The following is a 102751-nucleotide window of genomic DNA, read 5'->3' on the forward strand; positions in this document are numbered from 1 at the left end:
CATTGATAAGACTAAAAAAAAATTGTTTCACTTTCAAAATTTTACCGCCCTAAAAAATTTTCCGCCCAGGGCACTTGCCCCAACTGCCCCTAGTGTAAATCCACGCTGCACCTATTCGCATTTGCATCACTAGCAAAGTTACTAGACCGTTGCTTAACCGAATATGAGTGAGGTTCGTATTCTACTTTCACATCTTGTTGTGTAATTTAGAACACTCTACATATTCCGAAAGGGTTGTAGTAGTTAGGTGCAAGCGATACACATTTGTAGAGCAAAGTAGCCGCCCATTTATTTTATTTGTAGAAGAAAAGCTGTAAATAGCGAAATTGGAGACTGGTTTCCAAAAAAAAACTTTTTGTAATCAAATTATTAAGACTTTCGTGAGACATTATGACTTTATTTGTTAGCACGGCTTTACTCACGTGTCACTATGACTTGTTATTGAGAACCCACTCCACACACCCTGATGAAGGATCTCCGAATTGTCCTTTTTGTAATCGTGGAAAATAATTTTTTTCACAATTCTGCGTAGAAACCAAGCAAGCACTTAATGACATTGGCGAGTTATATGATGCCGGTACAACCTCGCAGATATTTCCCTAACACAAGGGGAATTAAAGCTTTGGAGGAGATCTTTAAGGAAATGTAAGTTGATTTGAATGTACAAAAATACGCTTCGACAATATTTTCAATTTCCTTTATCTTGACTAGACTAGCAACGGTGGGCCTAATCTATTCCTACTATTTCATCCTGATTTTTATCTGGTATATTCCGGTTGTAAAGAATATTTCATTTATAAATTCTAATGGGACGACAAAGCAAAGAACCAAATGTCCCACAAAGCTGTTCAAAGCATTATTATAACTCAATAGTACAGAACCTGTACAATGACAATAATACTGACACGACAGAATGGGCATAAAATAAGATACAAAATGCAGTTTCTGTTGTGAGATCAAGAAGCGTTGGTAATAGTGAATCATTTGGTCTGATCTTTGGGACCACTCTTGCGCAAATAAAGCATCTTAGGGTGGCACACCAAATCAAAGGCAAATAAACTTTATTCAATTAAACTAAGCGCTTTTGAATTGTCAGTATAGTAGTAGTAGTAATAAAAGTAGAGCACGTAAGAAAAACATACAAGAAACTCAATTTTTTAATTTATAATTAACGCCACTCTTTTCAATCAATAGAGTATCGTACAATGGCTGTAATATACAAAACAAATTAGTTTGTAAGATGCTGCATTCTATATATGAATCGTATTCAAAGTTTAAACCGTCTTAAATATCAAACATTTCATAAACAGTCTTGTCTTATTTTAAACTCTGAAGTTATTTACTGATTGGTGGTGCGTCTTGCTGTCAATGGCGATACAATACGTCTCCACCACATTTCGCTTTAAAAACCATCAATTCGCTGTTTCTCTCTACTTTTGGTGTTGGTCCATGTTTTTTTTTATAGGAAAACATTACGAAAACGCGGGCTCGTAGAAGTCTTCTTTTAGGTTCCAGGTGGTTCCAGGGTATTGTCATGTTATTCTACTAAGTCTTTCTATAGCATCTTTAGCTCCTAACGACAAATGAGCCCCATCCTAACTTGATGACTGGCATAAAAATGAAATAGGCAAATAATATTCCAATGGTAGGTAGATTTTGAATTTATTAGTAAGAAAAATGTTGTTTTAATTCTAGAGATCCACCGTTTGCACTTTGGACAATAGAGCGGCCCATGACAAGTTTACCAAAAATATACGTCAACAATAGTATCGTAATAGTCGGAGCCAGTCGCACTGGACTGGCCTTCCTGGAATCTCTTTTCATGGGGTAAGTTTACAAAACTAAATATCAAGCAAAAGCTTATGAAGAAGTTTTTAAAGTACTTAATTAATTTATTATGCTTGTCTTAGCCAAATCCAATCACCGATATCATGTGTTCCCGTCGCACGTTTCCTTATTCTCACTATAATGTCATTGTTTGTGGCGGCGTCGTGGGACGGGTCGTTCCTTTCCCTAAGTTGCGTGGGGGGCTTGAAGGCCAAGCGTCGTGCTTGTAAATTGTTGCTGCTTGGAGAATTTGTCAATCTTGTGAAACCTTTTTAATATTAATTTTAATGTTTTAAATATTTCAATTGTATTACACTTGCGTATTGTTTATATTTATTTATACAACCACTACACCTACCTACCAGGTTTCTACTGTTTTTTTTATGCGTCACATAGCATTGATTATCTTAATATTTTGTCAACCACAGCAGCTTTACATGTATTGCGAATTAAACCAAATAAAAATATGCTCCTTGCCACATCTTATGTAAATTAGTCTTCAAAATTTTTGTGACGTGAAATACATAACATTAACAAGTGTAATTTTACATGATGAAATTTGACAGGAAAGATATTTATGAAAGGTCATTGCTGTAATATAACGATATAAAATAGGCTTTGTTGGCAGGCCCACGTCCTATTACCTCACATTTACAAATGTCACCTTGGTATCCGACCATGGACTCCCCACAGTGCCAGATGGTCTCCGTGCGGCACAAACTTGCGTCCCCAAAGATGGACGCTTCACCGACCGATACCTGAAGAGTGTGCCCTTCTATTTCTACGTCGACGTGATCACTGCGATTCTGGTCAAAATTGATAGGTACTTGTATATTGATCACAGTTACTTTAGTAAGTATTGTTTAGTTCATAACGCATTTAAATAACAAAACTGTCAGCCATAAAACAGCTAGTGAGAACTTAAAACCTTCTTAGCTTTACCAACGTTTCGTATCTTATTCAAACTGGTGCCAGAAACTTAAGCATTTCTTAACAAAGTTCTCTAAAACATGACGCCATAACTTCGCCGGATAAATATGTACATATTATATGAGTGGTTTTATCATTTTCCTTAAATTCAATATTTTAATTCAAACCAAATATTGTAACGTTTGTCATAACAATCGAAGAGGCGTATAGTTTTTTAAATGAGGCAAGGAGACTAGAACAACAAACCTATTCGAATCGAATATTGAGAAAATTCAGGAGTACCTATCTATATGTACGTGTCAATCATTACATAGTCAGTATCTCTACTACGTGAATATCGCGCGTGATTTAACGAAGGTGTAACAAATCACTATGGGGGGCGACTTTTTTAACTTATTATTTGACTTCTGTAATAGGTCAATAGTTAAGTATGCATTATAATAATATATTGAGAAATATTTTTATAATTTTTTCCCAGATATTTGCTCATTCAGTTCAGTACTTACTTAGTAGGTATAATTTAGGCCAATCGAAGGTATTATACTTATTGGAAGTAATAACAATGTTATATTATATATTCTGTGAAAAAATTTTTTATTATTAATCAGCTACAATCAGCTTATATTTTTCAATTTTGTCAAAAATACATGAACACATAACCTAAATTCGTGAAATTTTTGAAACTGTTTCTCGCAAATACGGCGATATACAGATATAATTATTTTGATTTTCATGAAGGCACATCATTTGATTGATTAAATTAAACTAACCTGATTTGATTTAGAATTTAGATGATTGATTTCCTTACAGTTTGAATGGACTGTATACTAGAACAAATAGTCGAAGTCTTAAAGTAGCTTTTCGCTAGAATTTGTTTTAAATCCTTAAAAGTAGAAAAATACTTTAAATAATCTTTAGTGGATTCATATTCAAATATTTTTATTCAAAACTAGCTGACGTGACAGACGTTGTTCTGTATATAATAAATAACATAATGTTTTTATATGAATTTGTCAATAATATATCATAACATCAAAAATTACTTCGTAAAATATGCACCCTGCTGTCGTAATGAAATTGTTTCACAGCAGAACTGTCAAACCGTGCGTCAATAAATTCTCTCATAGAAATTATGTATGGACACATCAAAAGAAAAACAAATTTGATGTTTTTATTTAATTTAGCAGCATTTTCCTATTTATTCACCTTTTAAACCCTCTCTGGACTTCCACAAATAATTCAAGACCATATATATATATATATATAGGATTTAATATCACTAACTGAACGTTAATAACTACTACATTCGAAATAGAATGCCTCAGACCTGAGAAGAACGAGCGCATGAAACTCAGCGGGCTGTTTTTTCTCTTAATTTTGTTACAGTATATGTAGTATCGTACATAAAAATTTATTATTAAATAGCTTGAGGGCGTTCGTCCATTCCCAGTCTGTGGTTTCATAAAAAAATCATTTATGTTATAGAAACCTTTACCACACAAACGTTTTTTATGTATAGGTATTATAATTACATATTATGGTAAAAAATACGAGTATGATACAATTATACCTACTTAAGCGTTGGGTTACAAGAATATCATGTAATTATTAAGTATGAAACATGTTTATTCTTCTGGCTTCTTTTTGATTTGCAGAAAAAAGAAATGCATATATTTTGACAATGGTGGTATTAAGTTTTATGATGAGCTAGTGTTGACTTGCGGACATCAGTTCCAGCACCCAGACTATTTGAAGGAATCGTTGGAGTTGGTTAAAGAAGTTGAGTGAGTAGAATTGCAATTATTATTGTATATAACTCTTAAAACTATATTTTTTTTCAAAGGTCTTTCAAAATATATCTATTTATGCAATATAAACCTTATCAGCCTTCACATAAAGTTCAAATGATAAAGCTCTCTTGTAAAGCAACAAGCAAAGTGTTTATTTACTCAATGAGACCTCGTATATTATGTAATACGTCCCATTAAATTCGTTCTCTTTGCTGCAAATTATAAAAAAATGGATTCTTGTTGTGAGAAAAATGACGAGATGAAAAAGACCTTCATCTGATTGTACGAGATACGCCCTGCCCATTAGAATGCTTTTCACATGCAATCGCGTCCGTTATTGAGTCTCAAGATTCAAATCTTCAGCGCATTTCAAACCGAATTATAATGTTTACGTCATTCACGGCAGAATAGGGCGCCGCTTTGATTTCCTAGGCAGCATTTTTCAACTTTTACAAAATTTTATAAGTTTTTCTTGAATGTTGATCCGGCGAGCCAACATTTCCTGAAGATGCCTCGTGTTGAGGCAAAACACGTGTCTTATTGGCGACAGACAAAACTTAACGGAAATTACTCTCAAGAAAAACTCATAACATTTGGATAGTTATGGATTTCTGCAAAATGATGCCTACTTCAATATATTTTCCTCTACTGGTAAGCCATAATACATTTTGTTGCAGAAAAGGAAAACCCTGCGAACGAATACTTATGGATGATCCTAAATACCAGCCAGACAGGGTTCCACCTCCCCCTGAGCTACCAGCTAATGTCATGTTAATAAATTCACTGTTCCAAGCAAATACATGCTTGCAGAATCTATTGAGTATGATAAAGGAAGCAAGTTAGTTGTTATTCTTTCTATTACTGCTATCGCCGGATAATGAAGCAAAGTCTGATCCATACAAATTATTCCTTAGCAACCACAACAACAGACTCTCTTAATATATCGTTGGAAAGGTCTTGATGTGAAAAGCTTAAAATCTAGTTTGGGCTTATTAGGTGGTCGTGATCAAAAGCTATTCTGGTTCAAACATTTTCCATAGAGTGACATTGAAAATGAGGTTTGTTCACCAGGCATGCATACACGGGCAGGAGACTCGCGAGGGGCGAGCGGGTTGCCACTAGTATATTATATTTTTGTGCGTTGTAATTTATTTAAATATATATAAAGTTATATTATCATCATCATATCAGTCGGAAGATGAAAACTATTGGACACCCCCAAAGATCTGCACGACAAGCTTAGTTACTCCTAACTCTTCTTCTTTCTATCATTGCAGAAGACTCAAGCCGTTGTTTAAGTGAAGAAAATAAAGTTGTTGTGTACGGTGATTGTATTGAGGCCTATAGTTGTATACAGGCATTGTTGGAACTAGGAATATCACCCAAGATGATCGCGTTTATAGAACCTTTTCCACCGGAAGATGAGAAACAAATCAGGATTAATTGTTTCAATAATGAAACGGTTAGTTTTTATAAAGAATATTTGGATGTAGTTCCTGAAAAACGTTCCAAGCCACTAATATTTTATGGAATTCGTGTTTAAAGTTTAATAAATATTAGTGTATTCCATACATGTGGGTTGGCCTACGTCATGATGTCATTTAAAGAGTGACAGAGGGCTGCCATTTTTTGTCAGTCCGTTAATATGAATCACGTGATTGTGTTCTTAACTCAATTTCGACATGATTGTGGTTTGGAACGTTTATCTGGGATTTCGTCCATTTAACAGTGTTATATAGACAGATATGGAGTAATAGAAGTTGTCGGTAAGTTTTTAAAACGGAATACTGGGTTGGGTTGTTCATTTGTTTTTTGAGGAGGAGGACAGACGAACATTCGGGTCACCTTATGGTATGTGATCACCGGAGTCTATACTCTCTAACATCACAGGAGCGATGGCGACCGTATAAAGCGGAGGATTGATGAAAGTAGATTGACTGCACAAAGTTAAAACAACGTTAAGTTACTCAATCACTTTTGGTACCCTAACCCAAGGGTTGAACAATCGTACGAAGACTTATGAATCTTGCGTCACTCCGGTTGGCTTAATTTGTAGAGCGCTAGGGTATCCCGAGAGATTTTTCAAATTTAAGACGTGTGTTACACGACAACGTCTGTTGGGTCCACTAGTATTATATATTTCTTTATTATTTTATAGTAGTCTCAATGAAAAATACCGATGAGTTCAGAATTCTTTTGGTTATTTCAAAATAAAGGTTGAACACTCTTAAAACAAAGGCCAGTAAAATTTCAACCAATGTTTAATGGAATCTTTGAATAACTTTAGTCTATTCCTTTTATATGGCTAAATTTTAGGTTTATTTTAAGCTATAATGTAATCAATTACAATAATCAATGTATGTAATAGGTTGATCAAAGGGTACAGTTAAACTTGGAACGACTAGGTGTACAAGTGTACAGAAAGTCCTACTTATATGGATGGTGGCAGAAATTAGACATAGTGGAGAATCTACGATTAATGTCGTCAGAGAGAGCGTTGCATATGCCGTGTTTTGCATTATTTTATTATGGATTGAAGGCTATTGATATCTATGCATTTAAAGGTAATTTATCACTGTATTATTTTATATTTTCTTTTCCATTTCTCCTCTTTATTTTCCTCCCAAAAAAAGAGAATTTAAAAAGGCATAAAAGGCATTTATTTTCTCAAAATTTATTCCATTACAATTCTTTTTGATGAATAAAAATATACAATATTGTACAGTCATTTCTATCGCTTAGAAATAATTACAATCTATTCCCAGGCTGTCCGATCATTTAGATATTCAGCAGTGGAGTAATAGGATTTACGATAGAGCCATTTTTTTTTATAAAACATTTAAATTTATTTATAGATAATGCCTGAACAGTGGCCGGGACTTTATTATAGAAGTGTATACATTTACCCTTAAAGCTATTATGTATCTTATGAAGCCTTCTAGAATAAGTTACAAGCAATCCCAAATAATGAAAATAACTATTAAGAGCAAAAAGGTGACGATTTTTGTGAACGTATATTAAATTTTCATAAATGTACTGACAATGAACAGTCATAATATTTATTTCTTTAAATTTTTCTTTGAGAGACTGTCTATAACCAAGCTGATATATAGCACGAACAGCTCTCTTTTGCAGAGCAAACACTATATCAATGTCAGCAGCATGACCCCATAGTAAAATACCATACGTCATCGTAGATCTTTTCAACTCTTTAAAGTCGTGAGCGGAATTTGATATTTTTTGTAACCTAGACTGCTCAATTCTATAGTTCAACTTAAGAAACAGTAGATGGCGGGTGAATTCTAGGATTGTTTTTATCATTTTTGGTATAAATATAGACAATAAAACGGATATAACCTGTTAAAACCAGTAAAACGCTTATGAAAGCTGAACTTATTGCAGCAATAATAGAAAGTGGTCTGGTATACGACGGCGGGGTGGTGGTGGGACCAGCGTTCGACACCAACGACCCCCACGTGTTCGCTGCGGGGCCGTGTGTTCGATTCTCGAGGAAGTTGTACGCTCCGGATAGACAACATAAGTATTATTGTTCGGAGGAGGTCGGTGAAGCGGTAAGATCAACCTTTATTGTGATAAAGTTGCATGTAATTGGAAAATCCTAAGGGTTCCGTACATATAAAATAAAGTGTGTGTGTTCTTATGTATGCCCGCAAGAAGTTTTACTTCTTTGGTGTAACAAAGCAAAAATCCTTAAAATTATTTATTCCTCGTGCTATTCTACGTTTATAGAATGAGCAATATTGTAAAGATCTTGCAAAGATGGCTTTGACAATTAATTATTAAATAACGAATACGGCTGTATGAGCTTGAAGCCTTTGCCTATCCTAATAATGGACGAAGAAACCAAAAATAAAAAAACAAATGTCGCAAACGTGAGAAAATTTTAGGAACCAACTTCACCCTGTTACTTTTGTGTTACAATGATGCGCGCGCATCTTAAAATTTCACTATCATCATTTTTTCATAACGTGCCTAAAGGAGTATAACTTCAAAAATAAGCGATTAAATGTGAGTTGACGACGAAAGCAAGGGTCTCGTACTGTCGTCCAAGATATTATAACACTATGTAGTTCTTAAATATTCTGTAACATAAACAAAAGGTGTTATAACAATATTTAAAAAAAAAATTAATTTACTTTCTTGGGTTTAATAGGTATTGGTAGTTACTCAAATAAAACCGAAAACAACATTTTATGAACGATGCGAGACTCGAACCCGAAACCTCTCGCGTTCCGTGCGAAGCAACAACCTGAGAGTTGAACAAAGCATACAAGATTTGATAAACAATACATCACTCGATAATAATTATAATAATAATGATAATTTATTAATATTGTTATAACGCCTTTTGTTTACCAGTGGGAGGCTCCTTTGCACAGGAAGCCAGCTAGATTATGGATAACACAACGGCGCCTATTTCTGCCGTGAGTAATGTGTAAACATTACTGTGTTTCGGTCTGAAGGGCGCCGTGGCTAGTGAAATTACTGGGCAAATGAGAGTTAAAATCTTATGTCTCAAGGTGACGAGCGCAATTGTAGTGCCGCTCACAATTTTTGGGTTTTTCAAGAATCCTGAGCGACACTGCATTGTAATGGGTAGGGCGTATCAATTACCATCAGCTGAACATCCTGCTCGTCTCGTCCCTTATTTTCATATAGTAAAATAAATAAATAACTGTTTTCAGTTTTATTTATGTAATTAATCCCAGAAGTGAGGGTTATCACTTTAAAAACATAACAAGTTATTTGTAGTTTTTTTATGATAAAGAGGCAAGCAGGCAAGTACTTTACCTGATGAAATATATAAAAAACTAGACATCAGCAATAATAGCCCATAGGTCAAAAGAGAAAGGCTGTGCGAGGCATAAAGTAAGTTAGGTGAGTTAAAATATAAATAATAATAATTGTATCACAGTTATTCAAACTTTATTTTAAAGTATGTAAGTATTGATGATATGAAGATGAAAGATTGAAGATTAAGATGCGATCACTGCGTAGTATGTGTGGGGTAAGACTGACTGATAGAATTCCGAATGCGATAATACGAGAGCGCTGTGGTTTGAAAGAGGATGTTGTGACAAGGACTGAAAAAGGAATGCTGAAATGGTTTTGACACGTGGAGCGAATGAGTGAAGAAAGAATGACGCATTAAATATATAAGGCAAGTGTGTGTGGGCTTGTCGGTCGCGGGAGACCTCGTGGAACATTCGTCGACCAAATTGGGGACGTTTTGTGAAAAGGAGAGGTCCGAAGCACCCGCAACCGGCGAGCATGTATGAAAAGAGTTATGAATGTAGAGGAAGCGCGTGAGGTTTGTAAGGATAGAAGCAAAAGGATAGATAGCGGTTCCTGTCATAACTCAGTTTTATCAGGAAATCGTGAAGATATCAAATTGATTTATTTGGAGCAGTAAATCAATCTTCATAATCAAACCAATCAAATGTGATGGCTATTTATGCCATATGTCTTAAAACTCGTGGAAATCAATTTACACGTTCCCACAGACCTGAAATCTTGAAATTTGACGAGAAACAAAGTGTTACACTAGCTTCGAGTTGAGAAAAATATTGACTTCAGTCCATCGGATTTTTTTTACCGATTAGTTGTTAACTTTTTCTTAGCCGTATACTTTCATTACATTTGTTATTTCCGGGGCGGTGAATATGTTTATAAGAATTCTGTAACACTAATTGTCGCGTACCGCTACCCTCCTAGTACCTACCTCGGCCGCTATACGGCGCTGCTTTCATAAAAGGCACAAGAGGCATTTATTTTCTCGAAATTGATTCCTTTAGAATTCTTTTTGATGTCATTTCTAATAACTACTAGATACTACTACCGCTTCGGAAACAAATGGCACTCTGAGAGAGAAGAAGCGGCGCAAGAAACTCTCCCATCCCTCTCGCATTCTTTTTTTGCGCTCCAATCAATAAAAATCTACAATATTGTATAGTCATTTCTATCGCTATAAAATTATCACAATCTAGTCCCAGGCTGTCCGATCATTTAGATATTCAGCAGTGGAGTAATAGCTATTTTTTTATAAAACATTTAAATTTATTTATAGATAATGCCTGAACATTGGCTGAAACTTTATTATAGAAGTGTATACATTTACCCTTAAAGCTATTATGTATCTTATGAACTGTTGTATTTCTGTACAGCCCAGGCATTATGAAAGCCTACTAGAATTAGTTACAAGCAATCCCTTATTTCTAGTGTTATAATAATGAAAATCACTATTAAGAGCAAAAAGGTGACGATTTTTGTGAACGTATATTAAATTTTCATAAATGTACTGACAATGAACAGTCATAATATTTCTTTCTTTAATTTTTCTTTGAGAATTTCTAAGCGGATTTTCCGGCCACGCAACTTTCTTCACTTTAATCTCTTTTATAACGACTATCTTGTGAAAGTAGCCCAGGCATTTTGGATATGGAGATAGTTAGGCTCTCCCCTTACTCCCCTAATACCAACAACAATATACATATGTTATATCTTTTTTTTTGTATGACAATCGAAAAACGAGCAGGACGTTCAGTTGATGGTAATTGATACGTCCTGCTCATTACAATACATTACAATCATGAAAATATTGTATACGAAAATTGCCGTATTTAGTTGAAGAATCATGTTAATGTGATTTTAGCTAACTGAAATATTTATCCGTCAAATGGATCCATTAACGGTGGCCGTACGAGACCTGGATGCAAAACCCTCCGATATTGTTGTGTCGGGACATAACATCTTTGGGTTAGCATATTTTATTATATTATTATATATTTAATACAAATTGTATACAAACTCTTTAACAGAATCTACGGCTGAATTAGCAGCAGCTTTCGACGTTAGCGTCAAAAAATATTGGTCCATTTGCATGAAATTGGAAAGGTAAAAAAGCTTGACAAATGGGTTCCCAATGAACTCAATGATCTCCAGCGCTAAGTACGCGTCGAGACGTGACTTGCACTGCTCAACAAACAAACAAATGAAGGAATTTTGAACCGCATTGTTACCTACGATAAAAAATGGATTTTGGATCATCGCTCATGAAGATGGTTGGATCCTGATTCAGCACCTAAACAATGCCCTAAACAAAAACTTACTCCTAGAAAAGTGATGGTCACTATTCGGTGGTCTAGCGCCGGTGTGATTGATCACAACTTCTTACCAAACAGGGTGAGCATTTCTGCAGATGTGTACTGTGAAGAACTGAACACAATGATGGAGAAGCTGGTACATCTCGAACCAGCATTGGTCAATCGCTCGTCTCCGCTGCCCCTGCAAGACAACGCGCGACCTCATACTGCTGCACACCAGACGGTCTCCAAGTTGCAAGAACTGAGGTTGGAAGCTCTCCCTCATCCGCCTACTCACCAGACCTTGCGCCTACAGATTACTACTTTTTCCAAAATTTGGATAACTTCTTGACGAGAAAAAAATTTAATACCCGAGAGGCAGTACAAAATGCCTTTGAAGAATTTGCTGCCTCCCTCCCGTCCAGCTGATTTCTTTAACAAGGGCACCAATAAACTGCCACTGCGTTGGCAAAGATGCATTGATTGCATGGGTGATTACTTCGATTAATACAAATAAAAATACATAAAAAAAATTCGTTTAAATTTTTTCATACAAAACGGATATTTCATAGGTAAAGACCTCATAGAATATAGTAAGAACATTAGAGAATTATTGAATAACAATTTATGGATAACAAACCACAAAATTAAATAACAAAATGAGCCTTAAACACAATAAAACTAATAAAAAAAAACGGTACTCGGCGGTAACTAAATAAATTAAAAAAAAAATTAAATAAATAAATAAAATAAATAATGATCATCTCGAAATGGAGCTTACGCAGTAATAAGATTTTGTTAATATTTTTTCAATATGACCTAAACTAAAGTGGTTTTAAGGATAGATTTCCTCTTTTACAAAGGTACTCTCTACTTTTACGTTGCACACTAAATATTATTAAGGTACAAATTAAAAGAAATATGATATATGGTCTATAACCTACTCGTTATGAAATAATATTGAGGATTTTCTTTTACAGGCAGAAACATTTTCAAGCAAGTGACGATAGCTCTATTCATATCTCGCCTAGCATCATACGAGCGTAAGTAATTCTCGATGGGTACTTATAGGTAAATACTCGTAGTATAATATGTGAACACATAATTAAAAAGTATAGAAGGTGGACTTAGTAATAGCCGCTACCAGTGGGAGGCTCCTTGGCACAGGATGCCGGCTAGATTATGGGTACCACAACGGCGCCTATTTCTACCACTACCGTGTAAGCATTACTGTGTTTTGGTCTGAAAGACGCCGTAGCTAGTGAAATTACTGGGCAAATGAGACTTAACATCTTATGTCTCAAGGTGACGGGCGTAGTTGTAGTGCCGCTCAGAATTTTTGGGGTTTTTCAAGAATCCTGAGCGGCACGGCATTGTAATGGGCAGGGCGTATCAATTACCATCAGCTGGACGTCCTGCTCGTCTCGTCCCTTATTTAAAAAAAAATAGCCGCGCCAAACGGCTACGTCACAATACAGAAATATAACAGTAGCGTTCCTCAGCGGTCTTCTCGAAATTTATACCTACGTCGGGACGGAGCGTTAGGGTTGGTACATATAAAAAGTAAAATTAGGGATATTATGCGAGCGGCGCAGCACATCTATATTAACTCGGAGAGCGACTAGTCTCGACGGCGCGGCGCACTGCGTGGCACCTCGTTAGAGTAATAGGGTTCTGTGTATGGCACTCAATAATTTTGTCTTCCCAAGATTGCTTAGCGCCCGTGTAATGCGTGTGTATGTGTGCGTGCATCGATTTGGGCTGTTATTGTATTGTGCTGACGTGGTCGTTGACGTAAAGTGATCTACCGTGCACTCCGGCTGAGGGTAAGAATAAAGAATTTAGTACATACACCAGCTGACCTTTTGTGTCTTATTATTGTGTGGCATATGCTTATAAAAATATGAGAATTTAAATGCCACTTTATTACAACCAGTTTGAATTGTTTTAAAATTTTATGTTGTGTGATTTTTGTTGAATCGTTGTTATTCATTTAATTTTATACAATTCCAGCCGCTGGCAACCAGTTCAGACATACCATTTGCCGATAAGCCAGTCGGCAACTTTGCCAGGTCCTGTCTATTATATGAAGTTGAGAAAACCAGGTCCCGAATTGCCGATGGCTGTACAGCTGTGTCTACCTAACCAGGTTATTATTATAACTGTATTTACAAGCATTTATTATCCAAGTTTAGCAGGTTAATAATGTTGTAAGTTACTCCATACATACGGATGAAAATCTTAAAATGAACAAAAGGGCAAGTTTTATTATTGAAACTTTTGTAAGACATTATATACTTGTTTTGTCTAAAACGGCCTTACTGCTTACGGTTTGTCAGAGTTGGCACCGACTAGTTTCGGATCATTCGGGGGTCCTTCAACAGGATGAGTGTTGTGAGTTCGCGGTGATGTCCCGTCGCAAACTGAGGATATGCGCTCGCAATGCGCGGCTTGACAGGGCGGGGGGGGGGGCGCGAAGTAATAGTAGAAGCACGGAAGCAATGAAACTATTGTGTCACTCAGCTTCAGTCAAATTGAGTTTTTGCACATAGATCGAGTGTGAGCATATCAATAATCAGAATAAAATATTTTGAAACGACTAATTGCAAATATTAACCACAATGTTAGTTGAATTTATACAATATTTATTTGGTAAAAATAAACATTATTTATTGATCCCGAAATTTCATTATCTTATTAGTCCAACTTGTTCACGGGTGGCTCCATAAGTTTAATAATATTTCCAGAGGAATGCCTTACGGCATACTACGCCCTGACCATGTTTTGACCCTCATTCCGCGGCACTAGGGCACTTGCCGATTTCGGGATGTTAATAGTGTCCTGCCGCCGAATTCCACCTTCGCACGACACGCCACAAATTAGGATATCATCCCCACCATCTGGATGTGTGGCAGTCCTCCACAGTGCGGTTTTCAGGGAGCTTTCTTCCTCGTACTACTAAGTTGTGGAATGAGCTTGACATGGGTACCTTCAAAAAAAGTGCGTACACCTTCCTTAATGGCCGGCAACGCTCTTGTGATTCCTCTGGTGTTGCAAGAGAATGTGTGCGGCGGTGATCACTTAACACCAGGTGACCCGTACGCTCGTTTGTCCTACTATTCCATAAAAAAAGTATCTCTCTGTTACAGGGTCACATATTAGTAACAGATAAGAACGAAAACTATTTTCGACTACATATTAACTGGCTGCATTGTATTGAGTCAATCACTTGCTTGTCGAAGAAGAAATTCACAACGGATACTCTGATACAAGTGTACGGGAAGCACGAGTCCTTCTATAATAATTTACTCTCAAGATATCAGGTTAGATGAAGAGAATCGTTAAACTGCGTTTATTTTTATAAAATTTAATTTAGGGATATATTTGTCTTTTAAATATCGTTGAAAAAATATGAGAATTGGTAACGCATTATTTATGGGGCGGACTAATAGGATAATGTATATTATATTTTTTTTATGAAAATAAGGGACGAGACGAGCGTGACGTTTAGCTGATGGTAATTGTTACGCCCTGCCCATAACAATGCAGTACCGCTCAGGCTTCTAGAAAAACCCCAAAAATTCTGAGCGGCACTACAACTGCGTTCGTCACCTTGAGACATAAGATGTTAAGTCTCATTTGCCCATTAATTTGACTATTTACTACGGTGCCCTTCAGACCGAAACACAATAATGCTGACACATTAGTGCTTCACAGCATAAAAAGGTGCCGTTGTGGAGTTGTATTATTAAAATCCTTACTTATAAAATCATTGAATTGTAGTATTAGTAGTATTGAATTGTAGTATTGAATTGTAGTAGTTGTAGTTTTGTTGTTGAAAGTCTCATTTGCCCAGTAATTTCACTAGCTACGGCGCCCTTCAGACGGAAACACAGTAATGTTTACCTTTACACATTACTGCTTCACGGCAGAAATAGGCGCCGTTGTGGTACCCATAATCTAGCCGGCATCCTGTGCAAAGGAACCTCCCACTGGTAGTTATTAAAATTATGTTTGAACTACATTTTATAAAGAATCGAACCTCCAAACTAAATTTCAAAACAATGTATAATAAAAATTATAAATTAATATTTACTGAAATAGTTTGATGTTAAACATTAAAATTACGACATCCGATACTCTTTAAGGTCTGACGTACATTCACCATTTTGTTAGCTCTCTTACAGCGAAAAGTGCTCTTGTTTACGAAGTGGATGTTATGTCCTTTTTGGAAGAAATAAATGGCTTTTATGATTTTGACAATAGTTGTAGATTTGCATTCAATCATTCAATTTTACATGGAGGTTTGAAAGCAATAAAAACCACTGAGTACTTTGTACCATTGCTAAATTAGTCTACACCAACAGAGTTAAATTAACAAAGAATTTATTAAATTAAAATAGTTAGCTACACAGATTACTTATACCTAATTTTACAAATAAAAGTAAAAAGTAATTGTTACAAATAATTATTAAGCATGATAAGTTGATCAGCGGTCAGTCAAATCTAAAAAGTATTTTTTTTTAAATTCTGTTTTAAATTTGTCTCAGTCAACGAGTCGGTCAAGTCACGTGGCAGTTTATTAATCAGTGTAGGCCCTAAGTATGCTGTTGTTCTTTCACCGAACACATTTGATGCCCGAGGCATGTGCAACCAATGTGTCCTATGCATAGGAGCCTCCAACTGGAAAAGTAATAAACGTAATTACCAGGCTTGGTGAATAACTGCTGTATATCATTGATTCATCTATAAATCTCCACGTTGCAGATGGGATTGATTGATGACTTCTTCAAATACTTCTCACAGTCGTGGATGTTGGCGCTCTCGCAAGAACCATTCGAAAACGTATTGGAAGAACTGTATCAGCACGAAGTTTCAGATGTACGTGCACGTTATTCATCATCATCATCATCAGCCGGAAGACGTCCACTGCTGGACAAAAGCCTCCCCAACGATCTCCACGGCGATCGGTCCTGTGCTGCCCTCATCCAACGTATTCCGGCGATCTTGACCAGATCGCCGGTCCATCTTGTGGGGGGCCTACCAACATGCGTCTTCCGGTACGTGGTCGCCATTCGAGGACTTTGCCCTGACTGCCCCACAGGCGATCTGTCCATCGAACTATGTGCCCTGCCCACTGCCTCTTCAGTTTCGCAATCATTTGGGCTATGTCGGTGACTGATTCTCCTACGGATCTCCTCATTAATATCATAATCAAGACGTGCAAGTTATTACAATTATACCGATGTTATGTTCCGATGTGATAATAATCAACAGAACATTCAATTTTAATTTTTAGATTTTAAAAACGTTAATTAATTTATAAATTTACTAAAATCGATAAATTGTGGTAAGGATTGTGATCTCTGATACTATTTATAAATCTGAATTTACTCTAACTACATTGAAGATTTGAATTGTCCCAAGAAATAAATTGTTACCTAGTTTTTTCTAAATATCACATATATTAAATACTTACTAAATCTTTTTATCTAAGCGTGTGTTTATTTCTAGTATAAATTTATTATTATAATTTTAGTTTTACAACGTTGTCAAAACCATGTACAATAAGTATTATGAAGATGCTACTACTAGTGAGAGGCAGTGCTGTGATTCTTCTTGTTGCAAGGTCAACCTCAAGGTAAACTTTACTTACATGTAAGAATATATTTATGTATGGAATAAGAAAACGCTAAGAAATATTTGTTGATGCTAACATTCAGCGAATACCTAAATAAACATGCACACATTTAGGTGATAAATTAACGTAGGGTTAAGCTATTTCGCTCTCAAAAAGGGCATCTGGATATTTTTTCATGAAATAGGCTAGGCAATTCTACGGATGACATGAACTTATCTTATCACCACTGTTCATAATCCCTTGCAAAACCAGTGGAATCAGCGGGCGGAACGAGTATGCTACTAAAAAGACCATTCCGATGTTCAGTAGCATGGGGAGATGTTTTTGCGAAAGCGAGCACAATTATTTACCTTGAATATTTCCCGATGGTAAGATTTAAAAAGAGCTGATGGTTTTTGGGAAAGTTCTACACGTTTTTGGACCTTTTTGGCGCCTTTTAGTCGAAGTATTCTCGCCATAATTTTTATCGGTGTTGCGAACAATGCTGCGCTGCTACGATAAATTTAATTTTCATTCTCAATTGGTGCTGCCTATAAATATTATATTTTTTTTTAAATATTAGATTTCTATGTATTTTACGATCTCCATTGTTTTCGAATTTTTCATTTTGGAGCCACTTGCTACCTGCCACCTAGGGCGACCCTCGCTGCCTGAAAACACTGCAAAAGAAACATTGTTCCTATGTTTAGTTTAACCTGCGATAATTTCTGGATAACGCCACACATTCTGATGATGAGGATAGTGGTGGAATCACACCAGATAGCTCTGCGGAATACTCACAATGATAAATGCTATAGAACACGTATAATGTACGATACATACACACCCTACGCCATAGAAGTTTCTAGACTAGTAAGGCTGATTTTGTTTTGTTCAGGAGTGCGGACAGAATCAGATGCTACGCGAAGATGCTGCAGTGTATTGGAATATGAGAAACGGCGAACATATTATCACTTCGTACATCGCGCATTATCTCAAACATAATGCTGTCACCAATCCGAACTATGCTCATACCGACCCCCATTTGATTTGAATGCGATACTTGGACCTGTGTTCTAATAGATTTTGTTTCAAATAAAGATGTTTTGTTGCTATTATTGATTTTATTGAATTTCTCTAATGGCCATTCCCAATATTTAGTCTATCTCCGGTTGTATCTACTACTATCTACTTGAGATAAAAAAAAATTAACTATCGTTATCGTTTTTCTGTCCCAATAAACTTATCGAGGGTAACTCATCCGTACAGCCTGTCTGTCAGCTTCAGATTATTGACAGCTAATTACTGACAGTAGTAGTAGTAATTTATCTCTATCTGCAGATAGTATATTGGGAACGGCCGTAACTGAATTTGTAACAAGTTAAACAAGGAATTAGCTCAATTTTATGAATAGAATTATCATAAATGATAACGTTCATCACAATACTCGAATTAAAACATCATAAAGACGACCTTGATAAACACAATACAGGGACAATAAAACGCTTACTAATTATTTTCATTATTTATTTAATTACATCGGTTATCGATATGTTTCTCTTACACCAATATTTACATTAAATGCACAGAGCAGCCAAAGGTAAAACATAGATATATGAAATATAAATAATAAAACTATATAATATAATAAACACAATAAGACTAGTTTCTTGAGATCAAGTTATTTATAAATGTTAGTCTTGCAAACAATCGAACCAGTACTTCCTTCAATTAAAGTAAGAATAAAGTTAAACAGTATTGTAATATAATTTTGGTGAGTTTTAATATTTATTATCTGTGATGTTTGATACATACTACAGAATATCGTTGAGGAATTGAGCTGTGAGTATTCAATGAATACGTAGTTCTATTTATTTACATATTACAAACTATTACAAATACACAATATACACATTAGGCGGTGGTAGATATATGTTACGACTTCTAATTTGATAGAATTATATCTTATATACAGGAGTTGAAAAGAGAAAAAACGTAAACACGGTCTTAGAAAGGCATACATGGTGCCAGCTTAAGGTCATTACGCCTTTCTGGTGGATAAAGGGTAAAAACATTTTTTTTAATGAAAATAAGGGACGAGAAAGCAGCACGTTCAGCTAATGATAATTAGTATCCTCTGCCCATTACAATGCAGTGCTGCTCAGGATTCTTGAAAAACCCAAAAATTCTGAGCAGCACTACAACTATGCTCGTCACACTGAGACACAAGATGTTAAGTCATTTGCCCAGTAATTTCACTAGCTACGACGCCCTTCAGACCGAAACACAGTAATGTTAGACATTACTGCTTCACGGCAGAAATAGGCGCCGTTGTGGTACCCATAATCTAGCCGGCATCCTGTGCAAAGGAGCCTCTAAATGAGTAAGAGATGGAGATATTTTAAAATTTTAATTATTTATGTTTAGATAATACAAACATACATATATATAGTTTGTATACATCACCGAATGAATACTACAGAGGAATCTTTCATTGAACAAACATAAAAATATCGCTATGGCATTAAGTTTTCTTTCAAATGTTGCTACATCAGATTTGGCCCGCCCAATGTGTGTCTTACATAACACAACAATCAATACGTGAACTGTACAATAATTTATGTAAGTATACTATTAAGATTATGGAAAACGACTAAATTATATCCTTAACCTAAATAACTTATCAATTAAGTTTGTATCGTCTGTACATTCTCCTAGTTAATCAAAGTACAGCATTAAATATTATGTAATTACAAAAAGTTTCTGTAATATTTTTCACCGGAATATCTATGTCAATATATTGTTACAAATATTAATTTATTGATTCGTCATAAATATATAAAACTGCTAAAATGCTTCCAACTTTTATTTTTGATGTAGAATTTCCATTTCATCAATTTCAATTCAAATGAATATTGTTATCAAGTCTTCAAACAAAATTTGGTAATAATTTAAATATAATTTTGTTTAATGCTAGTAATGTATTGTTATAATCACCTTTCGTAGTATTTTTGCATTTTGAATTAATTTCGTTCGTTTTCCGTTTTATTTATGCTTCAAGAATCAACGTAATAATGTACACATTTTTTTTGTATACAGTTTCCCACCATCTATCAATTTTTGCTGAGGTTGTCATCACTAGTTTTAGAACCGCAGACTCTCGCTACATGGCCAACAGCGCCACAATGGCGAATATCAAACAGGCACAAAAGCACTTTGACAGCCGCCAGTGCAGTGTAGTAGAGGTCAGTGATTATCAACGATACTTGTATATAAGGCTCATGAACATTGACAATCAGCTAAGTAATACCCGTACAAAGTTATCGACTTCCTAGCAAAGATGTTTAACGTGCTTAAATCAAATAAAAATTTACTTACTATATACACTCATTTAATCTACTTTGGTACGCGTTATAAAACTGTTTTTTATTCATTACTTAAAAAGTATAAATGTGTCTAACTAATCAAGCTTATTATAGTTAGACTCATTGTTAAGGAGGCTACACACTTCGATATTAAAAAATAATATTTAGTCTTGGTTTAAAGAACTGCTAATAATTAAAGAGCTCTGTGACGCGGAGTAATTACATAAAAAATTCTGTTAAACCGAGTAAATGGTAGTATTGCATACCACTTTGTAATGAATAACCCCAGAAAAGAAATAACAAAAATATGTATAAAAATCTGTATTTAAAAAAAAGATTGCCCAGTATATGAGTTGGTTCCAAGCTGACTTTGAAAGGTTTTCTTTTTAGAAATTTAATTCTTCATAGTTTTACACTTTGTTAGTTCATACATATATGTAACATGTACATATATGAAACATAGGAGTGTAATTTGAAACTTAAATATGTTATTGGTTTTGAATTTAGCTTCTGTTTTACTCGTGAAACAAATTTATTTTATCTACAACCATGCTTTAAGTCCTCTATTAAAGATTCTAAAACAGTTAGCTTATTGCCAACATGAAAAAACACCCAATGTCCTAATAACCATTACATCATCCAAACGAGTGTTGTAATGAAATTTAGTACAACATTATATCATCCGTTTTCATAATAACACTCCTTTGGATGATATTATGGTTACTAGGACTGGCTTTTTTAATTTTAGCAGTAAGCTGACTGTTGCAGAATCTTTTATACAGGATTCATATTATGGGTTGCATAAAGGCTTGTATGCAAGTGTTGATAAATAGGTAGTAAACACTCATGTGATACTAATATCACACTCGGTGTGATAAACCCACATTCGTGTTTTAATATCTTGTGTTCTGGACAAATAACAGAGTACTAAACGGTGGTCTCGGAGCAGACAGGAGGTTAATACCCCTTATTACACAACAGTTGTATAAATAACTATTACCAAACTCCGTACTTTGTTACTGTATAAATTTTTTCATCTAGTAAAGGTTACAAATAGCCGTTTATTGTATCATAAAAACGAACCACGTACATTTTGTACTTGGAATCGCATTCACGCGTACGCATCACTTAAAATCCAGCGAACAAATACATTCACATCGTCGCGTCCGTAGCAAGATCTTGGCGGATATTTTTTTCACGCCCGCGGACATAAGCCTCGTCTGAGCAAGCCCTAAGTCTAAGGCGCAAAGTCATGCGCCGGCGCCGGCGAGTATTCGGCGCCGTGAAGCAGCGATTAGGTCTGGTACTGCAGCATCGGCGCAGCGGCCAGATTCGCGTGGTGGCCGGTGTTCATCCGCAGCGCCGACAGAGACTTGTTGTACCACTCGTCTTCGGCGCTCATACCTGTCCAAAAATATCTATATTAGTCATCATATACTTAGTTTGGCCAAAAATACTGTTACAATGGAAAATAAACAAAACGTTACAGTTGAATTTGGATTCTGTCATTTTTATATTATTGTTCATTGAGTTTTCTCATTTTGGCGCGAATACATTTTACAATATTTTGGGATATTAAAATGAAGTGGGTTGTTTTTAAAACTCTCCATACGATTGGTATTACAATAATGTGTACTGGGCTATTAATATGTTCAATCCTCTGTTTGTGACAGAAAATGATCTGGCAGTCCACGTACCTAGTGTTCGTACGAAAAAGGTAACGATACCATTCTTGAGACTTTAGTGAAGCGCATTAACAACACCATGTTCAATAACGAAGAATGACTCGGCTCTTCCAGCAAGACTCGGCGCCGGGTCATAAAGCTCGGTCTACGCAGTCTTGGTTGGAAACGAACTTAACGACTTCATCAGAGCTGAAGACTGGCCGTCGTATAGTCCCGAACTTAATCCACTGGATTATGATTTATGGTCAGTTTTAGAGAGTACGGCTTGCTCTAAACGCCATGATAATTTGGAGTGCCTAAAACAATTCGTATGATTGGCAGTGAAGGATTTTGCCAAGGAAAGAGTGCGTGTTTCTATTGATAACTGGCCTCAACGCTTAAAGGACTGTATTGAAGCCAATGGAGACCATTAGAAATAAGCTTTTTATATTTTAAATTGTCGTATATTTATGTATTAAACACATTAACACACTGTAAAAGTAATAAATGTTATTTGCAATAATTTCAGTATTTATTGCAAGACTAGGTATGTAACAGTTTACGTTTATAATAAATTTGTTAAATTAATGTGTTATGTTCTTCGTTTGGTCACGAGTGAAACAACTAATCTTTACTGTTTAGCACTACACCCGGACACGTCCGGAGGCAACCAATAGCCGATTAGAACTGGCCTTCCACTGTACTGTGCATTCCTTATATAGCACTCAACGTCACATGGTTACCGTCACTGTCGATGTCGTGACAGTGGCAATGATAGTTAACACATACTCTGTTAAGACTAGATGTCAGTACACTACATAATGTATTAAGGCGAGGTTTTCCCAACACTTTAGGTAAAAATTGCGCGAACGTTAGATTCGATAGGTACGCATGGACACGGGCGTCGGGCATGGCTGAGAACGAACCGAGCGATGTGGGTCAACGACCACCGACCCAGAAGGACCGCGTAATATTTTTTAAAACTTACAGTTGTGCTAGAGTACGGAATTACTGTGATAATATTTTTTATGCATTTTTGAAGTAAATCTTTTTTATCGACGTATGAGAGAAATGTTAACGCGCAAAATTATGATTTCAACATTATGGATATCGTATCCGAGATTCTCGAAGGTGCAGAGAACTAATTTGGGATCATTTTTGAAATCCAAGATGACCGCCGCGCAAAATTATGATTTCAACAATATGGGTATCGTATCCGAGGTTCTCGAGGGTGCAGAGAACGAATTTGGGATCATTTTTGAAATCCAAGATGGCCGCCGCGCAAAATTATGATTTCAACAATATGGGTATCGTATCCAAGGTTCTCGAGGGTGCAGAGAACGAATTTGGAATCATTTTTGAAATCCAAGATGGCCGCCGCACAAAATTATGATTTCAGCAATATGGATATCGTGTCCGAGGTTCTCGAGGGTGCAGACACCCTGCCGGCCATCTTTGATTTCAAAAATGTTCACAGAATGTTCTCTATATCCATATTGATGAAATCATAATTTTGTGCGGCGGCCATCTTGGATTTATCTAACTTCCCTAAAGTACATATATACAAAAATCCCGCGTGGCATAATATTCAAAATAATATTACGTAAATTTTATTTTAGTACTTTCCGACTTACATTTACCTATATATTTCAACAAATACGCTGTCGCATCATCATTATTTTCCTTCATTACCTTCCTTGACAGTGGTCACGGGCGTACTGCTGGCTTGAGCGAGCATGCAACCAAGGCGTCGCGTATGGTTTATTACGAAAAAAATTGATATAAAATAATTCACAAAGCGTATTGATAAATCCCACAATGAAAACTTATAAATACTAATAAACTATCGAATAAAATAAGTTTTGTGTTTATAGCTATCATAGTTTTATGATAATATAAACAATTCAAATAAAAAAGACTATTTTTCTAAAAATAAATCTATCGAGATTTTTTTTCGTAATCGTGTTTTCGAAACAGCGATAATTTATAAAGAAATGAAGATAAACATGTTAAAAAATTGGAACCGTAGTATTTGTAGATGTATTTTAAGTAGATTTTTAAAAATGTTTTTTTTTAGGACTAGGATAGCGCCTTAAAGAAAACATTATGTATGCGACATCAAATAAAAATAGTTCTCAGAATTTTTATATGTGTGATTATGCACACTAATCTCTAAAACGGCAATTCTGATTTGAATAAGATCAAAGTACAGTGGAAAGCTCCCCGGAACATTCAATGTTTCATTCTAATCGGATTCACATACAAAAAAGATGCATTGATAAAAATAATATGCTGAATCTACACAGGCAGAATCGTACGGGCCGACTACCCCTTAGAAATTGTAAAAGACCATTTGCTTGAGAGAATAAAAATCTTTATATTTGTAGTACTTCAATCATTACAATAATTATTTTATTAATCCTTATTCTGACAAAGTGACATTTCGCGAGCATAAGACGTAGCTATCATTCACACTAAAGTAATAAACCTGGCCTTTTGTCATGCATTGGCTAATATCAACAGGCTCTATCTAGACGTATAAATTATCCAAGCTAAAGACATTGCGGTGTTGATATGATGAGCTTAAGTCTCCTGCTATACATAGCGAACTATAACAAGTATATAATCCGAGATGGCGACGAGCAAGACGACCCCGCGTTTTCTCAAGATGCAATCTCGCCGCAGGAAATAAGATATTTGCGAAGACGCCGCGAGGACTCCGTCAAAGTAAATGTACTGGAAATTTTCTTATTAGAATATCTACGGTACGATGCCTTGCTTCCAACCCCCGAGTTTTTATACGAGGGAATCTGACTTACATTACACGCCGTGGTGCCTCAAATTACTAGTAAAAATTTTATAGTGGTGTACAGGAAATAGCAGGGACGCGAGTGATTTGTCTTCCTGTTTCTGTAAGTAAGTAAATCTCTGGTGAGTTTTAAGTAAGAATAAACGAATAATCGGCTCTTTAGTGAAATTTCAAAGTGAATTCTGAAATAATGTTAATAATATTATTTACAAATAAAAGTAAATTGACAAATAAATTTTATTTTTAATTAAAATGGAGATTAAACAGAGGATAATAAACTTTTGCAACAGATATAAATCTATTTTAGATATTATAATTATTAAGAAGTTTAAATTATATCTGTTTTTGTGTTTTCAAAATAACACATTCCACTCAATGCACGACTGACTTTCTAGATAATAAATTTCACATTATTATTAATTACATTTAAGCAAGAATTAAGTATTTCGAATCAAAAACTATAGTTAAGTAATTAAAACTAATACCACACTATCTATAATTCTCTAATTATTTAAGACTAGCCGTTCCCACCCGCTTCGCTGGGCGAATTTTAGAAGGAAATAAATTAAATTTTATTCGTCGTATTACAAATACAATAAAAAAATTAGAAGCCATAAACCATCTAGGATAAATTTCGCATCGAATGGTGGTAGTTTCATGTCGATACGATCAGTGGTTTAGGCATGATTGAGCCTCAAACAAAGACCATTTTCATTATATAGTAGCTGATCCGGTAAACGTTGTTTTGCCATATACTTAAATGATTTTTAGAGTTAGATCGTTTCTTGGACTTTGCAACATTACTTTATTTTTCTAAGATAAAAGATTTTTTCTAAAATAAACGTAGCCTAAGTTACTCCTTAATATATCAGCTACCTGCCAATAAAAGTCCCGTCAAAATCGGACCAGCCATTTCAGAGATTAGCCGGAACAAACAGACAGACAGACAGACAAAAATTGTACATAATGTTATTTTGGCGTATATATTTATTCATATACATGTAGTAAGAAACGGTTATTTCAATATTACAAACAGACACTCCAATTTCATTTATATGTATAGAAGATATGTAAATAATATGTACTTTCAAATAGTTATCTCATTTAAAGTTTAAAGTAGGTAAACGTTCAAAGGTAACTTATAATAGCAGGATCCTTTTATATCTAAAAAACAAACTTCTTAAAAGAAGAGCTCTCTCTGAGTATAATTTATTTGCAGATATCCGCTTAAGTGCGGCCAGCGGAGAGCTAAGTTTTCTCATTATTATAAGGGATATTTGTTTAAAAACGAGGCCTCATCACGAAGCGCACCGCAACTTTATAATTGCTTTGACGACGCTAATATAAAGTTGATGAAAGCTGCCGACTACAGCTTCTTGTATTTCAAACTTGTACTTTAGTTTCAAATGCACTAACTTTGTGTAATTCTACTTGTGTAGTGGGTGGCGTTAATTTTGTTACATTTGAACAAAGGGTTTCTTTTCCTAACATTTTGCCGGTTTCGCTTTTGTGCTTGTTTTCGGACGGTACTTAGACAATTTATGCGTCTAGATAGTCTCTTGCTGTTAGACAACCGAGAATCCTGATTCTCGAAAAACCTAAAAATTCTGAGCGGCACTACAATTGCGCTAGCCATCTTGAGACATAAGATGTTAAGTCTCATTTTCCTAGTAATTTCTCTAGCTACGGTGCCCTTCAGACCGATGCACAGTAATTTTTACACATTACTGCTTCACGGCAGAAATAGGCGCCGTTGTGGTACCCATAATCTAGCCGGCATCCTGTGTAAAGGAACCTCCCACTGGTAATGTACGACCCTTTGTGTCAGTGTGCGTGAATTGCTCAAAATAGAGGTAAGTATTTTTTTTTGAAGTTTTCACAGCTTTTATAGTCTATCTAGACATGTATATAACATGTATCTAAGAGAAGGTATTTTTTATTTTATTTTTTATAGATGACCTTACAGCACTTATTACCAAATTGACAAAGAAAGACGTATATCTAGGCCAAATACAAGTTCATATTCATGTTCAAATAATATAAAATAATTTAATAACAAATGAGAAAAATGTGTATTTATGATAATCTTCTCATATATAAATATATAAAAAGGTTAACACCTACACTGATCTTTTAAAATTTTATAAAGCGTCAACACTGTCTGATCGCAGGTACTTAATTGATCTCTCTTTCCAAAAAAATATTATAGATGGAGGGGTTGATTGCCCAAATCTGTTGAGTCGGGTTCAATTGGCGGTACCAAAGCGTAATGCTAAGTCACATGTTATCAAAAAACTAACGTTCAGGCCTAGATTAACTAGATCGAACCTATGCAGGTCTGCCCCTTTGTGTAGAATAGTTGTCACCTACAACAACTTGGTAAAAAGAGCTGGTATAGATATTTTTCAGCACTCTGCCCCATGTTTTAAAAAAGAAGTCAAAAAAATTATGAAAGTACTGCAAGAAGGTTAGTCATTGTTCGTAGTTATTGTTTTATTCTTTAGTTTTTCTTGGTTATTAAGTAAGAACATAGTTAATTTTTTTTATCATCCTTTTGCTTGTGGCTTTAATTTGTTAAATTCTTTCAAAAATTGTTTTCAAAAGTTTTAGTTTAACAAAGGATGCATATAATACTATTAAGCATGTCGAGTTCGCCTGTAAGTGGAATATACAACATTATAAAAGAATTTTTAAATGTATCTATAGATTAAGATAGTTGTAAGCACTTTGACTTCCTAATATATAAATAAATAAATAATATATTCATTTTACATACTTATACATAAAATATTTTTTTAAGCAACTAATACAGGCACGGTGTACTCTTAAATAAAAAAAATCTGTAGTCGTGTGTTATTCATATTTATTTATTTTTTCTTTATTACTCTAAACACTGCTGTTCTGTCTATTAGGTAAACCGTGGTAATTCCGGCCGTTCCCAATATTCAGTCTATCTCTTACTTGAGATAAAAATCGTAACTATTCTTGACTTTTCTGTCCCAATAAACATATCGACGGTAACTCACCTTGCACGCTGTCTGTCAATGGGACGACGTATAGCTTACCAGCGATAGATGTTTGTATGGACATTCACGCGTCCCAATAAAAGGCGATTAGAATGACTTATCGGGTATATTGGGACAGCTTCAGATTATTGACAGCTAATTACTGACAGTAGAAGGTAGTAATTTGTATCTATTTGTAGATAGTGTATTGGGAACGGCCGGATGATTGGCTATCTTTTTGTATTTAATAATAAGTGAATATTTTGTATTAAGCTGTTGTCTAAGAAAAATAAAACGAAGTCTAGGTTGCACAAAAGAATTTGCAACATGTAATCTTGCTGGGTTGTTATAATGTTAATTAAACGTTTTAAATTAAAATAAATAATTTTATTATTTGTAATCTATATATTTGCGTGAATAAATAAAATAGTGAGGACTAATGAACATTTTTTTCGTATAACAGACAAATTAAAAATTATTAATTGATATAGATACTTCGTATCTCTTAATATTTAAATAATTATATAAGTATGGTACACATATTAAATGTGAAAACAAAATTTATGAACGATGCGGCACTCTTCTAAATCTTGTATATCCTGTTCAACTTTCAGGTTGTGGCTTCATCAAGTATCTTACACCATGAAGCAACTCATTCTTGTAGATAGTTATATTTTATGTATCTAGCAATGGACTCTATTGATTTTGATGGACAAGGCGACGACATACCATCGAATATGATCCGGTTCTGGAACATGTTCGATGGTTCGGCCGTAGCAAATCCGACCATGTATTATAAGCTTTACGCTCGAGAATAATACATACATTAGATGTATATTCAATTCAAATTCAAATTCAAATTCAAATTCAAATTCAAATTCAAATTCAAATTCAAATTCAAATTCAAATTCAAATTCAAATTCAAATTCAAATTCAAATTCAAATTCAAATTCAAATTCAAATTCAAATTCAAATTCAAATATTTTTATTCAAAATAGGATTTAAAATCACTTATTGAACGTCAAAAACTACCACCCATTCAAAAGAGACTGCCTCAGACCTGAAAAGAATGGGCGCAAGAAACTCAGCAGGCTTTTTTTTTAATATAAAATATGGATTACAATGTGATATCGTACAATAAACATTTATAATTAAAGAGCCTGAGGGTGTTCGCTTTATTCCTAGTCCGTGGTGTCATTAAAAAAATCGTTTATGCTATAATAACCTTTCCCACACAAACGTTTTTTAACAATTCTTTTAAATTTCGTAACACATTTGTTTTGTACATTTTCTGGGATCATATTGTAGAAGCATATTCATCGCCCATCTGACCCAACTCGACCCAACCGAGTAGTAGGCATAACAAGTTTATGTTTGTTCCTCGTGTTAACATTACGAATATAAAATGTTTAGTTACCCATAGTATCCTGTCGCATCCCAACAGCACTCATATTGGCGCTATGTCCCATGGAGAATCCTTGCGGCATGGGATACGAGCCGCCACCCATCTGGGACAGTGAGAAGATGTCCTTCTGCAACTCCTCGTAGCTGCCGTGGTGCTGTGATATTCGATGTCAAGTTAAATCATTTAAAAGTTAAATTAAAGAAAAAAATTTCATTATGCCCACATCTGTTTCTAAATTAATATAATATGCAATACAAAATCTTACAATATAATAGGGTATAGACAAACAGAGCATGCGAGAGAGAAGAATATCTCTAACCGAGATGCAACAAGATGGAAAGGGTTATCGAATCTTTCGTTACTGTAACCGATTTTGAATGACAAGCCCCAAACAGTTAGCCACGCTTACCATTAGCTTCCTAGTATTGTTTTATACACAAAGGCAAATGGGCAAGAGGCACACGTCATGGTTATCACTCCGGTGAGGCACCCATGGACATCCGGAAAACCAGGAGTTAGAGATGCGTTGCCCGCCTTTAATCTTTAAGTATGCTCTTTTCTTGGAGGTCCCTAAGTCGAATCAGTTCGGGACAACAGCAGCCGGTAACAGATCCCAAAAAGTGGCAAGGCAAGAAAATTCTTGGAAACGCGCGGTTATGGAATTCCAGATGCAACGTGATGAGGGTGGTATTTTGCATTTTGACGTAATGTCCGGTGGTCGAATTCGGCCGCTGGAATCAACCGGAACAGCTCTTCTGAGCACTGCCAGTTATAAATGCGGTAGAAGATACAATTTATTTTGAATATTTGACCACTATCTAACGCACACATTGGCACGTAAAACAAATATTGGGCTGTATATTCTAACGGCCCTTCCCAACATTGAGTCTATCTCTTACTTGAGATAAAAATCGTAACTATAGTTGACATTTCTGTTCCAATAAACTTATCGACGGTAACTCAAGGTGAGTTACCGTCGATAATCCGTACACGCTGTCTATCAATGGGACGACGTATAGCTTACCAGCGATATAAAGTTTGTATGGAAATTGCAATTCACGCGTCCCAATATAAGGGGATAAGAATGAATTATCGGGTATATTGGGACAGTTTCAGATTATTGACAGCTAATTACTGACAGTAGAAGGTAGTAATTTATGTCAATCTGTAGATAGTATATTGGGAACGGCCGTAAGTCTCCGGAAAAATAAATGTATATGTCACATTCGTACAACAAGTTACAAGCTAAAATTACCAATACGTTCTCCGTAGAGGGTTGAAAGAAGATATCACCAAAATGTTCCATAGATCGGTAATTAAAATGACAAACAGAAAGTGACTTCATATTTGAATCTCAGATAACTCATGTAGGATTGTTATTATATGACTCGATTGTAGTCGGGCAGATAAAACCACGATTCAATAGCTTCTTTTAATATACAAAATACACATTTTAAGAACTACAAATAGTATTGCCACTGCAAATAAATAACTTTCAAATTCTCTATGTAATAATCTATCTATATATTATATAATATCTATATCGGTAATTTTCCTCGGTACTGTAGTGGTAAGTATCCTGACACGAGACCAGGGTTCGATTCCCAGACGTGGAGCCACAATTTATGTCTCGTCGTGAACATAATGAGATCAATTAATTAATTAAAACAACTAATTAAAATTAATTAATTAAAATTTACCTGGATAGTTTAATCTCGACAGTAGGTATATATGACAGAGAGTAACAACATTTTACACTACAATAATTATGATTACCACAGAGTATCTAAGTTAGTATAAGTGACTTTGACAGGCGTTAACACACAGAATCGTTAGTATCACAATAAATTAATAACGGCACCGAACCGACATTATTGTTATTTACCTCAGTGAATGATTCTTCGCGCGTTTACCCAACAATTAATATTAATCCAGTAATTACCGGTTAGTGACCGAATGAACCACATGCGGTTGTAGTCAATATGAGCGTGTGCTGAACAGAATACTATTTTATGGACATAATATACATAATTCATATTTTATACAAAGCATAGTTAGTGTCATAATCAATGACGTTCTATACACATTTATGGATATATCATTCGCAGTCTGATAGCGAAACGGAAAAATTGTCGTTGAAGACAATGCTAGCACACTTTTCTCCTTAGTCGTGTATCAACGGTCACTGTCTGAATTTGGTTCTAAATACAACTTAAGTTACCTGTACTGAATAAATGTTATACATTGCTGCTTATTGAACAATAGTATTTTAAACAACTGGAGTAAATGCGGCAATGTATATGTATGATGATGTAACTTCTAGCATGTTCCATGTTTCGGATTTGATTTTATACCACGGGATTTGTCTATATTTATAGAACATCATTGGTCATATTACATTAATAACGGCACCGAACCGCCATTATATTATTGTTGTTTACCCCAGTGAATGATTCTTCGAACGTTCAAACTAACCTAACCCAACTATTAGTATATATCCAGCATATATTCCAGTAATTATCGGTTAGTGGACGAATGAATCACACCCGGTTGTAGCCAATAGCCAACGTGTGCTGGATAAAATCCCACTTTTTGGACATTATATACATAATTCATTGTTTAAATTTTTACTGAGGCAGTCCAGCCTCTTTTTACGTAGTATTTACATCTTCTTTGTAGGACCTGTTGACAGCGGCCATAGACAACACGGTTCCTTCTGACAAGCTAGCTCTTAAAAATGATCGTAAATCAAAGTATGACGTCTTCTATATTAGTACATATTATACTTAATATTAAATGCAGGCCGTAAAGCATCATATTCAACTCATTTTCTCAACCGCGATTGATAGGATGTTGTTCTGGAAACTGATTACGATGCATCGCTAATCACTCGGCCTGATTACAGTTTAATGAGATTGCTCGACCGTGTGTGACCGCCGAAAATAATGCAAACGCGAGCCGACACCGAGAATATGAAGTAAAGGAAACAATGGTATTCATTACGCGACGAGATTGCTGTTCGATACAAAATGATTACAGATGCGATGCTGTTTTAATTTCACTGTTGATTTTGCATATCTGGCTCTTTTGACAAAGGCAGGTTTGCCGTTTTATTTTCAAAAGGTTTAATGAGCCTACTAATATAAAAAACTAGCTGCTACCCGTGACGTCATTCGCGTGGACAGTGGACTACTAGGTATGTCTACATCTAGGCTAAATCTAGCCTATATGGTGTCTCGATCTCTTGTTAATATTCATTTTTAATTAAATCTATTGTGTAGTTTTTGAATTAACGACCATACATACAGATAAAAATTCTATTAAATATTTTTATAGATTCGATATTGTTTTGTAGAACACTGGACAAGATTTTTTCTTTTTATGAAAATATAAAATATTTTTCATAACAAAAATCAAACTGGACATAGGAATCTCATTAATGCTGCATTACTCTTAGTCAATGAACATATTTCGTATCATTTACCTGTGGATACCGGTTTATGGTATTTGGATGGGGATAGGGCTGATAGCCTCTGTAGCCCTGGATGTTCCTCATCATTCCATTGCAGCCTGGAAGAACTGCTGGTGCCAGAGCCTTCTGAAGCTGCTTCTCTTGTTTACGATACTTTGCTCGACGATTTTGAAACCACACCTGTTTATCAAATATAAGTATTAATTTTTTATTTTGGTTTGCAACCAATGAGGTGTTGTTAATTGCAGGCAATCTTTTTAAATTCAAGAGATTATAACAAGGCTTGATCCATGCGAAAACCTTCTCATTTTTTCATGGTAATTGATTAGTTAGTCGAAGTGATAATCATAAAGTATAGATTTAAGATGTTTCAGAAGATTCCAAGGGTTGGACTTAGTATCCCGTAGCATGATTTAAAATAAATATTGTAGTTAATAGAGCTTTAGTCCACGATTATAATGATACCACTCTTATTACAAGGTAATGCACCGATTTCAAGAAAATAACAAAAACAAAAAAAAAAAAATCTAGCCTAAAACGGGTTAATGTTGATAAAAATGTTAAAGTACCGGTTAAGCAAAAAAATTGTTGCACCATATTTTTACAATTCTTAGATGACGTCATAGTTTTAACTGTTAACTGTTAGTGCGGTAATAGCAACCTGTTAAGTTGCAATTAAATATTCAATATTGACTTGATAGCCCACTGCTCGATTCTGTGGGAGGCTCCTTTGCACAGGATGCCGGCTAGATTATGGGTACCGCAACGGTGCCTATTTCTGCCTTGAAGCAGTGTTATGTTAATGTGTAAGCATTACTGTTTCGGTCTGAAAGGCGCCGTAGCTAGTGAAATTACTGGGCAAATGAGATTAAACATCTTATATCTCAAGGTAACGAGTGCAATTGTAGTGCCGCTCAGAATTTTTGGGTCTTTCAAAAATTCTGAGCGGCACTGGATTGTAACAATAATAATATTGAAATTCTTTTACACAAATTATCTTGCCCCAAATAAGGCATAGCCTGTGTTATGGGGTGCAAGACAACGGTATATTTAAGGCGCGGTCACACGCACCTTAAATATACGCGTTTGAAATCCTAGTCAGTCGCCTTAATACAATATACTTACTTAAACATACATAAATACATATCCACTCGGAAGCAAACATCCATATTCATCATATAAATGCTTGCACCTTGCTTGTAATGGGCACAGCGTACCAATTACCAAGAGCTCTGAACGCAATGAACGTGCAGCTCGTCTCGTCCCTTATTTTCATAAAAAAATGTATTTTTTAATAAAACTAATGATATGTTACTTTTTAACATTCACTATACCAAGGAATACAATGGTGCAACACATTCCGCAGTGAATGTTGAAGTCGGCATTACTGTTAACGTTAAATTTGACTAAACCCTTAATTATAACAGATAATATGATGCAACTCAGCCTTAGATCATTACAAATATTTACATCGCCTGTTTTACAGTTGATAAACAATGCATTATTTAACTCTGCGAATATAAAATATGCAAGACTATAAGCTGCGTGTCACGGGGAATGAGGCGTGCGTCGTTTGATATGGTGATTATTGCTGATTAGAGGAAAAGGGGCTAGGGAGACGCCCTCTCTACTCCCACATAAACAAACATATGACATAACAATACAAAATATACCCTATTACTACATGTATTAGGTTGAAAGTCGTTGACGAGTTGAGGTATATAGTAAATAGGGTAAAGAAATATAAATGGGATATTAGTTTTGCGCAAAGCAATTCGACATCCGTCCCTCGCCGCGCGCGTTGTGATGAAAAACGAAGCAATTTCCCTTCGAATTTTCAACTATTTACTTTTTTCTGGGCAACAAATCTAATGACGTAATGTTAAAATTTTGTTTCTATCAGTTTTATATTAAAAGTAAAAGTTTATTTTGATACACAATACAATTATGCTGTTATAAGTTTTAGTAATTAATACGCTTATTAAAAAGTGTTTTTTTTTTATTATTTAAACACCCGCTTGTTTTCTATTAGAGTCTCCGACTTTTTCGAAACAGCATAATAGTTTATTAATATTTTTTATTTTAACATTTTTTATATCAGGCGAGCTTAACCACAATTGATGATAGAGTTCACAAACTGCGGGGAAAAGGGGTAGTTCATTTCTCCAAAGCAGTATTTTTTTTATGACAGTAAGGGACGAGAGGAGGAGAACGTTCAGCTGATGGATATCGATACGACCTGCCCCTTACAATGCAGTGCCGCTCTGGGTTCTTGAAAAACGCAAAAATTGTGAGCGGCACTACAATTGCGCTCGTCACTTTGAGACGTAAGTCTCATTTGCCCAGACTAGCTACGGCGCCCTTCAAACCGAAACACAGTTATGTTTACACATTACTGTTTCATGGCAGAAATAGACCCATAATCTAGCCGGCATTCTGTGCAAAGGAGCCTCTCTCTGGTTATTAATATAAAGATAAATTATCATAATTTAATTCCAGTGACGGAGCCTCCATTGCACAATGCCGCCTAGGTGGGTAAAGCAGTGGTTTTTCTGCTGTAAAGTGGTAATGTGCAAGCGTCACTGTATTTTGTTTTGAAAAGCGCTGTGCTATTGAAATTACTGGGCAAATGAGGCTTAAAATATTATGTCGCAAAGTGACGAGCCCAATTGCAATACTGCTCACAATTTAAGGTTAAATCAGAGTCCTGAGTGACACTCCAAAGGCGTGGCGTAACACTTTGTCATAATTAAATTTGCTATAATACTTTAGTTATGTCACCAAAATGTAACAATATATCATAAGTAATAATTCTAGTAGTCAGTTTTGTAAATGTTTTTAATTTTTTTTTATGAAATTAAGGGACGAGACGAGCAGGACGTTAAATTGATGGTATATGATACGCCCTGCCTATTACAATGCAGTGACGCTCAGCATTCTTGAAAAACACAAAAATTCTGAGCGGCAATACAATTGCGCTCGTCACCTCGAGACATAAGATGTTAAATCTTATTTGCCCAGTAATTTCACTAGCTACGGCACCCTTGTGGTACTCATAATCTAGCCGGCATCCAGTGCAAAGGATGCTCCCACGTTACGATACGTTCGTATTAATATTATATGAAATACAAGTATGCTCACGGAGCGAGCGTCAATAGCCGAGAGTAGATTTGATAACCACAAAATTAATTGTTAAGCACCTATATCATCGCGCCTAAAAGTTTACAATTCAGTTTTTTTAATACATCACAAGAAGCAAAGGAGAATAAAGAAAAACTATATAAAACGTGATTTTTATTTTAAGCAAAATCTATGTATCCTGTGTATTATATAGTGTATAAATACCAACAAGAATATAATAAAACAATCTGATATAGATTAAAAGTATTAAACTAAGGACAAAGTAAGTCAGTCTCACTTAACTTACAGTTAAAACGTCGATGTAATCTAATTTGGAAAGACCTTGGCAGCTCTGTTTGAATACAAAAAACGGATAGTCTTTACGGAGAGCGCACTGTTATCAATGGAACTGGAAAACGGTCGCCTTTAAAATGAGAAAGCATTAAGATCCAACAAAACATTTTCTTATTTCCAATTGTAGAATTCATTTGAGGGCAGAGACAATGTCGACGGGCGCGGGGGGAGGATGAGCGGCTAACTTCGTTACGTATCCATTTGATGGGATTGCAATGCCTCAGGGGCCACCCCCGTCTCCCCCCGCCTCGAGCTCCTATCTCGCCCTGTGGCGTAGTATTTTTATATCGAAATTTCCTCTACAAGGAGGGTAGGACGTCTTTAACGTTTACATTCTTATGTAGCGTGGAGCGAACGTTAATAGCTTTTCGCGTAGCGCTACGATACTGCTACGTACACGCTCTTTCAGTCCATGTGTGCGTGTCTTCACAAGCTTTCAGCGAGATACATAATTTGTAAAATCATTCTTAGCAACAGTATTTTGTTGATGCTTTCATTTTCTTATGTTTAATGATATTGAATAAATAATATCAAAAGCTAAATGTAGAAGTTGGAAAAATCTCTAATGTAGTTTCTTTTCAAGGCAAATCAGGTTACAAGACTAAATTCTTACAAAACGCGGAAAGTAAAGTGTCTAAAAGAGTAAGCTAATAATAGTAAAAAGTATATTTTAAACAATCAAATTAATTACTGTATGATTCTTCTGTATGTCATTGTAAATCTATTAAAAAGCGTTTAAAAGAAGTAATTAATCAATTCACTAAAATATCCGCACAGAAGCGTGGAGGTAGGTGTGTTTTGTATTCTACAAATGTGAGCGGAGTGGAATTAAGGGCCGTCGTTACTTCAAGAGAATGTTAAAAGTCGTGTTCTGAATAAAATATATAAAGAGACGAATTAGGTTCTCTTGGGACAAATCAATACGAAATGTCCCCGAGGATTAGCAATTTTAAAACAGAGATAAAGATCGCTTGCTTGTGACTGCGAGCATTTCGTATTCATACAAGCTCGAATGACAGATGGCGTTTTAATCCAATCTGCCTCAGGGCTTCGGTTTAAATTGTATTATGAGTGTATTCGCGCACCATTGATATACCGACTGTTCTACGAAAGAACAAGTGACTGAAGGCGACTTTACGTTACCCTTCATTGAAAATTATTAGATTTTCCATTGATTAAGTAACTCAACTCTTATATTCTTTGTTGTTACATAATAATAATAATATAATATTGACCAACTTTTTACACAAATTATCTTGCCCCAAGTTAAGCATATATAGCTTGTGTTATGGGTTACAAGACAATGATATATGTAATACAATATACTTAGTTAAACATACATAAATTCTTATAAACATATATATAAACATACATAAATACATTAAAACATCCATGACTCGGAAACAAACATCCATATTCATCATATAAATGCTTGCACCTACCGGGATTCGAACCCGGGACCTCTAGCTTACATGACATCTTCTGATTCTTCTATTATAACATAATATCCGGACGACCGAGTCTTGCTCGGATTTTTAAAAATGTACAAAACTTGAACAAACAAAAAATTAATAGGACATCTGGATTCGAACTTGAGAAATGGTCTTCTGCTTTCCGGATCACCCAATGTCCCATCTGAGCTATTATAGTCTTGTATATAGTGGCGAAATTTAACTTTGTATTCTAATGTTTTTGTAGCTGTTTCTTATTAAAACACGTATAAAACTTAATTTTTCAAAATTGAAACCTAGCTAGATCGATTTCTCGCCCCCGAAACTACCTGTATACCAAATTAAATTAAAATCATTTGAACATTTCCGAGATTCAGAATATATATATACAAGAATTGGTGGTTTAAAGATATAAGATATGACTTTCTTAATGATACCACAGATTGAGAATGGAGCGAAGCTATTTAAATAATAGAAAAGCGATAGTTTTTGACGTTTAATAAGTGTTTAAAATCTTATTCAAATAAAAATATTTGAATTTGAATCTGAATCTTCTTTTTTGTGTTCTATCTCTTCATGCTTTAAATAAAACTGGCTTTTTGGATATGTTATGAAGTAAATCATATTTATAACAACCAAAAAAACTTAAGATCCCTTTCTAAGAATAATATCGAGAATGAACTAGTGTTAGCTTTGTCATTCTGCAAGCTTGCAACGGGAAGAGGAGCAGAAAGCTAAAATATATATTTTTTCACGTTTATTTGATGCTTCATAAGGTTGGCAACGTATATGTCACGAGGGGCTGCTGAAAATCAGTGGTGTGTTGGTGTCTCCAGCACTCAACACAACTTAGTACTGAGTCAGCTCCTGTTAGCAATGAATCACACCCCTCACAGATTTTTTACTTGTTTCATATTATTCTTATTTTAAACATTATACTGTTGTTTTTTTTTCTCTTTAACTCCGTACATACAATCTTTTTTCTTCTCTAATGTGATTGAGTATTGTGAGGTGTAATTTATTTAATTTTTGTGGGTACAGGACATCGTCTGTCGGGTCCGCTTGTTATTGAAGAAAATTAATTACTGCTTTATTTAAGTTAAATTTTGTTGTTTTGTGCCCGTTCTTCTCAGGTCAGAGGCGGTCTATTTTGAATGGGTGGTAGTTTTTGACGTTCAATAAGTGATTTTGAATCCTATTTTGAATAAAAATATTTGAATTCGAACTTTTGCATTGGGCTCTCTTATATAAAGCTCAGCATAATTTCAGACTATTAATACGGAATCAAAGATTATGCTAAGCTTACACTCAGCTAAGTTTTACGTAAGTAAAGTCTGAGCAAAATCTAAGTACGCTTTAAAAATCACAGCCTGACAGTCATTATGGCAGCGCTGTGGAAAATGATGTATGTAAATCAAAACAAAAGACAATATAAACTGTTAAAATATAATTTAAAATGTTGTACACACCTGTATCCTCGCTTCATTGAGCTTCGTAGTCCTGGCAAGTTCTTCTCTACAGTAGATATCAGGATAATGTGATTTTGCAAATGCTGCTTCTAATTCTGCTAGTTGTTCCTGTCCAATGAAATAATTATAGAATTAAAAAATAATTAATTCAAAATTTTATTAAAGTGAAACTTTAGTTACATCGACTTAATCTCTATCGCATGTCGCATTACAGCCTGCCGCGGCATAGGAGTGAAGTTGAATCATTAACGCTTTTAAGACTGGTTGTCGTAGTAGTCTAAGGCGCCGTATTTATACTCTGGTTCCTAAGATAGAGCGTGGGTTCGAACCCCACACCTGACAAAAGTTTTATTAATTACTTATTTTTTTCTATTTTATCTATATTTAATCATATATAAAGTTTTATTTTTAGATTATAATGCTGAAATTATAATGTTCTATCGTGAAAAAATTGACTTGAAATGATGTTTCATAAGACCACTCATATGCTTCTTAAATTACATTTTTTTTTGTAAATTCAATCTATGTTTTTGAATCATCTATGTGTAGACTGGACCATCAGATCTTCATCTTCTTCAGATCACACCCACCCACATGATGGACCTCCATTTCGTCTGAAGTTATTCGGTACTTACTACAATTGAATGTGAGTGAAGCCGTTCTTAAATAAATATTATTGATAATGTCTCATAAAAGTTTTTGTAATTGAGTCTGCTTATAAGTCTGATTATATAATGAATAAAATAAAAGTCATAATAACAAAATAGCGTACTTGTATTTATTAGAAAATCAATTTAAAACATTTTTGTTTTTGTGTCTGTTTCTTACATTTATCTCGGAAAGTCCTAAACAGATTGATTTTAGTTATTTCATCTAAATACATATTGTTATTACAAGACATCCTGATGAGATATTATTTTACATTCATACAAAATCTTTAAAAATATATAAATTCTACAACATATTCTAAAAAGTGCTACTGTCGTGAATTAATCTTGACTCCAACAATACATATTATCCAACTGAAAAGCTAATTTTAATGTTTTAATATTTTGAATGAGATATTCTTCAGGCAAGAAACTCATCTGATGAAAAGTGAGAATAGAATCTGCGATATTAAAAGGCAAGCATTTGTTGCCGACCTTTGAAGTGAGATAATGTTCTAAGGTTGAAGGCCTCTAAGTCGTATCCGTTTGGCGATATTCAAGCCGATAAATGATTTTATAAGTAAGTATTATTTTAATAATACAACTCCACAACGGCACCTTTTTATGTTGTGAAGCACTTATGTGTCAGCATTATTGTGTTTCGGTCTGAAGGGCGTGGTAGCAAGTGAAATTACTGGGCAAATGAGACTTAACATCGTATGTCTCAAGGTGACGAGCGCAATTGTAGTGCCGTTTCAAGAATCCTGAGCGGCACTGTACTGTAAAGGACAGGGCGTATCAATTACCATCTGAAAGAAAAAAGACAACTAATTGACAATGAATCCAAAATAAATGTAAAAGGTAATTTCGCAATTTAACTGACTTGTGTAAAAGTAGTCCTATGTCTCCGTCGAGCTGGTGTGGGACAGGAGGCAGTAGTAGGAGTATGTCCGGCGTGCTGGGGCCCCAGAGACGGCGACAGAGCTGATGTTCCAGACCCGCTGCCGTTCCCGCCTGGCTCAGGTTTTAATTTCTTGAACGCTCCTTCCGCTGTCAACAAATAATCTAATTAAAATCTAGATTATTATTCTACTAGACTAAGTGATAGAACGAACAAATGATCCACGAGATGTTAAAAGCACAATTTGTTATGGAAGAGGAGGGTAACGATTTCAAAACGGTAAGTGATAACCGCCACCCTACAGCAATTTTGCACCAGCAGCACAGGACGTCATGGACAAAACCAAGTAAGGGTGTTCGTTGAACTGGTTTTACGTGGAAGAAACATCCTTATAAATCGCCCTGTGGGGGACGGCCACATACCTACATGATAAGTTTCTGTAGTAGATTCAAGAATAGTAAAATTTAATGCCAAGATCATAGGGCCTACCTTCAACTTTTAATGAGCGATGCGATTCCGATGCAGTTCAGTTTAGGTAACTAAACTCAAATTTTAAAATTCGTACCATGAAGTGCCTTTGACATAATGGCGTTTGGATCGCTTATAAAGAATGAACGAAATAAATTTGTCTGTGGTCCGCGGTGTGAGAAAGAGATGACGCTCTACAGTCGTTGCATAGGTTTGTCTCTGTTACTAGAACCATATGCGCTGCGTTTCTAACCTAAAATGATACGATTTTAGCGGTTTTTTGCGTACAAAATACTAAAAATATATTTTAAAATTTGGCTTTATAGCGTCAAATTATAAACCAATAAGCCCTTTTTTGTACTTATTAAATAACAGTGATATAAATAAACATAGTTCTTTGAATTACAAATTAAAAGTTTGCTAAGGTGTTTTCGTAAAAATAACGAGTTATGAACGCACCTCCATTGATGTTTGATTTGACAGGAGCACAGAGTACATTATTTTAAATTCGTTCTTGCGTACAGGTTATAGCCCGGGCTCTTACTGCCTCGTCTTTAGTATTTTCATTTTCGGTATTTATTTTCAGAATTTTGTTTTACAAAAAAGACCAATAAAGTATTCTCATCTCATCTTTCTTTAATAAAATTTTCCTTTTCTGTATGTTTTTCTCTTTCCTCTAAGGAAGTAGTAACTTTTTTCTAATCGCTCACTTTGACACATAAGCTATACAGCTTAGGTTAAACTATTACCTTATGGTACGAATGAATGAACGAATTTGCGATTCAATTGACATCAGTGCGATTTAATCAGTTGATTTGACGTCAACCTAAATTAGATAGCTCTAATCACGTCGTGCTACGAAATAGCACAACAGTCCATTTTAGGTTGTCAATTGAATCGCAATAACAGTTCATGGTAGGCCCGCAGGTCAGTATCTACGCAAGATCTACTGTAGATCACTGACAATTCGAGAAGACCTGCGTTGCTCGCTGTCTAATTGTTTGAGCCGGCAATGGAGTGCAACCTGTGGGTGCAACAGACCACAGATGAGACATATGCATATAACAGTACCTGTTTGATTAAAGTGGTAACACAATACAATGAATTCCGGGTGAAATGTGTAAAGAAATATGTATCAATAATAATGTCGCTATACGCATGTAAGGACATATAATTCGCAGTCTGGTAGCGGAACGGCAAAAGTGTTCTTAAAGACAATGTAAGCACACTTATCTTTTTAGTCATATATCAACGGTCACCGTCCAATTCAAATCTAAACTGATTGAATTTTTTACATTGCTGCTGAAACATTGTACTTAAGGTGTTAACAATATAAGGGATAATCCAATATGTTTCGTCAATTGACATGCAAAATATGTTACAAAATTGTCTAAACACTAATCGTACTGTTATATTGAAACAGAAACATTGACCGAGAATATTTTAAACAACTGGAGCAAACGTAGCAATGTATAGATTTATCTGTCGCAGGATATCACAGTGTTATTTGTGGCATGTCCCATATTTCGGCTTTGTTTTTATACGACGTGATATGTCTATGTTTATAGAACATCACTGATAAATAATAATGAAATAAACCCAAGTATATGACCCCGCAGTCTGAGACTTAAGTTGGAATGTCTGTAACTCGAACATCCAAACCGCCACACAACAGTACAGTGGTAGAAGTTGGTTTGGTGGCATTACTAAAGCAGGCGTACCCTTCAACCATAATAAATGGATCAATATTATATATATAAACCTGGAAATTAGTAATGCGCAGGGTGTTATATTAACCTCTATATGACGTCTGCAAAAAAGTACAACAACTATATTTTTAAAATAATAAAATATTGCAATATTATGATTGCGGCCAATATTGCGGCATAAAAGATGACATCACTAAGAATTACTATTACTTAGCTTTGTTTTTTCCTTTTATAAAAGTTCGGTATCCCCAATGGTCATTGTGTCCTTTAAATTATTATATTGTATGTCGCTCCATCTACAGGATCTACTTTACAGTTGATAACGTAATGAGTTGTAATCTATATATATAAAAGAGAATGTATGTTTGTATGTTCCCTAATAACTCCTAAACTATTCGACCGATCTCAATGAAATCTTTTGAAATAGATTCGTTGAAGCTCAAGGAAGGTTTGTATATATAATTTATATGACAAAACAACGTTTGACAGGTCAGCTAGTAATAAATAATAATGAGTGTTGATCAAGACACCCAAATAGGAGTACAGTATATATTTCTATTTTGGTATGTAAATGAACGTATCATCGTCAAATATTGAAGAAAATTAATGAGAACTATAACAAAATTTACCATTAAGTAAATTGTATCAGTTATCATAACATAAGTGACTTTCTTAATGATACTATGATAATGCAATTTTAATAATTTGATAGGTATCATAATGATTTTAAATCCTTATTTGAATTAAAATTTGAATGAACTACAACAATCAGCTTTGGGGGAAGCCGATGTCCAGCAGTAGACGTCTTCCGGCTGATGATGATGATGACAGCAATTTGCAGTATTTCAATAAACTAAGCCAAGTCAAGTTGTCTGCATCAGTTACACTTCACAAATTGAAACATTCTTTTTTTTAAATCGTAATGCATGCGTATACTTGGCTCCGTAAAATTGCTAAATCTTTTAAAGTGGATTGTGTTATATTTACAGTCTAAGCGTTCCTTCACATCTTCATGAATTTCAAGATTAATAAAAATATTTAGAATTATGAAGGCATTTTTTTTCTCAAAATTGATTACTTTAGATTTCTTTTTGATGTCATTTCTAATATACTAGACTAAGGCTTCGGAAACAAATGGCGCTCTGAGAGAGAGGAAGCGGCGCAAGAAACTCGCTATATCCTTACTTAAAAATTAAATCTACCTAGATCCAGGTCATAAATGATACCTTTCTAGTGAAACAACTTAATAGCAATTTATAAAACCACCTTTTTTGGACTATGTAATACCGAAAATCTTCAAAACCAAAATAAAAGATTATTGCAGCAGTTTGCTCAGTTTCGGACCCATGTTCTTGAATTCGTAAAGAAAGGTTTCTTATTTGCATAGTCAGGTCGGATCGATGCGGCCCCGGTGGGTCAAGTTCGCAGGCTTCGTAATTGTAATTGCGTTGACTTAACACTGTTATATCTAATGACTCACCTCGGGGCTGCAGTATCTGATAAAATTTGTGAGCAAGTGGTCACATTATTCGATTACCTACATACTGTTTGCTGATATTTTGCTGGCATAGTTTCTTTGGCAATACATTCTAGAATGTCGTTTATTATGTTTACTTTATTCATTGTGGCAACGACATGGGGCGGGTTGTAAATATAAAAATTATATATCATAAACGATATATGTGGCATTATTCATGAGAATTCAGAAACTTTTATTATGTCCTAAGTACCTACTTCTTATAGGCGAACATATATTATTCTCCGGTATATTGTCAATTGCCATGATATTAAAATTTCACAAGTGATATTATAATTAAACAGTAATTGTCAGTCGAATTCATTTCTTACAATTTAACGGCCTGATTTTAGTGACATTATACCCGTGATATTTCACGGGTACACTATAGTGATATTATACGACCTTTTAACGGCCGTTCGCAATATACTATCTACAGATAGAGATAAATTACTAACTTCTACTGTCAGTAATTAGCTATCAATAATCTGAAGCTGTCCCAATATACCCGATAAGTCATTCTTATCGCCTTATAGTGGGACGCGTGAATTGCAATTTCCATACAAACTTCATATCGCTGGTCGCCCCACTGACAGACAGCGTGCACGGATAATGTGAGTAACCGTCGATAAGTTTACTGGGACAAAAAGTCAACGATAGTTACGATTTTTTATATATTATGCCACAACCGGAGATAGACTGAACATCGGGAACTGCCGTTAGGTAATGATATTTTGACAATTTTACTGGTCTCAATGTCAATTTTGCAATCATAGAGTTATAAGTTAATAGACGGTATATATGTCTATATACAGGGCGTCCCAAAGGTATGGGATATGAAGGGAAAGTACCTTAAATATCGTTATTAGTTTTTGGCCATTCTTTCGATTGGCATCATAAAAGTAGGGGTGTTTTTTTTACATTTAAGTCGGTTCGATTCCCAGACAAGGCCAGTAATTTTTAGAAAATCTTTGAATGCAGAATTACTAACTTTTAAAAATAACATCAAGTCTTCTTTCAGTCAAATACCCTATCAACGATATTTAAGGTACTTTCCCTTCAATTCCCATAGCTTTGCTTTGCATAGCTCCCATAGCACGCCATGTATATCGCAGGTGTACTCACTGCTATAGTAACGTAAAAGATGTTTATTGAGAGTTCATTTACGAATTACTAGTTTGTTGTTGCTAATTCTAATAGACGTAATTAAACTTATTTGGAAATTGCTCATTAACTTCGGAATTTCTTGTTACAAATTATTTACTTATTATTTATAATACCTTGCCCTGACTCGGACCCAACGCATGCTAACTACAAAAATTTTGTGTAAAATTACCAAGTAATTTTCGTATTAAAGAACATTCTGTAAATGTCGAAATGAAACACTAACAGTGGATTTAAGAAAAAAACAATTTCAAAAGGGTTGAATGCCTGTGTGGAAATATTATTTTCAAAATAAGCAGCATTAAATTTTATGTACTTGCTTCTGGTTGCAAATAAATATATATGTATGTCTCCTAAGAGGGCAAATTAGGGGTTGAACTCTTACAATGGCCACTAGGGTAGGACAGACACTGAAGAGTACTTGTTTATTTACTCGTATAACTTTAATATATTTTATGACACTAAGGGGTGGGGGGTGGGGGGTGGGGGGTGTGACCAGCACGACTTTCACCCGATGCAAGTAATATGCTCACCTAGATTGAAGATATGAAAGATGATATAGATATTGAGTCTAATTGGCCGAGTAGTTTAACTATCAACAGGCCTTTCAAAATGAAATACAAAAATGCTTTTACATTTGACGTCAGAAAAGGTGCCGCTCTGGCACCTAATTAACTGGCATATACTATACCTACATATAATCATTAGAATCATACCTAATCATCACCTTAGTAGTCAAAAATAAAAATAACACTAACTTTACTACACTTTATACAGTTTGTGATTTTCTCCAATAAAATATCTCCAAATAAAATAAGTATTATAACTGTAATATTGAGCGCGATAAAGTCTGTATCTTGATTTACAAATGGTTTTTCCATACAGCTTGGTACTTTCCGAGAAAAAAAAAACTCCACTAATTACTTAGGCTATTAATGAATAACCATATTGTAATACCGCTTAATATTTAGTTAATCATTCATAATGACATCATACAAGTGGTCGCCTAGAAACATACAGCCATAAATCATTCATTGATGTATTTCAACTATGCGGAAATGTCACTAAAATCGTTGCATTTTAATTTCATGTGACGTTTTAAAATTCAAATTCAACGTCAAATAAACTTTATTCAAATAGGCTTAAACTAAGAGCTTTTGAATAATCGTTATATAAATATTTCATTACTGAATCTACCATTATGTTCGAAAAAAGTACAGCTCGTGAGAAGAACATGCAAGAAACTTAACGCCACTCATTTAAACCAAATATAGTATTTCACATAGGCTGTAATATACATAGCAAGTAAGTTTGTAAGGTACTGCATGAAATATAAATAAATTAAGTTCAATGTTAAAAAGAATAGTTAAGAAAAACTAAAAAGCACGATTTATATAAAATTCAACTAAAAAATAGAAAGTAAATTAAAATTGAAAATAGTGTAAAAAAAATATATTATATTGTAAAAAAAAGCGTGGGGTGTAGAAGAATTATTATTTTAATAATATCTTAAAAAGCACCCTACGCTTTTTTTACAATAAAATATATTTTTTTTACACTATTTTCAATTTAAATCAATTTTCTATTTTTTAGTTGAATTTTATAAAAAGCGTGCTTTTTAGTTTTTCTTAACTATTATTTATTTTTCATTTTTTAGTTAAATTTTCTATAAAAGCGTATTTTTGAAACTATTAAGTACTTTAACATCAATTCCTGCCTTATCGACTATAGATGAAAATTATATAAATAAACAAAAAACATATTTTGCAAATTGAAAAATTGAATAATTTTATCAAATTAGTGTAATGTCATCGGTCCTCGATAAATCTACAAAGTTTGAACGAAATCTAGCCGTTTAAAGTGGGTCAAAATCGCGCCCAAAGAAGTCGGTTACAAACATACAAACATACAGGTGAAGCTAATATAAAGCGTATATAAAAAAGCGTTTTAAATCTGAAATATTTCATGAAACGTTTAAAAACTAAACTGTTCAAATATAAAATATATAAAGGCATATAAGACATTTATTTTCTCAAAATTGATTCCTTTACAATTAATTCTTTTTGATGTAATTTTTAATACTAGGTACTACTATCGCTTCGGAAACAAATGGCGCTCTGAGAGAGAAGTGGCGCAAGAAACTCTCCCAGCATTTTCATTTCATTCATTTTTTATATTGGATGCATCAACTTTTAGACCGTGATTTCATTGGTTGTGTAAGGATGCTTCGTGAACATGATGGTCGTGATTATTGTCATATTAAATTATCGCATCAAACAAATACAATGATTTATTAACTATAACATATCGCACCACAAGAGGCACTCATTCACGAGTTGTCAAATGGACCAGCCATCGTTCTCGTCGCAGATATTTAAGGGAAGGAGATGACTCGGTACGCAAGCAAGCTATTCTTTGGCGACGATTTAAGGAAGTAAACTCTCAAAGAATTATTATAAAAATAGTTTTACTTCCTGGATGTATTATTTATGAATTTCTAATTTAACTGTTTCAAATCCATTTTACTGTCTCTCACTATATCTTTTTGTCTTTGCCTATTTATATATCATACTAGCGAGACAATCTTGCATATAAAATATTAGTTTCAAGAGTTACAGAAAAACAAAACAAAATATATGTATCTACTTTAAGTTTTTTTTATGAAAAAAAGGGATGAGAGGAGCAGGACGTTCAGCTGATGATAATTGATACGCCCTGCCCAATACAATGTAGTGCCGCCTAAATTATGTTACAGTGTGTTTTAATTTAACACCAGGGAGGCTCCTTTGCACAACGGCGCTTACTTCTGCCGTGAAGCAATAATGTGTTAATATTATTGTGTTTTAGTATGAAGAGCACCCCAGCTATTGAAATTACTAGGCGAATGAGACAATATCTTATGTCTCAAGGTGACGAGCGCAATTGTAATGCTGCGCAGAATTTTTGGGGTATTTCATGAATCCTCAGCGGCACTTCATTGTAATGGACAGGGCGTATCAGAAACTTTCAGTATGGTCTACACAAAATAAATGTTATAAGTGATATAATTCTTTGCGAGAAGGTTTTCGCCTAAACCTACGTTAGCAACAACTTCAAAATTTTACAAATATTATTTTCAAAAAATCTATGCAAAGTGATGGAAAAGTCCTGCTCGTCTCAACCCATATTTCCTTAAAAAAAACAATCATGGCATGAGATAATTACATGACTGGTTACTCTAATTCAATAATAAATATTCATAATACCTACAAAGAATTTAATTAATTAAAGCAATCATTATTTTACTGCTGTAAAATATGGCAACATTATTTCAATTAATTAGGTATTTAAGGCTTAAATTGACGAATTAAATACGTCTCATTAAAGCCATTTTAATTGATGTTTCAAAAACGTCCAAAATCAACGTAATAATTAGTTTACCTTTGGTTTCTCTGCTATTTGCGATTAAGAGGGGAAAATTTTAAAAGCACCGCCATGTTGGGCAAGTATTCATGCATTCCCTTTGACGGGTTCTAGTTACTTATTAATTAACATGGCGCTAAGTGTTTGGGTCCACAGTAAACGTGCCTTTTAGCGTTTTAAAGCTGAATTTTTTTGCTTCCACGTTTTTAGAAGCTTTGGTGGTGTGTATCGGCTTTTTGAATGACATATTTTTTGTGATGTTATTATCTTGTTAGGTTGAACGCTGTGGCATTTTTCAAAGGACGTTTTCGATGTATTTTTTATAGTAGATTTATTTGCTTTACGTGTATTGCGATGCGCTATGAACATATAGATTGAGTTTTAAAGTACTTTTTCGTTGTCATATATCTAATGCTGTTACAGATTTTTTGTCTTAGGAATATTAGCTTAGCAAATGGTTTCAAGTAAAAAATAATATTAAAGTTAATCTGAAAAAAATTGTTTTTTCTCAAAGAAATTTACACTTTTATGTAAATAATAATCTAAGTATAAGTTATAATTAATTTTAAGTTAGAGGAAATTTAAAAAACACCTATCATTAATAGTTATATCTTAGAAACGGTGGCTCGTAGGAAACAAAGTATTTATACATTTTTTATGGATAATTTTACTATCTACAATTTTTGTATGGAGTACCTACTTTTATGATAAGTCTTACCGTTTTGCTGAAAATCACGTAAAACTTATTTCTCTGACCTTTGACCGTGAATAAAAATTTTTCCACACACGGTAATGATGGGGAAATTAAATTTTTTATTTAAAATTATATTTTGAATAATTTTACTGATTTTCAGCTTATTGGGAATTTATGTATCTTCGAATGTCCAAATTGTCCAGACTATTATGGATTTCCCTAAAATAATGCCTGATTCAATAAAAGCTTTGCCCGAGTCGTTCATTCCATCGCCGAGAATTCGAGAACGGAGTTTTGAAGTCTCAAAGCGTTGAACCGATTGTTATTATTGTAAAAAAATATGTTTTAATAAATCGTTGAGCCAAAATTAAGTGGTGACTTAACGACTGCGCACGCGACGCTCCCTATGTTACACCCATTGTATTGACACTCAACACTCAGCTGCCACTACAGAATGCTGTCGACTGTTCAACGGGTTACGCGGAATGCGGAAGGGATTAGAGAATTGAATGATGTTGATTTTATTGTGACAATTAGTGCTTGTTATGATTTATGACTATTTGTAGTTATTAAATTAAATTTAAATCTCCTTGGAGACTTTTATATTATATCTATCCTAATTATAATATTGTAAGCAAGATACAAACTTTATTTAAACAAAACAAATCTTATAACAATAATTACAATACTATGACTACATAAAATTAAAACTATCATTACGTGGAAGCGTACCAAGAATACTGGCAGCATTTCCGCGTTGGATAGCTAGGCGGATCCGTTCAACGAAATAGCTGCCAGCGCTTGGGTTTCCAGTAGCCTTATTGAGGCGCGATGATAGTATTTTGAATATTCTCTGCGCCTCTGGGCCCCACGGGCCATATGAAGTTATATTCTACATCATATCACAATAGCTACCACTACGATCATATTACTTGCTTATTTACTCGTATATCTTTAATATATTTTAATAATATTAAGGGGCGGAGGGGATGTTAAGACATAAATTAACGGGTCCAGCACGACATTCACCTGCATATGCTCACCTAGATGTTCTTGTTCGATCTGAATAATATGAGAGGTATATGATTTGTTCGTCACCTTAAAGATATGAAAGATAATAAAGATGTTTAGTCTAATTGGCCGAGTAGTTTCACTATCTACGGGTCTTTCTAAATGTAATACCAAAATGCTTTCACACTTGACGGCAGAAAAGGGGCCGGTCTGGTACCTAACTGGCATATACTATCGCTACATATTATCATTAGAGTCATACCTTAGATGCGTAGTTAAAAATAAACATAACTTTACTCACGGACTAGTAAAAAAATTAGGACTCCGTGTCCTTGCATAACAGTGCAGCACCAAAACAAACCCATTAACGTGTAAATACAGCCCCACGCACACTCTTACACTACTACAGGCCGATAGGCGGCCATTATGAGAATTGTTATCGTCTGTGACAGATCAGTTTGAGTCTCAATAAAATATTTTAAAAATGCCGTCGTGCGTTGTGAAAAAGTGTAAAAACGATACTATATAAGTATTTGTGGCTATATATGATTATTTAAGGGAGAAAAAATTGTGTAACTAGTATCCCCGTAACCGCACACACACTAGCATTACGGTGCTTCACTTGCTAATATCACGGCGCAGAGTCCTTCTTTTTTTACTCGTCCGTGACTTTACTACACTTTACATTTTCTGTTTTTCTCCAATAAAATATCTCAAAATAAAATCAATCAAATAAGTTATTTCAGGTGCATAGGTAGATACTTTATCAGACTATTTTAAAACACTACAAATACCAGGCAATAAAAGTCTTGTCAATCACAGATCAAATTGAGAGGGATTTGCGGGATCCTCGCCAATTATAAATCTATTAGCGACATGTGCCAACATATGGAGACAGCTGGATTGGCGAAGCACCCCGGTGACACTCCCGCGGCGCCCGAGGGGATGCCAAATACGTAATAGATTTCAAGATCTATTATAAATTGCGATTTTCGAGTGGTGCTTACGTACATTTGCAATTTATTCTCAAATACATTTCCCCTTTTTTTAATCCAAAGTTTTTTATACGCTTCTCAGTTATAAACTTTAAATTTTTCTGTTAAAAAATTCTTTGAAAAACTTGTAACTCACAACTGTAGGTGGTAATTATAAACTAATAATAGTAAAATTAACAAATTAAACCATTTTATTATTTATAGTATAAGAGTTAACTACATTATTATACAAGTAATAATTTCACTAGTAATTTATATTAGTTACCTATTTTATTATTCTATTATAAACTATTTGTATTGCTTATACTTAGTATAATTAAATTACTTTCATTTATCACTAAACAATTTTGTTAAAATAGTTCCACTATTGGATTTTTAAGAGCTTACATCAGCCTAGCGAAACTCTCATAAAAAAAGCGATTCGATTGTAGAAAAAAGCCCAGTCAGGCATTGATAGATTGACAGATGACGGCTATAATCTTGAAAAAAACGGAGATAGCCGAAATCCACTACGTTATAAGCAACTGTTCGCTTTCAAATTCAGCCGGATTATACGTCGTCGCCATTCGCGATACTGTAATTTCTACTATTTCAAACTTATGCCAAATGACTGCATACCAAACTAAATCAATTCAATTTTTACTTAGGCAGCACCGTGCCATGTTTACATCCTCTTTGGCTTAATTTATATATCTAATACAGCTTTCTGTTTTTTTTGGGTTTGATCTATGAAGCCAGGAAAAACGCGTTATTTTTTCTATGAAAAAAAATAATTAGTCCCCACATTTTTATTTTTCTATAAACTCAAAATAAGCTTTAAAATATTATTATCCGCATCAAAATTCTATTAATTCTATATAATTCTTGTATTTTTTAGTTTAGATAACGGTGTCATATTGTGATAAGTCAGATTTTTTATATATTTTTACACTTTCCGTCACCCGACACCTCCCGACCGCCACAGATGGTGCTTTTATGTCAATCGTCATAATTAGGGGATTACGACCCTCTAATGACATGTTACATTGAATCTTTGTTACACCCCGAACAAATGTTCCCTATTCTGTGACACAAATATTGTGCGTTGACTTGTACTAAGTCAGTGGTGATTTGACAAATGCGCTAAAATAAATAATTGTTTAATTTAGACTTTTTTTTATGAAAATAAGGGACGAGATGAGCAGGACGTTGAGCTGATAGTAACTGATACACCCTGCCCATTACAATGCAGTGCCGCTTAGGAGTATTGAAAAAACCGAAAATTCTGAGCGGCACTACAACTGCGCTCGTCACCTTGAGACATAAGATGTCAAGTCTCATTTGCCCAGTAATTTCACTAGCTATGGCGCGTTTCAGAAATAGACGCCGTTGTGGTACCCACAATCTAGCCGGCATCCGGTGCAAAGGAGCATCCCACTGGTAAAAATAAAGACATCTATATTTGTTTGGAAATTACCTCTTACTTACCTATTGATATAAATTAATATTTTATATTCGAATGCATGTTACCGGATAATGGATGTACGAGTTTGGACATTGGGTTAGATTAACAAATTTTACCAGCAATTTGATGACCTTTTGGCATCTGGTAGTGACATGATACTCTTGCTGTAGAAATTATGGGACTTCTAACTCAAAAAGGATGTAAATACTACGTAATAAGAGGCGGGGCTGACTAAGTAAAAATTGAAATTTAGTTCAGTATGAAACGTGCAGTGAGATTTGACATAAGTTTGAAATAGTAATTACAATATGGCGACGAAGTATAATCCGGCTAAGTTTGAAAGCGCTTGCTTAAAACGTAGTGGAATAATAAATAAAATACTGTAAAATATTTCATAACATTGAAATTATTTCATAAAATATGCTCTCTGTTGTTATAATGAAATTGTTTCACAGCAGAACTGTCAATTTTCTCAATGAAAATATGTCCATACTAAACAAGTATTGGAAATAAAAATAATTATGGTTATTAAAAAAGGCATAACTACGTCACTGGATATTTGAAAACATTAATATATCTTGTATAGTATTTTACTATATGATTTCTTTCCGTCCCAGTATAACTTTCCTCAAGTGTATAAGTTGCATGCATACTTGTAATTTATTAAAAGATTTATTATGACTTCATTGAGGGCATTTTAAATACCCACACGAGGCTTGAGTATATTTATCAATAATATGGCAACACATTGTCCTGCCCATGTCTGCCACGCGTCACATATTACCACCACAATGGATCAATACAAATTGTTCGCACGGACGGTCTCAAAACCGCTAGCCTTTTTGCTTTTGTGACGATTTTGGTATTATATTTGCTAAAGGATATTTATTACCACCTGCTCTATAGTATTTAAGAGGTATAGAAAGCTATAATAGTGAGTTAAGATGTATTTTCAATTATTGAAAACGTATTGTGGTTTAGTTACGCATAGAAGATGAATGAAAGTTGATGAAGAGAACAAAATAAATCCAATAATATTTTTGTTAAAATTATAATATAATGTCACTTATGGAAAGTCAAAAACTACCACCTATTCGAAAAAGTGCGCGTCAGATCTGAGAAGAACGGGCGCAAGAAACTCAGCGGGCTTTTTTTCTTCCTAAAAATATAGCTACAATGTAATATCATATTATATAATTTATTATTTGAAAGCGTGAGTGCGGTCGCTCCTTTCTCAATCTGCGGCATCATTAAGAAAGTCATTTATGTTATAAGTAACCTTTACCACACAAACGGTTTTTTAACAATTCTTTCGAATTTCGTAATACATTTGTTTTGATCGTTTTCGGGGATTTTGATCGGGATTGAACTGGAGTCATGAAAAATAAGAATATGAGAAGAAGCCCCGGCTTCTGACAGAACAGGAAGTGAAGGTTTGTGATGACCCTGGGAGATAGTTGCGTTTGAATGGCTGGATATAAAGCTAAAGTAAGATGTATGAAGAATTTAATCTTCTATAAAACTAAAGTTTGCATTCAATTAAAAAAAAACAAGGAGGAAGGAACTCTGTGAACGGCTGGATCACTTGGCGTTGCGTAGAGACATCGCTTCATTGTGTGTCTTCTACCGCATTTATCACGGGGAGTGTTCCAAAGAGCTGTTGAACCTGATTTCTGCCACCGAATTACATCTTCACACAACACGCCACAAGTTAGGATACCATCGCCACCATCTGGATGTGTGGCGGTCCTCCAAAGTGCGGTTTTCAAGGAGCTTTCTTCCATGTACTACAAAGCTGTGATGAACTTCCTTGTGCGGTGTTTCCGGGACGATACGACAAAAAAAGCGCGTACACCTTTCATAAAGGCCGGCAATGCTCCTGTGATTCCTCTGGTGTTGCAAGAGATTGTGGGCGGCGGTGATCACTTAACAACAGGTGACCCGTACGCTCGTTTGTCCTCCTATTCCATTTAAAAAAAAACTTTATTTTGGCAGATTATGTATTGGTTGTAGTTTATTAATACAATATCAATCTCAGTATTGTTGTAATAAGAAGATGCTTTGTAAGGTGGTGTATGAGAGAAGATTGTATCTCGTTAACTTCTGTTTATTCAGTCATGAACGGAAGAAGTGCTATAGTTTCTAAAGTTGGATGAAATATAACTGCCAATAAACTACTAAACAGTCCATAGGCTATTCATGTAACATGAGAAGTAAAAACATCTAATTTTGGAAAATCTCTGGCGAACCGATTAATTCAAATTTTCAAACCTACATTAATCACAATACTATTTAATTACTGCCTTTTTTGCAATCTGCAGGTTTTTTTTTTATTTTCTATTTGTTATGCGAACATAGAATTGGGAGACAGTCAATTCATACTATTATGTACTATGGTATATTGTTATGGGGCAGTGCGGCCGATATTAATACCATCGTTGTGCTGCAGAAGAGGGCTATTCGCGCGATTTATAACTTAGGTCCTAAAGAATCATTGAGAGAAAGATTTAAAGAAAATAAACATTTTGACTGTTGCTTCTAAATACAATTTTGATAATGTTCTGTATGTTCATAAGCACATTGAGGAATTTTCTAGAAACTGTGACATTCATAATGTTAACACGAGGAACAAACATAAACTTGTTATGCCTACTACTCGGTTGGGTCGAGTTAGTAAGTCTTTTGTTGGGCGATGTATATGTTTCTACAATATGATGAAAATGTATGAAAAAAAAAATGAAAATGAAAAAAAGAAAATGTACAAAACAAATGTGTTACGAAATATAAAAGAATTGTTAAAAAACGTTTGTGTGGGAAAGGTTACTATAGCATAAACGATTTTCTTAATGACACCACGGTCTGGGAATAAAGCGAATACCCTCAGGCTCTTTAATTATAAATGTTTATTGTACGATATCACATTGTGATCCATATTTTATATTAAAAAAAAGCCCGCTGAGTTTCTTGCGCCCATTCTTCTCAGGTCTGAGGCAGTCTCTTTTGAATGGGTGGTAGTTTTTGACGTTCAATAAGTGATTTTAAATCCTATTTTGAATAAAAATATTTGAATTTGAATCAATGTTGCGCCTTTAAGCTTAGAATAGTTTATAATATAGCTAGCAGATATTACATTTTTATATGTGAAGTATTTTAATAACCAGTTTAATATTAATTGCGTTAATTACTCACAATTTGTTGGAAATTAAATATCAGTATGCATTCTACGTTAAAGTTAACTTTGTTAAATATATAAGTACCTACAAGTGAAATTAAACTAAAGAAATGGGATCAGAATTATAAACTTACATTCAACTTGTCACGGGTTATGTATCAACTTAGTCCGTGAACAGCTGCCTACTTAATACATACAATTTTTGTTTGATTACAAAGTTGTTATGTTTGGTTGGTTAAACCTGAAGTAATTACTCCTACCCCTACTCCTGCAACACCAGAGATGACGAGAATAGAGACCACCAACCTCAGAACGGTTAACCTTCGCACGACACACCACAAATTACGATATCATGCCCACCATCTGTATGTGTGGCGTTCTTCCACAGTGTGGTTTTCAAGGAACTTTCTTCCACATACAACGTCTGCTTATAAATTACGAAAACGCCGACAACGCTCTTGTAAATCCTCTGATATTCCAACAAGAGAATGTGGGCGAATCAATGATCACTTAACACCAGGTGACTCGTACGCTCGTTTTTCCCCCTTTTCCATAAAAATAGATATATACCTTCTATCTAATGAATGAAAACAATCTTTAGACCATTAACACTCATTAATAACACAACTTCAAATAAAAATTCGTTACCTAAGTGGATAAGTACAAATAATTTAGATTAAGGTAGATTCATAAATGATTCACTAACGATCAAAGTATTTAATATCATACCGTTGGTATTTAGTTGTTGTACCGTCGTGATTGAGGTTAAACGTCCTCAGAAAAACTATAATGTTAAAGAATCAGTGATCATGAAAACCATATTCGTAGTGCATTTAACGTATCTCATTGTAATTGGTAAGTTTATCTAACTTAGTGAAGATTTAGTTTCTAATGCAAAAAACAAAGAAAATATAAAGTTATGCAATATTATGATTAGCTTTAATAGATATCTATTTATCGATATTTTAATCTTCAGTTTATATTACTCTGTATTCGTAAAACTACAAATTACCTTAGTTCATAGTTACAGTGGTCGCACATTCTTGAGACGATGACAATTGTTTTTTATGTAGGTATATTATTTACAAGTTTAGTGTGAGCCACGTAAATATTAATCTACCTTCAATATTGAAACAATTTTTAGTTTGTTTATTTTATGCCTCAGATTGGTTTATTTAAGTATAATTTATGTTTTTGTTAAATGTGTAAGCATTCTTATTCGTTGGCAAGAGCGGTCTTCCCTAACACAGGTTCTGCGAACTTAAAAGGGTAGTCCTTTAATACTATTTACTAAAATGCTAAATAAATAAATTTTTGATTTTTTTTTGATGTTGTTTATATAAAATATTAAGATGCATTTTATTTATAGATATCGATGTTTCGTGTGCCTGTTTAGGACTGAAATGACAGAATGACGTTCAATATTGTATAGTGTTAATTTACATAAAAATTAAATGTTTACAATTTTTTATTATTATTAATATATATATTTAGTGTAAATGTTGTCTGTTAAAGACGATAGAATATGATCTTGGCTTTATTCTTACGAAAGTTTAAAAGTGTTTGAGATTTTTTATACAGATCAAGTAATATTATATTCAAAATGCTCATCTTGAAAACACAAGTAACTTTTATTATTTGGTCTTTATCTTAATAAGGACCACATTTTGGGTTTTGTTCGGATAAGCAAATAAATATGTGAATTAAAATAATACTTTTCTAAATATTGACCGGCGATTCAATTGTTTTTATGTAGGCCAGTTTCGAATATTGAAGTAAAGATAACTAAATTTAACATAGTATTTTCTTTCATTAACGCGAGTGTTACACATTTAAATATAACACTTTTAAAGGAGTAAAACGCGTGTTATTGTAACGGTTTTACATTAGATGTTTGCGTATAAGTTACATTTTTATTTTAGTTAACCCAACGTTTCAAGACCTTTCCAGATCTCGTTTTCAGGGGGACTGAAAAATGTAACTTATACGCAAACATCAAATGTAAAACCGTTACAATTACACGCGTTTTAATTCTTTAAAAGTGTTTTATTTAAATAAATTTAACATATTATAGTGCAGGTTATTAGGTTAAATATGCCTGTTTGTCACAGATAAAAATATAGATTGTGCCCACATCGTGCATAAAATAAAATACGAAATAAAATGTTTGAAGAACCAACCTATTTAAAATATTATAATATGTTTTGTTTCTAGTGTACTAGTTACTCCTATATATCTTAATTAGAACACATTTTTGTGGGTTTTTTTGTTAGTAATTTGACAAGCATATTTATATAAACCAAAGAAAGAGGAAATTTAAATAAATATATTTAAACAAAATCTTGTAATTTTTCAGGACAAATGCAGCATTACTGCCATGCAGGGTTGCTAGATCTATTATGGCACCGTAGCGGACGAAATCCACATCTTTATAATTTTAACAACAATATTAATAGAAATCATAATAATCAAGTTGGCTTCTTGACACAAAATAAAAGTCCAGTTCCAGTAAGAGAACGAAATAATTGGTTAGTTAATAGCCCTTTGGAAAACGATGACACTAGTCAAAACGAAGCAACTAATTTAAGCAGTAATAATTTTGTACCTTATATTACCAAGGAAGGGCCTCAAACTAGTAATGATTATAATACTAATGAAGATATCAAGATAGAAGTTTCTCCTGCAAACTCTATCAATAATAATAATATTCAAAATGTTGCAGTAGACACTCCAGATATTAAAGAACATAGAGTAGAACATAACTTTAAAGTAAATGGCTTTTTCACGAACATGGAAAGTAATCAACCAATACCTGAAAGTAGAAACCATAAACGCTACAGTGTTTTACCTATAAATCATAATAATAATAGAATACAGACAAATAATAATAATAGGCTCTTAACTGGTACCAATAACGATCAGAATATAAAAAACGTTTTGACAAGTTATCAGTCCTCGCAAGGAAATAATGTGGCAAGCAATTTAAATATACCTAAAATTGTGGATGACCTTAATAGAATAAATAATATAGTTACTAAAATAAACAAGGAACGGCAAAAAGAAAGTGAAAATCAAACGCCACACATAAAAGCTAATGCTGATGAAAAACCAACGCTACCGTCTTTAAGTAACTTTCAAATACAACCAATCGCTATTTTAACAATTCCAAAAGCCAATAACCAAAACACTGACCAAAATGGCAATAAAGCAAGTAATCGTAATATAAATTATCAGCCTTCTAATCCAATACAAAGACCATTACATCAAAATTCTTCTTTGAGTCAAAATCCCTCTCAAAATTATGACGAAAATGACTCTAGTCATAACAATCCTATAGAGAGTTCAAATACAGAAAATAGCAACGACTATGAACAAGATCATAAATCCAAAAATGAAGAAAATCAAGAAGAAGATACAGCAAAAGGTGATCATAAAATAAAAGTTCTGAAGCCATTGACAAAAAGAAAATTTTTCGTTCAAGTTGAACCTGTCATTCCTGAATATAAAGAAACTGCACACAATCAAACAGTGTATTATGTAAATGCTTAATTTTATTGAGATTAATATAATTTTATTCAAAGCACACTAATTGTTTGTTTATAAATCTAAAATTTTAGATAATATAGAGTCTATTGCTGCTAGACAACCGATGAAAACCGGCAAGGTTTATTACTTTAGTGTACGTGACAAGCTACGTATTACACTCGTTTGTATGGCACTTTGTGTTAGTGTGCGTGCATTGCAATATTTTTCAAATACAAATACAATGAAACATTTGATAACAGTTTTCGATTAGCATTGTCGTTAGTCTTCAAACAGCTATTCTAATTTATTTTAATTGTCATTAAACTACAATTTAGACGCAATAACTGTTAGTATGATGACACTTTGTAGATGTAGATGTCGCTAGTAATTTCGGACACGTATTATCAGGAATATGTATGTAGTATAATTCCAATTAGAGTAATATTGCAAACAATCGGCCCGAGGCCTACGTCATGAATACGAAATGTCGCTAACGACCGCCCTCGGCGAGGCGTGCGAAGCCTGAATTTTCAAGTGCCATAGCAACATCGCGTATTTCGTATGCGTGCTACGGCGTGTGTTGTTGCTATTCTAGGGGCAAATTTAGACTTCAATCTAGTTATTGCAGTAAGAAAAGCATCTTACTTCTTAAACGGGGAATTATTCGTAAATCAAACGTCAAAATAGGACTATATGATTGTTGAATACCAAGTTAGTTGCTATTTTAACTAAAATGACCTCCAAGAGCTGCGAATTGCTGCTAGTAAAAATAATATGGTCTTAATAATGGTATATATAATATACTATGGGTACCAAAACATCGCCTATTTCTGCCGTGAAGCAGTAATGTCTAAAGTCGGTAGGTGTAAAGGTCTGAAGCGCGCCGTAGCTAGTGAAATTATTGGGCAATGAGACTAATATCTTATGTCTCAAAGTGACGAGCGCAGTTGTAGTGCTGCTCAGAGTTTTTGGGTTTTTCAATAATCCTGAGCATCACTGCATTGTAATAGGCAGGGCGTATCAATTACCATCAGCCTGAACCTCCTCATATCTCGTCCCTTACTGTCATAAAAAAATGTAACAATAGTGATAGTGCCCCATAAAGTTGCAGCAAGTACTTTATATATATTAATATAATTATTGTAATAATTTCTAACTTTGATTTTATAGTGCCGTATACATTCTCGTATTTTACAAATTACTTTCAAAACTGACTGCTTAAAAATAAACAAATTTTAAATAGAAAATTCACCAGTAATTTTAAATTCAGTTGATTCTGTTGTATTTTTGTTTGATATTGAATAAGGCTGTTCTGTAAGATATCTAATATATAAAATTCTCGAGTCACGGTGTGCGGGACCGAACTCCTCCGAAACGGCTTGACCGATTCTCATGAAATTTGGAGTGCATATTGGGTAGGTCTGAGAATCGGACAACATCGATTTTTCATCCCCCTAAATGTTAAGAGTGGTCCACACGATTTTTTTATTATTTTTTTGACATTTTTAAATTTGTTTGAATATGAGTCAGCATTAAAAAATACATACAACTTTCTAACATTTTTCACTCATCTACGATCAACAGTAACTTTTGTATCGTGATTTTAATATCGGCAATATAACGTTTGCTGAGTCAGCTAGTATAATATACTATGAAGGTACAAGGGATGCCAGTGGTCACGTAAGATCTAACAATGAAGGGAAACGTGCAAGGAGTGTGAATGATTAGGACATAACTATATTACGTGTCTCAAAGTATACAATAGTACATCGAGTTTAAGTGTAGCCGAAAAGTGATCTAACTAGTTACTGTAATTTATTTTTTGCTTTAAATCCTCTATTAAAGATTCTAAAATAGTTAACTTACTGCCAACATTAAAACACCCAATGTCCTAATAACCATTACATCATCCAAACGAGTATTGAAATGAAATTCAGTACAACATTATATCATCCGTTTTCGTAATAACACTCCTTTGGATGATATTATGGTTACTAGGACTGGCTTTTTTAATGTTAGTGGTAAGCTAACTGTTTTAGAATCTTTTATAGAGGATTCATATTATGGGTGTAGATAAAGTCTTGTATGCAACTGTTGATAATTAGGTATTAAAACACTCATATGATACTGTTATCACACTCGGGGAAAAACCCACATTCGTATTTTAATACAAGTGATAAAAAATCTCCATGTGTTCAATACGAGGCGTCTTAATAGGTCTTAGTCGACCACTCTTGCCAAGTTCGACTTGGTCAATTCAAATAAAACTTTCGAATATTTTGTGACGACAGACGATGTTTTCCTTTATTGTAAAAGCATCCATTAAACGTACATATGAATTCAAAAACAATAAAAAACATGTTGATATTTGGTGACATGTTAATCGGCAGTTACCCCCAGATGAGAGGTAACGCCCCTTAGAGTAATACTTCGAACAATAATATATTTTCAAAAATGATCGTAGAGATTCAGTAGTCAAATGGTAGTTTTATTTCCTCAGAATAATTCCACATTATGCTAAAAATGATTGATTTAAAGTTAAACGATAAATAGTCGCGCTAAACAGGTAGCCGCCATGATGATGACGTCATTATGACATAAACAACGAATTGTCAAATGTGCAGTGCAATATATTTATTATGCTTATTGATCTTTTGTAATAATAAAAATAACCGTTCAAAGTCCGTATAAATATCGTTGGTGTGTTGCTAAAAACAAATTGTTTCTGCTATAGTGACGTCACAAAATGGCGGTCGGCAGTTTCAATCACGTGATATGCAGATACAAAAACTATGATTTGAAATTAGAAAACGTAAATAATTCTCATGTTTTTTTTATAACAAATTAGCATTGAATTTGTTATTTTTTATTATATATTTCTATAAATAGCAATCTTTGATAATAATTATAATGATTATTATTCATAACCCAAGAGCTGGCAGCTATTTCGGTCATATAAGAGTATAATTATAGTATTGGTCACATATGATCATAGTATTGGAAATATAGTTGTAAGATTTTGTTTGTTTAAAAAATTTTTATTATAAGTACTAAATATGATCTCATAATTAAATTTTCTAGGATATAATACACCTACTGTAGTTTTACTCTAAAGAGAAGTAATAAAAATAAAACTACCGTCAGAATGCAAGAAGTGCACATAAGCGGCCACCTTATACAAAATAACATGACGTCATCATGTTCTTTCTTCACTTAAGTGGTTATGACTGAAAGGTGTAAGAATCAGACAATCTCTCAAATCTTTGATCATCCAAGTTATGTAAATATCGAAGTCTTTGCAGATCATAGGGATTGTTACAAACGCGGCTACAGTATAGGTATGTCTATTGAAGAGGAGGACAATCGAGCATTCGGGTCACCTGATGGTAAGTGATCACCGCAGCCCATACTCTCTAACACCAGAGGAACCACAGGAGCGTCTTTCTAGAGCCGTCTTTATGAAGTGTCAAATAAACGTACATATGAATTCGAAAACACATTGGTTCGTAACGGACGAGGAGTGCGAGGTAGTCAAAGTCGTGATTTCTTCAACGTCACATTCTCTTGCAACACCAGTCGAAACAGGAGCGTTGCCAGCCTTTAAGGAAGATGTACCCGCTTTTTTTGATGGTATCCATGTCGTATCGTCTCGAAAACACCGCACAAAGTAGCTGATTAAACAGCTTTGTGGTATGTGGAAGAAAGTTACCAGAGGGAGGCTCTTTTGCACAGGAAGCCGGCTAGATTATAGGTACCACAACGGCGCCTATTTTTGCAGTGAAGCAGTAATGTGTAAACATTACTGTGTTTTGGTCTGAAGGGCGCCGTAGCTAGTTCGACAACTGGGTAAATGAGACTTTACATAATATTATGTCTCAAGGTGACGAGCGCAATTGTAGTGCTGCTCAAAAGTTTTGGGTTTTTCAAGAATCCTATGTAACGCATTGAATTGTAATGAGCAGGGCGTATCAATTACCATCAGCTGAACGTCGTGTCGTCGCTTATTTTCATAAAAAAAAGTTCCTTGAACACCACACTGTGGAGGAACGCCATACATCCAGATGGTGGGGATGACATCCTACTTTGTGGCGTTTGGTCCGATTCGACAAGAGAGCGTAGCCGGCAGTCATCACTTAAGCTAGTTCGAACGTCAAGAATTTGTTTTTTATTAGCAACCAAGGCTTAACCTAAACTAACGTACATGGCAAGTTAATAAGCTTGTAAAAATTATTGAGCACCAGTGTTTGCCAAGTCAAAACAAACAAGCCCAAGATCGATGGGCTTCCACCACTTTCCAGCTCCATCATCAGACATACGAAAGCTCCCAGCTCCCAAGTCTTTGGCTAGACAAATCAAAGGAACCCAAACTCGACGCTTACATCATCATCATATCATTATTATTGCATTGGAAATATATTTAAACGATGCCTTTACTCGTTTAATATTGAAATATCCGGACGATCGAGCCTTGCTCGGATTTTTAAGAATGTGCAAAATTTGAACAAAAATAAACTAATAGGACATCTGAATTCGAACCGGGGTCTTCAGCTTTGCTGATCAAGCAATCTCCCATCTGAGCTATTATAGTCTTGTATATAGTGGTGAAGTTTTCCTTTGTATTCGAGTGTTATTGTAGCTGTTTCTCATTAAAACACAGATAAAACTACATTTTTTTTAATTGAAACCTAGCTAGATCGATTTCTCGCCCCCGAAACTACTAGTATACTAAATTTCATTAAAAATCTTGTAGCCGTTTCCGACATTCGGATTATATCTATACAAGAATTGCTCGTTTAAAGGTATAAGATAAGATTTATCATTTGCCATTCATGTCACTGACTCTTGTTTTAATTATTTAACTTAATTTATATATTTATAATACATATTACAAAGAGTTTCATTCGTTTTAGCTCTTAGCCTTGCATTTTTGTCTTTTTACTATGTTAAAATTCATACTGCGTGCATACTGTGTGGATAATGAGGGATATAAATATATATGTTGTAGGCAATGTGTATAATTAGGTATTCTAAAAAATACCTAAGCTATGTATAAAATACTTGGGCAGTCCAGACAATGTATAAAATTTATATTTATTTTTATTTATTGATTCTATGGTACTTTACAAAAAACGCCGCAAATGGAGCTGGATAGGCCACACACTCCGGAGGGATCCCAACCATATACCGAGGCAAGCCTTAGATTGGAACCCTCAAGGAAAACGCAAACGGGGCCGTCCAAAGCAAACCTGACGGCGGACTGTCATTGACGAAGCGAAAGACATCGGAAAGACCTGGAGTGAAATTAAGAGAGATGCTCAGGACATATCGCGATGGAGATGCACTGTGGATGCCCTCTGGCCCAGCTAAATGGTGCTTTACATATTTTACTTAAGCAATTCCTACGGGTTCTATAGAATACCTACTGGTCTAAGTTGAGAAATGTATTTTCATTATTTTTAATTACCTTTACATGAATTATATTTAATATTTTTATTTATTTAATCGTTATTAATTAACAATTAGAGTAAGTGAGATGCAGAGTGAAGAAAAAATATATAAAAGAGTACAAATTTATTATATTTGTTCCTCATTTCACTTAGATTGTTGCCCAAACCTCATCCTATTATTGTATTCTTTGCCCAAACTAACTATCCATCATTACACGCAAAAAGATTAAAATATTGATTTACTTAATTAATTTTTGTATCAGAGAAAGAGAAACAATAATTAATAAAGAGAATTATTTTCAATATGAAAGTGATCATTTTATTAAACATTTTCTCAATGTCTAGGAATTCTATACATTCACTGGATAAGCTTTTAGTTTTCCCAAAAATATATAAAATAGTTATTCTTGTTGCACATAGTATTTTCTTTGATTATCACAAGTGTTACACCTTTCCAGATCTCATTTTCAGGAAAGTTCTTGAAACGTCGGGTTAACTAAAATAAAAATGTAACTTTTACGCAAAAATCTAATGTTAAAGCAGTAACACTTACATGTGTTTTATTTAAATAGTTACTTTTAACAATAAAAAAGAGAGTTTTATGGTGATTCAAGTGTAAATGGATTTTCATGTATATTAAGGATATAAAATAGAGTCGTTGGTCCATTAGGTAGAATTGTTGACATAATAACAATAGTTGAGATAAAAATCTTTTTTAAGACTTTTTTTCCCAATAAACTTATCGACGGTAGCTCACCTTATTCGTAAACGGTGTATGTCAATGGGACGACGTATAGCTTACCAGCGATAGAAGTTTGTATGGAAATTTCAATTTACGCGTCCCAATATAGGGCGATAAGAATGACTTATTGGAAATATTGGAACTGCTTCAGATTATTGACAGCTATTTACTGACAGTAGAAGGTAGTAATTTATCTCTTTCTGTAGATAGTATATTGGGAACGGCTGTTATAAGGTCGGCAACGATCCGTGATAACAATGCCATCAGGAAACTGGCATAACTTGATAGAAAACCAGAACTGTCTGAGTCCGTATGTCGTAAATAGACAGTAAAGTTTGATGGGCGAATTGGGCTGCTGGCAACAATCTGGGTATGCTCCATTGAACCGCAAATTAAAAGCCATAAGAATATGTTGTTTTTTTTTATTGCCATTCGCTATATTGCTGAGAATATGCTAGATTCTAGTTTCAGCAAATCAGGTAAAATATTATCACTTGTTAACCAAAGGACAGTGACTGCAAATTGGTTTATAAGCCTGTGCATGCTTAGTATTTCAAGAAATTCAAATATTTTTATTCAAAATAGGATTCAAAATCATTTATTGAACGTCAAAAACTACCACCCATTCAAAATAGACTGCCTCAGACCTGAGAAGAACGGGCGCCAGAAACTCAGCGGACTTTTTTTTTATAAAAATATGGATTATAATGTAATATCGTACAATAAACAATTATTATTAAAGAGCCTGAGGATGTTCGCTTCATTCCCAGTCTGTGGTATCATTAAGAAAATCGTTTATGCTATAGTAACCTTTCCCACACAAACAATTCTTTTTTTGAACAATTCTTTTAAATTTCGTAACACATTTGTTTTGTTCATTATCTGGGATCATATTGTAGAAGCATATACCATGCCCAATAAAAGACTTACTAACTCGACTTTACCGTAATAGGCAAAGCAAGTTTTGTTCCGGGTGCTAACATTATGATTGTCACAGTTTCTAGCAAATTCCTCAATATGCTTATGAACATATAGAACATTATCAAGAATATATTGAGAAGCAATAGTCAAAATGTTAATTTCTTTAAATTTTTCTCTTAATGATTATTCAGGACCCAGGTTATAAATGGTTGATAGATAGTCGAAAACTTATGTACAGTTTATATAGCAGAAACGAAATGTATAAATATGTCTCATTACGTTACATCATGTTGTTAGTGTTATAGGTTGATGCGGCTTCCTATCTGGCTTTCGGTCCGATATGATAGCTAATTGTATAAATAAATATGGCGGCTAAATGAAACAAAGGTAAACAGGGCAAGTATTATTGATGTTTGGTCTTCTTGAATACTTTTCTAGTAACGGGAACCCCATTACCAAGACCCTCTGTCCGTCCGACTGCCTGTAGGTATGTCTTTACCTCAGAAATAGCAATAGTTAGTAGTTGCCGCTTTAGGTAAAAGACTAAGATTGCAATGTATTTAAAGAGTACATAGTCTTCTATCTGGATATATCATACCATCGTACACGAAAAGGAAAAAATCTTTTGATAATAACACAGCCTTATTGTTATTGTTGTTGTCAACAATAAAGCTATAAGAATCTAATTACCTGAATGGTCTTGTAATGTTCGACTAATAGTTGGTGCAGGGGGAGTAGCGGCGTGCTCCCCTCCATAAAGTCCCCCAAATTCCTCCGCCGATGAACTAGATGCATTGCTGCATTTCCTACCCTTATCAGGTGTATATTTACTTTCTCCTCCTGACTGTAAGAACTTTGCATCATGCTGATGATCGTCAAGGAGCCCCGGAACGCCAAGCAGGCCTCCAACAAGGTTCGGCCGCAGCTCCTCCATGATCTTTGAGCCTTGGCTTCCTCCGCCGCTGCCGCTGAAGTTGAGCTGGCGGCTGAAGAAGGCCGGGAAGATGTTGAACTGCTGCGGGTCCGGTAGGGCCGTGAGAGGCGGCGCGGGCGGCTCAACGGCCCCCGCGCACGCCACGCTCTTGAACTCCACCGTGCTGTGGCCGGGCACCGCGCGATGGCTGGTCGTGTATCGCGCGTCTCCCGCACTCCTGAGATCGTCCGTGCCTTCGCCGTCGGCTCGAACGCGCCGTTCACTGACTAACCACATTATAGTGACGTGATGCACGCACGACGCGACTCCCCGCGCGCTAATTGTTCGCGACTGCGCGAGAGCCTCTCACGTCCGCCCTCGCCAGAGCTTTCGCTCCTCCGTATCCCCATTATCGATGTGAAACATTTCCAGGGATGCTGTGTCTCTCTCGTCCCCTACGTAAGTAAGGGTAAGTCGAAGTGGGCGGGGCTTCGTGTCGAGCGCTGCGTTGTGATTGGCCGACGCTCGAGTCGGGGTGACCCGCTCCGGGCCAGGAGCGCTCCTCTTTGTTTTATTGTCCCCATGGTTTCTCGTCGTTCTTGCGTTTAAAGTTTATGCATTGTACCATGTTTTGTTCTACAAAACACTAAATCACGTATGAACTTCTTGAGATAGAATCCGCTGAAACAGAAATGTGACGGGCGGATATTTTACTTTTGTGCTTTGTTACTTTTCCGTGTTCTTGTTCATTAGACAATGATTGATATTTATTATAGGTAGCGTGGAATTGTATATTGTAAGCGACATCATTAGTTTATACTTACTATTTAAACATAAAATACAAATTAATAAAACTTTTGTATGTCTGCCATATATATATTATATGTCATAAATATTTATATCTGTTAAACAATTTTGTATTTAAGGGTCCGAGACTTTTTTCGTATAGAATTCGTTTGTTTGGCGATCAGATAAGTTCCTATTTGCGTAGGTTACTTTGGGGGGAAGGAACCCTATTTTTTTATTTATTATTTTTCTTAGTTAAAAGTTTTTTAATATAACTGGTCACCTATTGGTATGTCATCATGACGTCTATCTCTCTCTCCCATACTGCTCTCTTGTAACACCAGAGCAATTACAAGAATTCGAAAACCCAACGTCGTTATATGGTGAGTGAGGATCGAACCAGGGGCACTCTGTTTAGAGTTCTACCTACTTAAAACCTGGTCAGAGGACCAAGTTCACAGAAAGCTGTGACAGAACTGTCAAAATACGTTTAAATGTTTTGAAGATTATTAACATACTAACATTATTAAAATTTGTTCTCTCATATAGGTAAGTCCTGTATACTATATACCATTTAAAAATAGCTATTATTTTCACATTGCAACTAGATTCTCATACAATTTTATTAATATACATATCAAACAATTGTTTAAAAAAAACTTTCATCATTGAAAATAATAAATTACAACTGCAGTCTTATTATTTATAAATATAATTATTGTACGAGTTGTTAACTGTATATAATGTTGTTGTAAGCATTTTCATTGTCATTTGCCGCGATTCATAAACGCGTGCATTTAATTTTCCTAATGAAATAAATTTAGTTATCATTTATCACTCAATAGGAACGGTTTTATTTATCATAACTCATCGTTCCACTTTATCATTTTATACCAAATGTATGGAAGGTTAAAGCATTAACCCCTACATTTTTTGGTCCTTCCAAAATTATTTTTTATCATTTAACCAGTTGTTACGATCTTTCGTACCTTGTGACTTTTCGCGCGGCTTAGTCCAAGGCAGGATCTTGTGGATATTAAAAAAAAATGTCTGAATTCTAGCGCGATACTGTATTTCACTTGCTGACATCAGTAATAAAACGATAATTTTTGTACAGAAAGAATTATTTGTTGAAGTGGAATTGAATGATGATATTCTCAAGAATAATCATTTCAAAAAAGTCGACAAGATAGTTAGTTATGCGACATTAATAAGCAGTTGCAAATTTTCGAAGAAGGGTTCTTGTTAAAATACCACCACGGAAGACGAAACGAAAACATAGAAACTATGTGTTGGAAAATCCTCTGTCTGTATCTAACAGCTGTGTCTTACAAATTCATTTTTAAATATTTTTATTCAAAATAGGATTTAAAATTACTTATTGAACGTCAGAAACTATCATCTATTTGAAATAGTGTGCCTCAGACCTGAGAAGAATGGGCGCGAGAAATACAGCGGGCTTATTGAACTGAAAACTTCTTTAGCCACGTTGGGCACTTTTTGGTAGGTCTCATGGGTTCGCGTCACCGACATGCTCATGATAGGCGCACGCGATAAATAAATAATTAAAAAATAAATATAAATATATATCTATAGTTGTACACTTTTTGGATGAACTGATTTTTTCAAAACATTTAAAACAAGAAAACTATAAATTCACAAAACATGCTATTTAATATATTTATTAAATCTGGCGGTTAAGTAGATTTTGTAAACTTTGTCGCCAGCTCCATGTGTGTAATTTATATCTTCGTTAAGAGCGCGCTCAGGAGGTCTATTACTAAAACCGAAAGCCGAAGTTTCGGTCTGAAACGAAAGAACGACGAACTTCGAATTAAATCCAAACCAATTACCAAATTATTTCGGATCCGAATAGTGCAGACGGATTTCGTTTCGGATCCATAAAGAGTGAACTTGTAGTTACGACCTTTTTAATTTCCAACAACGAAAAGGTACATGTGAAGTGAATTTGGGGATAAGGTTATCGAAAGACAAAATGTCTAATTAAAAACTTCGGACCCGAAACACTTTCGATAGGAAAATGTACGATCTGTCAACCGAAACTTCGTATTTCGATTTTCGTAGTACGGCTCCAGTACTTTATTTTGTGAGAGATGAGACGGAGTCATCATGCACTGTTATGTAACGCTCATTCGTTTGGGGCTGGCATTACTTCTGAAGATCTTACAGAGTTATTGTTCGTAGAAAACGGCTCTCTAAACGCACAACATCAGGGAACTCCTAATTGGATCCGACGTCAATCCCATTGAGCATCTATAGGACTTTCTAAAACAATGTGTCATAGCTGTGTATAGCAGGGTGTATAGCCCTACAGAACATCGCCGAGCTTAAAATTGCTGTTTTACTAGTGGGAGGCTCCTTTGCACAGGATGTCGGCTAGACTATGGGTACCACAACGGCGTCTATTTCTGCCGTGAAGCATTAATGTGTAAGCATTATTGTGTTTTGGTCTGAAGAGCGCAGTAGCTAGTGAAAATACTGGGCCAATGAGACTTCACATCATATGTCTCAAGGTGACGAGCGCAATTATAGTGCCGCTCAGAATTTTTGGGTTTCTCAAGAATCCTGAGCGGTATTGCATTGTAATGGGCAGGGCGTATCAAGTACGTCGTAAAATAATATTGCCGTATGGAAGCGTATTCCCCAAGAACTCATAAAAATCCTCGTCCTAAGTATACCACGAGGAAGCAGTAGTTATTTCTGCTAGTGGACTGTCTGACAGTGGTGGAATATTGAGTGTGGCCACTCGATATTAATATTTTATTTTTTGTTACTTTTAGTAAATGTAGGAGAAAGTCAATCGATTATTTATTTATTTATTATATTACTAGTTGACCTTACAGACGTTGTTCTGTATATAATAAATAAAATAATGTTTTTTTATGAATTCGTCAGTAATATATCATAACATCAAGAATTATTTCGTAAAATATGCTCCCTGTTGTTGTAATGAAATTGTTTTACAGCAGAACTGTCAAACCGTGCGTCAATAAATTCTCTCATAGAAAATATGTCCATACAAAACAAATATCGGACGACGGGGGACACATCAAAGGAAAAACAATATTGTTGTTTTTATTTAATTCCGAACACTTTCATATTTATTTACCTTTTAAACATTCCCTGGACTTCCACAAATAATTCAATACCAATATTAGAAAAATCGGTCCAGCCGTTCTCGAGTTTTAGCGAGACTAACGAACAGCAATTAATTTTTTTATATATAGATTATTTACATTTTTATTTACCTTATTTAAAAAAACAATTATATATATTAAGATCGACTTATTTACCAAACAAAAGTGTTTTATATCAGTAAATAATATTTATTTTATTTTGTTGCATCATATCCCTTTTACAACTCTTAATGCTTAAAATACTCGAATAAATCAAAAGTGCCTGTTTATGAAAAGAAGTTTATTAAATGATTATTCTTAAAAAGAAAACTTGAAGGACAAGAATAATTAATGTATATCATTAAAATATACATTGGTTTATGACTTAATACAATATTTTTAATTAAAGCCGTGTTACCAACTAAAGACTCACGTATTTCTGGAGAGCTAGGAGCATTGTTAAGTTTGTTAGCTAGTTTAGTTCTTGATTTTCTCTTTTATTTTTATTTATTGATGAACGAGAAAAATGTTCCTGCGACTCCGCCATTTCATCTAACTGATTATTATTTAAATAAAACACTTTTTATACGGTTTATATTAGTTTCACCTGTATGTTTGTAACCGACTTCTATGGGTGCGATTTTGACTCACTTTAAACGGCTAGATTTTGATCAAACTTTGTAGATTTATCGAGGACCGATGACATTACACTAATTTGACTAAAATATGAAAAATAAATAATATTTAAAAAAAACTTAAAAGCACGCTTTATATAAAATTCGTGGGGTGTAGAAGAATTATTATTTTAATAATATTTTAAAAAACACCCCACGCTTTTTACATTAAAATATATCTATTCTTTTACACTATTTTCAATTTAAATTTATTTTCTATTTTTTAGTTGAATTTTATATAAAGCGTGCTTTTTAGGTTTTTTTAACTATTATTTATTAAGAAATGAAAACTCGTGTAATTGTGACTTTGTTTATACATTTCCCCCTGAAAACGAGATCTGGAAAGGTCTTTAAACGTCGCTAGCCAGGTGTGTGTTGTTTCGAACTTCTGAACACTTCATCTCTCATTGCTTTACCAAATATATATTATATTTATTTTCTATATATACAGACATCATCGTGTAATATTTCATAGTATTTATTATTATTATTTGAAGAGGGTGAAGATTCCTAGTAACACCGCGTCCAAAATTGAACTATTGTGTTCGCCACTCATACTAAAGCTCGTCGTCAAGCCCTGCCGCCTTTACGAACCGCAGTAATTCCTTGACACGAGTGTTGCAAACACCATCTGGTGGCACGAAGTAGTCGCCAAAGATTTAGTTACGCTTATGCATTAGTGGGCCGCAGTCGCAGAGTAGATGAATAGGCGTTTCATCATCCTCAAGGCAGAATCTGCAAGTTTGGTCGTTTTTGATGCCGACCACACTGAGATGCTTGTTTAGGCGACAGTGTCCGGTTAGCATCCTAGTGAGTATGCATAGATTTTTCCTGTTCAAAGATAGGGCTTCATTCGCATAACTACTGTTGAATGCCCTTATCAGTGCTTTAGAGAGGTTTAAACCTGAGGAGTTGTTCCTAGTATTTGGTCCCTAGTGTAATATTACTAGGCTTAGCCTGTCTTGTAGGCAACCAATTTACATTCTATCAAAGAGTGCACTCTGCCTGGTGTGTACTACTGTAATCATAGACTTAGACTATACTAGCGTATAGACGACCGGCTCGATAATGCATGATCAACTTTGTGTTAGCTAATTTAATATTCAAAATACTCATGAGCTAATTCCAAGCGTGGCTGACTGTTTACGACTTGGCAATTAAAATTCGTTACAGAAACGATAGATTCGCTTTCCTTGTCTATTTTGCCGTCTCGTTAGAGATTCCTCCCCTCTGGCACGCTTTGCTTGTCATGCCTACGCATGTATATTGTATGTCTATAACTGTAAATATGGTTTCCCATCGCACGTCCGTTGCATGATGCAATTTATATGATGATTTTTTTTTGTGACAATAAGGGACGAGACGACTAGGACGTTCAGCTGATGCTAGTTGTAACGCCATGCCCATTACAATGCAATGCCGGATTCTTGAAAAACCCAAAAATTCTGAGGGACACTACAACTGCGCTCGTCACCTTGAGACATAAGATGTTAAGTCTCACTTGCCCAGTAATTTCACTAGCTACGGCGCCCTTCAGACCGAAACCCAATAATGCTTACACATTACTGCTTCACAGCAGAAATAGGCACCGTTGTGTTACCCATAATCTAGCCGGCATCCTGTGCAAAGGAGCCTTCTATTTTATCTTTTATTGATGATGTAATTACGAATGATGTACTTTTGAACATATACTTATAGAATATATATTCGAACTATACAGGTTTCATTAATGCATTGGTTTGAACAAGTGTAATAATATGTAAAATAAAATCTTTTACTATTATTTTAAACAATCAAACCACAGAATTTAAAACTAACAAGTGGTATGGTGATATGATCTGCCATCCCTTTATTGTATTCATAAATATGATCAAAGTAAAATATAGTTTCTGATTCAAATGGCACTGCATGCTATTTGAATATCCATTATAAAGATTTGTTACGAGATAAGCCCTTGAAATGTATACTGCCCAAGTTTTATATTATGCATCTAAAATACCTTTAATAATACATTAAAGATTCAAGTTTTTTACCAGTGGGAGGCTGCTCTGCATAGAAAGCCGGCTAGGTTATGGGTACCACAACGGCGCCTATTTCTGCCGTGAAGCAGTAATGTGTAAGCATTACTGTGTTTCGGTCTGAAGGGCGCCGTAGCTAGTGAAATTACTGGGCAAATGAGGTTTAACATCTTATGTCTCAAGGTGACGAGCGCAATTGTGGTGCCGCTCAGAATTTTTGGGTTTTTTGAGAATCCTGAGCGGCACTGCATTGTAATAGGCATGGCGTTTCAATTACCATGCTCATACCAACGTCATGCTCGTCTCGTCCCTTATTATCATAAAAAAAGTAAGGTCAGTATATTAGGATTTTGATCTTAAAAAATACGAACCTATTTTTTTAATTTTTTATTTAGCTCAATGTTTTCCGTGCTCTGAAATTTATATCATTTTAGGTTGTCTATTATAACGCTTTCTTCGCAATAAGCAGTTTATTTTAATATATATAAATTACGTGACACGTTGTTTGTCCGCGATGGACTCCAAAACTAATGAACGGATTTTAATGGGGATTACTTCATGGAGTGCAGTTTGGTCCAACTTGAGAGATAGGATAGCTTTTATTTCGATTTGAGAGCCATAATTATTTTTATTTTAAATATTTGTTTTGTATGGACATATTTTCTATGACAGAATTAAGTGACGCACGGCTTGACAGTTGCGCTGTGAAACAATTTCATTATAACAACAGGGAGCATTTTTTACGAAATAATTCTTGATGTTTTAAAATATTATTGGCAAATTCCTATAAAACAGTATTTTTTTTTATTATCTACAGAACATCGTCTGTCGGGGCAGCTAGTTAGAATATATTATAATGACTTCACTTAATACTTGGAACAGAGAACTGATACGTATTTTAAGGCGACCACTCTGGTCAACTGTTGAAGTGAAGATCAACTGGCTTTCTGATCGTTTGCACGTTAGTAATCGACTGACAATTTACTGAGCAAAGACAAGGTTAAGTTGTCAGGAGGTAGATTAGAGAGAAACAATGTCTATGGAATTTAAAGTACGGTAGACTATAGTTTTAATATTTGTAACAATCATAACAGGCGACCATTTGTTAAGTTCAGTATTTTATAATAACTCATTCGTTTTAATCCCTTATAAACGGCATATTATATTCAAAATATCTTGATTAAAACTAAAACATGTTTAAATATGAGATTTTCCGTTTCGCCTCCATGCCGGGTGAAAAAGATAGCAAGTCTAAACAATTTGTTATTTTAAAAGGTATGTCCTTATGGGATGAATTTATGAAGGATGCGGGACTCGAACCCGCGATGTATGGTTCATAAATCTTAGTACCTACGGCTTGTTCAACTCTCAGGTTGTGGCTTCATCTACAGGATCTACTTTACAGTTGATAACCTGTTCAACCCCAATAATTGCATATTAGGAAATTGACTTGAGATGTCGCTTGTTAATTTGATTTTTTCAATTTGAATTAGGTACCTACTCAATCACGCGTCTAGATTTATAAGTATGTGTGTATGTATATATTGTTGTATCAAAACAAGCCCGAGTACTATGGAATTGATACCAATAATGTTACAGTGATAATTAAAAACGCCCTTTTCGGGTCCTGTCTATCGTCAACGTGAACATGATCGAAAAGTATTTTTTTATTCGTTATAATAATATGTGAACGCGACTTAAAGTTTTTATCGCGGTTCCTCGATAATTTCTTGATAAAAAAACATTAATTATATGTTTTTCCATACTCCTGACAGCGTGTGTGCAAAATTCCATGACGACCGGCTGAATTCACGCGTTTATAATATTAATTAAGATAAGAATTATTAAAATGCACCTGTTTTTTTGCTGCATATCATTTCATATGGAAGAATGTTAGGATGGAAGGTGCTGGTCACCCTGTTTCTTTGCTGCATATATCTATCATTTCATATGGAAGAATGTTAGATGCTGGTCACGAGGAAAAGAAGGAATATAATCGCTTTTTTGTTATCAATACAAACTGCGCCCGAGTCGCGACTTGCCATCCGTAACGAGACGCGACAACAAACGAGGTAAGATTACTAACCTAACTACCCACTAACTAAATTTAAAAAAAATCTTATATTTGTTTACATAAACAAGACAAGCTTATCGTAGCTATCATCAATCAAATTTTGTTCTCAATCAGCTTCTTCGTGATGCGTATATATAAAAAATCCGGCAAAAATTCAACTAATTTTTGTAATTTGAAAAATTATTAATATAGATTCGGAAAATCTACGATTTTATTATACTATACAGTAAAGCATAAGAACTGAAATAGTTGTGATTCATAGCTTACTTATTTTATTAATTCTTAGAATGATCACAAGAATTTATGTAGAAGAAGAATTTCGCAGTGAAAATACAGGTACCACTATTCAAACTATACAAACGTAACCTGTGGCGCAATGGCTATCGCGTCTGACTACGGATCAGAAGATTCCAGGTTCAAATCCTGGCAGGGTCGACATTATTCGTTTTTATTTTATTTTGTACTAGCTGACCTGGCAAACGTTGTTTTGCCATATAAATTATATATTATGTAAACCTTCCTCGAGCTTCAACGAATCTATTTCAAAAGATTTCATTGAGATCGGTCGAATAGTTTAGGAGTTATTAGTGAACATACAAACATACATTCTCTTTTATATATATAGATTAGTTATAATAAAATTTACATGCAGAAAAAGGGAAGAAAGAATATAGCATTTAAATCAAATCAAGAAATTAATAATTGTAGAATTGAGTTAACTTATGTTATTTTTAACATCGGCAAAGAAGAGTTAGGTTGGTTTGCATCAACTAACATGAACTTAAACAAACATGTTACAGTACCGGTTAAGCAAAAAATATGTTGCAGCCTTTGACAATGTTTAGATGACGTCATAACTTTAGCTGTTAACCCTAACCGTCCAAACTTCAAATATTTTATTGTATTTAAGTAAAAATTTAAAATAACACAAGCGACATATTATAGTTTTATCGAAACGAGTTTTTATTTCAAGTTTAATTATAGCCGTCTTACTACAGCCTTCCGGTTCTGCATTGCAGGATATGTTATGGTTAAAAAGTTTCGAGGGAGTTTGGTTTAAATAACTTTATTCTCATTAAGACCTATTATCACTTACATGAGAAATTAATATTTTAACAATTAAAGTAGGTACAGAATGAAATGTTAGGCAAACAGACAAGACATTAAACAACCAACATATGTTATTGAAACATTTCATAATTATTGAGTATGTGCCTTTGAAGGCTCGCTTTAAAAGAAGTCAATGTTTTGGCATTTCTTATTTCTGAGGGCAGGTTATTATATATCTGAACTCCCTCAAAGGTTATTGTCTGTTAATTAATATAATAAAGAGTTAAGTAATGTAATGGTGTTTAAGTAAAAATTGCACAACAGGTCGTTGAATCTCATACAGATACAGTTTCATAAGTTTATTTATTTATTTATTAAAAAAGGTTAACCAACTAGATATACCTACAATTAATATTATGACTACTAATAATGTAAAATTTCTTATATTTAATCTATACTAATATATAAAGCTGCAGTGTTTGTTTGTTTGTTTGTTTGAACGCGCTAATCACTGGTACTACTGGTACGATTTGAATGATTCTTTCAGTGTTCTGTAGTCCATTTATAGAGGAAGGCTATAGGCTATGTTAATATTTTTTTATTCAAAATTAGGGATCCGTAAAAAAATTGCTATTTTGTAACACAAGGTGTAAAATCGAAAACCTATTTTTGTGTGCGCTGCAAAAACTATTGACAATAGAACAAAATGATGTACAGGCTATAATATAGGCAATATTTTATTACTTATAAAACTATCGCGTGAATTATACTTTATATGGCAAAACAACGTTTGCCGGGTCAGTTAGTACTTATCTATTATCTAACTTATAGTTATGCACAGCGTTACTTTGAGTTATTATTGTAAGTTAATCAACGCTACTAGCTATAATATGTATGTTTACTATTACTAAAACATCCAAATTATAAGGGTTCAAAAGCATATTTTTTAAAATAGCCAAATGTATTAAAATTTATATCGATACTACTATTATTATGTAATTTACTGTTATATAAATTAGAAATAAATTGGATGGGTGAGTAATGTAAGATAGTAATTTAATGGTGAATCTGTTCTATCTGAGAGATGAACTTAATAATACGAACCAATTATTATTATTATTAATGTAAAACCTCAGATTAAGGATTGGTCTCCGCTGCGCTCCAAATAGATACCGCAGGCGTAGTTACAAAGTGCGGCGACTAGTACTACACCCAAGTGGCCGTACTCGAGCCAATCTCGAACAATGTGTGACGTTGACGTGCCACATGTTCTGTTAAACTTTGCTAATAACTGAAACTAAAATGCCGCGTTGCGTAGTAATTCTATGTAAAAATAATACTACTAAGTAATAAAAAAGATACTGGGGTCACATATCATCAGTAAGTGTTTTGTATTTTATTAATTTCAATGTAAAATAACACGAAGCGTAGGTTACAAATATTTGAAAGATGCCACGCACACAAGCATCTAGTTGTCGTAATAAAACAGCTATTGTTCTAAGGTAGTGCGGTATCTAGTTAGAGCGCAGCGGAAACCAATCCTTAAAGTGTATAACTTATAGATATATCATAATACTTACAACAAGTCAAATAAAGAAGAAATGGCATGAAATTTACTGGGACTCCAAATCGAGCATCGTAGCCAGGTAGCACATTGAGTTTGAACTCTGATGTTACTTCTTCTTCTAAGTACCTACCTGTATCCTCCTCCATAGTATATACAAATACCATTAAAAAAGAAAGAAAAAAAATATTTTTTATTTTGAAACACTTAAGTAGTATATATACACACAAATACAAAAGATATTACATAAAATAAAAAATACGTTTAAAACTGAAAAGTATGAAATAACTATCAATATGTAGCACATACAAATATTAGAATCGGTAAAGGTGTGCATACGAGGTGTATTAAATGTAAGAAACCCCTAAAAAGCCGTATACAAAAATCAATCATATCATCCACGTAGACAAAAATTTTCATAAAAAATGTTCATAGAATGAAAACTATGTAAATTTTTTATGGGACCAAATGGCATCTATTCCGCATCGAACTAAAGAAAAATTACGTAAATCGGATCATAAATCTCAGAGTAATCAGTGTACATACATTAAAAAAAATACCGATCTAATTGAGGACCTCAGGATATTCATGCAAAAAACAAAAAGATTGAAACATTTCTACTATATACAATTCAAAAAATGGTCCCAACTTAGCATGGTTTGAAAACCAACGATGGTCTTCCGTTGGGCGATTTGGTGACGTCATAATAAATCTATACTAATATTATAAATCTGCAGTGTTTGTTTGTTTGTTTGAACGCGCTAATCTCTGGTACTACTGGTCCGATTTGAATGATTCTTTCAGTGTTGGGTAGTCCATTTATCGAGGAAGGCTATAGGCTATGTTTTTTTTCAAAATTAGGGATCTGTAATAAAATTGCTATTTTGTAACACAAGGTGTAAAATCGAAAACCTATTTTTGCGTGAGCTGCAAAAACTATTGACAATAGAACAAAATGATGTACAGGATGTTTAACGAAGAGCGGCTCGAATCATCGACGATCAAGTCATCTCCGATCGGCTTGATTCTCTAGCATTGCGTAGAGATGTGGGTTCTCTCTGCATCTTTTACCGCATTTATCGCGGGGAGTGCTCAGAGGAGCTATTCGGGTTGATTCCAGCGGCCGAATTCCACCATCGGACATTACGTGCAAAGTACCATCCGCATCACGTAGACGTCTGGCATTCCACAACCGCGCGTTTTCTTCGAAATTTCTTGCCTCGCACAGCCACTTTGCGGAATCAACTACCGGCAGCGGTCTTCCCGAACAGATACGACTTAGGGACCTTCAAGAAAGAAGCATACTCCCACCTTAAAGGCCAGCAACGCATTTCTTGACACACCTGTTGTTGCGGATGTCCATGGGCGGTTGCCTCACCTCTCCCCATCCCGTGAGCCTCTTGCCCGTTTGCCCCCTCTCATATAAAAAAAAACAGGCTATATATATATTTTATTACTTATAAAACTATCGCGTGAATTATACTTTATATGGCAAAACAACGTTTGCCAGGTCAGCTAGTATTTAGATATAAATAAAGCAAAACTTTTTAATGGTAGCAAAGTAAAAGTAACGTGGAATAAAAATTAAATCTTATAAACTTACATATGAAACCATGAAAATAAATTTATTTTCATTAGATGGGCAATGAGTTATAAATTTACGTTTGTACGTTGCATAATATTAAAAGGGTATGAAAGCAAAATTCAAGAAAGTTTTCTTTTCTTACCCCTGGAGTATGTAAGTGTGTGTATTATTATTATTATAAACACAAATTAATAATTAATAAACTAATTGCAAAATACTAGACCATTTCATACCTTAAACTACAAAATAAGAATATTTTTTACCTTGAGTTTTAAACTGATTTAAATTAGTATGTTTTTTTTTTTATGACAATTAGGGACGAGAGTAACAGGACGTTCAGTTGATGGTTATTGATACGCACTGCCTATTACAATGCAATGCCGCTCTGGATTCTGAAAAAAACAAAATATCTGAGTGGCACTATAATTGCGCTCGTCACCTTGAGACATAACATGTTAAGTCTCATTTGCCCAGTAATTTCAGTAGCTACGGCGCCCTTCAGACCGAAACACAACAATGCTTACATATTTCTGCTTCACGGTAGAAATAGACACCGTAGTGGTACCCATAATCTAGCCGGCATCCTGTGCAAAGGAGCCTCCCACTGGTAAAAAAAGTAAGTAGTGATTTTTGACTGTGTTAGTGTTGCTTATTGTTAATTATGTATCACACTGTTTCCATACATATACAGCTGATGGTAATTGATACGCCTTGCCCATTACAATGCAGTGCCGCTCAGGAATCTTGTAAAATAATCTGAGCTGCACAACAATGCGTTCGTTACCGTGAGACATAAGATGTTAAGTCTCAATCAAAAATCAAATCAAATCAAAATCACTTTATTCATGTAGGTCACGGAAATGACACTTATGAATGTCAAAAAAATATTTTACTTATTTAATCTACCGCTACTTCGTAAAGGGTTGAGCTAATGAGAAGAAGTAGCAAGAAACTCATTGCCACTCTTTTATGCCAAGATTTACATTTTCATCGATTTACAAATCATTTCAATTACAATATAATATTAAAGTGATGCAACAAACACACTCAAACGTCAAATAGTCAATGCCTTACACGAGTAAGTCAAAAAAGTAAATGTTAATTAATACAAAAGTTATTGAGTACAGTAGCTGCATCATCCACACACACCGCAAATAAATAAAGGCATTCCGTGAGCATTTTATGAGCGATTATAAATAAAATAAAAAATATATATATAATAACTTTTAAGACTCTGAAACCGAGTCTCCGGCAACAGGATCATCCTGCCACCAATTACCTAGTAATCAAATTTAATCTAAGGTAAATATCAACTAGAAACCTCTGTCCCGACTGATCGATCTAAATCAACAATTTGCAACATTTGTTAGGACATGTGCGGCCCCGCCCGAATGACGCCCAAACCTTTACTCTAACATTATCAGCAACAATGCACTTGCAAACAGAGTCGCTAAATTATACAGCTTTCATCTGTTATTGGGTGCACGTGGCTTCATAAATACATTTGTAGCTGCTAACAAAATTTATGCTTAAATTGCGAATATGGAAAATATTTAATTTATAATTTTAAAAGCGAAAAAAATAAAAAAAAGCACTTTATCTACTTTTTACACGCTTTTTAATAGCTTCACCTGTATGTATGTTTGTTTGTAACCGACTCATTTGGGCGCGATTTGACCCACTTTTTGTTCAAACTTCGTAGATTTATCGAGGACCGATTACAATACATTAATTTGATAAAATTATTCCATTTTTCAATTTGCAAAAAATTTTTTTTTTTAATTTATACAATTTTCATCTATTGGCAGGAAGAATTGCAGTAAGGCAGGAATTGATGTTAATTTTAAATTTCAAAATAAATTTTCTTTTTTACTTCGGTTTTTTATAAATAGCATGTTTATTAGTTTATTTAAACAACTATTTATTGTATAAAAGTAATATATAGAATGTATCATGATTATATAAATAAAATGGAATGATTTTTATAAAAAATATTGTTTATCGCTATGGGCCAATAATTGGAAAACATTATGTACGTCTAATTTTTTTTATGTAGAATGAGGTAAACATCACTTGATGTAAAGTCACTAGAGGAATTACACTCTTACTATTATAATTTCTTTTGTGTTACTTACTCCAGTATATCGATATATTTTTTTAAATGCAGTTGGTGATGTTATCACCGTCGTCAAAGAGGATGTAAATACTACGTAACAAGAGGCGGGCCTGCCAAGTAATAATTGAAAATTAGTTTAGTATGAAACGTGCAGAGATTTGACATAAGTTTGAAATCGTATTAATTACAGTATGGCGATTAGCGACTAAGTATAATCCGGCTAAGTTTGAAAGCGAACAGTTTCTTATAACGTAGTGGATTTCGGATATCTCCATTTTTTACAAGACTATAGCCGTCATCTGTCAATCTATCAATGACTGCACGTTTCATACAATCGAGTGAATCGCTTTTTTGTTACAGAGTTTCGCAAGGCTGACCGTCGTCCAAGATTAACTGGATTAGCTTATCAATGTCAAGGAAATGACACTTATGAATGTCAAAATTACCACTTGCCACCCCTACGGAAAAGAGCATTTATGATAAAAAGTGGCAAGAAACTAATTGCCACTCTTTTAAATCAACATTTACAGCTTAATCGCTTGATGCAACAAAAATACTTAACGCCTTGCAGGAGTACCTAAGTAAAGAATATAAATGTTAATTAATAGATATATAAATACACTAGACACTAGAGTTATTGAGTACAGGAGATGCATCAATCCACACATAATATAAAGTTATATATATTATGCGAACACTTTTGTTCCGATTATGAAAAATATGTATTTAAAACTTTCTGCCTTATTATTCAAAGCATTCTGCCAGTCTTTTTACTCGAGCGGCTTGTGGGTGTCATATTCGCGCGGGGCTTATAGCGTTCTTATAGCGACAACGTGTTACTTATAATAATGCGTTTAGGAGGCTGTTGGGGCTGCCGTGGCGTTGTAGCGCTTCTGGAATGTTTGCTGATGCATCTGTGGACGGTTTCCATGCCATAATGCGTAAAAAAGCGGTCTCCATGTTGCAGCGTCTACGTGTAAGCAGTAACAGCATCCTAAAGATGATTGCTGTCAGAGCTGACTGTTCCTTCCAGTTAGCTCTAGGTTCATAAATATATTTCACTTATAATACTAACGTAGTTCATAAGAACTATTGTTACTAATACATTTACTAATATATATGAAGATGTCTCTGAATTAATAACATTTATTAAATTAATTAAAAATAAATAAAATAAAAAACTATGAATATATTAAAAACTTTAATTTATAAAAAACCGAGTTTCCAATAACAGCCACTCACACCTCCCTCGACGTTTTAATTATTATAGCAATAGTAGTTAAAAATTCTTAAAAAAATACTTTTTATAGAAAACCGAACTCATTAATAGAAAATTTATTTTGAAATTTAAAATCTGATGTTGATTTTCCTGGCTTATCGACGATAAATGAATCTTATTTTGCAAATTGAGAAATGGAATATAATTTTCAAGTTGATGTACTTATTGTCATCGGTTCTCGATAAATCTCCGAAATTTGAATGAAATCTGGCCGTTTAAAGTGGATCAAAATCGCGCCTATATGTATCGGTTAAAAACAACGATGCTAATAAAAAGCGTGTAAAATGATCTATTCGAAAAGCGCTGACCAATCTTAATATATATAAATTACGTGACACGTTGTTTTTCCACGATGGACTCCTAAACTAATGAATGGATTTTAATGGGGATTACTTCATCGAGTGCAGTTTAGTCCAAATTGAGAGATAGGATAGTTTTAATTTCGTTTTGAGACCCATAATTATTTTTAGTTCAAGTATTTGTTTCATATGGACATATTTTCTATGAGAGAATTTATTGACGCACGGTTTGAGAGTTCTGCTGTGAAACAATTTCATTACGACAGCAGGGTGCAATGACGTTCTATACATAATATAGAACGTCATGACAGGGAGCATATTTTACAAAATAATTTAATAACACCAAGTTATTGACAAATTCATAAAAAACTATTTTATTTATTATGCACAGAACAACGTCTGTCCGGACAGCTAGTAAAATATAATGCTCTGTCTAAGGCTTAACAAAGACTAAACCCTGCTTAATCAATATTTCCTACCTAGTAATTAATATACATTTGTCTATCCTGTATCTATTCTGTGTTATAAGTTTCTAACAGGCCTAAGTAGTCACAAAGATACTTAAACTCATGATAATGTATTACTAAAATACACTCACACTTGTTTTATACATAGCTTTATTCATTAGTTATAAAGTTATTCTTAAATTGAGTGCTATTAAATTAAAACGTGGTTATTCAGAGAATTATGAAATAGTTCATCTAAATATTAATGAATAAACAGAAATTGCAATGACGAAAGAGGAATCGGCGCGACAGTTTCCTGTGGACGACCGCATCCGTCGAAACTCGTCGTGTCGTCTGCAGAGCAGATATCACATACTATGTTTAACTTTCTAGTATTTGCCTTGCGATTTTTAATAAATCCAAGAGTGGAGAGGTGTCAGGCGATTTTTTAATTTATACTTCTTTAGGCGCGTTATGAAAAATGATGAGAGTGAAATTTTAAAATGCGCGCGCATCACTTTAACGCAAAAATAACAGGTTGAAGTTGGTACCTACCTAAAATTTTCTGACGTTTGCGTCATTCGTTATATTTTTTTTGGTTTCTTAGTCCATTATTAGGATAGGCGAAGGGTTCAAGCCCATACAGCCGGTGTCAGTATTTAATAATTAATTTTCAAAGCCATCTTTGCAAGATTTTAACAAAATTGTTCTTTCTAAAAACATAACGATTACGTAATAAAACGTAAATGATTTTTTCGTTAGACCAAACAAGTATAAATTCTTGCGTGCATATATATGCGTATATAGGTACACTCACACTTTATTTTGTATAAAGGAGGTGGCAAACGGGCAAGAGTCTCACGGGATGAAAGGTAGTGGGGCAAACCTTCTTCAGAAATCCGCAACACCAGGGGTCACACGATGCGTTGCCGTTTCAATTGGGAGTATACTTTGACCTTGAAGTTCCTTAATTCGTATTGGTATTATTATAATTACAAATCTACAATAATTGAGCGAAGCTGAGAGGAACTCTCACCGGGTGACTTCAATTGATTTCTGTGTTAAATTGTTTCTATTCGGCTATTTCTGGACCGATTTTAAAAATTTTTGAACTCATAGAAAGCTATCGAAATTTTGTATGTTATTGTATAGACAGAATGTTGAATTTCGACTTGATTCAATTATCATAATTAAAAACAAACATTATTGACCAAATGGGGCGCTAATTCATCATGGATAAATATGGCGCCAAATTACAAAAGATTATTTTTATTGTTTTTCTGTGGATTAATTTTGTTTTGTTTTCGTACACAGACTTAGTTTACCTCGTTTCGCTCAAATATACGCCGCAGAGAAGCGATACGACGAGCGACTGCGGCATCCTAGTATAAGAAGCTGCAATAAGAGTGAGTGTCGGTGACGCGAGGGTTCGGTTGGATTCCCGCCATGCTACAATCAGTTTTCGGTTTTCCGTATTCACATGTAGCTTATTCGACGCTCGTAAGGTGATGAAATAGATCTAGAAGAAATCTACACACACTTGCGAAGGAATTTAAAGATTATGTGTGAATAGATCAAATAGGGACTTATAAGGGCTTGTACCCAGGCCGTTTTCACGTAAAATAGACGTGTCTTTGAGTTTTTAATAAATCTTTATAATAAATATTGTGAAGTTCCCTCAATCACTCATAATTTCCATTGTCAGATAATTTTTTAATGGGTGTAATTTTGTTATAATTTCAAACGAATATTTTTTTCTAATCTGTCATAAACGGTGGATATGTGGTAACAAACATACAGAATAAAACACGCGAATTGATAAATCTCTTCCTGTTTTTAAAGTCAGTGAAAATACAACATTTTCTTGCCGCCTGCTATTAAGAATAGTCGCGAATTAAAAAAAAACTGTTATTCTAAAAATAATAAATACCAAAAAAGGTCTGTAGAGACTCAATATATAAAACAGTTTAATATAGTCGAAATTATTCCTGTAATTTGTAGTGAACTTTCCTGTAGGGCTTCGAGCTTCGTACATAATTGAACGAGATGAGGTTTAATAAGTTTTTAATAGCCCGGGGCCCGGTCGCGCCGACATTCATCCTCAAATTTCCACGATCTTCTTAATAGTACATACGTAGCTTATTTATTTATCTAACATGGCCTGAAGAAGAGTTGAATGAAATTGTCTATGGTTGTAGCAAAATATAAATAATCTGTTTACCAGGCCATAAAATCCAAAAAAAAAAATATAAATAATCTGTATATTTATCTATACACAAAATGAAGACTTGGCTGTATGGGCTTTTGGCCCCTTTGCCTGTCCAGATGGACGAACAGAACCAAAAAAAAATATCTATACACATTGACAATAAATATTAGTGTTATAAAGATGTTGCATTTATCAGTGTTATAGCTTATTAGTCTATTAGTTCAGAAAGATTCTAGTTTTAATAATTAAAAAATATAGTTGTTAAACATAACAAGATTTATGGCTTTTGCGTTTTCTCGTCGTTTAGTTGAGCGGTTAAAGCGTTAACTTCAGATAGGAGGATATCAGGCATCGTATTGTTGTCGCTGAAATCCACTTGGATACCATTTATCCAAAAACATATGGATTCCACTACAAAAATGCTCATCAAGATCCTTTGTGCCGCGTGCATCAAAACAATAAAATGAGCTTCCTTGCGCAATGTTACGATGTGGGATCTTAAAAAATCGCGTACTTTCACTTTTCTTACAGGAAGGCAACGCTGCTCAATGGTCGGTTATAAGACAAATGATATTTTTTTCGTTCTTTTTGTGGCTGAAACTCAAATCTGGATCATCTGGGAGTTGAGCAGAATCAGATTGATTAAATACTTACACGACTTTTTCGAGCGATACACTAATATGGAGATAGTGTTCTTTCTGCAAATGACACTATCTATTGTCAAAGATTTTTGAAGCACATCTAAAAAGGCATCTTGGGCATTTGAATTTTGCATGGATTTTGAGCGATACAGACTCAGGGAACTACATAGACCCTGTGGACCTATGCGATGGACCGATCAGATCAATACTATATTAAGAATGTCTATATGGTTAAATTTGTGATGACAAGTACAGACATAGAAAGGCTTTAAATTAAAGTTTTATTTATCCTCCATAATTTTAAAACTACTATTTAAACCCAAGTAAAATAGTTTACGCAATAATTTCTTAAATCAATTGCCATTTTGGCAACGGGTCAAAATTACCAAAGGCTAGCGGAATCGACCCTCGAAAGGATACCCTCTTGAAAACATGACCGGAGTGACAGAGACACAACATTAAGCTTTCAAACATCCTTTTGATGCCACGAAACGCTTGAGTGATAATTTTATAATTCTTCCCTTTCGCGTCATTTTCTGCTATTTAATATTAACATGTTCCTGATTTCTTAATCTCTTTAATTGAGAGGCAATTTTGAATTTGCATGATTAATAAAACGCCGAATTCGTTGTTAAATGTTGCTCTTAAAAATATTTAAAAAGGGAGCGAGACAATAGTCATTTGTATTGTGCTTCGATGTAACTATTACGCTAATTGTGGTTTTTGTTTTGTTACATTCAAATAGGCGTTTAAATTATAGCGTTTAGAAATAATGTCAATTGTTTGTGAAAATATTTTGACACACAAATTCGCGCCTGTTCCAATGTCAAAATTGCCGCCTAATTATGTGCGCGCGGCGTGTGCCCACCCACCTATAATTTGAAATTAGAACGGTTAACTTTTTTATTTGAGTCACGTGCCAGGCTTATACTTGTTTTGTGTGGAATTTTTTTGTTGAATTTTTTTTTCTCTTTATTGGATACCAGTTTTAAAAGGGATCAATACATAATATTTTGGATGAACTCATTATTTTGATGATATTTACAGCTACAGGTTTTTGCCGTGAATTGGGACGATTAAAAAACGGAAACATACAATCCTCACTTGAATTTCTTAAATTTTACTATTAATGTTTCTTCCTTCATAACTATTACGTCTTCATCCAATTAAAGAAAAGAAAAAAAGACGCTTCGATATCAAACTGACCAGAAAAAATATAATTTAACTTATTTCTCCCTAATCCTAGCTATACTAACTAGCATTAAGTTATGAAATAATGGCGAAATATTCTATTACATACATAGATATAAAATCAAAGACAAGTAAAGATAATAAACACCAAAATAAGTGTGTTTTAATAACAGAAAAATATTATCGTCTTCTAAGATGACTAACATGAAGTCCCATTATCAGGTTGTGTGTTCATCCACAGGTGTTGGCATAGCAATTTTTAAAAGAACTTTATTCTGCTATTTTCTATGAACACACTGTATATTATGATAGTAAACCATTTAAGACCGGCAACGCTGGTTTGAACATTTGGAAGAACAGGAGAGGACACCAATAAGACAGCAATATCAGAACATCTTTTAGATTCAGGTACAAATCAATGGATCGAGTAACACAACCACAGTTATCTCAATTGAGGGATAGGATTGGCGAATTCCTCCTTCGCACGACTCGCCACAAATTAGTTTATCATCCACAGCATCTGAATGCCTGGCGTTCTTCTACAGTGAGGTTTTCAAGGATCATTTTTCCACGTTTAACCAACTTCTACGGTATTTCCAGACCAATACGACATGGGTACCATAAAAAGCACGTACACTTCTAAAGGGCCGGCAACGCTCATGTGATTTCTCTGTTGTTGCAAGAGAATGTGACCCATACGCTCATTTTTCCTCCTCTTCTATATAAAAAAAACTGTTCTAAGATTGGTAAAGGAACATTGAGTTCACTAAATGCGAATTTCAACCGAGAAGACGCTTTTCAACTGTCAGAACCCTTGAATTGTTATTAAAATAAGCCATCTACCCGTCCGGATATCTTGATTGGAGTGTGCGGTGATCGAGCTGCGTTCGTAAGTGAAACCGATAGTAATGACAAAAATCAAGTTCGACGCAGAAAAAGAGTGAATAAAATCTACATGTGTGGCAATAACAACCCACTGCATGCTATTACTTCTAGTCACGCGGGTAAACTTAAAAATATCTTTATCTTCAAACGAGAAATTCTTGTTTATATATATTCTGAATCTCGAAAACGGCTCCCACGATTTTAATGAAAATTAGTATATAGGTAGTTTCGGGGGCGAGAAATCAATCTAGCTAGGTTTCAATTTAAAAAATTTAGTTTTATCCGTTTATAATGAGAAACAGTTACAATAACATTAGAATGCAAAGGTAAATTTCGCCACTATATACAAGACTATAATAGCTCAGATCACAGATGGACACTGGGTGATCCGGAAAGCAGAAGACCCTGGTTCGCATCCAGGTGTCCTATTAGATTTTTTTGTTCAAGTTTTGTACATTCTTATAAATCCGAGCAAGGCTCGGTCGTCTAGCTATTATCCTTAAATCATATAAATTGGCAAGCTCGTTAGACATTGTAGCACTTCTGAATGGACGTACGGTCCGCGAATTTTATTATTTTCGTCTTATTATTTGAAACATACACATATTTTCAAGACACCTACTGCCGCTCGCGCTATTGTTCATGCGTCAATTAATTGAAGCCTAGTTACATTATTATTTTATTATTTATTACATTATTACGACGACCCCTATAGCCCAGTGGTTAGTGATTCTGCCTACTTAGATAGAGGTCCCGCGGGTTCGAATCCCCGTAGGTGCAAACATTTATATTATCAATATAAATGTTTGTGTCTGAGTTAATATGTTTATAAGTATTTATGTATGTTTAAGTAGGTATATTGCATTAAATATATCGTTGTCTTGTACCCAAAGTACAGGCTATGCCTAGTTTGCGGCAAGACAATTTGTGTAAAAGTGTGTCAATGTTTATCTATTATTACTATTTATGTTGTGTTTATTCAAAAGTACTGTATATAGTAAGTCCTTAAGCATCATGTATAGAATATAATACAGGACGGGAATCAACAAATACCTTTATTTCCCGTCATTAAAAATGCGTTATTTACAAAGTTTACTAAGTACTTCCTCATATATTTATATTATATCCGGCAACATTATATCTTCACAGTAGACATGAAGCTGAGTCTTAAAAGCTTACCAATTAGGAGACTAAAAGCAACTCGAGGTACGCTTGCTTCGTGAAGCGCGGTTTTCCTTACCTCATCAATATTGTACGGAACACTCTCGGCGGTTGGAAACTTTTCCTGTGAAAACACTTAAATTACCTGAGAGTTTCTTGGAAAACCTTCGGATACGTTTCAAGGATGTTTTTATAATCATTATAGATTAACGTTATGCCGTTGTTTTGATTATTAAAAAGTTTAAAAATTGAGTTTTGAAGTTCTAATAAGTTTATTAATTTTTCGTAACCAAATCGTTTTTTATTAAATAAAAGTCTATAAATAAAATATATTTTTTTATGAAAATAAGGGACAAGACGAGCAGCACGTTCAGCGGTAGTAATTGATACGCTCTGTCTATTACAATGCAGTGCCGCTCAGCATTATTGAAAAACACAAATATTCTGAGCGGCACTACAATTGCGCTAGCTACGGCGACCTTCAGATCGAAACACAATAAAGCTTATATTATATATATATACCCAGTACTGCTTCACGGCAGAGATAGACGCCGTTATGGTATCTACCAATAATATCCGGCATCCTGTGCAAAGGACCCTCCCACTCGGAACACTATGAAATGGAGCTCTGTTTGTCATGTCAAACATGAAATAATGAAAGTTACCAGAAAATCAATTTTCAAAAATTATGTCTACTTGTATATTTGTTCTTTATTAATTTCCATCTGGATCAATTTAGATTTTTCAGAGGTAGTAGTTTAATATTGTAGATGTACGTAGATGTAGTTGTATGTAGTCTTTTGTTTCAGAAATGAATAACAGCTCAATCAAATATGAAGCCATCAAATCTATACTAATCTATGTACTAATATATAAAGCTGCAGTGTTTGTTTGTTTGTTTGAACGCGCTAATCTCTGGTACTACTGGTTCGATTTGAATGATTCTTTCAGTGTTGGGTAGTCCATTTATCGAGGAAGGCTAAAGGCTATGTTTTTTTTCAAAATAAGGGATCCGTAATAAAATTGCTATATTGTAACACAAGGTGTAAAATCGAAAACCTATATTTGCGTGCGCTGCAAAAACTATTGACAATAGAACAAAATGATGTACAGGCTATAATATAGGCAATATTTTATTACTTATAAAACTATCGCGTGAATTATACTTTATATGGCAAAACAACGTTTGCCGGGTCAGCTAGTATGCGAATAAAATCCGCTCTGATTTATCGCTGAGATGACAACATTTAAGCGGGCATGACAAAGACTGTCACGGAAACTCAAAAAAAGGTTTGCTAGCCTTTATATTATTTATATTAGTGCTATATTCATGTATATCTTGACAAGATAGATAGATAGCTCAATGATATCCAAATACTATGTGGATAGTCATATAAACTAATAATAAAACAACCGAAAACAGTGGTAGACACAGCAAACTGATACAATATGAAAATGTTGCTAAAATATGGTCTGATTGAAACCATAAGAAAAACGAACACACTTCTATTCTATTCTATTCTTCCTACTATGGCTCCTGTGGAAGGTTACCTTATGTGGTATACCACAAGTTTGCCAATGTCACGTTAAGGTAGACCACCAAGCTTAGAGTATTCTTTTACTAATTTTAATGGTAGGGATCGGTGCTTAAGATTGAAACAAGTTTTATTTTCTTATACCTGAAACAAATATGCATGCTGTTAGGACTATAAGGGACAAACACAAACATAATTACTTACATTATTTGATATAAGTACTTAGTGCTATTTACAACTTAATCTTATTTATTTTAATATATTTACACAAAATATATACAAAAGGAGTGAAAACTAGGGAGAGGAGACATTTAAAGGAAGTTGGGCGGGGAATTTCAGGAGGTATAAAATTGTATAAAGAAGGTTGCTCTAAAGGGCAATTGCACAATAAATGATCCACGTTTCCCTCATCTAGACCACATTCACACAAGGAATTGTCCCTAATTCTTATTTTAGCCAAAAATACTGGGGTACAAGCATGATTAAAACGTAAACGACAAATAGTTGAAATCACTGACTTGTTGGGAATTTTAAATTTGGAGAACCAAGGTTTCTGAGGAATTACGGGTTGTAGATCTCCATAAAATTTGCCTTTAGAGTTTTTGGAAACTTGCCAAATGCTGGACCAACTCTCATGCAACTTGGGTTTCAGGATGGTGCGCAAGTCATGGGAGAAAATTTTTGAGTATTGGAGGGAACCTGTTGCAATAGCTGTCTTCGCACAGACATCTGCATTTTCGTTACCAAGAATGCCTGAATGACTTGGAATCTATGCTAAAACGATGTTAATATTGAGGTCATAGCATTCTTTCAAAGATTCCCTTATTTTAAATATAATTGGAAAATGACTTTTAGACCTAAATGGATTTGACAGTATTGATTGAAGGCAACTTTTGGAGCCTGAAAGAATAATAGAATTGTTCATGCCATGAGCCTTAACAAATAAAATTGCTTCAAAAATGGCAATTGATTCCCCAGTGAAAACAGAAGTGATAGATGGGCAGCTGTAACTGAGTATTATTCTTGTTGAAGGAATCCATGCTGCAGCACCAACAGGGCACATGTCTGTTTTTGAAGCATCAGTGTAGATTTTATGCCAATTTTGAAAATCAGAGTACATTATCTGAGAAAAAGTTTTATTGGCTTCTATGGAAAACTTATCTATACCTAAGTTTAAAATTACAGATGGTTGGAAAGTGAGTGCACTAAAAGGCATAGTAAATAGAGGCAATTTAGAATATTGGAAGAGGGGGTAAGAGAGGTGAGAGAATAATAAGTAACTGTGGAGAATCCAGGGTCTTTTGTCTTCAGGAATATTATTATTATTGTATAAAGCAAATAGCTGGTCTAATTTTGGAAGCAAGGGATGTCCACAACATTCAGCTAATTTGAGAAAAAAATTATTGGCAAGAAATTGACGGCGAAGTGAAAGGGGAGGTTCCACACACTCTACTTGCATGGCATTAATCGGGCTAGATTTCATGGCTCCTAATATTATGCGTAAGCATTTAGCCTGAATTTTGTCCAGTTTTCAGACCTGCTTTATTTCCTGGGATCAAGAACATAGTGCCGTAATCCATGTGGCTGCGAATGATTGCATTGTACAATAATTTTTGGGTGAAGGGGTGAGCTCCCCACCAGACACCAGATACAGAGCGCAGGATATTAATGCTTTTCTCACATTTCTGTGAGACATAATCAAAATGCTTTATGCCTGATAATTTTTGATCTAACCAAATCCCTAGAAAGTTAACATTGGTAACAACAGGTAACTCAAAATTATAAATTTTAATTTTAATATGAGGAAAAAGTCTTTTATTTGTAAATAAAACTACTTTGCTTTTAGCAGTTGATAGTGACAACCCATGTTGCATTAAATAATCAGCAAGATATTCAAGTGCACAATTTAACTCATTGGACTCGGACTTGTTGGAAGTATACAGAACAATATCATCTGCATATTGCAGTATTTGGCAGAAGAGGGATACAGAGCTATTGAGGTCATATGTATACAGATTGTAGAGAAGGGGACTAAGGACTGAGCCTTGAGGTAAGGCTTTCCAAACTGACTTAGGAGGGAGGTAAGAGGATGGACCTTTGATAGTGATTGTTCTTTCCATTAACATGTTACATATGAAACGAGATAGCTTCACGGGGATACTCAGCTGGTTGAGTTTACTCCTGAGTAGAGGAAGTGATACATTATCATATGCAGATTCTATGTCAAGGAAAACTCCCAAAAGGTGTTATTTACTGAGGAGTGCTATTCTTATGTCAGTTGTAAGGATGCCTAAGCTATCTAGGCAACTCTTGCCCTTTCTGAAACCATATTGAGAGTTGGAAAGGAGATTATTGTTTTCAACAAACCACTCAAGTCTGTGTTTTATCATAATTTCAGAAACTTTTGCAAGAGTAGAAGAGAGGGCAATTGGTCTATAACTTGTGGCTTCAGATGGATTCTGACCAGGTTTAAGAATTGGTATTATTACCTGATTTTTCCAGGGTGGAGGGATCACCCCAAAATCAAAAAGGTTATTTATAATATCTAGGTAATACTTCTTGGATGTAGTTGATGAGTTTTTGATGAAAGAATAGGGGATTCCATCTGCGCCAGGAGCAGAATCAGCTAGACCGTCTAAAGCGAGAAGGAGTTCAGAAAAAGAGAAAGGAGACTCTAAACTATGAGTAGAGGCAAGAGGGCTTGGAGGGGATGGAAAATAGTCCATGTTTGGAGCTGAAGGGGGGGACATTCTATCTGAAAAGTATTCAAGCCATAAAGATGAATCCACACTTAAATCATGCTCTTCAGCACAAAATGAACCTCTAAATTTTTTAATTTGTTTCCAAACCATTGAGGATGAAGTGCTTGGAGACAAATTTTGGCAAAAGTTAATCCATCCTTGCTTTTACTTTTTTTTAAATAAATATGTAGCTTTAGCCGCAACTTTTTTATAGTGGATAAAGTTAGAAAGTGACATGTTTCTGTTATAATTTTTTTTCCGCTAACTTCCTTTCTTTGGCAGCAGCAGTGCACTCAGCAAGGAGTTGAAATTTTATTTAAAATAGGTTTCTTCAAAGGAAAGTTATTATCAGCACAAGTAATCATAGCGGTTGTAAATTTCATATAGTTATCTACTACATTAAGATGGTTAGTGACTGGCAACTCTGCAATTTTTTTATCTAGACAAGAAGAGTAATAAGGCCAATTTGCATCTACTAATTTATATTTAAAGGATGAGGAAGGGTTTTCGGGGGGAATTACTTTGTCAGGGATAGATATGATTATAGGGAAATGGTCACTGCCATAGGAATTTTGTAAAGTGTTCCAAGAAAGGAGAGGAGCCAGACATGGAGAACACAAGGTGAGGTCAACTGCACTTTTGGGATTTTGAGAAGGTGAAACCCTGCGGGTAGGAGAGCCATCATTGATAATACACAGATCACACTCATCAAATATGTCTAACAGAGAGAGGGCAAAATAATCACTGTGGCTTGAGCCCCATGAAGTGTGATGAGCATTAAAGTCTCCCATAATAATAATAGGAGGGGGAATAGATGAAATTAAAAAGAGGATATCAGCAATCAGGGTTGACTGAAGTTGAGGCACATAGATTGAGACTAGAGAGATGTTCATAACATTTGCTGCAGCGATATTTATACCTGGATGAGGACTAGGAAGGGTAATCGAGGAGAAGGGAAGGGTGCGTCTTATTAATAAGGCGCAACCCGCACCAACACTTTCTGCACGATCATCTCTAAGGCATACATAGCTGAACCTGAAGTGTGAACCAGGGACCAGCCATGTCTCAGAGATGGCGATGGCAGAAGGATGGTATTTATTTATGAGATGTGTAAGACTGGGTTTTTAGGACGTAGGCTTCTGGTGTTCCATTGCAGAATGGACACTGGGGCCATGGTTATTAGCTAAGGACAGAATTTATGAAAGTTGATGGGCAACGTTGGACGGTAAGCTTAGACTGTTTTTAGTTATCAGGGATAGAATGATGGACAGGAGAGCCTCCAAGAGGTTATCATCCTGCGCTGATGATGAAAAATTGGATTGATGGGATAGTGCAGAACCATTCGGGAAGGATGAAGGAACATCGGCAATGATGGCCTGATGAGCAGCACGATCGTAGGACTTACTTAAAATGTGTCTGGAGCGTGAAGGGAGTGTTACAGTTTTCCTGTAACTGACAGTAGGAGAAATGGGTGGCTGAGTGGTATGAGTTGAGGAAGAGTTATGGGGTAATGAGGGATTAAGAAGAATTTCAGAGTAAGGCTTTACTGATTTCGGGCAACGGTTTGCTGCCTCCTCATAAGATAAGTTTTCCTGAGACATGATTGCTTTAATGGATTTTTGTCTACCATGTTCAGGACAAGCTTTGTTGGTGGCAAAATGTTGACCTGAGCAATTTATACAAGAAGCATCTTTATCAATAACCTCACATGTATCACCAGCATGGGATTGGGCACATTTGAAGCACCTTGGCTTAGATCTACATACTGTTTTTATATGCCCAAAGCGGCAACAGTTCTGGCATTGGATAATAGGGAACAGGTATGTTTCTATGGAGAGGGAATTGTGGAAGAGGAAGATTTTTCCCGGAAGCAATTGGCCTTGAAATGTTAATACAATGGTTTGGGTACCCGTATCAATCTCCATTGCAAAAGTACCTATCTTTCTATTTCAACGAACACACTTATTGTTGGTCACATGCTCGTGTGTACTGTCAAATACGTCCCATTTAGGACGCTGGTGATGCAAAATATTTTAGATTGAGGCAATAAAATCAACTGTATTCAATAAATTTGAGGTAATTTAAAAATAGACATATTATATTATATTTACGACGCAAAATATAGCATGAGATAATTACAACAACAACGAAAAACCTGAGCACTTAAAATATATATCCGTAACAACTTTCAGTCGTGAAAGTTTTAAAAGCGATCTCATGGCGGACGACGGGAGTAGCGGTTGCCTAGCAACGCCAATCTGACCCTAAGCCACAAATCTTTGCTGCCTCCTCGCAATCCTGTATCACGATATTTTTACATTATATAATGATAACTGCAGACGAGCGATCAGTACGTATCGCGCTTTGTATGAAATATTGTAAAACGGAGGGATTTTTCATAGTATTATGTCCTTTGGTATATTGTTATATATATTAATACCATCTTTGTGCTGCACAAGAGGGCTATTCGCGCGATTATAATAACCTAGGTCCTAAAGAATCATTAAGAGAAAAATTTAAGGAAATAAACATTTTGACTGTTGCTTCTCAATATATTTTTGATAATGTTCTGTATGTTCATAAGCACATTGAGGAGTTTTCTAGAAACTGTGACATTCATAATGTTAACACGAGGAACAAACATAAACTTGTTATGCCTACTACTCGGTTGAGTCGAGTTAGGAAGTCTTTTGTTGGGTTGTATATGCTTCTACAATATGATCCCAGAAAATGTACAAAATAAATGTGTTACGAAATTTAAAAGAATTGTTAAAAAACGTTTGTGTGGGAAAGGTTACTATAGCATAAACGATTTTCTTAATGACACCACGGACTGAGAATAAAGCGACCCTCAGGCTCTTTAATTATAAATGTTTATTGTACGATATCACATTGTTATCCATATTTTATATTTAAAAAAAAACCCGCTGAGTTTTTTGCGTCCATTCTTCTCAGGTCTGAGGCAGTGTCTTTTGAATGGGTAGTAGTTTTTGACGTTCAATAAGTGATTTTAAATCCTATTTTGAATAAAAATATTTGAATTTGAGTTTGAATTTAGATTATACTATATTGGATTGTTTCTGATATCTGAAATTTACACGTCATTTCATATCATTTAGTTATACAAGTGCTATGAGAAAACTTAGGGTAAGTGAAATTAAAATTCAAATATTTTATTTTATTTACGATCGTAAACCACTTATTGTACGTAAAAATACTCATTCGAATAAAAATCAGTGATGATATCACCCGGTGTAGATTCTCTTCACACCCAGTTAGGGGAAAAGTTTATCGCAAAAAGTGCTGTTGTGGAAAGCAAGACATAAACGGGAAAAAACATAAAAATTTTCGATTGACAGAATCCTTGATAATTTGTTATGTTTTAAAGTGATAACCCTCACATTTGGGATTAATTACACAAATCATTACACAAACATTTATAAACGATGCGGGACTCGAACCCGCGATCACTCTCGTTTTGTGAAAATTAAAGTCAATTTCCTAATATGTAAATATTGGGGGAGGAGCAGGTTATCAACTGTAACGTAGATCCTGTAGATGGAGCCACAATCAACAAGACATACAAGATTTATCAACGATACGTCACTCGAACGGTTGTCTCAGTTGGAAGAGCACTCGCACGTAACGCGAATGGTCGCGTAATTTTGTTTTAAAATTTTATTTGTGTAAGAATCCTTGATGATCTCGTCATCACTATACAAACACTAGGTTGAGGTACAACCTGACATTAGTTAAAAATTATGGTGACCTTTCCAAAATAAAAATAATGGAATATGATAGATTAAGACATTTAAATGTTTGCGGTCACTTTTGCAAGCAGCCAGGATTCCAGAAAAAAATAATTAGACTAAGTTAATCTATCTTCAACTGACGTCAAAAAAGATGAAGGTTATTAAGCTATTAAGTTAAAAGTATTACTTTATATCGTTTTGGAAGATAACAATATCATAATAAAATACTTATTGATAGCAACAGGTGTATATTGCGATAGTATCTACATATAAATAAGTATAAATGAATGTCGTATTTTTTTTTATAGCGACTTAAAAATATATAATATTTGTATTGAGTCGGTTGTCTGTGTTGGGCCTTATTTTGTGGAATATGCCTTTCTAGTTATAGTATTAAGTTTAGGTGATATAAAAAAGTAAAAACTCTTTAATTAAAAAATTAAACCACCGAAAACATAAACTTTTTTATTTAAGCTTAATAACTAAGTTCTGAAACTAATTTAAGTATACTTATAGACTTGAGAACCTCCTCCGTTTTTTTGTCGGTTAAAATAATAGGAAAGTACAATATAATTTATAGATACTTATTATTTATTTAGAATTCATACTCCATACTAGACTAAAGCCATTAATTACAGTTGAAAGTGGACAGATATATTGGTCATTCTAGGAGTATATCCACGATGAGGTTTGTACTTTACTGATTAAGTCGTATAACTTGTATGTAATACTTTATGCCAGTTGATGAATACAGAGAAGTATGTCATGGCAAATGGTGGACTAAGATTTTTTTTTAGGGAGGATGAGGCTAAGCGATGTGGCTGTATGGTGAGGGGTCGCAACCTCCTATACCTGACAAAGAAGGCTTACCATACGGCACGGTACATTATATAGAGGATAATGATGCATGGTTCTTGTCTGGTTCTGCGCAGGCCACCTAAAACTGTATCAAGCAGGCTAAGATGTTATATGAATTTAAAGATGAACAGGAAGTTTATTATCAGTTCTTCTCCCCATGTCAACTTTTTCATGCCCCTTTTCGAACTGATTTAGCTTCATGACGTTTTTCAAGTATTCTTGCAATATGTTATGTTATTGTCACTAGGCCTATGGTAAAATAAATAAAATATATTTCTATTTAGCTATACCCCTTTGCAATAGCAGTGGAATAACGTTATCTGTCTTCCCCGGTGGGAAGGATGTAGATTTGTAGGTGAAGATTTCCATCACGTTACATCCATACTTTCATTTCGAGTAGATATAAATAATAAAGAAGCAGATATAAGAATTAAAATCCATATATTTAATTGAAAATCAATTTAAAAACACTTATTTCATATAAAAAACTACCGCTCATTCGAAAAATCCGCTGAACTGGTGAGAAAGCAAGAAACACCTGACTACCCTGTGGCCGCTCGCTCAATTCCTTAGATATCATTAAGAAAGTAATTTTTGTTATCAGTTATATAAATAGTAAGTATAATTAAGAAGTACTATTAAACAATTATTTTATATTTCGTTACACATTTGATTTGCTCATTCTCTGGGATTGTGATGTACAAGCATATATTAAGTACATCGCCTAACAAAAGACTTACCCACTCGACTTAACCGAGTAGTATGCACCAAGTTTATATTTGTTCCTGGTGTTAACAATAGTATGATTAGATCAGTTTCTAGAAAATTTGCTAATGCGCATATGAACATACATTATTAAAAATACACAGAGAGACAACAGTGTTATCTTCTTTAAATTTTATCAGACGTGGTCTATAACGACATAAATTGATATTTTTAACATTGGTGGAAAAGGAAAGCATTTAAACAATTAAATATTGTAGCTGTAAATAACTACTGTATCTAAATTAGTTAATGTTAGACGAACGCGTCATCAGCTAATTGTTATTACTCCGTAAAACTTCTACACATTTGAGTGGGACGACAGTTCGTTGCAATTTATGTCACGCGAGACAAAAGGAATTCTATGTGTGAAGACAATTAACATGCAAATGTAATGGTGCATACTCACGGAGCGTTTAATTACAGTCACGTCTTGAAAGTGTAGGTATATTATAATATCTTCCTACTGATACTCAAGAAAACAAGTAATATTTATAGGTTTTATAATTAAAATTTATTTATGTAAAAATACTGTATACAAGCGTTAGCGCGCAAGTTTACTCGTTCGACATTCCGAAGTTCACAAACAGAAAAGCTTATTAAAATAATACTTTGGCATTCAAATAATTTACGCAATACTTTTAATAAGCAATGCAATGAAAACTTGATTTAATGCTTATCGTCCATAAATATATCCTATGTTCAGAAAATGTCCTGGTGTAACGATATTCGTCTAACTTTAAAAAAAATAACGGAGCCATGTTGTTCTTATTCCACTTAGACAATACCTCAAGTGCTATGTTTTGGAAATTGGGTCTATCTGCCATGATAACTTGGTATTCAGTTGGACCCTACATGAAAAAAGAAATCAAAATTGTAAAAAAAAGCTTCTTGTATCTTATTGTTTATACGTTTGGATACATATAATTAAGGCCATTGTTCTGATTATAGACGCGAAGTTCTTATTTAAAAATTTTGGATTCACTAAAATATCCGACAATCTGGCATCATTATCTGGTACTCACATGAGCATCTTCATACTGCATATTTAATCAAGAATATAAAAAAAACTTTCTGTTTCTTGTCTTATATCGTTTCTTGACGATTTTAATGAAACTTTCTGTGTGTCTTCAGGTAGATTAGAGAATGGTTTAGATTCAGAATTGAACTACCTCCTAAACGGCTGGACCGATTTCGATGATTTTTATGTGTGTTCTAGTGAATTTGAGATTGGTTTAGATGCTCAATTCCGTCCATATAATATAATTCTCCTGCTCATGTGTATGTAAGTAAACTCCTCCTAACGGCCGGACCAATTTTTCAAATTTAAGATGTGTGTACAGGACGTCTGTTGGGTCCACTAGTATTGTATATTATTACTGTTGTTCAGAGGCGTGCGGCAGGTAATTACCGCGTCACGAGTGAAACGCAACGAAAACAACCATTAAGGACGGCATCGTAGGCAACCCCCGATGTATTGATCATCATATCCTTACAAAGGCTCACACGGTTACATACAACTGTCTCTCTTTAACTTCCCCACAACAGATCGCTATAAACATTGCTGTGCGTTATATAAGAACGCTCTCAGTTATAAGGGTTCAAGAGAACTTTCAACGTTATTCCTTAAACAAGAGAGTCCAGTATTGAATACTACTATTAACCATCTTAGGACCCTCTGAGAGATAATTGCTGTTGACTTAGTTTTTGAATCTGTTTTAGCAACGAACTGAGAGAGAAAATAAATGAATAGTTTCAGGGGCTATTATCAAGGGCAGATCCTCTTTTTTATATAAGGAACAAGACGAACAGGATGTTCAGCTGATGGTAATTAATACGCCCTGCCATTACAATGCAGTGCAGCTCGTCACCTTCAGACATAAGATGTTATGTCTCATTTGCCCAGTAATTTCACTAGCTACGGCGCCCTTCA

General features: G+C 34.5%; 2 protein-coding genes across 2 annotated transcripts; one reads left to right on the plus strand and one right to left on the minus strand.

Annotated features, from left to right (window-relative positions):
* Positions 1–4515: 4515 nt before the first annotated feature.
* On the plus strand, positions 4516–18385 carry LOC126967884 (cilia- and flagella-associated protein 61-like). Its single transcript, XM_050812579.1, has 11 exons — positions 4516–4541; positions 5825–6009; positions 6916–7111; positions 7950–8119; positions 11221–11324; positions 12631–12693; positions 13664–13799; positions 14800–14973; positions 16418–16531; positions 17190–17291; positions 18169–18385. Exons 2-11 carry the CDS (start codon positions 5935–5937, stop codon positions 18322–18324), a joined length of 1290 nt encoding a protein of 429 aa, XP_050668536.1. The 5' UTR covers positions 4516–4541; positions 5825–5934; the 3' UTR covers positions 18325–18385.
* Positions 18386–21866: 3481 nt separating this feature from the next.
* Positions 21867–68076, minus strand: LOC126967839 (homeobox protein unc-42). The gene is made up of 6 exons (XM_050812527.1): positions 67833–68076; positions 40915–41081; positions 39385–39492; positions 33003–33170; positions 29531–29621; positions 21867–22039 (listed from the first exon to the last, which is right to left on the minus strand). The coding sequence occupies exons 1-6, from the start codon at positions 68074–68076 to the stop codon at positions 21930–21932; spliced, it is 888 nt and encodes a 295-aa protein (XP_050668484.1). The 3' UTR covers positions 21867–21929.
* Between the last annotated feature and the right edge of the window lie 34675 nt (positions 68077–102751).

This window comes from Leptidea sinapis, chromosome 14 (genome assembly GCF_905404315.1).
Source record: "Leptidea sinapis chromosome 14, ilLepSina1.1, whole genome shotgun sequence".
Classification (NCBI taxonomy): Eukaryota; Metazoa; Arthropoda; class Insecta; order Lepidoptera; family Pieridae; genus Leptidea; species Leptidea sinapis.

What these genes read in the sequence shown, in the direction of transcription:
- LOC126967884 (XM_050812579.1), top strand. Translation starts at nt 5,935, where the DNA reads ATGATCGCGTTTATAGAACCTTTTCCACCGGAAGATGAGAAACAAATC. An exon ending in CGGAGGAGGTCGGTGAAGCG is followed by an intron (nt 8,120 to 11,220) that starts GTAAGATCAACC and finishes ATGTGATTTTAG; the next exon opens with CTAACTGAAATATTTATCCG. An exon ending in ATTTACTCTCAAGATATCAG is followed by an intron (nt 14,974 to 16,417) that starts GTTAGATGAAGA and finishes TCCACGTTGCAG; the next exon opens with ATGGGATTGATTGATGACTT.
- LOC126967839 (XM_050812527.1), bottom strand. Translation starts at nt 68,076, where the DNA reads ATGGAGGAGCTGCGGCCGAACCTTGTTGGAGGCCTGCTTGGCGTTCCG. An exon ending in ATAGGACTACTTTTACACAA is followed by an intron (nt 39,493 to 40,914) that starts GTCAGTTAAATT and finishes TTCATTGGACAG; the next exon opens with GAACAACTAGCAGAATTAGA. An exon ending in GATGCGACAGGATACTATGG is followed by an intron (nt 22,040 to 29,530) that starts GTAACTAAACAT and finishes ATTTTTGGACAG; the next exon opens with GTATGAGCGCCGAAGACGAG.